Source organism: Ascidiella aspersa, chromosome 7 (genome assembly GCF_963924565.1).
Source record: "Ascidiella aspersa chromosome 7, kaAscAspe10.2, whole genome shotgun sequence".
NCBI classification, from domain to species: domain Eukaryota; kingdom Metazoa; phylum Chordata; class Ascidiacea; order Phlebobranchia; family Ascidiidae; genus Ascidiella; species Ascidiella aspersa.
Window position 1 is genome coordinate 9519782 of NC_139453.1, and position 128441 is coordinate 9648222.

Sequence of the window (128441 nt, forward strand, 5' to 3'; positions counted from 1 at the left end):
GATCAAATGGGACATGCGAATTAAAAGATTTATCCTATGTGTGCCATTGCAACCCTGGTTATTTTATAATCTGTTCCAAAATTAATTTTAAATTAGTGAAAATTGACAATATTTTTTATAGGTGTTCGGTCTTTATAGGATGCCTTTTGTTTAAACGTGATCAAAATTATTTTACATATTTGACCCAATTTTCAACAGCTTATTTATACACGTGGTCATTAAGTAAACTTGTGATTAGCTTGGCCATAACCGTAGTAGTAAATAGGCGATTGGATTCATTCTTATTCAACAGATCATTGCACTTCAAAGCCGTGCGGTTCTCATGGAAAATGCGGTCTTCTTCCAGACGGTTACCAATGCACTTGCGATGCGGGCTACAGTGGCGTTAACTGTACATTGGGTAAAAACGTTTAGTTTTCAACCAACTTACGTTATCTAACTCAATGGTTCTTAGCATATTCTGATCACTTTCCGACTAGTGGATTTTCGCAGTAGCTGCGTAGGCCTATACAAAAATAAACCAATTTGTTCGAATTTACATATGATTATATTAAAACTAAATTAAACAGAAGTCGCTACTAGCGTAGCCGCAAATTTTAGACAATGGGCGATTTAATATGTGCCAAATTGATGATATAACTTTGCGCAAGTTTTCTTAAACTCCATTCAAAGACTGCTAGGGCTAGCGTACCACCACAAGAGGGCTAGCGTACCACCATAAAAGCCTTTACAAACTACTGTGGTACGTGAACTACAGGAAGAACCACCTACATAACAAACAAAAGTAATACTGGTATTTTTTTTAGTTCGTTGCTTTATAGCAGGGGTTCTTAAACTTTTTTTACCGCGGACCCCTAATTTTTTTTTGCTTTTGCATGGACCGGTAGACAAGAAATGCTCCAAAATGACGTCATAAATTGACGTCACAATACAAATAGACTTCATGAATCTGTTATTTCGGTCCGAGAAATGTGAAAGTTAAATGGAGTCTTACTATACATTCAGTACAAAACCGTTTAATTTTTAATTAAAGTGTTTTCTTTTAAAAATTAATAAATTTAAGTATACACTAGTTCTTTAATTAAGCCTTCATGGACCCCTAAAACTAGTTCACAGACCTCCAAGGGGTCCATGGACCCCAGTTTAAGAACCCCTGCTGTATAGATTGTAATACAACCTGGAAGCAACCCATTGCAAATTTCTATTCTTCATGATGGTATGCGTTTTGATTACCAAACTTATTTGTTTTGAATAAAAAACAACCCAAGTGATGTAATAAGTTTTCCCTACTGCATAATCTTAAGTAAAAGTAAATCAGTTAATTTTTTTGTTAAAATATTTTACCTTTCGTTTTATAGATCCTTGCCACAACCTGCCATGTGGTAAAAATGGACGATGTACCGTGCACGAAAGTACCTACAAGTGTTCCTGCGACGCGGGCTATTTTGGGAGAAATTGCTCGAACAGTATGACCCCATAATTATTTAGACTTGCTTTATTTTAACAACGAGTTTAGGTATTTTAAGTAGAACGTGTTTAGTAGCAAGGGGGCACAGGGGCCATAAATTGGCAAAAGCTAAACAAAAAAGTTCAAACTTTTTGCCCCCTCCAAAATTTTCGGCTGGCTACGCACGCCACTATACACGGCTGAATTAAGATATTTTCTGAGGCATCAACAGACTACATAAATAGGCTACTAAGGTAAAAAGTTTTTAACCAGTGCATGAGTGCATGTATTTCTATATTTTTTTGTTAAACGTTCTTAGTTTTGTTTACTTTTCAACGTACTCTATAATAGAAAACAATTGGAATCGTGCCACATAGATAATTAAGTTAGAAAAATTTGGATGGCCCAGATCAATTCAATCAGAATAAGTAAAACCTTCCTACCTTGTTATTAAAATGAATAAAAGTCTGTGGCCGTGTCGAGAATTTATGTTGATATGTTTGCAGATCTGTGCGATTCCAACCCTTGCGCAAACGGTGGAATCTGTAAACTGGATGGTTCCGACTTCTTATGCATCTGCATTGACGGCTTCAGTGGCAAAACCTGCGCCAAAGGTATGAGGTTAATTTAACCTTAATAACCCAATAGTTTTGTCCTTCTCATTCATCACCTACTATAGCCTTTCAACCATAAAATTAGAATTCCAGTTTGGTTTGGCTTTTAACATAATAAACAAAAGCATTACTTCTTACAGTTTATACAATTTACAATTTATAAAATCATACTTAGTAACAGGTTTTTTTCTACTTTGACCTGATGAAACACAATTGTGCGAAAGCTTGTCGAGAATGCAATAAAATTCGTTATATAGTGCCACCTAATTACTCTTTTAGAATTAGACAAATACGCATTTACAAAGAAAGTTAGTAACAATTTTTGCAAGTTTTTGTAGATTAATTAAAATTGGAATACTTTAAGTGCACGCCGTAAAGTTAATGTTTTTTAGATGCCTGCCACAACCTTCCATGCAAAAACGACGGCAAATGCGAAACGACCGCTGTTTCGCCTTTTTACAAATGCCAGTGCACGGAATACAAGGTCGGCCTCAACTGTGAAACCGGTAAGTCAGTGTTCGTTTTTTTTATTGATTCAATAAAGCTCAGTATTTAACGTAACCAACAAGTATTCCTAAATGAGTGGCCCGAATAACCGATAAGCTTTATTCTTTGAAAGCAGGATCATAAATGCTGAAACTTTATTTTTTTATGCGAGCGACTACCTTTTTCATATATTCACCTTGACGTATGAAATCGTGCGGTATGGCGGTTTCAGTTACAAGCCCAAGTGCTCATTGTGATGACTAGGGATGGCATATAATACTGAACCGGAGCCAATATCCGATGTCAAGTAGACTAGTAGTTCGAGTTTTCTTCTTAAACTATAAGATAGTGTTGTTACCATTCAATACCACATTAGGCCTAGTAAACATTACACTTGCATGTTAAAATTTAAAAAAAAAAAATTGGCCATTTAAGCAACCTTACATAATATCGAATTTGGCTATCGTATTTTTCCCCGAAAATAACAGGCATCAGTATTAAATAAAATACGTATCGTACAGAACTACTCATGGCCGTATAACAAACTCTTCGTTCATCAGATGCCTGCGCCACGACATGTGATGGTTGCGTCGGCGCCTGTTTTCTGGATGAACGCAAAGAATGCGCTTGTAACTGCATCGAGGGATACAGGAACGTTTCGAACGGATGCGAGCCTGGTAAGCCTACGTGCTACAATGAAACATATCTTGCTGTTGTTCTCACGCTGGTGCTGTTATTCGACCAGTAAAGTCTTTATATCTTCAGTTGCTTTATAGTTATCGGTAAGCGACTGCGTAAAACGTCAACCAGGACACAAATGTTGAACAAAATCCAAAAGTCCCAAAACAGTAAAATTATACCATAACATGTCCTACGATGTAACATAACATAATCTAAAAAGAGAACTGATCTAATCAAATCGATCCAGGTTGGAGGATCAAATTGTTGTCTAATTTATTGATTCCTTACAGGCAACAGTCGAGGTAAAATAAATTTTAAGTATATATTTCGGGGAACACAGCGATATATTTCTCAGCTTTTTTACTTTTACTCATTATTACTCAGTGGTTTGCAGCGTTGAAAGTTTGTTATTCTCGGACAACGAGACAATGGTCACATTTCCACAGACACAAGCCGGTTACAAAAACACTTCGGTCGATCTTTGTGCTCCAGGGACTGTCAATGGTAAGTTCAACTTTACCCCCAGTAGCTTTCGCAAGACAACTTATGTTACGCTAATGTGAGATCCAACTAATGAGGGATGTCCAATACTTGCAAATTGTTATTGCTAAATTTAAAGCCGTTCTTTTGGGATAAAGCAGTGGTTCTCAACCGAGGTGCCGCGGCACTCTGGGGTCCAAATTTTAACGCCCAAGGGTGCAGAGATGGTATTCCATTTTTTACTCTATTGGTATGCTTCTTGATACAATTTTTTGTCTAGGATAAAACTGTACAAAAACAAAAAACATTGGGAACCACTGGGCTAAAGGTACTACCGTTCCATCCGATACCAATACCTACAACTGATTGTTTTATTTAATGCTGCGAATATTAAAATGTTAATGCGGTTGAAGTAAATTTCTTTATCATCGGGTAATAGTTAGTTATGGGTCTAAAAAATATTGAAACCCGTCCGGCCAAAATACTATTATATTTCAGCTGGGTTGCCTTACGGAACAAGATCTTGCAGCGTAAATGGGAAATGGCTTTACCCGAGTTGGATTGAAACCTGCGATCTTGGAATTGAGGTATTTAGAAACTATTGATGGAGCTGTGTCAGTCACTTGCATACTCAGCAAGAGGTGAAACTACTCAACAAAGTCCATTTTCGGGTTTGATCTTAAGGCCAGGTTTTTTTATTTTAAATTAAATAAGAGAACGCTTATCAACAGTACACCAAGAGCTTTCGAAGATGACTTATAAAACTTGACTCTTTCCTAAAAATTATGTTTAAATAAGGTTTTGCCAAGAAAAATACCAGCTCTTTCGGCAAACGATACTTACATAAGCTAGAATCAGACGAGTTACTACTATCTACACTGCGAATAATTAATTTAATCCAGTTTAATAGCCAACCGCCCAAGTTTTGTGGAATTCTTATCGTTTGTATACAACACGACTTTGCGCATCAGCAAAACAGAAAGGCCAGTATTGCCATAAATCAGTATTTCCAATCATTTTTAGAGTTACGCCGACGTCCCGATAGAGACGCCCGAAGAACGCGCTGCTGTGGCCGGAAGTCTTGAAGTTCTGACGTCACAAACGGAAACGCTGGTGGCGGAAAACGTCACCGACACCATGAACGTTTTGGAGGAGGTCGTCAAAAGCGAAACGCTTGACCAAGGAGTATGAACTGCTTTTCTCAATTTTCAATTTATTCGAATTTTCGAAATGCCTTGCTTATTGGAAAAATCCTTCAGCGCGTTACTATAGATGAACGTATTGGTAAATATAAACTCACAAACAAAACGCTTAGTTTTAAAAACACGAAAAGCCAGGGTTATAGTCATATTTTGGACAGGTGCATGCATTGATGAAATATGTCAATGTAAGATAACGCTTCTTATGCGATCTACGAACTAGGCTATAGTGCAATTTATGGGTTCAAAATTACTTAAAAATCATTGGAACGGAGGTGTGATAACAACCCACATAAGACAATCCGTTTTTTCTAACATAAACACATCTGCTTTTAGTTACACGTTATGTAGTTCATTATAGATTATATTGTTCTGTATTCTTCTCGTTCAAGTACAGTTAAATTTTCACTTTAGCGTCTATAGACGGCGGCGTGTAATTGCCTTAACTTACAGACGACCGATTCTGTCCTTTCGACTGTTGGAAACCTGATCGACGTTCCGGATGACGTTTTAGCGAACAGCGGCGAAACAGAAAGGTAAAACATCGAATGCTGAGCCACATCGGTGCTATTGAGTATTACTGATAAAGTGAAAACCCACCAAACGTCGTAAAAACTAAACCTTTACATTCTTAGTAACAAAGTCAGTGTTGTAATGACTTAAGTCAATGACATGCCTGAAGTGCACTTAAGTCACTGTTTTCAAATGACTTGACTTGACTCAAGTGTTTCGGATAAATGACTTGACTTGGACTTTAGTCATTGTGTCAAATAATTTGGGTTTAATCGAAGTGTTTTCATACAATAGTCCTCAATAAAATAAGTTTATTTATCTCTATTTTTATGCACGTAAAACAATTTGCTGGCAGTGTAGGCTATTGCGGTTGTGTTATATGTAGTTGAGTTATTGTTCATGATCGGACGAATTTATCAATTTTAATAGTTAAACGTTTTATTTTTTTATGTAAATGATATGACTTGAAGTTGAATGACTTGGCTGGGACTTGACTTGAGAACTGATTGGGATTTGACTTGTTATTTTTACTAAAGACTAGACCTGGACTTAGTTAAAAACAACAAAGTCATTTTAAAATGACTTGTTTACAAAAATGACAAATGCCTCTTATACATATTTCTAAAGAAACGAAGGTTTATCTGTTAATCTTTAACGTGTCTTGTCAGAATACTTGAAACAATCGGAACTCTGGCGGACATCGTTGACGTCACGAATATGACGTATGAGGGCGTCACCAAATCGGTGGCCATCGCCATAATGGGAGGTTCAGGTAAATGGCCACTAAGAATAATAAAATAAATGTCTTTCTTAAGTGGATAAGGCTATTTTAATGCTCAGTATACAAGTATTCCCGAATCCCCAACTGTATTTTTGTGCCTCCCTGCTAAATCGTCGCTTTCTCACATGTGTTTTATCTCGCCTCTTTTTTTCTTTCGCACACGTTTTGTTGTGTCCCTTAAAAAGCTGAGGTAAATGTATCACCATTGATTTAAGAAGTACTTTTTATGAACATTGATCTCAATACAATCCACGTTTTTTTTTAAAACGCTATTTATAGAGTAATTTCTACAGCGGTGATAAGCAATTATTTTTTGTAAAAGGGGCTTACATGACAAGCAGAAATTTTCTTGGTGGGCCTGGTTAAAAGGGTATCTGAAATAAACATGGTATATAATATGACCTTTTTCATACAAAGCTGTAAAAACCATGGTTTAAAAAAAGTATGGCAAGAGTATGGAAAAGCAGAATATATTCTAAAATCAATGTAAAAAATAATAGATCGTTTTTTTCGTCGAAAAATGTTTTGTGACAAACAATGCGCGGGATAGAGTAACATGGGTTGCCCCCGGTATATAGAGTTTGACCAGGTCTGGTCTACAGCTTGCCTATTTGATACGGCAGTTATTCAAGTATTTGATGTTTACTTAAAAGTGTTCTTAAGTTCTTAATCTGGGCCGACTGATGCAATCTTCAAAATTATTTCGCGTATTACAACCTAAAGCCTGAACATACCGACGCTGTTATTGTTTTGTGGCTTAAAAATTATCAGAAAATGAACAACTTTATTATCTAAACAACATTTAGAAAGGTAGAACTTTTAGTAGTTAATCATTTTAATTCAAATACCTTACAACACGATGCCTTAAATCACAAGTCAATTCGTTGTATCCGAAATACTTTAGACGTGACAATTCAAATCTTATACAGCCACATAATGATTACAAGTGCGTATGGTTTAAGCATTAATCCCACCACTGCTTTACAGTTAAGGCGAACAAAACGCTCTTACTTTTTCAACTCTGGTAAGCATAACAAGAAACATGATGGAAAAACGTGTGTTAACTTACCATTTAGGTACTAATGTTCAAATTCCTTGTTTTTAGATAACGAAAAATCTTACGGATACGGGATAAAGGACTTGACGTTGCCATATGAGCTCGGCTTTCGTTCGGATCAGTTGGTTTGGTACAAAGATCGTTCTAACCAGAGCATGAACTCGTACATTGAAGTTCCGGTACCCAAGGAAACAAAATCCACGAGATATAAGGGTAAGGATATTTAACATTGTCGATATAGAATGGTTTGTAATGGTCATGGGTAAACATTCATTAGGCTACAAATACATTGATTTATTCTGACAAATACAAAATGCTACAATAAATGAATTATGTACCATCAACGATCGGCTATTGGACCTAACCATACCGTTATTTAGCATTGAAATGACGATATTAGTTCAGAAACAAATATTTTTTATGTGGTAAAATGTGTACCGGTAAACAAATCTGATTTTGCTTCGTAAAGAAGCGTTTTCCTAGAACAGGAGTTCTTAAACTTGAGCTGGTGGCCCCCTTGGGGGCACGTGGCATATTTTATGGGGACCAATCAAGGCCTACTCATCATAGTTTACAATTTGGGAAAAAAAAACTTTTAAACTAAGAGTTGAAGACAAACTTTTGATTCCTTTTTCTCGATTGTAATTATACTTCTACATTTTTTGACTCGAAAATGCATATTGCCTAAATATTTTTGTTAGCTTTAAAAAATTAATGCCGACCCTGGTGCATGAGAACATAAAACATTGTTTTGGTTCCGCGTCAAAAAAGTTTAAGAGCCCCTAGCCCAGTGGTTTTCAAACTGGCCGCGAGACAATTTTCTGGGACCGCGAAGCACCTCGAAAAAAATCAACACGACGCTCCTGAAGAAGAAAAGATTTTGAGGAATAAAATTTTCAGGCAACTTACTTTTCGAAGCCAAGCTGATTAGTTGTGCATTCGCGTTATTGCAGGCTTCAAGTTGAAATGCCCATTGTGACGTCATAGTGTTGCGTTGTGTTAATGAGAATTTGGTTTTACAGCTTGCTGTGCTGCCACTTAAGGCTAGACGGTCACGGTTTTAAAACTGTTCGTGATTGCTTCACTTAAATAAAGTGATTCGTTAGAGGTTAACATAACCAAGCTGATAGCAAAGAAGAAGTGCACCCGTCCTACTAATACCATTAAAACCACATGTGTTATTTTGTGTTTATGGGTGTATATTTATAGGTTACTGTAAGCAATAAAAAATTTGATAGGGGACCGTTGCGTAATGTTTTAAAAAAGTTTGAGAACCACTGCCCTAGCCGTATAAATAATATATGAAAGTATAAACACAAACTTATATACGCTTACTAATTTTTTGTGTTGTTTTGTGTTTCGTTTTCCAAAGGGTTCAGAGTAAGCTTCAACGCCTTTTCCAGCTCGAAGTTATTTCAAGCGGCGGCCGGAAGTAATTTGAGCCAGTGCATAGGTTCCAAGTACGTGCTTTCCGCCACGGTCGTTGGTTCGAAGCCCACCTTTGACTTCGACCGTCCGGTTGTGATGCAGTTCGAAACGCACCAGGTAACTTTTTGAAGAGACGATTTATTCATTGTTTTTAACCATATTATCTGTTGACCTGACGCTTTAAAAAAACGATTTTTTTTTGTTATTTTCGCTTTTGTGGTAAAAGTTTCCTTGAAAATTCTCTATAATTTTTAGGAAATGTTTTGTTTTTTTTGTGTGTTAAAAACTTGATTCCTGTCACGGCGACCTCAGCAAAGTTTTAATGATCACTTTTCCCGGATGCTGACATTCACATATTTGGGTGATTAGCAAAAAGGTCGAAGAATTTTGTCATTTGAAGTACAGCAGTGATTGCCGTACAGAGGGCAGTAAATTAATCAACAAAATACTAACTGTATGCGTTGAGGCACAACCATGTTCGTTCTTCAAAATTCCGAACACATCTTCTAAAAGGCATGAATGCGGCCATTCAATCATATTTGTTTATCATGTTAAAGTCCGGGGTTCTTGAACGTTTTTGACCGCGAACCCCTAAAATGTTTTTTGCCTCGCGTTAACCACGGTAGGCAAAAAAATCAAAAATGACGTCATAAACTTACGTCACAATACAAATAGAATTCATAAATCTGCTGATTTTGGTTCAAAAATGTGAAATTGAAATGGAGTCCTAATGCATACAGTGCAAAACCGTTTTATTTTTAAATTAACTGTTTTCTTTGATAAATCGATAACTTCTTACATATATACTAATATTTCAATTGGCCTTTATTGACCCCCTAAAACTAGTTCTCGAACCCCCAAGGGTTCCATGGACCCCAGTTTAAGAACCCCTGCGTTAAACCAAGCAATACAAACGATATGTAGATGCTGGGTAGCAAAATTATCCGTTCAGGACCTAATGGGGTAATTTCAAACCAAGGTCATCTAGCGCTAACTTACTAAACCTCTGTTCAAAATGGAGATACCTCAGAAACGAACGGTAAGCGCGACGTGTATGTTTTTCAGAACATCTCAAACATTTCCGAGACGTGCCGCGACCCTCATGGTACCGGCGTGCACAGCTGCGCTTACTGGGATGAAGAGATGGCGATGTGGTCGACCAACGGATCCAGGATCACGCTGGAAGACCAGCACCTCTATCGCTGCGAATTCACGCACCTGACCAACTTCGCCACGCTCTTCGTAAGTGGAAACATTCGGATCGCTGATTTTCCTCGTTTATTTGGATAAATCTTGCATCGCAAATTTTGTGCAAGTTTGTTTTGAAAGGGTATTAAACACGCAAATACATATATATGCTCAATTATGGTTCTACTTTACTTGGATTTACACTCTAACTTTAAACTATGACATGTAGAGTTTTATCGCAATGTAATCCTTTTTTACCATTACAATGTTATAACATGCAACCCTCGATACCATAGCAGTTGGTAAAAGTATTTTGGCTAGTTTCAAGGAAGCTATGGCATATCGATTATTACAAGAATAAGCATTCCCTTGGTTACACTGTAGAAAATAAAGCTTATAATGCATACCTATAAAAAAACATAAAAGCAGTAAGCATATCCACTTCGTCGATATTCATTACGTCTTATATCACAAGACGACAGTTTTGCTTCCTGAACATTGTTATGATGTAGTTTTGAGGATATAACTATTACTCGTGGGGTCTGGAATTTAAGAATAATTATCAACAGACCAGTTAAAAAACGAGTTAAAGGAGCTCTAAGCCAGGGTTTCCCAAACTGTGGTCCGCAGACCATTGGTGGTCTGCGGCAATATGACAAGAATTAAAAAGTTACGTATATTCCGTGTACAGCAGGGGTCGACAACATACCTACCGCGAATGTAATTCATCCGACGCGCAGCCTCTTTCACAAACTAGACACGAGTCCATTTCTCATACTTATGGACTATTTTAACTATGTAGGTGCGAAAAAATTTTCGCGCTTTGCGTTAACGATCTTCATACATCAGGTTTGTTTACATCATGATGCTGTCATTTGAACTAGATTAGCGCTTCTTGCGCTGTGGAAGGCTGACTAACTGCCAAGTGCCAAAGTGCGTCGCATACAAACGAAAAACGTATTAAAACATAATGGACATACATTTTTAATTGTTATTTTTGAAATGTAATACAAACTTGCCAGAAATTTGAAAGAAATGACTATTTTGTAAATATATAAAATTTGGCTTTATTTATTTTTTGCTTTATACAGCAGTCCGCGAAAAAACAGATTTACAAATAGTGGTCCGTGGTCCAAAAAAGTTTGGGAAACCCTGCTCTAAGCCACAGCTAGTCCGGGCTACACAACTTTGTGGGACACAAATGCCGATAAATAACTCGCATTAAAACTTACATTTTTACAATTCTGTGTCAATCAGGCTCGAGGTAACGTCATCACGAACCACCAGTTGCTTGACGTCATCACCATGATCTGCTGTTCCCTCTCGATTGCCGGTCTTTCACTCACTATTCTGTCGTTTGTCTTCATACCGTGAGTGCTGTTGGTCCGTGATAGGCGACTGATTCCTGTGACCACATTAGAGGCATTTTTGGGACTGTTAGTTTTTATACAGCAATTAGGGATAGCCGACACATGTTAATTTATTGGGACATCAAATGCCCCATATTTGTTCATTTGTATTTAGACTGTGAGTGCTGCTGGTCCGTGATAGGCGGCTGATTTGTGTTATCGCGGACCACGTTATAATCATTTTTGTGACTGTAAGTTTGTATATAGCAATTAGGGATGTCCAAAACTTCGTATTTTATTAGGATTCACATACCCGATATTTTGAGTAAAAAACACCTTTTTGGCGCGTATGTAGGCGGAACAGAAGCGGCACCAAGCGGCGACCTGCCGTCCTTCTCATTAACTTTGCCTTGGCGCTTCTCCTCCTTAACGTCCTGATCGTCATCAGCGAGCAGAGCTACGTCACTTCCTCGGAAAATGTTTGCGCTTCGGTCGCCGGAGCCTTACACTTTGCGCTGCTTAGCGCCATCATGTGGATGCTGGTCGAAGGCCTGCAGTTGTTCGTCATTGTCGTGTTTGTGAGTATAAGTGTCGCAGTGTTGTAATGACTTGTCGCAGTGTTGTAATGAGTCAATGAATCGACATATGTGCACTTAAGTCACTGTTTTTTGTATTTTTTATTTATTTTTAGTTTTTTTTAAATTAAGTCACTGTTTTTAAATGACTTCCCAGTTGACTTGACTTAAATCTTTTGGACAAATGAGTTGAGTTGAAATGTGTTTTCAATAATCATTTTTTTATTATACAATTGGGTTATTTATTCTAAGGTTTGCACATAAAACAATTTACTTTTTAAACCATTTGAAATTTACACAGGATTCATTGATGTTGCTTTTTACGTGAGTTATAGCTCATAATCTGACGAGTTCACCAGTTTTAATAGTTTAACGTTTTGTTTTTATGACAAGGACTTGACTTGGGAAAACCGATGACTTGGACTGGGACTTGACTTGTTATTTATTCGAAAAGACTTGTCTTGGACTTAAGTTTCCAAATGACTTGTTCACAACACTGGAGTGTCTGTCAGATATTCCCGTCTTTTGTCTCACCCATTTTTTCTTTTTTTCGTTGGCGGCTGTATAGGCTAACTAAAATACTTTAACTACTTACTACTTACCCGTATACTTACCTACTACTACCACAAACAAACAGTATAACTGTTTACCCACTGTCATCCCGGGTCGGGTATCAAAATAGTCCAGTCGCTTGAAAAAAGGATTGGGCTCCGACAACTTCTGGTAAGTCAGGTATTCACCACCTTTTTGATTAATGGTAAGCATTTATCCACCATCTTTACCTACTTCCTCTGTTTTCTCTTAATTACTTTTAATTAAAAAAAACGTTTCAGCCATGATTTGCGACACAACGTTGCAATGCTTTAAGTAAAATCTATAAAAAAAATAATTTAACAACCAGGGGTAACTAAACATCTTAACGCTAAAACAAAATTTGTCATCACCTGGACATATTATTATTTTAACAGTTTCAATTTAATCCAATTCGAAGCTAAAATATGCGAGACGTACTTCCGCACGTTTTTTCAATTGCTCATCAAATTAAAAAAGACCCAAAATCCGAAAGTATACGTATATTATTGCCACAGGCTAACTAGAAAACAGCATATTAACCAGAAAACAGCATATTTTACAAGGCTAACCAGAAAACAGCATATTTTACGACCAACCAACAAAAAACAATTAAAAGGATATAGTTCTCGGATGGGCGGTTTTGCTTTTCAGCCAATGAGAGCTCGCACCTATCCACGTAACGGACGGATTTTCTTCTTCGCTACTCTGCTTGGATGGGTAGTGCCCGGCCTTACCGTGATCTGTACAGTCGGGTTCGATTATTCCTCGTACACGAACTTCAACGGAGCGTAAGTGATTGGATTTGTGCTTTATTTTGTTAAGGAAAACATTTAGGAATTTCTTTTTTTGCTTAACCTCTTCTAAATTTGATTACAGACGTTTGCGTCGAAAGGCAACAAACTTAGTTTCGAAACTATAGTCGGTAAATATTGATAAGGGGCAGGGCCGGATTAAGGTTTTCATAGACCTGGGGCTGTATAGCAGTCAGGGCCTATTAGTCATTTTCATTATGTTTATTGTTCAAACCATAATTTACATGAAATAGCATTGTTTAATGAAATAGCAAAAATTAAATTTGTGACAAATTTTGACCTAAAAAAGCTGACTATATTTTTTTTTTCATTTTGTTAACGATTTATATCCATTTTGTTCGAGTTTAAGTTAAAAATATTTTGATAAATTTTGAGCTAACGTGTAAATTTTGACAAAATTTTGACTTTTTTTGACAAGTCAAAAAAGAATCGCCCTACTTATAACAGATTCAATTAACGTGTTTTTTATCTTTAGACACAGTAAAGCTGTTGATCTGTCTATTTTTTTTTCTCGATTTTAATACAGTATAATAGAGCTAACGAATGCAACCTATTTTAGCCTATAGAACAGACGAACGCATTTGATTCTTTATTCTTTTAAGGAGTGAAAATGAACGTTCCCCTGAACAATTGCCATCATCCGAAGATACATTCTTAATACAAAAGATACGTTAGGCAACGCAAACATGAATTCATTTTTCCTAACGAATCTAAAGATTTGCGCTTCTTTGCTACTTTCGACGTTAAAATGGTATCCTTTAGCAGTGCAGAAAAAGTATTCCTCTTTTCAGGGAGTGGTTCTTCCAGATCATCTGGGTAATACTAAAGCAAGGATTTCAGCATTCCCTTTAATATTACAGTTACATGTGGTATATATCCATAGCTCCGCAAGAAACGAAAATCTTTGTTGAACACGACCGTAGGCTGTAATTCGGGATTTCATACATAAAGTAACTTGGTCAATAAAATCGGAAAATGCGAATCTTCTTTAAATCTGCTCGGTCAATCAAGCGATGCGTTTTTAGATTTCCCTTCGCTCACCAAAATATCTGATATGTGCTTTTGTCTTATATTTAAAAAAATCAGTTCGACTTTAATATTTACATCACCTTTTGACATGTGTTTGTAATACTCCTCTGCATAAATATTTTTTAAACGTAGCCTGCTAAGGCTATTGTTACATTTTTATGATACGCTGAATTATTTTTCAAAACATTTACGATTTTAAGGTATTGTCACAGTTTGACTGAGCTAATGTGCTGTCTGTAAACACAAGTTGAGGGAGCTCGTTGGGATTTGTTTTAGCATTTTCTGCGCATATAGCTTCATATTGTGAAGTACCAAATATGCACTGAAGCTTACGATGGTCTCAAAATAAACACAATGGATAATTTACTTTAAACAATAAAACGATCTGACACCAGCGGTGATATCTCTAGATAACTTTACGGTTGTTGCGATAGGCCTATTTTTTGGGTGGGCCGGGGGCTGCAGCCCCCGCCTTAATCCGTCCCTGATAAGGGGTAATAAAAATGGAAAAAGATGAAAATATATAAAAGGAATGTCGAAACCCTGTGCAGAAGAAGGATTACGTAACGTTTTGTGCCTTTTCAAATTAAGCTTCCATCGTTTTCCATGTTAAAACTAGGAACAAATAATTGTTCGTAACTTTTACACGTATAGTTACCAAATTTTTAATATGCTTTTAAGTTTCGTTTAGTCAATAACAAATGCTTATGTAAATATGTTGTAACTATGCTACCCAACGCTGGCGCCAGCTAACGTGATGACCATCATTTGATCCTAACCGAAAGCGTTTTTCATGTAGACTTATTTGTACACATAGGGTTAACAAACGAATCGGCCATGCAATGCAAAGACTCGTGCAATCTCACTCGAGTGTTGGCGCATAACAAATGCTTGTTTTCATCTGAACAAACCAACAAGATAAACTTAGGCAACAATCCTTTGTACAGGTGTTGGATTTCGCCCGAAAAGGTCCCCTACTACGTCCTGATGCCGGCATTTGTCGTGTTGACGGTCAATCTTCTCACATACATTGTTGTGCTCAGCAAGATTTGCTGCCTGAGATTTAGCGGAGAAAAGGTAGGCTATACTCGCATGTATTTTAACAGGAACAGGATAATGTTGAAAACATCTGCTGCATTTCCAACTGTCTGAAAAAAGAGCATCCGTATAGGCCTACTGCTGTTTCGTTTCATTTGAATTTTCGTACTTCACCAGTGATCAGCATTGTAGTCCGAACTGATCGGCAACAAAATTATGCTCTCAAGTTCTAAAACAGTAGCCCAAAAAAAACATAATCCCGAAAACAGAGTTAACATAAAAAATCACGTGCAACAAAAATGTAATACTTAAATCCGAAAACAGTAGCAACAAAAACTAAAGATGAAAGTACTAAAGCTGTGGTAAGAAAGTCTATAAATCCAAAATCAAGTTACCAAAGTCTGCACTTTAACCTAAAACCTCATTAAAAAAAAAGTCTATACTTAAGTCGGCAAACAGCGACGGCGAAACTTTTATATTTAAGCCCAAAAACAGTGGCCTTAAAAAATAGAATAAGCAATACTTGTTTCGTTGAACAGAGGTCGCCCGCTCACAAGAAGAAGGACGTCTTCATCTCTCTCTCGCTCTTTGTCACGCTCGGTTTGTCCTGGCTGCTCGGCTTTGGCGTCATCGACTCTGACGTCAATAGTGACGTCAGCTTCGTGTTCGGCTGCATCTTCGCCATTTGTAACTCGCTGCAAGGTAGGAAGTAACAATGCAGCTGAAAGCTTTCTATTGCGGTAGGGAGGGCTCCGGAGTTGGGAGTCCGACTCGGAACTCGGTTTGTTTTGCTGAAGTCAAACTCGGAACTCAAGTAAGACCGTGTAAAACTGCCCGAGTCCCAAATCCGAATGCGCAGTACCAAATTTTGAAACTGTTAACGCGGCAAAATGTAAGTTGTAAAGGCCGAACAACATATGGTGGAATATTTTTAAAGCGTGCATTACGGGTGAATCAAATATGACACCCGTATGAGTGGATTGCATAATATCCACCTTAAATTAGTTGCTTAAATGGGTAAAATACAAGCTGTAGAGTCGGAGCCGGGCTCGGGACCCGGGACACGGATTCGGGTCTATTTTTTGGCATGAGTAAGACTGAGGTTGTTTTTAACCAGCTCCGCAGCCCTGGTGATAGGACACAATATATTACTGGCGAACACGTTAGATCGATATAGTCCAAGGCCTCTAACAAGCCTTGGCGCTTAACTGCTGCTAAGTAAAACTAAAACATGATTGTACAATCCTTTGCACAAGAATTCAGTGACTGAAATAAACCGAATTGTATGGTGCGCCATTGGATTCCTTTGTTATTTCAAATCAGGAATCTTTAATTTCTTTAAGAAGACTTCCAAGTCAAACATATTCAAAGGCATTTTTGTAGTTTTAGGTCTGCTATAATCCTCTGGGCCTAGGGCAAAAGCACCCTGTGACCAACCGGTTTGCTTTCTGTTTCATTGCCATTTTAAACAAAATTACACTTGTACAGCTTTTTTTAACTAGCAATCGAACTTTTAGTTTTTTGTACGGTTGGCAACGGCTGTTAACCTAGGGGAATATTACAACCCCATTTGGGTAATCTCACAATTGCTGTCCGTATAGAATTTTTAGAAGTAGACAATTAAAACCATAAGTTTAAAGCCACTGGGTTAATCAAATACTCAAAAATTCAATTCAATTTTTGTCCTCATATCTGGAAAGTATTTGAGTTAAAATCCGACAAAACTGTGCAAAATGTATGCATGATTTATTTGTAGGCCTACTAGTTCTAACATCAGCAAATGGTACCGTTGTTTATTATAAAATAGCACGTTTTCTATGTCTTGCGGTAAAAATTGGATAAAATCGTAGACCATCGTATGAATATATTTTTCTTACAAAAAACGTTTCGCGATCCTGGAATATATGCAATTGCTAAAAATGTCAAAACGCTTGACTGAAGTAAACTCAGTGCTTTTTTCACAGGTTTCTTTCTCTTTTTGCTGTACGCGGTTCGCAACGATGGTACCAGGGCTTTTGTGACGGCCAAATTCATCAGGGCGCGGCACGCCGTTGCGTCGAAATTTAGAGACATCGGGTAAACTTAAGTTACATTTAATTGATTTGCTTTAGTTGAACCAGACGCAGTCAAGTTTTGGATTTTAATAATAGTTTCTAGTGTAAGTAAATACAGGCTATATATTAAGTCAAGAACTTGTCTGTTGGTAAATAGGAATTTTTAAAAATATGTATAATTATTGTTTTCGGATATATTTTTAATTGGGCACATCACCAATAGGACCAATGTTAGAAAAAAAGTGTTTTTCTATACAGGACTCATTCCAAGTAACTGTTGACCTAATATATTAAATCGTAGCTACATGCTGCTTTGTGTAAGGTGTTGCCAGAATCAAATGCTTTTACGAATGCCATCAATTTATTATTTAATAATTCAGGCCAACACCTTTAAATCGGCATTCCTACTAAAACTAACGTTGTCACGCATCGTTAGCGCTGGCTGGCGGTGGACGTATTTAAAAGCTTGATTGCTTCAGCGTGTTATAGTAGTTTATTCAATCCCTCTTCTAATCGTTTATCACCCCTCGTCTTGCGCAATCCCCGTTATTCTAGTCTCTTGAGTCTCTATTAAACGTGGACATTAGCGCTGTTAATCACTTGTAGCCAAAGGTTCCTCTGGGACTAACTTGCCGTCCGTAACTAAGTAAACCAACAAATTAGAAAATTACAGTGGGCACTATACTTATCGTCCCCGTGGACACTATAAAATTAGTTTGCTGTTAGTCACGCACAGACCGTAAGTCCAATAAAACTGGCTTCCTCTATTATGCCATAACATAAATAACGAACCACAGCATACAGTGTGGGCGCTTTACCTAATATAAGACTATACCTTTAAGGTTAGGAACGATGTATTTGTCTTTAATTTGCTATTGTCGCCAATTACTGTTTTCAGGTGGGTTAGCTTGTCTTGCGTAATAAAACAAAGTAGCGTATAACAATTATAAAGTGATATCCGATGTTTGAAATACCATTCCGATATCGATATTTTAAGCCTTAAGTACCGTCGTCCGATCCAATACCAAATGACGTCAAGCTCAAACAAGCAAAAAACATTAGTAAAACATTAATTAGAAACTTAAAAGTGTGTTTGGCGAGGTCTTGAGGCGAAAATAGTTTAGCGTCAAATGGTTTAGTTACCTCTAATTGTTCACCTTATATTTTGATGGATTTGCCTATTAAGGAATAAATCAGCGCATTTGATTGTCAATTTTGGCAAAAATTTTAAAATTAGCCTAAGGTGGCTTTTCGAATGGGCACTGATACCACCGTTGTCAGTTGGTAATTGAATTTCGGACCATATGCAATGTTATTGAACATTCCTTAATAACAACCATAACACAGATTGAGCACGGTCCGCGAACATCTGTCGTTGTTCAGCTGGTAATTTTAGCCAAACAAGCCACTATTCTGTATTACAATAAACTATAGCCCTTTTACTTGATAATAAAGAAAACTAATTACGTATTCTACAACTAATTACGTATTCTACATCAGTGTTTCTTAATCAGGTGAATGGTTCACCCCAGGGTGTATACATTTTTTCCAGGGGTGAAACAAGCTAAAGCGGTGAATACGGGTAAACCGTCAGAAATGGATGACATTTTGTGCTGTTATATATAAACGAGATATTTTTATCATATCATGAGACAAGGGTGAATGAAATCTGGAGATAGATGCCAGGGGTGAACAAAAAGCGGCAGAGTGGTTTCTGTATAACGCTTACTGATATGGTGGTTTGGCACGACCATCATTAAGTATTCCAGTGACTGTACGTAATACACAGTCCTCCAAGAATGCGTCGTTTTTGCAGCGATCACCTTTCGCAGCAGGCCGTTTCGCAAGCAGAGGTGCAGAGCATCAGGGAACAAGTCGAGGAGGTGACTTGCTACAAGTAACATCGACAGTCTTCGACTATTCAGTTGAACTGTCTCCGGTGTGTCTCTTGTATCTTGTCGTATGGCTGCGTATAAAGTTTTTTTCAAAGTATGTTTAATTTAGGCCTTTATTGGTTGCTATATTGGAATAGTTTTAAAGCTGTTAACAAAGTGGTACTATGTAGTCAAATATTGTGCGCCAGTTCTATGCTAAGACAAACGGGTTGAAAGTCTTTGCTTGCGTCATAAGTGTATTTTCCTTCCTCATTTATGCCATTAAAAGCGTTGACGGAATACACGTGTTGTGGTTTGATTTTAGCTTTTCTGGTGAGAGTTGAGGTTCATTATCCAATACTCGAGTTAACACCTACAATTATAACGTGGCATATTGACAAAATAGTATACTTTATATTTGACAAGTTGCGCACAACATTACCCTTCGAAGTCAAAGTAACAATTGAATTTTTTGAATGAAAAAAGGACATACACGCATTAAGACAACGTATGTTTGTCTTTCCTTAAATTTACAAGCAAAAATGCTCGCTCATAATTTTTGTTATAGCAAATGCTCGCTCATTGGTGAACCCATGCAAATAGAAATGTAAAACTACACCGGAGTCCCGAGTCCGACGTGCGTATGAGCTAGCCTACTGTAGCAACTTCGTAACCTGTTAGGCGACACATTGTAAGATGAAAAGGTAGAATAGCACAGCGGTACCACTTATAATATTTTCTGCGCACGTAGTGACGTATTGCAGGTGAGTGAGTGACATTCCTGTTACGCCTAACATCAGGTTAACTACAAATAAAGGCTGAGAACTGTTTTAACCAACCAAAAACGCCCGGGTGCCAAAGTAAAACTAGAAATGTGATTTTCCAATCGGTGAAGTTGCGAGAGGAGCCTATCCAGTGATTAAAAGAAGCCGAATCTTATCATGCGGTTTTGGATTATAATTCTATTTTAAACTCAGAAGTAGTGAAGAATTTTTTAACTTTATTAAAAAAAAATGCGTTTTCAGGCCTGTGTAATTATTATGGCCCGCGCGACTCATCTTGTATAAAACCTATTTTAGGCGTAAATAACCGTCTTTATCTTGGTTTAAGTATGTTTTATAAAACAAATTACAAAAGCTTACTTTTCCATAATCTTAGTTTACCAGTATTTCAAAATAATACTATTATACTTTATATATTATATATAATTATGTGTAGCACAGTGTAGGCCTGTGATCCCTTTTTGACCCGTCACTCCAAATAAATTTTGTTTTTTATTTGACACCTTGTCCAAAAATAATTGCTAACCTTGCTCTAGTTTCTTACAAAAAGGGTATTCAATAGTTTTTTCTCTATATTGTAGTGTAGATGTAGATCATCATGTTGTTGTTTTTTTTACTTGCCCGCTTCACGGGCACCAGCTAGTAGGCTATTACTGCACAGCTATTTCTATCATGAGGCAAATTTAAAATAGTTTAGGTCAGGTCGCTGCCAACAAGATGCAGAACAGGACAGGTTTCATTTGTAGGCAAGTGGTGGTGTTGTTGACAGTCGTTTAGCCTTAAGAACGCCTGGGGCGATATAGGCTGCACGACTTGGTATCATAACCTTGTATAGTTCATTTTTTCAATTACCGGGCTTCTTTAATGTAGTTTTTTCAGATGGCGTTTTTATTTTGTTTGTCAAAAGAATGATCTTCGTAAAAAACAGTTTATGCAGCACAGCTAAAGTAGACACAGTTAATAAAGGGAAGCATTCGGTTGTTTGGAAGGAAGAACTGGCGTTAAAACAAAAGCAAACGACGCGGTTAATTCGTTTGGGCGGGCCAAAGCGAATTTAGAATGGTTGGCTTACCGGATGAGACTTGTAACCAGGGCTGCAAAGTTCGAACTAATGTGTGATTACGTCACGAGTCCAGAGACGAATCAAGTCATGACCCCGCCAAACTCAATTTTTAGCTTGTTTGATAAACTAAAATGGAAATTGTTTTCGTACCAACTTAAGCTCTACGCGTTATTTTGTCATCTTTACAGAAAACAAGCATTTTCTGCACTGTGGCACTCATTCCAAAAAAAGTTGAACAAACTTAGCCTAATATTTATATATATTTTTTGCGCTTTGGTCGAATGTACTCCGTCTTTAAAATATGAAAATTATCAAACGTTTTCTAATTCCTAAAACATACTGATTTACATTTTTTGTCAACCTAATTTAGTTTACGCCTTGTTGTGTGTTTCTCCCGATTTAAACCGTCTTTGCAATATGGCCATTATACCGCAAGTAACACTTCGGTTAATTAAAGCCTCAAAAAAAAAAACATTGCAAGTTTTTATTTTGCAAATTTTTTACGTGTTTTTACCCTTAATTTTTAGGTCATCGCGCCACACAACGATAAACGCCAATATATAAAGCAATGTACTTTTCCGCATTTTCTAAATTCTTTAGCTAATCGAGGCGTTTTTATTACACTATGGTTCCTCGAGCCAGTGGAATTTTTCCATGGGGTTCCACTCCAGCAAAAAGGTTGAAGAAAAGCACTGCCCTAACGTAATAACAAGTCCGTTAGCTTACTTCTTTTATATCGTCGGGGTATGACGTCATATTACGCATTTCAGATCCTATTTTTGAAACGGCATGCGTCCAGCGGTTAATAATAATTGTCCACCCCTGATCTACAGCCGGTATTCTGCCAATCTATGCAACTTAATTGATAAATATTCAGAAATCAATTTCAGAGGGGTGTCATATAATTCATTCACTTACAATATATTGTTAGAAAACATTCACCAGATGCTATTGCGCCTTCACGATTAATTGGAGGGCATATCAGTTTCAAATTTGGAACTGCACATGGGCACATCGGACTAATACGTGGTCTAATTGGAGTAGAGTCCGAGAGACTTCCCCAGAGGTTCAAATACGGTTCCTATATTCTATCTTACCAAATGACGGAACCCAAGCCTAGATTGGCCAAAGCCAGTCCCACAGAGATACTAGCTATTTATAGAACATGTAGTTTTAGATCTGTGTGGGTGTAAAATAACGTGTATTAAAAGGGTTCAGTACACCGGTCGTATGTCGTGGTGGATTTTACACTTTTACTGTGGCTTGGTGAAAACCAAAAGTTAAACTGTTTGGCCCGTTTACCTAGCCATTAGCATTTTAAAACAGCATAAAATAACGTTTGTTCGAATACCAGATTATGATTTTATTACAAAGTTTAACGTTTGATTTTACAGCACAAGCGATGCTTCTGACAGGATTAATATAAGCCAAATACACAGATCGCACGTTTGGCAAACGTCAATCTTCGTACAAAAATGTGAACTTTGTAACATTTCAGAACCAGATTTCCACTCGTGCAAATTACAGTTGTCCGCAGTCGGCAATCTTTACTGGTTTGGAGGTTTTTCCACTTTGTGACCCAACAGCTTCTATCTTTTTCACAACATCCATACCTTCAACAACAGATCCAAACACCACATGTTTACCATCCAACCTGCAAAACATAAGTGTCAGAAACATTTTTCCAGCAGTTTTAAGTGGTTATTTACAATTACCTACCAAGCAGTTTTGGCAGTGCACAGAAAGAACTGGGAACCATTAGTGTTGGGTCCAGCGTTGGCCATTGATAGAACACCTGAAAAATATAACGTTCCATTTAACTTAGTAATAATAAACATAAAATGCCTACAAAAAATCTCAACATTGTCATGCATGATACCATAATCACACAAGATTCCCTATTTTGTAATGCTTAACCATAGGTTTACTAACTTGCATTTTCAAACCAGGCAAAAATAATAAATGCTAGCAGAATTGGTTTACCTGGTCCAGTGTGCTTTAACTTAAAGTTTTCATCTTCAAACTTGTTTCCATAAATGCTTTTACCACCAGTTCCATTGTGATTAGTAAAGTCTCCTCCCTACACACATAAAAAGTTAAATTTCCAGAGAAATTAAGGTTTCACATTAAAAAACAATGAATGTACAAAGATAGGAACGTATAAACTAGGAGACTAAATACCTAGGCTTTGAATCGAGGCCAATCTGTTTTTTATAGAACATCAAACCGGGATCTTCAGCATGCGGGGTGGAGGTGTGCAATAAAGGTTTTATGCATACAAAAGGTTTATAATTCCCTTAATTTATCAGAATAGCGAATCCTAGTATATTTTTATTAAATTATTTAACCTTGATTTCTTTGGGAAAGGGATTAATCTTGATATATCCTACTTGGAAGCAGTTGGGTAAACTGTAATACATGTTCTGCTAAGAACAAAGTTACAACCTCCCTGAATATTGGCCCAAAGTTTACCTTAAGTAAGTAATCCTATAGCGCATTTTGAGGACGGCCAGCATGTTTTACAATGTAATATTACTTTTGCAAGTTTAACGTATTACATGTTAAGCGCTCGCCTTGATTGACACTTAATTATTAGACAAGGTTAGATGCGTGATTGGTCGCCCGAAAGAACGCTGACACTACAAGGCTAAATTTAAAGCAAGCCCTATTAAATTTGTCGCCCCAGCGACAGGACTTGTCGAAATTTGTATCAGGGGCAAAACATTAAATTGTATCGGTTCCAATTACCCAAAATAAACGGCAGAATTGGATTCTAATCCCACCTGGATTCGAATGCCAAGGATTCAATATTTTACTTTCAACATCCCTAGCCAAAGATCTTTGATGTGATGGAAAGAAAGCAGCAAAAATGGTGATAAAACCATATAATGCGAAGTGTAAGCAGATACTAAATTGAGGCATTGTCTGGACTGTATGGCAGATTTTCAAGTGCATGGTCCGAAAACGGTGGGGGTGATCAGGTGCAGGGTTGGTTGTTCCTAAGTAAAAATCTACACTCGCCAGGCGGGCGAGCGGCAATCAATCAGCACTCGCCTGGACAAAATACCACTCGCCAAAATTGTTGGCACGCCGTCTGCAAATTTTCGTCCTAACGCGGTCACTTCTTGGTTATCTCTAACCTGTCTTTTTTTTTTTTTTTGGTTTCTATACGTAAACATTGGTTTTTATAAAAGTCTGGTCGTTTATTTGCATGCATGGATGAATGAACAATTTAATGACCCATATAGCAGTTTTTTTAGCAAGTATTTTTCACAGCCTTTAGTGAAAAAAATAACATTGACAAGTGGTAATTTAGTAGCCACGCCTGCTTGTTTTTGCGCTCTCTTTTTTACGTATTATGTTTTGTCTGTGCTTGATGGACGTTTCACCGCAGGTTGTTTCGCGCCAGAAACAAAACGCCAAAATTTCGCCCAAAATGATAAAGTAATTGTAAACTACAACTAAACCATTATTTCTCACAGTTAACAACCATATGTACCAGAGGTTCTGTGATGCGTGACGCCCTATAGTGGGTCGTTTCAATTTTCCAAGGGCGTCCGCAATTGTGCGATTAGCACCTTAACATAACTGCGATATAAAATATTCATAGACAGTTATTTTTTTAAGCTTTTGGCTTGGTTGACCGCTATGATCTTTAAGAGATCGCAACAACACACTTACGTACACCAATTTCTAATTCTCAGCTGTAGTTAAACAAGTAGGCGATATTTTTAAATATCGTAGTGTTCACTGGACCGTTTGTCTCTCAAAACATAAAAAACACTTCTTACAAATATTATTATAAGACATTTGCATTTGAACTTATTGTGACCAAAAACTGCGGCAATTGCTCTTAATTTCGTAATACAAACAATTAAATAAATAAAAAAAGTAGAATTCTTATCCTGGGTACATCGCAGGTCCAATAAACTTTTCCAAAGGCGTCAACGACTGGGTTCAAAATTAAAAAATTAACAATGTTGAAGTTAACCAATAAACCTTTTAACTATTTGCCACTGCAGCAAAGACGTCTTTGATTGTTTGCAGTTAAACGTTTTTTTTTTTAACGGGACGAAGAGTCTTTATTACGATCATACAACTGGACAAAGAGTCTCTCCAGTACGAGCTTCGAACAAGCTTCGAACGTGACTTTAATTAACCTTATTATTTGTGTAGTGTTAAATGCATTTGCGACTTAGCGTTCAGGGAAATAACTGGCGCTAATTTATATTTCTCTCAGTAGTGGTGCTTAACACAAGTTGTCCTACCAACTGAGTAAATTTCCTGCCGAAGCCACTCGCCAGTCGGGCGGGTGTCAATCAACACTCACCAGGAGCGATTTGTACTCGCATTTGGCGAGCGCTTAAGTCCAACCCTGAGGTGCATAAAGCATCAAATGTTAGTACACCTACACCCTACTGATTTAGGAGACATATCAGTGATGATATTACTAATGATAGTTAACCCACAGACTAAAGTCAAATAATGTTAGCAACGATATAAACCTTCAACAAAAAATGATTTTCTGCAACGCAGAGTTTGGCCTTCTTCCCCAATTCAGTGTACTTAGTTAACAATTTGCATTATTTGGGATACGGCCGGCCTTTGTAATAATACAACGCAAACCCGAACCCTACTAATGTGCATTTTGGTAGGATTTTAGACCAGCAGCATTTTAATCTTCTGGATACAAGTGGTGAATCCTATACAAGCCTTCAAAATGTTTCCATGAAGCAAAACAGGGCTGGTCTAGAATGAAACCACCCTATTATACAGTAATGGAAAAGGTTGTCAAAATATAAATTGCAAGGAAATAATGGGAGAAAAAATATAATAATAATAATGGACCCTACCAGACTCCAAACTTGCATATTAACACAATTTGCGTTTAACAAATAGTTGTGTGGTAGGACTCTAGGCCAGTGCCAATTAACAGGTACATTAGTTTCATTAAAGTTTACGGTTTAAATAGTAACATATGTCAGGGTTGGGCTTGAGCACTCGCCCGCTCAACAATGCAAGTGCAAATCGTTCAGGGCGAGTGCTAATTGACACCCACTCGCCTGACTGGCGAGTAGCTTCGGTGAGAAATTTAAAGTTGATGTAGGACAACTGGTATTAAGCACCACTACTAAGCGAAATATTACCTTTAGGCAGTTATTTTCTTAAACACTAAGACGCAAATGCAAATAATAAGGTTAATTAATCAAAGTCGAAGCTCGTAATAAAGACTCTTTGTCCCATTTTAAACAAAAATCCGTTTACCAGCAAACAATTAAAGAAGTCATTGCTGCAGTGGCAAATAGATATAAGGTTTATCGTTTCACTTAAAAATTGTTAATTTTTAGATGTTTAACCCATTTGCTGACGCCTTTGGAAAAGTTTATAAGACTTGCGATGTAACCAGGATATGAATTATACTTTTTTGGATTTATTTAATTGTTTGTATTAGGAAATTTAAGAGCGACTGCTGCAGTTTTTGGTAACAATAAGTTTGAATGCAAATGTCTTCTAATAATATTTGTAAACAGTGTTTTTTTTTATGTTTTGGGGGACTAAAACGTTCCACTGAACACTACGATATTTTGAAATATTGCCTGATTTTGTAACTACAGCTAAGAATTAGCAATTGGTCTAGGTTGTTTGCGTGGCGATCTTTCAAGTTCATAGCGGTCAACCAAGCCGAAGCTTAAAAAATAACTTTCTGTGAACATTCTTTATGGCAATTATGTTAAGAAACAAATAAAAACCACTGCGGAAACCCTTGGAAAATTCTAACGACCCAATATAGGGCGTCACGCAGAACAGAACTGTGGTGCATGTAGTTGTTAACTTTTCGAAAGAATGGCTTAGATGTAAATTTACTTTGTCATTGTTTGCTGTTCAACCAGCAACTAAAGTGTAAGGCGAAAAGTAGCGTTTTGTTTGTGGCGCGAATCAACCTGCGGTGAAACATCCTGGTCAGAATACGAAAAAACGAGAGCGCAAGAGGAAGCATTTTAAGAAAAATGTGAACTATTTTACAGATCAGGTTGACAAAAACCTAAGAAATGACTGCGCTAAGACGGAAATTTGCAAACGGCGTGCCAACAAATTTGGCGGGTGTTATTTGGTCCAGGCGAGTGCTGATTGACCAGTTGACCACTGTGAAAAGTATGGCAAGTGCGCTCTTCCACTTATGTACGTGAAAATTAAAAAAAAAAAAACTTCCTTCAAATGCCGCATACCACAACGAATATTGTTTGGGTTAGAGGGTGGGTCAAGTTATTATTAATAATAAGCATAATATTACTGGACTCACCCTCACCCAAACGCTAACCCGCACCCTAACCCAAACAATATGCGTTGTGGTATGCGGTATTATTTTGTTTTGTTTTTTGCATAACTTTTCACGGACATAAGTGAAAGAGCGCCCAAACCTGTATGTAAACTGACCTGGCACATAAAATCGGTAATGACACGATGAAAAGAGGAACCCTTGAAGCCAAAACCCTTTTCGTATGTGCACAAAGCACGGAAATTTTCCGCCGTTCTAGGCACAACATCGGCACGAAGCTGCAAAAAAGAAAATCATTTTTTACAGTCTTGGCTAACCAGATTTTTTTCGGGCAAATTGGAACTTAATCGAAGAACATTATTAACCATTAGCAGCCGTATCAAGACAAAAAATAGCGCTGGTCTAGAATCTTTCCACAACGCACAATATTTGGATTAGCGTTTGGGTTAGGGCGGGCCAAGTATTATTATGAAATATAATAATGCTTGACGCACCCACACCCAAACTCGCATACTAACACAAATACTGTGCGTGGATTTATTAATTGTGGTAGGATTCTAGACCAGCGCCAATAGTTTTAGTTCTAATTCTAATGGATTCACCAGTAACAAAGGCTGCATTGCTAAAAACAAATGGCGCTCTTTCACTTATGTACGTGAAAAGTTATGCAAAAAACAAAAAAAAATAATACCGCATACCACAACGCATATTGTTTGGGTTAGCGTTTGGGTGAGGGTGGGTCAAGTAATATTATGTTTATTATTATTAATAACTTGACCCACCCTCAACCAAACGCTAACCCGCACCCTAACCCAAACAATATGCGTTGTGGTATGCAGCATTTAAAGAAAGTTTTTTTTTTATTAATTTTTACGTACAATAGTGAAAGAGCGCCAAACAAATTTTAACAAATTCTAAAACTTCGAAGCTTTTCAATTATGAATTAGTTAACTTACTTCCATTGTAATATTAGGAATTAGTTAACTTACTTCCATTGTAATGCGTCCTGCCGATTGACCGCCGATTGTTACATCAAAGAACACCCTTGGATTTGCCATGTTTCTCGAAATAAATTGTCAAACAAAATTACTAAGCTTAAGGTTGATTGCAAAACTCGAATGAGAAGTTGCTTCGAATGCGAACCACTTGTGAGACTTGCCTTTTCCTTCTCGAAAACCACGTGCTTACTTTCGCGCCGTGAAACCAGATAAATTCATCCGCGCAATACAGCATGAGTAATTGTAACTGTTCATCCAATAAAGGCAAAATATACAGTTTTGTTTTGAAACAGTTTTCTATTTACTTTTAATTTAGTTCGTTAACTTAATTTAATCAGATTACCAGCCGAATATTTGTGAAATTTTTCGTGAAAAGGTTATTTAAGTTCACAAACCGTGAATGGAGACCGGCATGCGGATAACACGTGATTATTTTTATGAATCTAGCCTTGGCAAGAAGTGTGCTGCTTTTCTGGTTTCTGGAACCTTCTTTGCCGCCAAAAAAACGATCATAAAATCAAGTCAAATACAGTTTAACCTAATTTTATCAAGGTGATTCTAAGTCACTTTCAATTTTAACATTGAACGACAAATTACGCCATATTTACAAGTGCCTTTTTGTTTGTATAATTATATGCAAGCAGATAGCTAAAGGCAACTGCTTTACTGTTTTATCGACCGATTAGGCCGCCGCTGCAGGAAACAAATTTAGGCAATAAAAAGCCTAAACCTCAAACTAATTGTAGCAGAATATTTTTGGTTGATTTTTTGCGGTGAAGGTGACAAGAACCTTCAAAAAGTCCCTGTAAAAATATCGTGTTTAAATCGTCCTAATGACGTCATCCACAAACTTTATGCGCGGCCCAATGCAAAATGCTTTTAAACGACCGAGATTGCTCTCATATTAAAGAATCTACTAAACGACTCTCGGCGAATTTGACAAAAAACAGGGATTCGAGCCAAAACCAGACCGAAACATTATGAACGGTTTTGGGCCATTTTTTCGCGAACCGTTACCGAAACTCGACCGAATATTTTGAAAGATCCTGAAACTTAACATAACCAAAAAAAATCTATACCTTATTTCTTTACAGAGTCAAGTCACGCCATGTTCGAACTTTTATAAAATATGAATATTTATCGAATAAAACGTTGCATTTTAATTTTTAAGATATTTTAATGTTGAGTTGCTTGCTTTTTAGTATACCGGTACCACGAAACTTAGAATTTATACTAGTTACAATTTAATAATTATTATCAACATTTAAATTTTATAATGACCCAAATTTTTGGATTTAACGTAACTTAAGTTTTATTTGAACTAGAACTTTATAAACAGGTTTTGAAATAACAATCGTCGAACCGGAGCTAAACCGTATTTCGAAAAAACCTGGAACCCGAACCTGGACCTGAAAGTCAAACGGTTCGACTCGCTGCAAAAAATCTCTTAAACCAAAATGAATCAATGACGATTTGGCCTATGTGCAGTGGTGGGATTCAGCCGGTTCGCACCGGTTCTATAGAACCGTCTCGCGAAATTTTATGTGATCAGCGAACCGGTTAGCATTACTGGTTACTGATCTTTTCAGATTCAAGCAGCTCATGTGTTGTTTTTCAAAATGTGCAATGGCCAAGGTCGCACGTAACAGTTATACCATAGAATACTAATTACATAGAAGGCTCACTGCCTTATTTGCATACTGTTCCGCATGAATGATACTTACTTCGGTCGTGAATGTAAACAAAAGCTTTGGCATCAAAAATTGTTGTATTGTGTATTGGGTTTTCATCACGTTCAGAACTAATTTTATCTACTAATTAAGATCAAATTAGGCTTTTACCATCGTAAAGGCCTCTCCATACAACTACGATCGTATAAAATGTATACGTATAGTCGCGGTCACCTACACCTGTGCGGTAACGAATCTGGGAACACACAATAAGACCTAAAAAGCAACAATACCTAAAGCAGAAAAATCTATTAAACCATAGTATTAACACCAACGACATAATAAAGCCAAATACGCAGTAATATCCAGTACAGCATAATATCAAAATCGTCTGAATAAGACCTAAATCATTCGGAATAAGGCCTAAATTTATCAAAATTAGGCCCGAATTCATCGGAATAAGGCAAAAGTCATCGAAAGAAGGCCTAATAGCCAAAATAACGCCCGAACCTGTGGGAAGAGGGCGTTTTGGTGACTACGTTTGGACGACCTAGTCTGACCGGCTCAGTCAGGGGGCCGGTGTTCTTAATGGGTGGAGTTAGAAAATGGGTTAGTGTTGAAATTATTAGGGGAGTTAGTGATGTACTTAGGGGTGGGGTTTGGGGTTGGTTAAAGTGTTGTTTATGCCTGATTATGAACATTTAGGTCTTATTCCGACGGATGTCGGACTTTATTCTGATTTAGACGGTAGTAATACTATTAGGTATTAGTCCTATTTTGGCCTTATTCCGAATTGTGTTTTATTCTGACGTTGGTGTTGTTCTTATCTCGGTCTTATGGCTGAAGTCCAACGAATCTAATTTTGGTTTTGCGCAGTTATTTTGCTTCAAATTAAAAATAATTTAAATAATAATATATAACAATAATTTTTATACAAAATTTTAATATACCAACTTTTTATATGGAATAATATTTACACATGGTTTGATATTGTAAATTGCGGAGTAAAGTGTCCAATAAAAGATGGGGCAGATGAAAATTTGGAATGGCTAGAAACTGTTTTTATTCAAGAACTAGCTTCTTGGAAGGTTGTTTATATTAATTTGCTTAAATGTATAGCAGGCAATAACAGCTATTTTTAATTAAAGGAAAATATAGAAAAACACTACAAAGGTGAAAACAAAAGACTTATGGCAAAGCCCACATTGGAAGGATTAGTGTTCACCACTAATCAGAATAAAATAAATTTTACTCTGTGAAGATTCCTTCCCCCCCCCCCCAAAAAAATAGGCAAATTTGGTGTTCTGTTATTACTTGATGTAACAAATAAAAAATGAATTGCTGTTAATGGACTGAAATTAAATAATTTAACTTTTATAATTATCCCTAATGGCCAACTAACAAATGCTAATAATGCATCAACGATAAAACAACAATCAATACATATGTCATAAATAAATAAAATACAGGGGTTCAACTTCAAGTTGAGATAACATTTATGTGCAAATAAACTGTTATAATAAAGATTTAAATATATTTATATTATTTTACATGCCTCTTTCTTATTTTGTTGGCATATCTCTTGTAAACCTGTAGAATTCTTATTAACCTTTTTAAAAACATTTTTAAAAAGCATTTTACTAAAACTGTGTCCCAAAACCCTTGTAAACAGGATAACCATAACAAACAGTCACCGTTTCGCTCCAGATGTTCGTAATCACATTTAGCCATTTCACTCAGAGTTTCATTGAACTTGCTAAAACGACTGCTAGAAAGTATGTCAATTATTACTTCATTAAAATTAATTTTATCAGCTTTTTTGTTGCATTCTATGCTAAAAGTAAAATACATATAATCAAAAATATGAGCACCACTCAGCAGGCATCTTTAGATGGCAATTTTATTTTTCCAACCTGAAAAGAAAGGCAGAATTCGATGTTCTTTCATTTTCAGGTGCACATAAAACTTATAATGCAAGTCTTTGTACTTTTTGGAGACCTTGTGTATACAGTATCTAGCAACATATACTAACATTTCACTTTCAGCTTTATTTATAAAATAGGATTGTAAAGCTGTATCTTTTTCTTTGTTTTAGACAATTTCATTGAATAAATGTAAAAGTTGCTTTGCAGCTTCCAATTATGGTAAATTAAAAAATAACTTATCAGCATTACAGCAAAATTTAGGATATTGTGATATTATACAACCCGGTTGATATTTTCTTAAAAATAACTGCAACCAATCCGTAATTGCTTCATAGGCTAGAAGGGAAGCTGAATCTCTCCCAGCTGAGACACTAAACTGATGGGTGCTTCTGCTGTTGGCTTGATTAGTGGTTGTAATTTCACTTCTTGGGGAACGTTAAGCAGTTCGGCTATTACCTCACTTGTCAGTCCAATACTTGACATGTTAAATTATATTAAACTGAAAAAAATGGACAGGGATATAATTAGAAAAGTTCGTGCATCTGAAACGCTGAATAAAATACGCGACAACGCGAAAATAATACGCAGGTCAACAAACGACATGAATACTCTACCTACAATTGCCGCCGAAACCAGGGTTGCCAGATTGTAAAGGCAACAATATACCAAACTTTGAATTAAAATATACCAAATATATACCAAACCTATTTTTTTTTCATCAAGAACCTTGAAAAATAAATGTTCGAACCTTGAAAAATAAAACGATGCATTGATATGAATGGAAAACTTTAGTCAAGTAATTCATACTCATTTCCATCCTCATTTTCTAGATCAGGGGTCGGCAACCTACGGCCCGCGGGCCGGATCCGGCCCGCCGATGTAATTCATCCGGACCGCCACCTCTTTGACAAATTAGACACGAGTCGATTTCACATACTTTTTGACTATTTTAACTACTAAGTGCAAAAAATTTTCGCGCTTCGCGCGAACCATCTTTCTACGTGCGTCACGGAAAACTTATTCAAAATGTTGGAGATATATTTTTTAACATGTTTTTTATTTTCGGCAATGTAATAAAAACTTGCAAGGAATGCCAGAATACCCTAAAAAAAATCGCACTCGCTTCGCTTGCCAGGTGGGTCTTGACTTAAAAACTAACAAACACCGACCTAGATTAACTTTAAATGTTATCGCGTTTCCTAAAATTATTTTTATTACACTTTTATTAGTAGTACGGATGACGACGTGTGAACTCGAATTTTAAACCAAACCAACGCTTTTTTTCGCGCTTTGCGCCAACACTTTACTGCCCCCGTAAACGTAATTAAACACATTTTAAGGACAAAAACGATCCGCGCCCAGGCCCGGCTGATTCACAGTTGTTCTAACATGAAAATAACACAATTCTTAGTTATCATTTTGTGCGGCCCGCGGAGACCTTTCTGAGTTTGGTTTTGGCCCGCGACTAGAAAAAGGTTGCCGACCCCTGTTCTAGATCATACATATTATGTGAATTAGAGTTTTCGAACATTCGTTGGGTAACATCAAATTTCTTACAGTATTCTTCTTTCATAATTAAACAATGCCTTACTCTCAGAATTGCTTCTAGCATTGGAAGTTTAAGCCTATTTCGGAATTTAGTTTTTACACAAGTGACGTGGCTAAATACATTCTCTCAACAATGGCGTTACTGACTGGAGTAGCCAAACAAGCAAGAGCATAATGTGCTAACTCCTTGTAGGGTTTACAACTATCAACAGTTTCATAGTTTCGGATGCCAAGCCAAAATGGAACAGTTTCTTTTGGTAATCCGTCAGGAAAAGCAGACTTTTCTTCTTCCCATATGTGACAAATTAACTTTCTGTACTGGCTTTCAAGATCTGGGTTACGTGATAGAAGGTGCTGAAATGGAAGTTGCGAAAACGGTAAACGTGACATCTGTGAAAGAACCACATTTGGATGAAGGCCACTGAGACCTTGCTTTTCGTACAGCAAGCACTTTTCTGCAAAGTTTGCAATAAGGTGCATCTCCTCCATCACAAGATTTAGAGATCCAAGGAAATTCATGAGACCATTCTGAACGAAATTTTCGTTGACCATCATAACGTGGTTTCCATTTCCTTGATGCCATTATTATTCAGTAACTTCAGTCGGCGCTCTTTCACTATTGTACGTAAAAAATAATAAAAGAAAAACTTTCTTCAAATGCCGCATACCACAACACATATTGTTTGGGTTAGGGGGCGGGTTAGCGTTTGGTTGAGGGTGGGTCAAGTTATTATTAATAATGAACATAATATTACTTGAACTACCCTCACCCAAACGCTAACCCGGTATGCGGTATTATTTTGTTTTGTTTTTTGCATAACTTTTCACGTACGTAAGTGAAAGAGCGCTCTTCAGTCCTGCGCCCTACTGTTACTGTTACTGTTAGGGTTGCCAGATTGTAAAGTAAATCTGTGGTGAAAATTCAGAAACAGTTTTTTTAATTTCAAAAATATACCAAGAATATACCAGTTTTCCAAAATATACCAAACGAAAAATTCGCATATCAAACAGGTTTTAAATATACCAGATTTCTAGAATTTGGTATATAAATATACCAGTTGGCAAGCTTGGCCGAAACCCGTGTTTTCAACAAATCGTGTCAGTGTTACTCATGCGTGACGAGACCCAGTGAGCCTTCTATGTAATTAGTATTCTATGGTTGTACATTGTGTTAATTTTTGTCATTGTAGTAATTTTTCCTTTGTCATTGTTTATCTGAAAGTCTAATTGTTGCGTCATAAGTAGCCATGAGACGACTGCTGCTTTTTAGTGTGACTGTCAGTAGTGATGGGATTCAGCCTGTTCGTAGTTCGCAACATTCGCTGGAACCTGGTTGTCATCCTGTTCTTGCAACTACTTCAATTATTTCCCGGAAATATGACTTTTTGTAGCAGAACCGGCTGAAATGTATGACTTTTGTGATAGAACCGGCTGACAAAAATATTGAATCCCATCACTTCCTATATATGACGTCAATGTTGCTATTTTTTAGGCGCTTAGGCCTACTATTTATCATACAAAGGGGTGGGCAAATATTTTTTTACCGCTTGCCGCACGAGAAACATAAAATGATGTCGCAGGCCATCAAGAATACAGGATCTAAAAAATACGGAATTTTACGTCACACTTATGAGTAATAATCCTATAAAACAAGTACCGGTAAGTTAAAGGACATGTCATTACGTTGAGAGTTCAGGCCTACAACTGAAGTCGATTTGAAGAAAAGACAAATGATGGCTAATTGGTGTCAAATACAAACTTTAATTCAGATTTAAAGGTGAACCAGGCGCATTACACACAGATCAAGTATATGTCGTCTAAATTGCTTGATATATTAGCATTCATCAAGTTGTCGGTAACGTAAACCCACCAAATCAAGGTTAAAATACGTACAAGTTTTACACAAAAAACTTACAATGGCCTTTTTTGCTTTTTGAGACTTTAAGTTGACTGTTTGTATTTTAAGGAAAATGAGCCACATGTCGGATTAAATTGCTTGACGGCCCGCCGGCCATAGTTTACCCATGTCTGCACTTTTGGCCACTATAAAAGCTAAGCAGCCGCGGCGCCTTGGAGTGCCAATTCTAATGCTCAAGGTTGCCGAGATATTTGAGATTTTTAGGAATCTGATTTTTGTTCAATTGGTAAGCTTTTTAACAACTATTTGTGTACATTTAGAGACCATTACAACAAATGGCATTTTTCTTCATGTTTCGAATTACTATTTTTGAGGGGGGCCGTAAGCCATGAAAGGTTGAGAATCATTGGCTTAACCCCACACGCGTTAAACAATAATTTGGGCCGCTGCAGATACAACGCATGGCAGCCCTAAGGCGCGAAAGTCTGATTGAAATTAAGGTAATATAGGCCTAAGCACTTGTATTTGAGAATGAAGACCAATTTGACATATTATAAAACCTAATAATCCAGTTTGGGAGGATCGTGGCCATACCACAATGAAAAAAATAAGCTATTTTATATGGAAACTACGAAATAATTTTAACGTTTTATTTCAGTATTTCTTATAAGCTATTTTTGGTACAAATAATAGGAACACACATTATAAGACCTATTGTAAAGCAATAGTATCTATTGAAGCGTACAATTATCTAAAATGAAATATAATGAAAACCAGTATGGCATATAATAAAACCAAATACACACTTATATCTACGACGACGAAGTCGTAACCTTATCGGAATAAATTCGAAAAAGTTCGGTTTATGATTTAAATGACCTTAAAGTTGCAATAGCCTTTAGAAGAGGATAACAGATTTTCAGTTGTCATTGTGAAATCGACGTTTGGACGGCGTAGTTCTTTGGCCCTGGACTGTCTGCCCTTGGGATGGGCTTAGAACAGGGTCAACAACCAACGACCTGCTGGTCTTATCCGACCCGCCAATTTTTTAGAAATTGAGCACAGGGCTATTCCTCATAATAATTGATTTTCATTCTTCTAGTATGATTGCCTGTCGGGTGAATCTTTTCAAACTTAAAGCGCCTTCAAATCACTGCTCGACTATTCCATAATTTGTGGCCGCCAAAGATTTTCGCCAAAACATTTTTGCCGAAATTCTGCGATAAATATGCCCAAAAGAACAATTTTTGTTGTAAAACGGCGATTTTTTACATCAAACATGACGCTGTCAAGCTTTTGTGTAAGCATTTCACGTCAAAGATCTTTCGCGGGAAGGCAAATTGCACTCTGGACATACGAACGTCGTGAGTTACAAAACCCAATAAAAAAGAAGGACATACAACACTATGAAGCTTGTTGGATGGAGGTTTAAGCTATAGTTACAAATAGACGAAAGTTTGACATTGGAAGAATATATAAGCTCATACAGAACGCAATCTGGCATCCCAGGAACTATTAACAATAAATTTTAGTTTCAACAGTTGATACATCTGGATTATTTTACTGGTTTTCGCACGAAATCGTTTTATTATTTTAAATATGAACATAACATCAGTTAAAAGAGTTTAACGGTTTCCCTATTCAAATAGCATTCTAACATATCGCTCACCCTAAAAATATAAAGTCGTGTATTTAATTATGAACAGAACAAACGCATATTTTCCCCGACTTTTTGAATGTTATGAAAATCGTTTTCAATTACACAAAATTCTGATGGTGGCGTTCGACTATTGTTACTGATGTTATAGTAAAATATCCTACCTAAAACCTCGCGTTTTAGCAACATTATTGTCAGTAAAAACCTATTAAAGCTCGTCGAGATATTTCGGACTTAATGTTTTTCCGCTTCTATAGATAAGAGTTGCCGAAGTGTTATTTTAATTTCTTCCTGTGGCTAAGTACGAATTGATTACTGCAAACATATCCAATAAAGCAGTGTTGTGATGACGTATGCCACTTGACTTAAGTTACTGTTTTCACGTGACTTACCTTGATTTAAATCTTTCGCACAAAGGACTTGGGTTAAAATGAAACGTTTTCAATAAGTATTTTTTGATGAAATATAGCTATGTTTATCTTAATTTTTTCACATAAAACAATTTTTTATTACCATATGTTGCGTTTTTGTTATTTTTTAGTCCAGTTATTGCTCGTAATCGGCCGCGTTTAAAAAAAAAAGTATAACGTTTTCTTTTTATAACTTGAGCTGGGACTTGACTTGATATTTATTTAAAAATACTTTACTTGGACTTAAGTTATTTTACAAATGACTTGATTGGGACTTAAGTAATTCTGAAATGACTTAGGCCTACCTAATAAAGTCAGATTCACATTGGCCTAACTAATACGAACATTTTTCGCAACAAAGCGTTCGATAAACCCTTGACCTAAACACCGTAAATAATATTAATTTGCCACAAGACTTAATATTTTTGTTTTATCTTTTAACTAGCATTTGACGAATACTTACCAATGAGCATTTTAAAATAATGTTGCACGTTTTATGGCTGGATGAGGTCACATTTTCCCTTTAAATCAGTGCTTCTCAACCTATGGGTCGCGACCGAAAATTGGGTCGCTGTTTGATTTGGTTGGGTCGCTGACTGCAGTAATTCACATGTTCATCCTAATTGAGATTGTTTCTGAGCAAAATTTCTCAATTAAGAAAATTAAGGAGGCAATACAAATAATGTATAGTCATTTAAATTTGAAATTCTTTATGCTAATGCCTAGTTTTTGTTCGCTTACAAGAAGCGATTCTTTATAGTTCGCTTACAAGAAAATACAATTGGGTGGCCAAACCTTAGTCGTCATACTTACAGTTAATACCGGTACTTTGGGTCGCCGCGAAAAAAGGTTGAGAAACACTGCTTTGAGTGGTGTAGATCAGTGGTTCTCAACCTTTTTTATCGTACGGACCGGTAAAATTTTAAAACAAATTTTGCGGAACGGTGGACTTCAAAAATCAAAATCAACCCAAAATACAAAAATAACACAAGAGTAGGCAACTTAAAAGCAAAGAATGGAACTTTCATTCAATGAGCAATTTGCTGCTGTCTCTTTGATATCATACGTGTTATACGTGGTTATATTAAAGTTGTCCTAAAATTTAAGACTTAAACGAGCTTTAGCCTACTTTTAAACAGTTGGGCACTTGCAGTGTTGTGACGTACGATAAAGTCAAAAGTAAACCATTAGCTCTATGTTATGTCACTATGTTGCAAATTACGAAGCTGGCGAAGTTCTAAATTTGATGGACAAGCCTTTAACATCTTGCATTTTGTAGTTGAGATTTAAGATTGTAATACATTTGGCGGACCGGCAGGAAAGTTGACGCGGACCGGCATCGGTCCGCGGACCGGCGGTTGAGAACCACTGGTTTAGATATATATCCCACAATTAGCTTCTTGGTATACCGGCAGTGATGAGATATAAGCTATCAAATAGGGATTGGTTAAAGCAGAGTTAGAAGGGTACGAGGTCATGCACCAAACCTGTAGTTTAGCATATTTCAACCATAGGTAAATGCAAAGATTTTTCGCGATGAGAAATTAGGCTAGAAATATAAGTTTTGAGGTAGCATATATAATTTTTAAAACTGCACTTGTACCACGTTTTAGCTTGAATGAACACAATTTCTAAATAGTTAATATAATGGTATATTCCTATTGCCGTTTCGTCTATCAGGCTTTTGTTAACTTTTGTTATTATTGCCTTCAAGAAAGTATAGGACTACCGCTTTTTTGATATTTTTAAGTGGTTGAGATACAAAGTTCAACAAACACTGCTATGTTTTATAAACTAAGTAAAAGCAAATGTCTTCGTGATGCCTCACACATAATTGCTTCACAAAGACAAGTAATAAACATAATGTGTGAGGTTTGTGTGCGTTTTTGCTTTTTGTATTGCTTTATGCAGGCCGAGCTCTCCAGAAAGCTGTATTTTTAGCTCTTTTCAGTGGTGGGATTCAGCCGGTTCGCACCGGTTCTATAGAACCGTTTCTCAAAATTTTTTGAGATCAGCGAACCGGTTTAGCCTGGCTGGTTAGCCTACTGTCAATACATTTTTTTATCTGATACACCGAATTTTTAAATCCAAGTAGCTCACGTGTTTTTTGCAATGGTGAAGTTCGCACGTAACAGTTCTATAGAGCAGGGTTTCCCAAACTTTTTTGGACCACGGACCACTATTTGTAAATCTGTTTTGACCGCTATACAAAGCAAAAACTATATAAAACCAAATTTGATATATTTCCAAAACTGACAACATCAATGGGACGGATGGGTTGCTTCCCTCTGCTTAAATCGTCAATTCATCATAAATTCAAAGCGCAACAAGTAAGATTTACGATACTGGATAGCAAAGTTTACAAAATTAATAAGTTTTGAATCACTGCGGCAATTTAGTTATATTCGAAAGAATACACATACTGTACAACAGGGGTCGGCAACCTTTTTCTAGTCGCGGGCTAAAATGGGCTGCACAAAAACGTCGTTATTCATTTTGAAAAGTGTGATAAAACTACTTTGAGAAAACGCGATAACCCTAATAGTTAATGCAGTTCAGTGTTTGTTAACCTATTTAAGTCCCTGGCGAGCGAAGCGAGCGCGATTTTTTTTTTGCGGGGGGGGGGGGGGTCTACCGGCATTTTCATTCAAATTTTTTCCAAGTTTTTATTACATTTTAAAATTAAAAATTGAAAATGTATGTCCAATATTTTTGACGTTTTCCGTTTGTACGCGACGTACTTGGCACTTTGGCAGTCAGTCTTCCACGGCGCAATAAGCGCTAATCTAGTTCAAATGACAGCATCATAACGTAAACAAACCTGATGTATAAAGATCGTTAACGCAAAGCGCGAAAATTTTTCGCACTTACATAGGTAAAATAGTCGAAAAGTATGAGAAATGGACTCGTCTCAAGTTTGTCAAAGAGGCTGCTGGTCGGATAAATTACATTCGCAGGCCGGATCCGCCCCGAGGGCCGTAGGTTGTCGTCACTTGCTGTAGCCTATAACGTTATGCGTAACTTTTTAATTCTTGTGATATCGCCACGGACCACCTGTGCAGTCGTCGCTGACCACCAATGGTGCGCAGACCACAGTTTGAGAAACCCTGATGTAGAGTATATTGTGTTAATTTTTATAACTGTAGTAGTTTTCCTTTTGTGTTTGTCGGTCTAATAATAAAATTGTTGCGTCATAAGTACAAATCAATGAGACGACTGTTGCTTTTTAGTGATGCGGTTAGCAGCAATTGGATTCAGCCAGTTTGCACCAATCAATCGCTGGAATCTGGGGTTGCATCCTGTTCTTGCAACTACTTTGGTTATTTGCTGAAAAAATATGACTTGTGATAGAACCGGATGACAAAAAAAGTAATCCAACCACTGGTTGTTTCGCTTGAAAGTGCTAAGTTGTAACTCGTTTTGGGAGGAACGTCATAGCCTACCCGAAAAAACATCAGTGTGCGGTCGATGAAATTAAGTCTTTTTTTTTCTTGTCGCGACCCTTTGTAGGCCTACCGTTTTGGTTTATGCACGACTGGTATAAACACTCTCAGTACCGGTACTACTTGATGTTTTAGAATTATTTTTTTAGTTATTCCGCAATTTTAATGGCGTAGTTACATACACCTATTCGGCTTAAAGCACTGCACTATTGTTAAAGACGAAATCGTTTTATAATATCTATGAAGAATCCGAGTGGAGCGTGCAGTTGCTTGGCCAACAGGTCACGCTTGTTGCAACGCGCGACACTCAAGTCTCTCAAGAGCTGCAGTTGTTGTCACTTTAAAGTACGTCTGCTATTTGCATTGGCCATTAGTGCTTTTCGGCATCTTTCGAGTGGTGCTCTTTTTTCGTTTTGCACTCTACGATTCCAGTTTAAAAAGTAAACGCATTTTCGTATCACCATACACATGATTGGCTTTTAGCTTGACCTAACGTACCAACTAGCTTTTTAATTGGTTATAATAAAGCAGGCAGTTAGTTCAAGGCATGGCTTCTATCGACTTTTCGCTCTTCCTTACACTTCGGGCGTAGATCTATAGTTTTGATAAAAGCTCATACTCTTTTTGATTAGGAAAAGGTTGTTTAATTTATAAACAGTAGTGGAAAGAACTTTAAATTGTATCTGTATTTTTTTTCAATTACAATTTTAAGAAAATATAGCTTCCAACTAACATGGCATGCACAGTGCACACAATTTTTAAAACCATTAATTTTGTATAAATTTGGGTGTTTTTGGTGATTTATTTTTTCAATTGCTTGAACTTAGTTAACTTGCCTTTTGAGATATTTTTTAAATTGCAACCTTTTTTAAAGGTTTATTTGTATACAAGAAAATTCTCCACAGCATTTACCATGCTATTTTCAAAGAAATTGATTACAGAAACTTGTTCACAAGATTCATAGAAAATCATTTTTTAAGGCCTAAATCAAAAATTTTTGAAATATTGTTGTGGTAGTCACACTTATCACCAGTTATCAAAAGCCGGTTTGATAATTTTACAACATTTAACTTGAAATATAAAAAGTGGGTAATTGTCATACTGAGCAATGCTTTAATTTACTTGTATGGGTTTTCCTGTTGTTAAGGGTAACTTCAAAAATTGTAAAACTGGTTAAATATTTATGTTTTGCATGAGATACTTATGATTGCATGGAAAATAAGTTAATTATATTCTAGCTAACAATTTAGTTTCTTTTATTTGTTTAATGATTTTTGCATGATTACTTTTACCCTAATCAAATCTCAATGCCTGATTAACTTACACTGCATTTATAGTTGCCTACTTGGCTGCAAAGTAGCCATTTTATAATGTTTTTGGGTGTTTTGTGTCATAGAGTTGTGCCGAAAGCTAGTCGTGTAGCACTAGGTGGCAGCATTCCAAGCAAGTTTCACAAGTCAGCAGCAATGGACGATTCCAAAAAGCCATGGAAAAGTGCAAAGTCAATCTATGACTTTACGGTGATGGACATTCACGAGCAGGAAGTGTCCCTGCAAAAATACAATGGCCTGGTTGGCTTGGTCGTCAATGTGGCGTCCGAATGAGGCCTGACCAAGGTCAACTACACTCAGCTGCAGGAACTGCACGAAAAATACTCACCCCAAGGTCTTCGCATCCTCGCCTTTCCCTGCAACCAGTTCAACAGCCAGGAGCCAGGCTCTAACGAGGAAATTGACAAGTTCGCTAAAGAAAAATATGGTGTACAGTTTGACATGTTCGCCAAGGTTAAGGTGAATGGCGACAACGCCGCTCCCCTCTTCAAGTACCTAAAGTCGCACAAGAATTGCCCGGGCACCCTGACAAACGCCATCAAGTGGAACTTTTCCAAGTTTTTGATTGATCGCCAAGGTATCCCACAAAAGCGCTATGGACCGAAAACCACTCCATTTGAATTTGAAGAGGACATTAAAAATCTCCTCTAGTATTTCAAAGTGTTGTGTCCTGTCTTTCTTTTTTTCATATATAAATATGTATACTTAATTTTTCCTTTGATCCGAATTCAGTGACAAGGTACTCGTGATTTGTTTTGTGAATTATACAAGCAGTTCAATTTTTTGATTTGCTTCCGAACCTCTTCATTATTGTGGTATTGCAGCCTTTGTATGATGACTGATTTACAAACCATTTAAATGGTGAAATTAGTCTGATGTGAGGATTGCGTGTAATGGTGGTTCATCTGGTTAGTGAGTATACCAGGTGTTCCAGCTTTCATTGCGTTCTCAAGGTTGTTTTATCAAAGTTTAATGTTGATGTTTTTTCGTTTTATGTTAGGAATTTCGTTTTAGACATTATAACAAACTTTAAGGTCAAAAACCTGTGCATATAGTATGATCTTCAAATTAATCTTCAACAACCAGGTGTGTACCATTATTAAAATATACTAGAATAACTTAGTTTCCTTGTATGTAATTTAGCTTTAAAAATTTAAAATAAGGATAACTACCCAGTGACCATAAAGGGGAATTTTGACAACAATTTGATATTTTAAGCTTTAAAAACACATTTTAATGCTAATTGTTAGGTTATTATTTTTTTTCATAAACTGTTATTCTCTAAAGGTAAAAAAGTTTAACATGTAAATTACGTAAAGTTTGTTAGTCTGTAATAATACCAAAATGTTTTAAAAATACCACTATAAAGAGTTATTGATTTTTTGACAGGTATTAAGAAATGCTTCCTGTTTTACGCGAAACATTACGGTGAGTGCACCGTGTGCAGCGAGCAGTAAGGTTTACGAACTAAGGAAGTATCTCATACGACCAAGTGAGGTTGGCAAGTTTACCAAGCTGTCTACAGAACACTTTTACTTGAGAACAAAGGTGTCAAAGTTAAGCGGTTACTGGACAAGTGAAATTGGTTCCAATCTCAACCAAGCGATTCATATATGGGAATATGGTATGCTTAAAAATAGCTTAGGATAAACCTATCTAAACATATTGCTAAACGTTTTTATGGCACCCAAAAACATATATAGGCCTATTTTATTCCTTTTGAAGTGGGCTTAACATCAATTTTATTAGTTCAAAATATACCTGTATGTGTGTATTCCAACCAGTGAATATTGGATTCCTAGCTTTATCTAAATGAGACAATCCAATTCTTTATGTGTTGTTACTTGAGAAAACTACATCTTTAAAACTAGATTTTGCCATGTGTTTTTTTAAATTTTGCCCACAAAGCTAAATTTCCACAAACCCTTATAAACATGACAAATACCAAAACATTTTAAAAATATGACAACTACTATTTGTCCATTTTTTCTCTAATCAGCTGCTTTACCTGTGCATGTCAGTGTTCTAATATTTACCATGCTCTGGCATCATACCATGTAAATTTAAACCACACATAGCACAAGGTTTTATTAATATCATATACTTAACAATAACCAACTTCTCCATTAAAAAGCATTTCTTTTTAAATAAAACTGTAATAATTTCTAATAATTTGGTAAAAGTATTAAAAATCTGAAAAAGTATTGACAAAAAAATATACTTAGCTTTCTTTTCTGGATTGGTTGTGTTAAAATTCATCAATTTGCCCAACAGTGATTGCTTAACACATGTGTAATCTAATTAAATACAAAACGGCAGTGTGTGTAATGTACAGGGTAAATGCAGTCAGCCTTTGAAAAGTAAATGCCCATTTTAGACAATTTGCAGCATCGCGCAACAGCCCGTGCAACCTTGGCAAAGGATCAGGCATGGCTTAGTGATTATGTTGCACCTATTTTTCCGCTATTTGTTCAACAAGAGAACTGTCTTATGTACATGCCACAATGGTGCAACGAAATGACAGATCACAACAAGAAAAATGGTAAGTTTTTTTTTTAGTTTTTTTTAGTTAGATCTTAAATTGGCGCTGGTCTTGAATCCTACCACAATTATTAAATCAACGTACAATATTTGGGTTAGGGTGCGAGTTTGGGTGTGGGTGGAGTCAAGTGTTATTATATTCATTATTTAATAATAATACTTGACCCACCCTACCCCAAACGCTAACTCGCACCCTAACCTAAATAATGTGCATTGTGGTAGGATTCTAGACCAGCGCCCTTAAATTTAAAGAATATAGTCAAACAAAATGTTAAGCTTTTAATAATAGTAGAAACAAGTTTGAACGAAACACCAGAATTTGATTCGACAACTTTTTATATTGAAGAATGTACACAAATGTCTTATAGGTTGATTGTTTGATCAACTTGTTTACTTCAATTGCTTAGGTGTTTATGAGCTGGATAAATTTGAGATGAAAGCTGGTGGCCCATCCGTGTGGGAAACGTCGCTGCAGTCATTGTTCGACGCAAAAGTCAATCTTGGTGGCTCGGATCTGATTGGTGTTTGGTTCACCGAAATCGGAGATCTCAATACGGGTAAAACAAATCCTTAGAGCCGCTGACAATGCAATTACTGTGGAATTTAAGTTCACTTTTCAACTTGGTGTATTCCGTTTATCAGAATACTTGAGCACTGCCTAAAGGCGTCGGTTTTCAACCCGCTTTGTTTTTGATTGTTACTTTGATCTACCCTATATCGCCCTTGCAATTAGATATGAGCAGTTTAGTCAAGTGTTTATTCCAGGTATAGAACACTTTTAACAAATAGCACACATCGTATTCTAAACGCATCTATTAAAATGCCACCATTGGATCGAAATTGGACTTTACTTTACTTAAAATATGCAACAAGCTCGTATAAAGCGCAATAAAACGCTTTCAGCTATAGGAAGTTTGCGTAACTTTCGTTGTAGATGATTCTTTAAAGTTATGCACATCGTAACCTTAATTCTTTTAAGTCTTGAGACTAAAAAGGTTTTCTCAAAACGCAACCATATGGGTCAAGCGCATTTTTTGGTATTTACGTGGTTAAAATAGGCAAAAAATGGAGGAAATTACCTGTGCCCAGTTTGTAAAAAAGTTGGCGGGTCGTACGTTGCCGAACCCTACTTTAACGCATCCAAACTAAAACTCGCAGTTTAACTGAAATGCGCTAAGCCGAGGGCATTTTGAAAACCACTGGATTGACAAAGGTGTTTTTAATTTAGCTTTTACCATTGAATTCTGCCGGATATTGACTGAAAGTGTTGTTGTTCTTCGCAGTTTGAAAACCTCTGGTTTAGCAAAGGTGTTTTCTACTTAGCTTTTACCATTGAATCGAATTCTGCCGGATATTGACTGAAAAGTGCTGTTGTTTTGTGCAGTTCACGCGGTATGGCGCTTTGACGACTATGCAGCTCGCAGTATGAACAAGGCAAAAGCAAGATCGTCCGCGGTCGTCGCTCAAAAAGGTTTGTGAAGTTGTAGTATGATGTGAGACCTCGCTTTAACTTCATAGCAACTGCGAGAGTCTGTATTGCAGTTGTGCCGATTCAAAGACTTCACACACAACGAAAAACGTTTGTTTTCCGATTGGCAGGTAAATTTAGTTTTATGGGCTTAATCAATGGAAAAAATTCGCAACACGCAAGGGTTTTTAAGGCGACATTTTATATCGACGCCTTAGTCGATTCAAACTTTTGGCGCTTTAAAATTCGCTCGGCAAGCAGCGTTGTAACAGTTTTTTATGATTTATTTCTACTTAGCCTAAAACCATTGAGTTTAATATGGACTTTGGTGCTCTTTCTACGTCGAACTACAACCTCCGGGCGTTGTGCTCATAAAGTTTGGGTTTCATTTCAAAAGCACTGCGTATGATTATATATATTCAAAGTTTTTTCAAAGCTTTGTCGTGAAAGTAAAAATGTCGTTTTATGATATGCCATTAAGCAATGTAGCTATAGTTAGATAACAATATTCTCCAGCGGCACACTTATATGTGTCACGTTTTACATGGCCACGACCACCGCCCGGTTTAAGACGGATTAAATAAAAAGGGTTTGGAATCAGTTCTTCAAATCCGATCTATCCAAGAACGCACTTCAAAATGGTTTTAAAATTGTAAACCGCATCTCTCTGTTAAATCGTGCCCAGAACGTTTTTTAACCGCCAGTGTCAAAAAAATGTTCCAATTACTTTCCTTTGCGAATCCGTCTTAAGCAAATAGACCAATTTTGGCTTGTATGTCGTTATTAGTCTTTGTTACCGTGTATTTTTGCCACCCTACAAATCACAGTGACTTCGCTAGTTCGCGCCGTGGCCTTTTGCTATTTGCTTTTCAGGGCGCGACCCTAAGTTACCGACAGGTTGGCAAAAATAGGTTTCGTCTCGTATTTGGGTCGAAAGTCCGTTTGTGGTCGCCGTTTTAAGGGACAGATAGGATAATTTACTTTTTTCGCAACAAGGCCAATGTAGCCTGTTTTGCGTGTCTTGCAAATCCTCGTATCAGGACTTATTAGATTACCATCTCATATATTTTCCCGAGAGCCAAATGAAACCATCAGGAATACCCCGAGGTCTGATGTATAAGTTGCATAAAAAGTGAAACGAAGACCTCTAAAGATTTGGCATTGGAAATAGATAATTCATTGTTATTTTATACTCAAAAGTGCGTCGCGGGCCACACAAAATGTGCTCATGGACCGCGTGTTTGCGACCTTTGGTCTATAAAGTAGCCTCGCCGGTTAACAACGTCGACGGTTAAAAATGGGCTTATCATCCATGTTTGCGCAGAAGGCGACGTGGTACAGCACTTGATCAAGCAGAGCACTGTTCTGATGCTGCCCACGGCCTGGTCCACACTTCAGTGAATTACTTCCGACATTGCCCACATCGGTGCGAGTTCGTTTCACGAAGGTGGGCCGCTCACATCGCTTTCCCTTGTTGTGCAAAGCCCTATGTTATTTAGAGATTGTTTTCTGGTGTTTTGTATTATGTAAAACGCGTGCATCACAACTCAAATAAGTCGCTCCACCCACATTTATGTGCTGCGGGCTTTCGTTCACTATAGCGCTGCATATAGACTCTGCGATAATTTTCTGGTTTCCTGTATCATATAGAATTGCCAATTCGCCTGCTCTATAAAATACCGTTCTTTTTACATGCATGCTCATTTTTTGCCAAATAATTCGTTATGCAGAGGGTTGTAGCTAATGAGATTTTTTGTGGTGTCCTGTGGTGTTTATTTGCCCCCAAACACTTCCCATCGTTATGCAGCGGCCTTTTTACTTTAGGTTATGTAAAAGTATAATTCCACCCATATGCATTAGTTCCTATTTTGAAAACCAGCTGAACTGAATGTGGAAATGTTTTCTGACAACCATTCTGTAAAAGTATAATTTCTTGCCACCCACATACATTACCAGTTTCTAAAGAATATAGGAAGTTAATGCGTAGGCGTATTACCGTTTTCCGCTAATTCTGCGATATGTGTACTGTTTGGTCCACACACAAATTTTATATATGCTAAATTTTATTGAAAAGTCAGTAACCATCTTGCAATATTTCCTTGCCAAGTAAAAAAATGAATTTAGGATTAGTGTTTGCTTTAATAGAAAGCGTTTTGCTTAAAAAACAAAAATCAAGTACCGTAACAATCATAGTGATTTTTATTAAGGTTTGTTCATTTTAAATTGCAAAGGTGTCGCTTATTTTGTATTTTAATGCAATTCTAGCAATCCAATTAGACCACGTGGTGTACTTTAAGCAAGTGCGTTGCTTAATGGCATCTCGCAAAGAAGTTTTAAGCCCTTCAAATAATCATGTAGTATGTACCCCTTATTCCTAAAATTGCAACGGTAAAACATACACTTTGTTTAGTAAACTGTGAAATTACCAGCCTCAAAATTATATTTTTTATCATTTTAATAAGAATGTCAAATTACAAGCACCCTTTTAAAGTTGTTGCTATTTCCCATGTCAGTCACTTAGCCTTGCCTCCATTGTATTGTGTGATATTACCAACTCCTGCCAATTTCCGGCAGTGTTATCTTCATTCTTTTAAATTCTGTGTTTTTCCCAATCATTTAATGTTTGTTCAATCAAATCGTTAGTGTGCAATTCAGTAATTTCGTGTTTTCATTATGTGCCATTTTGCGTAAAGTGTCTTAACTCTTAACAGTCGTACTATTTTTTACCAAATGCAATATCACGTGTCTTATCGCACATTAAACAATCAGTCATCCCGCCAAAGCTCCATGTGCTTGTTTAACATTCGAGTTCCTATCGCATATGAAACAAAGGCAACCGCACACATGCCTGTCTGTTTGGCGTGCGCAAACGCCTGTTGTTTGCTTACTGGTTTGAAAACCGGCACGCCAATGTTGGATACTGTCTGCTTTGCTCTACTAAATCTCCTAATTCAGATAATGGCGCGGCAAATAGAAACCACGTTCATGATTTAAACAAAACATTAGCTTTATTCTATGTTTTGCACTGTTTTTTCTGCTGTATCATGATTTATAGTAAATCTGATTTTTAATAACATCATCCAACTATATAGTTTAAGCACGACTCTTGAAAATACAGCTATCGTGGACATGGTTTCTCACAATAGTGTAATGAAATTATTAATGACAAATAATAATTTAAAAAACCTGAGCCCAAAACGATGGTTAACAACTACCATGGGAGCTGGTTTGGATTAATTTTATGCCTGGTAGCATCAGTTTGTATAATGATAAAATAAGTGTAGTGTTTGCATATGTTGAGATATCAATAAAATTTAGTGTAACCCAACCCTAATACAGATAAATAACCGATGCTTCAAATTGTAAGTAGGCAAATTGACGAGGCAAGGATGACTTGACAATATTACTTCCTTAACTGGATAGTCGTTTCAAATTTGACAAGGTGCTCTAAAGTAGTCGCACTTTGGACCCTGGTAGTGTGCTGTGTGTTGAATGACGTGCTGACGGTTGCATTCAGAGTGCTTTCCTATCTGTTAAAACACTCTTCACTGAATAATTGAGTGGCGACGGGCGTCCCTTTGCACGCTCGATTGACCTTGAAAATCCTATCGGCTATTAATGTGCAGAGTGGGGTCTAAATTTAAGCGGAGGTGACATTTACGTAATAGACACACGGGTTGCGCAAAACTGTTTACCTAAATTATTCGTTCTAAGGTCTTATAAAGTGGCTTTAACGTTTGAAGAAGGCCTTTGGCATCCATTAACGAAATAAACTGGTTTACAGACAGGCAGAGCACTAAAAAGAAATGTATTGATATGTTTTACAATATATTTCAATCCATGATTGCATGTACTACATTGCATGTACTACAAGCTATAAGTTATAAAGAGCAATGACGAAAAGTCAAAGCGTCAGATAGTAATACAGATATCGATTTTGGGAAAAATTCACAATTGAATGCTCTTGACATGCATTATCTAGTAACAGATGTTGTTACAGGGTCGACTTACGGATTTTCAAAAGGTCCTATATTTTACTATTCGAAAAGCTTCAGAAGGAGTTGATTTGTTTTACTTTGTATAGTACCGCCATATAAAATCAATGACTTGTTTCAAAGCCATTGTGGGTTTAAGCACATAACACGCACAGGCAGGCGGTGACGTCACATCGGCCAGCCTGCTTCATCTGAATAGCCGGGTTTCGACTCGGTAACAATATGGAGCAAGATGCTACACCATCAAAATACACAATTAAAACAGCAATCAATACTTCGGGTCGTTAGGATTCACAAACCACTAACAAAAGAAGCTTTGTCCGCTGTAATAAACAGACAGCAAGGCAGAAGCTGCTGTTATATAACGAAACGTTATGTAACAGAATCGTGATTGAAATTTGGAACTTCTTGGGATAAAACTATCGCAGATGACGGGAGGCTTTTTAACCCTTAAAATCGCCCCTTTGACAATCAAGATCAAGTAAATATAAAAAAAACGTTTTCAATATTAGTGACGCCCCATTTTGTTTTGGCATATTTTTTCAACCACAATTAAGGGCCGCAAATAGCGATAAAACGCAATAATTTGAAATTTGAGATAACAAATTTAATAACTTCCGTAATTTTATTGGGCATACAGCCGTACATACACAACAGTGGCCTTTTCTGCACGCTACACCAATCTAAAAGTATACCCTGACAATCACAGTATGACACGGCTAGAGAATATGTAGAAATTCAATTAGTTAATTATGGTTAGTCAGCCTCCCTGCATGCCCACAGTTATGAGGCACACAGTTTGAGAACCACTGGTGTACAGAGACAAGCTAGGGCTAAGAAACAGCAAAAAATCGTTTTACAACCTTAGCCTATTATGTATGGGAATTTGGCACCAACCAACACTGTAATTAGAAAAACGTGTTTCATTTTTGCTTTAAGATACCGGCTTATCGGACTGCAAGGCCCATTAATTTAACATCTATGTGTTCCAAAACTTTGTATGACTATGACTTTTTCTTAAAAGCAGTGTTTTCCAGCCTTTTTGGGCTTACGAAACCTTTATAAAATATAAATAGTTTGCGGTACCCTTAGTACCATTACCGCTAAACAGCTAACTGTGGTGTCACGATAAACTAACTGAAGCAGTATACAAAAACTGCATTCAAAGTAGAAAAAATGTTTATTATTTGTTACACTTCAATCGTCACAAAAATTGCAGCAATTGAAGCTCACCAATAGAGCAAAAAAAAAAAAATTAAGTACATCTCGATACCCTTAAGTTAACCGTTAGAAACAGCACTCCACGGTTACACGACACCCCGGTTGAAAACCACCTAATTAAAGTATTGGGTAGATAGCAATAAAAAAACGGTTCTTTAAGTTTCAGATCATTGCAGTCCCACTGTATTTGACGAAAGATACAAGATTATGCTTATTTTTTTTTATTCATTTTTAAAATAGTCACACAAGCGCGTACAACGAAAAAGGGAAAGGCCGACGAGCCAACTAACTCTCCCTCCAAGCTGAAAATGAGTTTTATTCGCAATGACTCGATAAGGGCGGGTTAATGCCACATTTTGGTGCCGAACTCGAGCCGGATTAGAAGGGCGAGTTCTTGTCCAATTTAATTTCGTACTAGGTGGTTAGAAGAGCGATTTCTTGCCTTTTTTGATTTCGTACTCGGCCAGCTAGAAGGGTGAGTTCATGCCTAGTTTGGTGCCAAACTCGAGTCGGGCACGTTTTTGACCGCGGCTCCACATCCTGATTTCGCGCCACTTGAAAAGCTCGTTGCAACCGAAGCAGGGAATGCACCAGGCCACCATCAGCACCCAAACCGCCACCTTTGCAAAGAAAAAAACATTAATATTCAGATTTTGTTAGAATAAGCATCTGTGTTAAAGAGAAACGTTTAAAAATTTTTTTTTTAATTGTTAGGAACATATTTTTTTGTTTTTAAAACATGCGCGGGTCATATGAATTTTTAATATTATTAATATATACATATAGTTTGGAGGGAGCATACAATCTTTATAATGGAAAAGAAAACATTTACACATTTTAAACCACAATTATAGTGCGCCGTAAAGGCAATGCTAGACTTGGGAAGCTATCAAATTTATGACTTCCCCAAAACCGTAAGCAATTAGGGCTTATTTTAATAACGATTTAGGCCACTCTTGTAATTGTGCCAGCAGCATTTAAGGATTATAGCTGTAAAGGTATAAAGGAAACAGTATATATAGGTTCGAGCCACGTGTTGTGTTTTTTTCTGGTTTTAAGCCCATTTAGGGCCATTTAGATCTTACTCCGACAGGTTAAGTTCTTATTACGACCAGTTTGTCTATCACTTCGTTGGTTTATTACTATGGTATAGACTAGAGAATTTCGATTTCGATATAGTTTTTTATTGGTCTTTTTGCGTTTGCACTGCAAGTCGAAAAAGCGTCATTGTGGTAAGGCAATCGGTTTTCCGGCAAATTAGGGCGGGCGCATCGAAAAACGGCAAATTCGTACCTTGGAGAGAACTCTATGGATTATTTGCCGTTTTTAAAATAGGATCGGCACCGATACCACCCTAGTATCGGACGAGTAGCGATACTAGCACTTGGCATCGGGTATCGACTCTGATCTCGGGTATCGACTCTGATCTAATTAAAACATAAAAAATGGAATATTAAACCTATATTCAGTTTGCAAACCACTAAAGGATAACAGTTAAAATGTAAAAATGAGAAATAATTTGCTTTACAATTTTTTCGCTTGAAAGACTTAACCGGATTCTGCATAAATAAATGCCCTTGCGAGCTATGCGAATTTTATACACGTAACTTTTGTCCGATAATATCGGATCGGGGACAATACCCGATGCCAAGTGGTAGTATCGACACTCTTCGGATAGTAAGGTGGTATCGGTGCCGATCCGATACTAAATTAATATGGGTATTTTCGCCATGATTTGTCACCCAATGCAACAATTTCAACCCCAAAGGGTATATTCTTTAAAAAAGTGGGTAAAAAATTGATGGTAATTAAACTTCTTGAAACTACAGCTAATTTAGTGCTAATAACATGAGAGAAAAAATCTTTAAACGTGATAATTTAAACTATTGTGTTTGTTTGAGTATAGTTATGATGTCACTGTTTTCGAGGCGCGGTACTAATGTCTAAAATATCGGGTATCGGTGCCGAATTGAAATGTCAAGTATCGGGAATCCCTACACGCAACACTCTTAAAAGTCTATTTATGAAGAGTAGTCAATGGCACTGGCGTCTTGTTAATGGCACTGGCGTCTTGAGACTATCGTGTGGCAATTGCCATTTGTGTTGCACGGAGCGTATAGGCCTAAGATAGCACGCAAAGGCACTTGGCTTGATTTTAAAGGCCAGAACTCAATACGTTGTTTATCGCAATGAGAGGCGGCCACTTTGAGCCAAAGTAAAAGAAAACAGGCGGCAGCTGAAAAGGCATTTCACGGTCGAATTGTCGAGGGATTTTAGATTAGGCACGAGCGTACTCAGTGACATCGACACTTAGTCCGAAAAGTAAGACCAAAGCCGTGGATCATTCACAATATCACGCCTCAACGCACTTATGCGCAAATCGCCTACTTTAGACGGTTGCAAATTTTACAGGACGTTGATTTTTAGCATTTTGAGGCGAGGGCTTTTCGCACTTAAAACACAGTTCAACACAAACTGTTAACGGCGTTGTGTTAAGGTAAACTTGATTTTCAATTGAAATACTATTATACGTAAGTGTACTTTACTTATTAGTTTTTACTTTTTCGAGAGAATATAAACCCAAAATATACAGAACATTGCATCACAAAATATGTTATGTATGGATATTGTGAGCAATCCACCCGCTACGCCAAAAATGTGATTTTTTTCGTGGCTTGTAGTAATATAGCTACCTGTTTTAATGCTTTAACCCCATGTAAGAGACGAGGTGTTGACTTGTGAACAAACAGACTCTAAAAACATTTCTAAGGAATGCTTTATAACAAAACTATCACTTTCGCAAAAGTTTTCTAATTTCGAGGTTTTTAAACCCGTTGAGCACCCAGCCATCCTTTGAGCGCCAAGTACCGCAGAAACAACTACAGGCTACTTTCGAATTGTGTGTTGACTCCTTTGCCTCCAACGGTCGACCGTGCATTACGACTTGTTGAAAAGACAGCAATAGAGTGATACAAACACTCAAGGCTTGCTTCTAATGCGTTTCCGAGTCAATGCGGCTACTATAGGGCCGCTCCATACGAACGTCATTGCCATCCGCTACGGTAGAGCAAGGGCACAAGTGCTGGCTAAAATCATGTCTCTGCTGCAAACAAACTAACTTGGGTTAGAGACACCTTTCGGTCCCTGGAGTAGTTTAAAGGGCGCACTTGAACGGTGAGTTTTTTTTCGCTGAGATAAATTAATCGTAGCAAAACACCCGACTGAGTGCATCAATAGTACAAAACATCTCTGTTTGATAGATTTTATTACAAGTATTGTTTTTATAGTTATCTTTAAACTTTTATAGTGTTTCCATAAAAAACCAAATATATGGGGTTCGTCATATAAACTACCAAATGTCTACGTTACTGCTTTTGAACCCTTTTTCCCGCTGTAAGTTAATTTATTAAAAGCTTTTTATTAAAAAAAATAGTAATGCACAAGAAGAAAAAAACTAATAATTATGTAGGATTTATGCATCAAGACAAGTAGTTGAAAAATACTCATAAAAGTAAAAGTAAGACAAGTTAGCACACAACTAAAAAATAAGCACTTTTCCTAAAGTTCTTTTCTTTGAGTTTACCTGATAAGGCCCCGATGAAAGATCGGAATTGACGCGCCCGAAGTTTTGTGCTGTTGTACCTTGACCGAACACAACAGCAGTTGAGTACAAGCCCTGGGTTGCGATCCTGTTGTGTGAAAAGTAAACGGATGAAGAGAAATGAATACATATAGGTCGGGGAAGGCGAATACGGTGGATGTTCAGTTCATGGAATCAAATTCTTTACACTGGGGAAAACGGTTTCCATAAAGTTATGTGAAACAACACAGTTGGTTGGGAATAACTTTACAAGAGGGTATACGGTTTCCAAATAGCTTTAACTTACTCATGTTATATCACTTTGGGCTAGAGAAGATTTTTACTGTATTATGGAATAAAAAAGGCGTCGCTACTATTTTAACTGCTATTTGATGTTTATAATTGATTGTTTTTATCGTTTGCTAGAAATAATAGTCGTTCCGCAAAGGAAAGTTTTAAAAAAATAAAAGGATTGGAAAATATTGCAATTTGTTTTGCGTTTAATGCACTTTAACAACCGACGTATATCTGATTAGTATACAAATCATAAGAACGTCTATTTTTAGTTTTAGTTTAGGTTTAAAATCGCTTAAGAATTGCAACGACGTCGCGACGTGTGAATAAAAGGCGTTAGTCTTGTTCCAGTAACACCGTTAGTGTTTTTCAAACTTTTATTTCTTTCTTTTTTATAAAAAAAAATATGTATTAGATTTCCGACGCACGCACCCAGCGATTGGAATGTTACTCATTTCTATTAATTGGTTTGTTTCTACCAGAATAACAAAATCAATCGCTTTATTTTCTTGCAACATTGATTTCGTATATCATGTCACGGGATAACAATAATATATTTGTAAGCATTCCATTACTGCAGTTGAGTTAGATACAAAACCGTGGTGCGACGCGCCGGTCAAACGGCGTGCCAGGGCGTCGCGACGCACAGCATGAAAACCTCTGGCTTACAGTAAAAAACGAAAACTCACAAATAATATTAATCTCACGTGAAAATAACGGCGAAAATCCAGGCTCTATTAACGAGGGGCGATCGCTGCGATAACAATCTCCAACGGTGAACGTATCCAATGGATATTATACCTGTTACATCAGTAAAGTATTACATTAATCAGAAAAGCTGGGTGGATTAAAATGCACGGTTGGTCGCAGTTAGTTTTGTTTAGGAAGCACATTTGTTTGCCATGGGAATCGCATGCATTAGAAAGAACAGCATGCACTCACTTATTCGGTCGACATACAAGTTAAAGTATTTTTTTTTATTATTAACCGTCACTCCGCCAGTTTACACGGCTGAATGTCCGTAACTGTAAAACAGAGGTCACCAACCTTTTCATAAGATAAGAGGCAAATTTTTAAGGAGTAGCGATGGCAAGCCGGATAACTGTAGACATCGCGGGCCGAATATAATATTCCGCATTGACCTTATTTGATTTAAGTGTTACCAAAAAGGAAGATAAAAACATAATTATTAAAATTTATAGCAAGCTTTATGGAGTTGTCGTTCAGTTTAATAAACCAAAGCATAGATGGGAAACAGGGGTATAACTCGATTTTAAAGGCAGGGAGTTAACATCGCTAGCGGCTTCGTGTACAATTCTTAACATGAGAAAGTGTCAGTAAAACATATTCGGTGCAAGTCATCAGTCAAATTTTTGTCTTGAGTCAACATGTACTTACATGCCAGATCTTATAATATCCTGCAGCCTAGTTCTTGGATTGCAACAAACTCGGCGCCTTTTGCAAACCGAGACAGCACGCATGTGGGTAATTTACCTTTTTTAATTTACACGGATCTTGCTCAAGCTCATGGACACCTGAAAGAAACTCCATGGACCCCAGATTGGAAACCACTGGCCTAAATCATCAGATATTGGTGCTAGAAAAGCTAACAGACGCCCTTAAGCTTAATAACATCCCAAGACGATACTAACGAGTTTGGTAGAAAATCACAGGCGTACGAATTAAAATGACGTCATCACTGGATCAAACAAGTAAACTGATCAAAACGTGCAAGCAGAAATTTTCTCTAAACGTTTAACGCTACAGATAAGTTATGTTTGACGTATCGAAAACCAGTGATGAAATGAAGAAATAAACGTGGTATCGGGTCTGCACCGATATCATGCGAGTATCGATAACACCACTGGGTATCGGGTATCGGCCCCGATTGCCTATTATCGGACATCCCTAGAAAGACTCACACGTGTAAAGGACAAACGCGCTCAAGGCGATCTGCTGGGATTCGCGTCTATTGGCACTCATCCAACGCTGCAGGTCGACGGCGCTCGATCCGCTTTGTTGCGTCAGAGTGAAGTAGGGGTAACACTCGATGGCGCCCAAGTCGCCCCATGTCGACGATATACTGGAAAAAAGATTGTTAAATAAAATACCCGAGGTAAAAAATAAAGATTGGTCGTGTAGAGTGCAGGAATTATTACCGAATAAGAGCTTTTGTGTTTACAATAAGTTTGATGACGTTTCTGCTTATGTGAAGAATTATTGTTTATGCGAAGCAACGCTACTCGCACCAAAGTGTTAAATGCTAAATGGCCTGTTCCGCGATTATATCGGCGGTCAGCAGTTGGATTGTCTGTAGCTATTTAAGACCGCTTTCCGCTTGTAAAAACTGACTTCTTCTTCGTTAATATCTTGTGCTGTTCGCAACTTTGACATTTGCCACAAGCATCTCCTATATGCTAACTTGTCCGCCTACTATAGTTGGAAACTGGTGTTCGTTCAACAATTACAATTCTAATAACCTGTACGTCTTGTGGCGGCTTTAGATTAGCATCTTAAAAAAAAAGTCAGGAGTTCAACAAACTAAACTCGTGCCCCACAGTCGTCTTTAATGCATGTGATTAAGAATAAAGGTACACCTATTTCTAAATAAATACTTGTAATTTATTTATGCTAGGGCAGTTTGTTGTTAATGTATAAAAACTTATAAGTCAGTGTTACTTTTGGTCAGAATTTGTTAGAATTTTTTTAAGGACGTTTTTAAGGTAGCACTGTCTTAACAGGGAAAAAGAGAATAGATACAGCAAAATTCCGGCAGAAAATTGTAATACAACTTACAAACCTATAGATCCTATAAAGTCGTGATTTTGTCTTTTTTTCCAAAAAAAAAATCGATGCAATTACAGCTCTCGCCAATATACAAATAAAAAAAGTCACATCAATAAAAACGTTTAATAATTTAACAAAAAATCTTACTTTGCGCTTGGCGAAGACAGAGTGACATTTTGTGCAGCGAGTTTCTAAAAAATAGTAAAATACAATAATGGGTGCAGCAAAGAACATCACGAGTAAAATACTATCACACAAATAAATCGCTAGCCTTAAATTTCTATATATTGACAGCCTAAGTATAAGAAACAAAGTTTCTATACAAGTGCAAGAATGCATTGGCTAGTGGCTATACAATAAATCTACCGTTTTGGCGCAATGGCACCCCATCTATATTTGCTTGGCGGGGTTGGCACGCGGGCCATAGATTGCCAAGGTCTGGTCTAAGGTCTGGTCAAACGGGTAAATAAGTTTTAAAATCACAGAAACACAATCCACCCCAACCTTTCGCAACTACATTCAAAAACTGCCTTTATACCTCGTTCTGAAGCTGGGCGCAAGCCGACGAGAGGCCGACGGCGTAGAGAAGCAGCACGAGCAGACAGCTGGGCAGGAACTTGAGGCAGAAGTGGGCCACGTTCTGACGCACCAGGTGCCGACGCATCGCCTGGCGCCGCGTGTTCTTCAGCGAGGCCCACGACATCAGGTCGACGTCGCTGGGTGACGCTAGCAGCGAGAAACTAGAATCGAAACAGGGAAGTGTTTTTTTTTTTTTCAAAAAAATAATAATAATATAAAAAAATTTTTTTTTTTTCTTTTTAAGTCCAGTACAAGTAAGCCCAAATCCCCCGCTGTATTTTAATGCCTCCCAGTTGAATTATCGCTTTGAAACATGTGTTTTATCTCGCCTCTTTTTCACATTCGTTTTCTTGTGTCCCTATGTGAATAATAAAAATAATCCGAAACCCTGTTGAACTGTTTGTTTTTGGGGGGATTGCATTATACTTTTTTTGAAAAAACAAACTGACTCCGAGCTGTGTTTTTTGTCGAAATGCCCCTGAAACTATATCGCATAATCGTAAAAACCCTGTAACTCTCCTGTTTGGAACTGGTGTTGGCTATGATTTGTTAAATTGCTTACTGTTAGAAAACAGGACTCCTTATTGTCACAAGAATAATAAAATTTGACTTTCTGCGCAAGTGGACAGCGCTCTGTTGAAACCAAGTCCTAAGGCAGATTTTCGTAGGGATTTTAAAGCTTAATGTTAGTCATTTACTCGGCCGGAATTCGCTCTACTTTTAAGAAGTTAAATTCCATCAGTTGTTAACCTACGATTTTTTGATGAAGATACCTTTAAAAGTAGAAATTGCTGCATTGTGTGAAAAATAACGGCGAAAAATACCTGCATTAACTTGGTATCGGATCGGCACCGATAACACCCTATTATCGGACAAATACCAATCCCACCACTTGACATCGGGGCTCCGATCCGATATTATCGGACATCCATAATTTTCACCTAACTGATAAAATACCAAAAAATCGAAGTTCCTGTTCGCACGCTTCCCATTTATTTCAAACCCAGCCAAGGCACCTTTAAGCCAGTGGTTCTTAACCTTTGGTAACCTGTCGAAACCCTATGTTATTCTGCAAGCGTTCATTGAAACCCAAAAATTTCGCTCAGCATTCGTTTCTTCCTACTAGCAGCTGAAACTGGGCAAATTCAAATTATAAACTTGCATTTATATAGGATAAATTGGCCAACAACCTTCAATTTATAACGTTACGGATAAATTGGCCAAAAACCTTCAAGTTATAACGTTACGTGACACCTTGGCACATTAAAAGATTCGAATTTGTAGCTTGAAATAACAGTATTTATGTTTCAGAGGACGTTCTCGAACCCTCCGAGCCCTGATTAAGAACCACTGTTTCAAGCGATTGGATTTCAGTAGAATACCTCAGCGTCGGGAGAATGACGTAACACAGCCACAAGGTGTCGCCAGCGGCGAAGACGGGCGGGAGGTGGGTCACGTGACAAAGGAGCAGGGCAAGAGAAACGCAGCAGAGCGACTTGATGAAGAAAATAAGGGCGACCTGGACCAGGAACAGGAAGTGACGCGCCTGTTGGACGGAAGCCAAGTAAGTTTGAAAGATGCGAAAGGAAAACAAGTCGTACCGGATTCACAGTTTGATTTTAAAACCACACTCTTACATGTGAAATTAAGTGGGTATGTGCCCCAAAAAAAGCCGTTTTGCGGGAACACTGGCAGGTAAATCAAGCTACGACATGTTAAAAAAAACAGTGGCGTTATGCGATAGAAGTGTTAATATTTTAGGGAAATACTGTAAAGAAATAATTTTTGGTGTGATTAACATTAAGGTTTCTGCTTCTTAGCCAATCGCGATGTTGTTCAATATGACTTGCTCCCGTTTGCAAAAAATACATGCAAGCGAGTGGAATTACTTTAGAAATTTTAAATTCGCATTTACAATCCACGACTGCATCAGCCTACGCCCCACATTTATGTTAGCCCCGATTAAAGCTCGCCTGGATTTATTTCTTTGTTCGGAAAACCAAGAGTTACATGTCTTCAGGAAAGGACTGCAATGATAGTGGAAAATTACTTTCGGGTATTATAGATACCAACTTGTACAAAATGCCAAATTGAAGTTGCAGACGGCACGGGAACCTGGACTAACACGGGCCTTCCGTAAATCTTTGCCCTAGTCTTGTAAGTTGTATGCTCGCCAATAATTGGGGTTTATTATCGGACAAAAAAAAAATATCATGTCACTTATAATTTGTCTACAATTTCGCGTCACGTTTTACCCCAGGAGTGACTACCGAGCCAAACCTAGATAAGAGGTGGACAATCTTTTGCTAGTCGCGGCCAAAATTAAACTCGGATAGGTCTCTGCCGTCCGGATAAATTTTATCTGGCAATTGTGAATTAAAGTACAATAAATTGACGAAACTGCCATTGCTAATAATTGCATTCCAGAGTAGGCATTGCGCCTTTAAGCTAAACAATTTTCACATTTACTTAGAAATAGCCAAACAATATGAAAAATGGCCTATTACCCATAGTAAAGAAGGGATAATATTAATTGGCGAAACTGCCATTGCTACTAATTGCATTCCAGAGTAGGCATTGCGCCTTTAAGCTAAACAATTTTCACATTTACTTAGAAATAGCCAAACAATATGAAAAATGGCCTATTACCCATAGTAAAGAAGGGATAATATTAATTGGCGAAACTGCCATTGCTACTAATTGCATTCCAGAGTAGGCATTGCGCCTTTAAGCTAAACAATCTTCACATTTACTTAGAAATAGCCAAACAATATGAAAAATGGCCTATTACCCATAGTAAAGAAGGGATAATATTAATTGGCGAGCCGGATTTGGCCCGCGGCTGTAGGTTGCCCACTCCTGACCTTCATAATACAGTTGTAACGGATTCAAGTCCCACCTGTTTGATCATGTCGAACACGACGGAAAGGCTTCCGTCGCCAGAGAGCGCCACAGAGCAGGGCAGGGTGTTGAGAATTCGCGAGCAGCTTACTGCGTCACTGTTGCTCTCGTTCGCACCAAAACCCTACATAAATAAGGTGGTATGTAGAAAAAAAATATATAAAAAAGGCATATCTATATGGAATCCAAAACCATTGGCAGCAGTGCTTGTCGATCACTGTTCCGCTGACGCGCATATAAACAATAAAACCAAATTAAAAAAAAACGAGTAAAACCAGGATCAGACGTTTTTTTAAAGAAATATATATTTCGCCTATGCTGGCCTTAGTTCCTATATGTAAAGTAAAACTGACATTTTATTAATTTTATTAACACTTTTACTTATAAGAACTGAGGCCAGTATCTGATTCTGGCTTCACTCGGGTTGTTAAACTTTGAGTTTTATTGTTTGGATAAAAACGTCTGGTTTCAACGTTTGTTTGTTTGTTTGTTTAGACAAAAACGTGAACTTGAGAGTGTAGGCTGCCTACCTTGTCCTGCATGGTTGGAAAAACAAGAAATTCGGGGGGCATCTCAGGTTTGCCTTCTCAACTTGAACTTACCTTCGTTCATGATTTTTTTTCCACAGAAATCAAAGGCCAGAAGTTTAAAAATATTACAACGTTATTGCTTTGTAAAGGAAATTACATTATACCAATGCATGTTAAGGTAAGTGTACAGGGAACACACAATAATACATACGAAGCAACAATAGCTAAAGCAGAATTGGGCTGTTTTGGCGCCAGAATAGTTTTTCCTGTTTGTGGCTAGGGGTTGACAATGGGTGGGGTTCCAGTTTGGAGAACAGTTGAAATTTTTAGGAAATTTAGTGATAAAGTCGGAGGTAGGTATATCTAAAAGGTTCTTTCTTTAGGCGGAATTCTTGTCATTTAGGTTGTATGCCGACTGATTTGGGTCTTATTACGATTTAGATGTTATTCCGAACAGTATTTTATCCCGACCTTTATGTTATTCTAATTGCGGGCTTACTGCTAGAGTCCGGTGTCTACTCACCATCAGCAAACGTGAGCCGCGCGTATCGGCGTTTGGTCGCGTGTAGAAGGAAGTGTTTCGCTCAATTGGCTTTCCCCTGGTGTTTTCAGGAACCGTAATGGCAGCCGGCCTCACCACAGGTTGGATGGCAACGCTGTAAAGGGAACACACAATAAAACATACGAAGCAACAATATATAAAGCAGAACAAACTGTAATACCATAGTATTGCGACAACATAAAAAGCCAAATACACAGTAATATCCACGACAGAATAAGATCTATTCTAAATCGTCTAAACAAGATCTAGACCTGCCGGAATAAGCCTTAATTCAACTAAAAAACACCTAAAGCGAAAATAACGCCTGAAACTGTGGGTAGAGGGTATAGGAAAATCAGGGGGCATCGGTACGGCATCGGCCGCTTTGGTGTCGGCGTTTGGGTGCCCTAGATTGGGCTGTTTTGGCACCGGATTGCCCCAGTTTGAGGATAGTTATTGATACCTAGCGGGGTTTAGGCTTAAGTAAAATGTTGTATATAGGCCTGATTCTGGCCATTTATGTCTTATTCCGAAGGGTTTAGGACTTATTCCGATGTATGCGTCATTACAACTACTAGGTATTAGGCCTATTTTGGTCTTATTCCGAACTGTGTTTATTTTCCGACGTTGATGTTGTTTTTATTTCGGTCAAAGGATGGAATCCGTGGTAAAATTGCCAATAAGCGATTCAGTTAGGACACTAGACTAGTGGTTTCCAACAGTGTTGCTGGCACCCTAGTCCACACTTTTATAACTCGCATGAGTCAGACCACTAGGTGAAAAGGCATGTCCTTCTTACCTTGCATTTGACTGCGCAAATACCGGGAAATTGTCGATGGAGTCTGCGCTTCCAATACACCCGACCACCTCGCCGTACTTCTGCATGATTCCAATCATCTCGCACACCGCTGCAAACGGCAGTAAGAACATAACACGATTACAAACATACAAATTCGGCAAAATGTTCACATTTCTAAGCAGATTGTTTCAAATTTGACATGAATGTCCAAGTTTACATCATAAACACGCAGAAGTAAATAAAGTCAAATGGCCACGCTACCTATTTCACGCTACAAAGTCATTACACTTGAGCTTCGGCCAATCACTAAAACCTAATTGTTACGTCATAAACGCGATTGGATCAATAAGGCTTTGTCAGGTTTACCAGAAGCGCGTTTGATGCTGCGAGCAGCTAATATACCCAGTTTTAGTGGGATTTTAAAGTTATGTATTTTTACTTTGTTTAACTACACTCCCCATTCAACATACACAGGCATTTAAGAGGTTACTGTATTGAGTAACGCAACCCTTTGATAAACATAAGGGCGAATAAAATAAAATAATTGAGAAAATCAGAAGAAACTCTACAAGGATTGCATGACAAGCATCTCAGTAGGGACTAGGGATGTGCGATACTAGACATTTTAATCCGATACGGAACTCGATATTTTGAACAAAATGTATTGCAATAAGATCCGATGCCAAATTACGTCACCCCTTATGCGGAAACAAGTAAAAAAATGAAATTAAAACGTTTAAAGGTATTTTTTTCGGTTGTTAGTCCAAATTTGCTTTGGCGTAAAGAAGTAGGTTAGCTGCAGTTTTAAAAATTACTTATAAATGAAACGCTACTTTGGTATCGTTTTGCATTCCTCAATTAATTTGGTATCGGATCGTCACCGATGACTCGACCGATACGATCACTTGGCATCGGGTATCGACTCCGATACGATATTATCGGCCATCCCTACATTTTAGTCAATTTACATTGCTTCTTGCAGTCGGTGAACAGTGGGACTAGCAACGGCACGTTGTCCACGTTTTCAATGTGGGGCGCGATGTTCTCGATTCCGCGGGGAAGTTTGGCCTGAAATCGAACGATAAAATATCTTGGATGCCGATACAAGAAATTGCTCGCACAAATCATCATAAGAGCATGGTTGGAGGTCACAGTAAGTGTAAACAGAAGTATAGGTAGCATTTTGAACGAATATTTCAACATTTAAAAAATAAATAAAGAGATATTCCAAACGATTAAAATGCTACCTATCTCTGTATGGCAGAATACTCCAGCAAAGCTAGCAAATCAGGTCAGACACTATAAAAAGATCTTATTTCCAATATCACTTATTTAGTTCAACAACTTTTTGTGTGGCCTTAGATATTCTTACTACGTCCAACTAACAATAGGTTCTGACAAAATGATAAAAAAACGCATTAAATTCAACAGAAAATGGAAACAACAATAAACACTTTAAGGAAATCTCACTCACCCTGTTAAGAACGTGGAAGGCTGACTCCGATATTGACGACTCGCTTCTTGGCGAGGGGGTGAACTGGTGACGTAATAGTTCCATTTCTTGCTCGGCGTCTGCACAACAAAAAACGAAAATATTGTAAAATGGCAAAGAAGTGCCCAGTACACTGTTTCGCCACCAAATTTACTCGAATCTATTGAAAAAAATATTAGGACTAAAAAGTTTGTTTTAAAACTGAAAAAAAAAAAAAAATCTGACCTTAATAATATTCTGATTTGGTCGGTTGCGATGGCAGAATCAGCCCGTTGTTAGCATCATTGAAACAGTTCAAATTGGCTTCAATTTAAAAAATCGGAAATGTTTGAAAAAAAGTACACTCGGAAGATGGAAATTCTTCGTCATGTGATAAAAAATACATTAAAAGGTCGCCTAAATCGTAATTGCTTCCAATGCACACGCCATACACCAAATGCACACGCCGCCATGTACCATTTTACACACAATTTTTTGCCAACAACCTCAACTATTAACACTGACGTAAAGTACCAGCGACGGGCTCGCGAAATATTGCGTACCTGGGTCGTCGCTGTTTTCTGTAAATGTCCGCTCGTGGCTTGTGCTCGCGTGGGACGGGTGCGCGTTGCAAGACGACAGCGATATGTGGCAGTTCCAACCCACCTCTATGCCCATCTTCTCGGCGAAGACCTTGAAGTACAAGTAGGTAAGTCGCGAGCGTCGCCTTTGGTATTTATATGGTGCTGGTCGGCCGAAATTTACTTAAGTTTTCACCACTACAACTTGATCCTTTCGAATAACAGAAAACCGCCGCACTCTAAATCCGAGTACTCAGTTTGAAACACCGATATTCCCTTCAGATGATCATAGGAAGTAATCCTTTAACTTAGATAGGACGTAGGTTCGGCAAAGCAGTTATTGCCGGAAACATCGTGATTGTGTGTCCAATAACATCAGATCGGAGTCGATATCCAATAGCAAGTGTTATAGTATTAGTACTCGTCCGATACTAAGATGAGAAAATTCAGACATGGTTTGCGGCCCAATGCAGCGATTATAATGTAAACGGTGAATTTATCAAAACATATAGTATAGGTTAACAACTGGAGGTAACTTTTTAGCGCTAAAGCAAATTTTGGCCTGATGAAACAAATTGTCCTTAAATGTGTTAATTTTAAATATTTCGCTTGTTTGAGCATAGTAATGACGTCATTTAGTATAGAATCGCCTCGCAATATAGTCCAAAGTATGGCTATCGGCATCGAAATAAAATGTCAAGTATCGGAAATCCCTTATTGTAATACAACTCAATCAAAGGCGAGCATTTTCAAGACGAAGCCAATCGCGCATCAAATATTTAAAACTCAATATTCAAACATCAAATATTCAAACATCATATATTCAAGCATAAAGCATCAAACATTCAAACATCAAACATCTAAACGCCATATTTATAAACATCATATCTTCACGCGACTAATAACTTGCTTCTCACCCTGGCTCTAATCTCGTCCTCAGCTGTAAAGTGGACGAATCGGATGCAAGCCTTCTCCAGCGCCTCCACGAGGTGGAAGACGGGGAGGCGGCTCTGGTACTGCAGGGAAACCATCCCGAGGAAGATCTGACCCGAAGGTAGTTCTCCTCCGCTGGAAGAGCAAGCAAAACAAGAGATATTACGAATGGACAACTTTAAGGTTAAGTATGTTATTACAGGGTTGACACAAGGTCTTTGAAACTTTGGAATTGTCGAATGTTCTTAAATTGTTATTGCCTTGGTCAAAAAAGTCTGTCATTAATAAGTTCTAGTCATTTAAAAAAGGAACATATTTCGCCACAAAATAAGGCATCATCAATGAATCTTATTAATTCGATTCAAGAGACTGATGATGCCTTATCTGGAGGCAAAATATATTTCACATCAAATGGTAACTCATTAATGAACGACTTGAACTATGACTGATTAGAACTTATAATGAAAGAAAGTCTAAAGAATTCCTGCCTATTAATAGCGACGTTAAATCACACTCACATATTGTTTGCATCGACTTCGGCGATAAAACTCTCCTTCTGCGCGAATTCGCTTGACACCGGGGCGCATGAAAAGGCCACGCAATGGCCAACGGCCGCGGCCCGGTTGTAAAAGTCGGACGCCTTGGCCCTCTGGGCGCCGTCCATAGGCCTGATGGCCGTTCCGTTCCAGTAGTGGGCGCACAGGTCGGTCACCAAATCGCCAGAACCGGCTACCAGCAGGTGGTCTTGCGCGTCTGCGATTCGGTGAATTTGGTTAGAAAACCATAAATCAGATGGCATTTTTTTGACAGCAGATTTAATAAAATACTAGAAAAGAAAGTGCTGGTAAATCACAAATCTGGTTAAATCCAGTCTATAGGTAACTTATTTTGCAAATGACAGCTTCACAAACTTATAAACGGGTAAGTTTTAAAACTTTTGTATTTTTGAAAAAACTGCGGTATACGGTTGTTTGTGACATGTTTGTTTGCTTTTTTAAATATAACTCTATTCTTGGTGTGTCGCTAAAAAGAGGAATTTCCAACCAAATGCGAAAGTTAGTAATAAAGCCCAAGATCCGAATGTTTTATTTCATGACGTCCTAACAACCAAGCTACAAATCAGCAACAAAGCAAAACTCACGGTTAACCTTCAGCATTTCAGTGTTTTATAGCTAACCTAATTGTCTTAGCATTCTATTACTTGCGGTCATAGGTCACTAAGCACATGGGGCCTTGATATTGTACTTTCCCTTACTTCAGTTGTGCACTTCATGTTCATTAAGGAAATATGCTGCAGACCCAAGTAATTGACCCGGCGGGCGGTAGTTTAGTGGCTCTTGCTCTTAACTGATAAAGAATTCAGTATTGGATCGGGCCCACCAATTTTACCTCACCTTGCATTTTTGCGACAACTACGCCGTGCATGTAAGACAGGAATGACTCTTGACTTGAGGTGTTGTGATGCGAGTGAGCTGGACTGGTGGATGGCTTGCTGGACGGCTTAGCATACAGAGTCACAGTTCTCTGGAAAAAAAGGACAACGCGAAAACGTTAACCATTCCGTTACAATAAAACATGCGCTATTGCAGATTACAAAAAAAACACCGGTGTTAGTTAGGAATTCCGTCGGTTTAAACGGCGTATCTAGTCTTTCATGCGAGGTTTTCTTCGGCTATACCACACCGTTCTATATAGCGATTCAGATTAAAAAACAACCACTTAACAACGACCTATAAAGATCAGCATATTTTATTCAATGCCTTTTGTAAGTCCAACAACTCCCTTTTTCAATATCATTTATTTAGTATTGATATATCAGGCGACAAAGGAATAGGTAAAATTGTGCGAACGTTTGGAAGGCATCGTTAGAAAGCGGCGCTGGTATATTTTTTTTACATGTAATGGCTAACTCATAATTTTGGACACCAAAATTGTCACTTAAAATAAAATACGCGTTAAGCATCGTAATATGCTTCACATCTAGCTACTAAACTTCAACAATTTTGTAAATAAACTGTATACGCAGTATTGGGCAACTAGATTTATTTTTGCTATTAAAGTTAGATTAAAATTTAAGGACATTTTTTAGTTTTTCAATAATAACTTGAAATTAGAAATAGAATTAGAGTATATCAGTTTTCTCAAACTAGTTTGGAATACGAATTACTGAACGCTTGAAAATTAGAATATAAACTAAAGTTTGAACTAGAATAACATTAAATTATTCACAATCAAGTTTAAATAGCAATTTATTTTCAGAAAAATGTAAATAGTGAATATTCCTGTGCCAGAAATCGCCTATGCTTTTTCGGCTGTCGTTCCGCCCGAAGAGCATTAATTAAAATTCTTTATTTCGACTTTTTTCGACTACTTTTGAAAAAGTAGCGTTTTTGGTAAAACCGACTAAAATTGGAACTAGAATTAGAGCCCACACGCATTTCGTGAATTAGCTCTAAATCATTGAATTAAAAAACTAAATAATATATAGTTGTCCAAGTCTGCGAATATTTAACGAAACAAACCATAAGGCACCTTAGGAACATAAAGGAACGTGACTTCGTCGTCAAAACCGGTAAGTTGGGTTAAAGCACGAAGACCGCTCTTGATCGTTGAGGCTCCTTTATAGAAAAAACAGACATACCTTGTACAAAACAAAAACCTGAAGAATTAAAACATGAAAAGTAAAGGTTCAAAGTTCAAAAGATAACGGATTTCAGCCGTGTGGTTGCTATAGTTGATGTTGTGTTATAACCTCAATCATTGTTAGTTAAATTGTAACGAATGTTATGGGGCCAACATTTCGCTGAAAATATGTTAGGAACAATTTAATATTGTTGAAAATTTAAAAAAGGTAAAGTTTTATGTGATATTATAACAGGTTTAGTTCACCTGGTCCCGAGAGACCCTTGCTTTGCGCAATACTCCCGATGTCCTTTTGGTGCTGCCTTAAGATAGATTGTGGCTCACACTGATCAGTCGGTTTTGCATCACCTCCTTTGAGCTTTAAACAAAGTGTCGAAAGACGTAAAAATACGACAAATATTATATTTTCCACCATATCAGCACAATGCAATAAAGGGTTACGCGGACCTTGTATTGTTCTGTTAAATCAGTGGCCCAACTATTTGTTCTCTCGACCCCTTTTAAGTTCTCGATAACTTGCGCGACACGCCAATGATAGTGTATGATACATAAACTAGAGTCAATAGAAATCACATTTCAAACTTACCAGACGGATTGTATCAAAATTTGGCTAAAATGTCCCGATTTAAGTATGCACAACAAGTTAAAGTTTCGGCTTGAGCGTCCGTTTATTCTTATTAGACATTGTTTGATTGAAGCTCACTTGATTCACAGCAAAAGCCACATAGACACAAATGTAAGACTGGCGGTTGCTTTTGCTCCTTCTATACTGCTGAACGTTTAGTTTACATTGCTTAGTACTTTCTAGAATTTGAACTAGAATCACATTTAATTCTTTAGAACCAAATTAATTTAATCGCAATTTATTCTTATAAGAACGTGAATGGATAATTCGCTGTATGCGTGTGCTAATTTTTATGCCTTTTTATGCTTTTTGGACTGTAAAAATACGTCTTTCCAACTAAAAAATTATAATCAAAATTCTGTTTTTAAACTGAGAGACTAAAAATGCCGTTGGACAAAGTAGTATTTTTGGTAATATCCGAATTAGATTATAATTAGAATTAGAGCACTCAAGCAATTCACAAATTAGATTAGAATTAGAATTTGCCGCATTTTGCTCTAATTCAATAAATTAGAAAACTAGATTTTATCTAGTTGTCCAAGTCTGATCCAAACGCATTCATTTCCACCAACCTGCTGCAAAATACTGGCGACGTCGGCCAGAAGAGCTTGTTCTACGGCGTCCTTAGCGTTGGGAAAGTTGGCCTGGCTGATCTGCAGACTCGGGTGGGTGACCAGGATGTCAAGGCAGATCGCCTTCAAGGACGAGGTCTGATCGCGCCAGTTTGGTTCGTCGAAGTAGATCTATGCAGTGTTTTTTTTTTCGTTAAAAACAGGTGGCATTGTGCAACTTTTCTCTTATAAAGAAATTGTGGAGGTCGTTTAATATGCAGTAGACTCGAAGCCTTTAAAATAACTTTTAGGAATTAGAGTCGTGAAAAGTACCCAAGAGTGTATAGCAGTGATTCCCAAACTGTGTGCAGCGGCGCAATACTGTGCTTTAAGTGTGCCGCTAAACTTTTTGTAATTTCGGAAAATAGAGTATTTGAATTACCAATAGGCATACACGCAAACATTATAAACTTAAATACGCACTATCCATTACAAATTATTCACATTGAGACATTTACATTCGGTTTGTCGTGTGTTAAGGGCGTTGTAAAATAAATCTATTCTTGTTCTGTTAAAAGTGTGCCGCGAACAAAAAAGTTTGGGAACTACTGGTGTATAGTGTATACTTTACGATTATATAGTGTATACACTATACAACTAGAAATGTATGGATGAAAACTTTTAGTTTGTCTAAAAAAGTAAGTTTAGTAAAATATGTGTATTAAAATAAAGTTTAAGCACTATAAGCAGCTTTGGACAAAATAATCAAGTGGCCTTCAGGAAAAATATCCAAGCCTTTTATCAAGTTGATTTTAAATTAAGAAAATATATATTGAATTTCACGCGATTTTCGTGTTAAAATTGTTTGAACTTATAAAGGATGTTTTTGAAACTAAGAAGCCGGAAGCGTTACCTTGTTGGGATCCTGGGTATCTTGCGACAAACTTAAAACTTCGATTTGAGCGTCCATGGAAGAGTTCGGTGGAATGGTTGCCTCCTAAACAATCGAGAATTTACAGGTTTATGAAAAAATTAAAAAAAAATTTTTACCGCACAGTTTTACGAAAAAAATTTAAAGATATTCAATATATTTTATGAAAAAATTCCATTCAAAGACTTTTTAAATAAATTTATTGCTTTTTAAAGACCTAAAATTCGATCGCTCGACGTTATTTTAATATAATTCGAAAACAGAACAAAACAAATTTAATAATCGGCAGAATAAAAAATGTTTTTTTAACCGGGCTTACTTAGCAACACAAAATAAATGTAAAGACTATTGAAAGGCTTTTGAAAAAACGTAGGGTTTTTCAAAACACAAATCCATTCCAAAAACATTCAGAGAGATTTAAAAATGTGTGACAACCCTAAATTTAACATATTTTATTGCTAGATAGCAAACAATAGTCATGTAATGTTCGGCCTATGCTTTGTATTGTCTGAACTGGCATTCATAGAAACAACTAAATGATTTGATATGGGTATTGTACAATATTATAGTAAAGCACTCACAGTATCCAATGTTGTGTTGACTGGTGTTTCGTTGCTGCACTCTTCTTCTTTTTCTGCCAAATTGTAAAGTTAATTAGAAGTTTTACTATTTTATTAATATAGAATGTCATGTAGAAAAATGTTGGTAGTTGATTCGAACAATTTTTGCACACTTTTTTATGAAAACAGGTTAATTCAGAAAAACGTCCCAGCATTAAAAAAATAAAATACGTGTTTTTGACGTGTTAAAAAGTCTTTCTGGTTTGTATATTAAAATTTGTTTTTAAAGTTTAACAATTATGAATTTTAATACGCGCTTTGCTTAGATTCAGCAGCAAACGTAGCACCCTTTTCTAAAAAGGCAAAATTACAATTATTTTGATAATGAAAATAATACCGCTTTTGCCTTATTTATGAAACAATTTAGATACCATAAGAACCTAAACATACATTTTAAACTAAATTTCACGATTGTTTCGTTACGCGTTGTGAACATCGCAAACGACGTGTGTCAAAAAACAACTATTAACCTGCAAAATCATTTTTTAGGCTTTGGAAAGGTTTCGAAATCGAGGCTGTCGGGGCCGATCCGAAAAAGAAAACTTTCTCCGGGTAAGGATTAATCCAAGACAAGATGCCTTCCTTGTTGATGCAACAGAGAACCTGTGGAGAAAAACAACGACTGCTTAAAATTCAAACGAAGCCATTTAACTATACAGGACTGAATGTAACACAATTTATACGGAATACTTAAACATGCTGCCAGTGTTGTAAACCAGTCAGTTTGAAATGAGTAAGGTCCCAGTCAAGTCATTTTAAATAAATAACAAGTTAAGTGCGTCCAAAAAAAAATTTGTCCAAAAGATTCAAGTCAAGTAACTGAAAACAGTAACATAAGTGCACATTTGACTTAATCATTACAACACTGCATGTTACTCTAATTTGTATACATTGAGAAGTTAGGTGTATACCCCCTTAAAAATAAGAAAATCGTGTACATTATTTTGAGTACGATTGTATTCCTTTCTGTGTGTCGCCGCACTGTTATTATTTTATACACTGACAAACCACAGCAAAGCAAAGACAAATATGTAGAAGTGTTGCGCCAAATATACTGGATCCTCTACTTCACGGCCTGACCGGTACACAAGGCAAAAATCGTATTAAATGCAGCAGTTACAGAACACTTATAATAAAGGCGAAAACGGTATGCGGCCAGCGACACAAAGAGGGCTCGAACGTTTAGTCGCAATTTCCAATGGTCCCAGGCTCCCCAAACCGGACTGTTTTTAACCACACAATCTTCAACAAAAGTATAAGCTACGAGAAAAAGGTGTCAATGAGAAACGTGAAAAGATGAGAAATACCAGGTGAAATGTAATGTGCCGCAAGTGTGAAGATAGGTGAGAAAGAAAGTGATAACGCAATGGTGAAAAAACGCATACAAAACGAAGAATTTATTTTTGCGCACAACGCATTGAGTGCAAAAATTTATGAATTTTACCAACCGTTAGTGAACCGAGGCTGTCGAATGACCCGGCAATCCTGGTCGACACTTTTTTGCTTCCAAACAAAATCTCCGGGATAAGATTGACCCACGACGAATTAGCGACCGAAGACTGCGCAAAATGAGAAAAAATGTAAAATTTTAAAATTATGTTTCAAGGCGCAACGAACAGACAAAGGAATTGCAGACTTGAATTCAATCTATGTTAAAAAAATACTTTGGCGCATTTGGGGATGCTGGGAACCACTTCATAAAATAAACAGCATGCTATACAATCAAAGTCTCCCCCTTTTTACTTCTTGTACATTTCAAAATAAACAAAAAAGAAAAGTTTGCAAAGTCAAATAGATATATATATATATTTCGACTGAAATGGCATTTTTAGCTTTGAATTAGCACGAATCGATATTTTATTCACACAATTTAGCCCAGCGAAGTGGACACAGAAAGACTGGTTACCTCCATGTAAATGGTTTGCGACTGCGCTCCGCTGATGCTTTGAACAGTCGCCGAACTGGGAAGCACTTCCTGAAAAAAAGAAGAAATTCAGAAATAAAGAAAGTCAATTGCGTAAAAAGAAGGCACGACATAATTTTTATTTTTTTAAAATGGAACAAAACAGAAAAATTATAGTTATGCCTTACATGGAAAAAATGCACTGTTTGTCGTAAATTTTACAAAAAAATATCAGTTTCGATTTTTATTAGTGGTAAGGCCACTGGAATATTTATTTCAAATTAACTTTGACAACTACGCCAGTTTTGCTTGTAAATATATTCATCTAAATAGAGAAAGGTTCTGTATTTTTTTCGATTTCCTAAATGTAAAAGAATCCAGGTTATGCCACTAAGGCCATTATAGTCAATACAAAGATTTAATAATATAGCTAATGTTTTTCTCTAAATAGCGACTAGGGATGTCCGATGTTATTGGTTAGTACTCGTTATTAAGTGATAGCATTTGTAGCCGTTCCGATACTCAATGATATCGGGACCAATCCGATACGAAAATGACACATAAAATCGAAGGTAAAATACAAATTTTGGTTTAATACCCAATTTTGCTTGTTTGACCATAATAATGACGTCATTTGATAACAGAGGATCGCGCTACGTTATACCCATAATATCATAAAATCAGTATCGGAATAAAATGCCAAGAGCCGGGCACCCCTATAATAGCAACCGTACATTAGTTGATTCATTACAAACTCAACTCCAACCATATAACAGGAAATCAGCAAAACCACATAACACCAAATCAGAGAAAAATGTCGCCCCATACCCTTTTCCCTTTGGCCGTTCGCTTTCCTCCGAGACACGGCGAAAGGGTTTTGGCTTCTCCAATCGCGAACAACGTGACCCAAATGACAGGGCAGGCGACGGGCAGAACGGGTACCAGGAACAGGGCAGGAGTAGACAGAAAGACCTCAAACCAGAAGGTTTCGATTCCCCATTCGGCGAACAGAGAGACTGGAACGTGGGTTCGGTTCAGCTCGCTCAGAAAGATGGTGTGGTGCGAGCGGAAAATGTACCAACCTATGCCGATCACGCCCGAGCATATCTGTAGAAAAAAACGCCAAACAATTCCTGAAATTTTTATGCGTTTTGAAGTTACAGCCGATGAACAACGGCGAATGTTTCGTTCATAAAGTAATTTTGAAATAACTCATTTCCAAAATAATGTAATTCAAAGTCAAGTCACGGGGAAAAAATTGTTGAACTATTTAAACTTATAAAGCCACCCAATTTAGAGCAAACTTTTTTACAAGCAGCAATTAGGATAAAAATCAACCAAATTTGACATAACTTTTAACGATTTACGGTGAAATCAAGTTTTTTCAAAGAAAAAATGTTATCTTTATTTTTTTGCTACTTTGACCTGATGGAAGCACGGTTGTGCGAAGGCTTGTCAATATTTCAATGCAATGTGTCTTTAAATAGTGCCACCTGATTACCCTATTTAGAATAGACAAATCCGTTCAAAGGTTAATTAGTTACAGTGATTACAAAGAAAAGTCAAGCTATTAAAACAGATGCGACAGTGCAGCATGTTAACATTAATCTGTGTTTAAAACAAGGCATTAGATCAAAAAGTGATGTACAACTGACGAGGTAAGGTGCACTTGAAAGCAATTTCGTGATAAATCTTTTAAACGTTATCTGCACACTTTTCATTTGCAATTAGTGTTACTTTCAACATTACCACTAAATTCATTTATTTTTGATAGGCAACTCGACTCGATGACCGTAAAGTTTTTTCGCTGTCCTTGTGTTATTCTGTATAATCTTTTTCAACATTTGCAAAGACGCACAAAAAGTAAATTAAACCTTGAAACCAGCTTAAGAAATGCGACACCGTCCATTTATAGTAAGTTTAAATCACCCAGGAACCAAAAAAAATTTCTTCTTACCAGCATGATAGGAAATGCAATAAAGATGAACATGTACATCAGGATCTCTCTTCTCTTTCTTAACATGCTTTTGTTGTCGTCTGTTTTTGAACTCGCGGGCGGTGGTTGGTTTTCAATATTAAGGTAAGCCTCTAGGTTTTCAATAATGGGACTTTTTACGACCTTAAACCTGTTAAACAAACTTGATATACAAATCAAATAAATAAACAGCAACTTTCTAATGAAAAATTCTTTTTATCGTTCATTTGTAAGAAATTAGACACAAAGAAGGAGCAAAAAAAGTTTAAAGATTTAAACTGTAATATACTTACCTGTGATCACATTGGTCTGGATGATTTGACATAATTTCACTCGTTAAAGTTTCATCCTTGGCCAAAGTTACGCACAAATCCTTTAAATTCAACATAAAAGAAGCTTGAAAAAAATATGCGACCCACCAACGTAAAACTTAGTTAATTATTAAATATAACCTGGGTACAAATCATCCAATAATGAACAAAATTACACAGGACTACAAAGGTAGTCTCCAATAAAAGCTATTGTAATATTATTATAAACTAACTAGAAATAAAAAAAAATAATAATTAAGCAAATTATTTTTAGCAATTACCACAGCACATGTGACGTTGCATGGCGAACTTTGCCCAATGCACAAGTTAATTACATCACCGGTTGATATCAACGAAGTGGGAATAGATACTGGTTTTGACAAAGACCTACCTTAAAAACAGTAGAAAACATAATAACGGACGGTAAATAGCTGCATTGACTCAATACAATTTAATCACCGCATAAATTATAGTTTCAAGTCATCTACTTTATTTTTCTAAGTTACCCTTTGTTGTAACTGTGGTAAAGCTGTATGATGGACTAGAAGCATTTGACAAGGATTCTGCCAGATTAAGGAATTCACGCAATCCTGACGAATCAATTGTACAATCTAAACATAATGTAATTTTCAATCGAAATATGACGAAGGAAAATACTAACAAATCAAAATTAAAACAAATAATACAATAGAATCCTATCGTATTTAAGAAATTGAATTTATCACTTGAACTATACATTTCAATCAAAATATCACAACGGAAAGTACTAACGACCGAGTCAAAACAAATAATACAATAGATTCCTATCATATTTAATAAATTGAATTTATTGCTCGAACTGACCTGCAATGCTTTCACTTAACCATTTAAGCTTTTTGCAAACTTCGTTTTTTGCAAGTACTGCTTCATGGCAGGATACAGCAAAGTTTAGAGCCAGCAGAATCAGGTAAATGGATCCCACCCAGTAATCACTCCTAAATTAGGAAACGCATCAAAAAGCAACAAAAATAGTAATGAAAAAATATGGAATATTTTGTTACTAAGGATTGCAAATTATAAGAATATGTGTTTAATTTTGAATATACAAAAAACATATTGTTTATACAACAACATGCTGGTTTAACGTTAGTTTTGCTTACCCACTGTCCAGTAAAATACCTCTTGCATAAAAGCAAAAGACACAGATTAGAGAGAGAAGTACAACGGGCCATGGAAGAAGGGAACCAATCCCCAAGGCTGTCTTTCCAACCTGGATAATAAAATTTAAAAAAGTTTTTGGAAATCATAAATGGCAAAACAGTGTTCTTTTACTAGCAATATGTACATAACAATGCTAAAATTAAAATTAGAAGGAAAAGTTATACTATGTAACAAAATTTGGATTTAAATTGTATTTGTAAACTGCAATGGTTCAAACAGAGCTTTATTTATAAGCAAATAATATAACAATGTTTAAGTTTTTGGGAAAAAAATTACACTTTGATTACACAAAATTTGATGAAAAAAAGGAATAAAATTACACTTTGTAACAAAATTTGATAAAAATATTTTATTCATTTGAAAGCGCTATGATCCAAACAAGTGTTTTTATTTATGAGCAATTGAACAAAATAATTTACCAAGGTTTCAGTTAATAGTAGGGGTAAAGATTAAGGGTATATGTTTTCAACAATCACTGATATTATTCTTTGATGTAGCATATTTATACCTATTAGACTTAGGACAAGCAGTTTTCTATACATTACCTTGGTAACACTTGGTCTTTCCAACTGGGCTCTTAGTTGGTCAAGTTCCTTCGCCAAAGTGGAAAAATCCAAACAGGAAATGTCTTGCATCTCCATTTCAGAGATGTCGTAAGCAGCCCAAACATACCAGTTATACTTTATTGCCTAAGATCAAATTTCTAAGGAACTTGAACTAGGATAACATCAATGTACGTAACTTAAAATGTAGAACAGGTCGAGAACACCAGCAATGAGGAAGAAACACAATCAGAAGGTTGATCCAACAATATCATAATTGTCAAGTTGAAATAGAGGTTTTTCGCAAATGCACAATATTGTTATTTTGCCTACTCCAATATAGGTTTTTCAAGTTCAATGTAAATTTCACAATAGTAAAAACATTTTTTTCACATTTGAAAAAAGACAAACAGCAACACAATATATCAATGAGTTGTAATATAAACTGAATACATATATGTTGTGATTCCAATGTTCATAATCTTTTTATTTATCAAATATGGCAGGTTAATTTATTTCCTAGTCCAAAGTCACACCTGTGTGTTTGTGTCTATATCTTCTTCAGAACCAGCAGCATTTAAATCCTGGCCAGATGCAGTGGTTGGATCACTTTTTACAGCGTGGACAATATAGTTGAGCTCTGTGTTACTTGTCCAAGACCACTTGTTGCGAAAAGGGTCATAGCACATCCCATGTAACTTGCGCAGTGGGCAGTTTTCTGTAACAATCAACAAAAAAGCTAAATTAAAAACTAGTATACTCTTGCTCTTATTTTAATAATATAAAAATTTCAAACATGAACTCCACCATTTAAAATTCATTTTAAAGCAATATTATAACAGAAAGAATACCTTCTAGTAAAGCGGATTCAATTTCATCTGGTGACAAAAATTTGTCCCAGTTATGAGTTCCTGGAGCAACAACGTTAAGAACATATTCTGCAGCAACAATTCCCAGAGCATATGAAAGATAGGTCCGATTCATTGTACTGATAAAGAGAGAACCTCCAGGCTGTATGAGAAGGAAAAGTCAAAGCGTTAGTTATGTTTCACAATCCTGGCTAATATTTTACTGAACTGCTGTGAATACTACATTAAAAAGACAGTGTTCTCTAGGTTTTTCCAAAGATAAAAAGTATTAATAGCGAGTGAGCAGTGGAGTTAATTGCATATTAAAATACAATAGTGTGTCAATTTTTTACACTTACATAATTAACCAATATTTGTTTCAAGATATAAATCTGAAAATCACAAACTTGCTTGCATAACTGCAACAATTATCACGTAAAGAAGTAAACAGATGATATGTCAAATTTTGCAACAGTGGAAAAATGGGTGCTGGTCTAGAATCCTAGAGCAAGAAACATTTTTTTGGTTAGGGTGTGGGTAGGTTAAGCAATATTTAAAAATAATAAATTTGATAATACTTTACCCACCCAAACACAAACACTAACCAACACTGTAACCCAAATATTGTGCGTTGCTTTAATAATTGTTTGAACGCTATGGTAGGATTCTAGACCAGTGCCAAATAATCAAAAAGTAGTTTACTGCAATGCTGATACTTACCTTTAACACTTTACTGCACAAGCCAATGAAGTTGCGGTAATCGTTGACATGTTCAATAACCTCAGAAGCCACGACTGCATCAAACTTAATTGACCCAACAGCAACAAGGTCCTCAAGCCATGAATCAAGGTACTGAAGATTTTCTAGGTCTTTGTCATCTCCTCTGTTGAATTTGCGAAACCCAAGTTGGGCATAAAAATGTCATATAATGCAATGCTTCTCAACCGGTGGGTTGCGAAGCATTTCAAAATGTTACAGTTTTCTATTAGATCGGGAAATTATTGCATTATCATTACTTAACATTTCTGAAACAATGTAACTTATATGCACCAATCCAATATGCAAGATCAAGTTTCGCAATAAGAGAAAATTGCATGCATGTGTATACATTGTTTCTTTTCTCATTCATTTGTTTTTTATTGGGCATATCTTATTGTGGATTGCACAATAAAACTCGCACTAAAAGTGGGTCGCAAACTGAAAAAGGTTAAGAAGCACTGATATAATTGATTATACAAAAACTAAATATATATGTAAAGTTTTTTTTTTATATCACAATATTACATGTTATTCCCACATTTTTTCTTCATTTAAAATGTTTTATTTTCATAAAAGCGAAACCTGTCAAACAGTTTGTAAGCACCTATGTGTACGCGCAACTTCCAAAGCATCTGTGGATGAATCGATGCCAACCACAGTGGCTCCAAGTCTTGCAAGTGGTTCCGACAAAATTCCGGCGCCACAACCAACATCCAAAAGCTTAAAACAAAGAACTACACTTAATATAAATATCACTTACTATAATAGAAGATCGCCCATGGACAACAGGTCAGTTGACATATCGATTTGCTACATAAAAACTAAATGTTTATTACATAGAAACTAACTGTTAATGGCTGTTTATAGTTTCTTTTTACACTAACTTGCCTCTACTCCTTCCAATGGTTTAGGGCAATTTGGCTTTCCATGGCCTTCATAAAGCAAGCAATCCCTTATAAACGGAACACGCAGATTGTTCATGGTGTGAAGTGCCATCATTTCACCTCTTGTATCCCACCAACTGATAATAAACATTCAAATTGTTAAATGACATTTTAATTACTTTTTTATGGTTCAGTTTCTATTACATTTATGTTTGCACCACATTTACATATAAATTTAGAAGCGTTTTATTCTTGCACAACATAACCATGAAGGCCTAAAATTCCTAAACAACATTAGATCTAGCTCATAATACAAAATATCGCTCATAATACAAAATCTTTTTATTGCCACAGTATTAAAAAATCAGTCACTTTCTAACCTTGGGGCTAACTTGGAAAACTTTTCAGTTTCCTCTTCAGAAACTGAGCTTGAAAATGGCATTATTTGTTGGACTCCACCACCCAGAGTAGGCTTTTGCTTTACAGCAAGAATCTTCAATTTTGGATGAATCAAGAAATATGAAAGATCTCGTTTTGGGGGGTGCAAAGTTAGCTTTTCAGATATGCTTGACATCCTGAAGCCACGAAACAAGTGCCGCCCACACATATTACACACATTTGCCATTACTATTAAGTAACAAAAAACTACTAATGTTTAACCTTTCAATGATGTGGCCTAAAAGAAGTAGTCCTGTTTAGTACTGGCAATAAATATCAAAACCACAAAAAAATGCATAAAAGAAAGCCAAAATAATGTCAGGTATTACTTGAAGCTAAATAATTACCAAAGAAAAGCATTTAACAAAGGAAAATAAACAAATAAATCTATAACCGAAAAAAATGTTAGGTGTTGACTGAAAAAATGTTAAGAGATAGTTTTAGAGTCATTCAAAATGTTAGGCTTGTAAATCTCAAAACCATCTGCTTAAACAGGATATATATTGCAAGAAAACATAATAATTGCAAAATATAAGTCATGGGCCTGCAAATGCATTGGTTAAAAGTTCTAGCGAAGTTCTTTCAGCACATGAAGGTAATTTGGTCAGTGTTTGTAATGCAATGTCTTTGTGAAGTTTTCTTGTTTCGTCAGCTTGCGAAAGAATTACCTTGTTTTGTCGGAGATTTTCCAGCAGCTGAAATGGAAGCATAAACATAGTCACAAACTGGGCTATGGAGTTAGATCATAAAGGACTGACTACCCAGAAAGTACTGAGTCCAACAAGTGCATTACCAAATTTTGAAACGGCCGCCAACTGTAAATTGTAAAAAGGTAATAGCAAGTGATGGAATATTTTCCAACCATGTAATGTTTGTGAATGAATTATGGGACACCACTATAAGTGAATTGCTCACCATTCACCTTATTTTAATAACGCGAATGGGTGAAATACAGGCAGTAGAGTCAAATCTGGACTCAATATTTTTGGCAAAATTTCAAATTTGGCGGAGTTTGACTCAGGTTATTTTTAACCGACTTGAACTTGAGTTATATTTATCCGACTCTGCATGATTGGTCACATTTACAATCGTTAAATCTGTTAAATTTGTCTTTAATAAGTTTTACCGTTTAAATCAAGCATAGTAGAAAAATAAACCTAATATATTCACTTGATACATAAACTTTTGGCATGTTAAAAATTAATGAATAATCAATTTCTCAAACACTAAAAATTTATGGTTAATAGACCATTTTATATATAAAGTATAAATCAAAATGTTTTTGTCGGCTTTGTTCATTGGTAGAAAATAACTAATAAAATATATATATGAAAAAAGTATGAAGTTTAATGGTTTTTAACCTCTTCCTTCAAAACACAAAAATTTCCATCCTTTTCAGTTACAAATTGCTTTATCCAATTAAGTCCACCATTGGCCTCTGCAGCAAGCACTGCAGGCAAAGTACAAATTTCTGACAAAAAACTTTGATTAGGCCCATTGTGCTTATCACCGTTGCCATTTTTGACTCTTTGAATATCAAAGTTGGCCTGAATAGTCAAAAAAAATTATAAGTATTTCTCCTTAACTACCAGTAAATGATTTAAAGATGACTAATTAATTTAAAGTCATTTAACAAACTCAACATAAACTGAGAAGATTGTGTTTAGTTTTCATAACAGAAAATCTAGCAAATAAAATAAAGGTTGGGTTAATTATACAAACGTTTACAGAAATATCATAAAACTGGTATTCATTAGACAAAACCATTTGAACAATTAAGAAGAGCATTTCTTTAAATAAAAGACAAAATCTTTTTTCGCACTTATCAACCATTAGACTATTAAATCGAAAAGTATATCTTAGTACATACATAAATTTAAATTTTAGAAGGGCAATTAGTATTGTCATATTTAGCAAACAACTTCGAGCATCGCTGTGAAAAACAAAAGTCGGTTTATGGCTGTGATAAACAAGAAAGTCTTGCATTGATAAAAATATTATCTCAATACAAACCTGCTTGGCCAACATCATGTGTTTTCCAAACAGGAAAGAAATTTCTCCATAATTTTCTGATCTTTCTGCAAGTTCAACAGTTGCCCGACAGGCCTGTACACAATTAAATATATAAATACAAGTTAAAAAAAATAAATTTATTCCAGTTATTTTTTTAAGTAAGATAAAACAATAATTATTAAGCAATAAAATAATAAGAAAAGCTTTGTTTAGGGGAAAAACAACTTACATTTGATAAAAGACTGCCTTGGACAAGGTGAGTAAAGTGCTTCCAAGATTCCAAGTTTGCCGGAAGGTCTTCAATCGAGGAGATGCGAGAAAATTCCCCGTTCTCCGGCAGGACAAACAAGCCGTGCGACATGTCACGTATGGAGGAGGACATCAACTCAACAACCTGAACAAAATGCCAAACTTGGTATCAGAAATTTAATTATTGTAGCACTTTTGTGTTGACTAATGCGTTGAAGAACGGGTGGCACCGTTTAAAGCGGCTACATCCTTTTCTGGGGAGGATAGCACTTGGTGTGAATTTTGCAGTCTCTGTTTTCTCAGCGCTGCATGATTTTGGTGTACGATTTTGTTTTGTATTGCATAATTATTGCATTGTGAATCGTTGGGTGGATACCACAAGAAGTGAACGCATTTTAAGGACTGCTTGCAGTCTCTGAGAGAGACCAGTTGTAGCCTAATGCAAGCACTTGGTGTGCAACTGTGCATGTGTGTTTGCCTTATACTGATTGTCATACTGTAAGAATAAATGTCTTGCTCAAAAATGTAAAGTCAATCCTTATTCTTAGGTGCTACTTAGGGGATCGTGTCTGGAACTAGTCTGCAACAGTGGTTAACTTCAAGAGGTGTGTAAACAGCAATTCGGCATTAGGTTTTGTACTTGAATACGAAGTGCAGGACTTTCTTGCGCTTTAGCAAGCTGATAGTTTGGGGCTTTGGGCAATACGTAAATGTCACCAATCGCTCAAAATGAAATTGCAGTTGATAACAAAACAAACCTTAGAGTTGCCAAGTTCAGACAAAGCGACGCATGCGTTAGCCAACAAGTAATCGCCACTGAGCACGGCCATTTTGTTGCCAAGCTCCATTTCCGATCTGGAGTTTTTGTTTTCCACTTTTAGGAGGGTTTCAATGTCGACAAGACCACGATGAATCAGAAACGCAGTGTGAATCAGCTCAGTCAGTTCGGCCAATGATCTCTGCCTATAACAAAAATTAGAAATATTGCTGATTAAATAGCTGCATACTTGTGTTTCCATATAAAAAACTTGAAGATGAGTAATACAATTTGGTATGTGCGATACTTGACATTTTAATCTGATACCAATGATGTCATTTCTATGCTTCAACAAACAAAATAGATTAAATTTAAAAAAAATTAAAACAAAATTTTCCAGTATATTAGGCCAAAATTTTCCTTACTGTTAAATGTTTAATTGTTAACCTGTATTTTTTGATGTGTTTACCTTTGAAGAGAGAAATTGCCACAATTCTATATTACTGGAAATCCCTAAATCGAACCATAAAAAAAAAAACATGAAAACAAAGTCACCAGCAGAGATGGATCAAGGGGGTATTCAGGCTGATGTCTCCCCCAAACTATATTTTGTCAATTTTTTTTGGTAAATAAAAAAAATTGCACCCACAATATGTTTTAAGGAAATCTGTTCAGTCCAAAGATGCAATGGATTCTACAGCATCTTATGTTGTGTAAACTTCACAAAGTGCAATTTTTGTTAATTTATACGAACGCTATCATTTAAGAAAACATGTTTATCTCTTTTATGTGCCTAATTGCGTTTACCTATTTAAATTGAAAAGTTCTGCCAATTTAAACCAACTAAATACATTTTTCGTGATTCGCAAGATAAGACTGATTTAGGCTGCAATTTGCGCACAACTTTAATGAGAAAATTTGTTTTTAAGATTTATTGTTTTATGATGCATCCGTAAAAAATTCCTAAGAAAAATCGTGGATCTGTTCCCGGTCACAAGATTACCTGCTGTAAGTTTCACTTGCTTCTAAGCCTCCATCTTTTGCAGAAATTACTTTAGACAGAAGCAGGACAACCAAGCCACGCACTTGTACATTATGCTTTGCATCGAACAGCATGCCCCTACAAATGCAACACAAACCAAAATTAAAGCAGATTTTTGTAAAGCAATTAAAACTGAAATCTGTTGGTTTATAGTAAACTAAATATAAATAGTGCAATTAAGAAAATTTAGAAAAATGCTACTAAAAATAAGTTAGAAAGACTTTTCAAGAAACACATTACAGATATACCAAAAGTGTTTAAATCATTTTAAATCTTAATATTTAAACAATCCACCTTTAAGCATAAAAAATAGAGGTCTTTGCAATTAAGACTCACTTTAAAATATATATATATATATATATATATATACAGTATAACAGTATGCATATACCTTGCAGTTTTAATGAGTGGATGGTTAGTACGCACAAGCTTTCTTAAGTGCAGGGCAACTGCACTCAGTTCATTGCTCAACAGTGCACGAAGACTAAGAAACGAGGTTGGGAAGCCTACTATCTTCTCGGCATCATAAACAGCTTTATTAATGGCCTGGTTTGAATCCTTGCTCAGACCATTTACTGTTGCTTGTAAAGAGGTGGACTGGTGCAGACAACGAGTTCCCAGCAAGCCTGTAAATAAAAACAAATTGTCTATAAAAGCAAAAATAATTAACTGAAATTGAAGATCATAAAAACATAATTTAGCTGCTATTAAATGAATAACTATCATTGTTACTTTAAATGTTAAGTGAGCTTAATATACATGCTAATTTACTTTTAATAAATTTTATACTTCGTTACGTTACAGATTTATTACTAGTGATTAGCAAACAATTATTTCGGCAACAAACCTTTAAAAATGTCAACAATGCAACTTACGTAAACACTTCTTTGCAGGTTGGATAAAAACACTCATGCTGTTGTACGTTTCTTTGTGTTGTATATTTAAATTAAAACATGTTTTCCGCCTAAGTAAGCAAAAGCAAGGAACATAAAAACCATGATATCAAAAAGGCGTCAGAGCAACACTGAAGTACAAGATAAGCAAGCCCTATATAAAAGAACGCTATATGCAAGGCAGTATTTTTTTGCGTCTGTCTTCAATGGAAAACGTTTCTACTTCGGGAAATTCCCTGCTTAAATGTACAGTTCTAGCGGTGGCAAAAACTAAATTTGCAAAACATGTACGTCCAATTCCAATATGTCGTTAGTCCAATAAAACTAGTGTTAAAACGTATAAACACTTAATAATTTACCTATGAGCAACGAATCTATTTTTCTTTTAACAATAGAAATTGGAATGTAGTAAATGTTTTTGAAGGGAAAGCTAGGGATGCTCGTCTTATCTTCTTGAGTCTTCTGGCGAAATTGCCTCACCATATTTTAACAAGTTTCCGTCCAACTTTTGAGTTTTTGCCACTTTTTTCAAAAATTGTTTCAAGTCACACCTGCAGCATTGTATCGCACAACTTGACTGACAAATGTATTTTATAACCCATATTATTTATCTGGTCTGAAGGTTATGGGTTTGTCATCATTAACCCTTTGAAAACTTCCATACTGTTAACTTATTTGTTGCTCAACATTTTATCATAGTATCGATCGTTTTCACCTTATAATCCCATACTTAACTTTAACTCAAACCCATTAACACTAGTTACACATAACCTCATGCCTAGCAATGGAAGTGATCATACTTCTTTTATTATATAGATAAAGAGGATCATTTGATTCATAGCTTTGACCCTTACACAGATTCCATCCTTGCAATCCTGTACATTTTATAGGCAACCCTCAAACCCCAAGTATGTAAGTGATCTATTGCACAGAACTGAAAAAAATCAAATTGTGGTACGAATACTATATAAAGGTTTTCTTAAATATAATAGAGTAGAACAATTAACTTTAAACTTTTTTAACCAGAGTTAATTATTTACACTAGATTATAAAATTATAGCGTATTTTTTTAAGGTTTCATTAAATGCATGCAACTCGGGCCAATAGTATTGTATTGTAGTTGATATTTGATTCCAAATGGTTTTGTCAATACTTGTCCAATACTATGTTAAATATTGGTGCCAATCTGATACAAAACAAATATAGAAATTCAAGATATTTTGCACTTCAATGCAAAGTTTCTTTGTTAAAAGGTAAATTTATCATAAAATAGCAGGTTAATAACTTTGAATTTTGTCTATTTTGCTTCCTTGAGCATACTATTGACAGTATTGACACACATCAGGCATCCCTACATGCAACTGGGTATTACAAGCAAATCCTGGCCCCAGTGTTATAATACATGGAACATTTTTCATCACATATTGACAGATATTTATTGCCGTATCAATGAAGCCTTACAAGGGAATTTGTAATATAATATTTTAAAAAGAAAGTTTCTTTTTATAATACAAGAGTTAGATCAAACTAATAATTTAATTTTTCGCTTTCAATGATTAAAAAAAATGATCTGGCAATATTTAAATCGATTAAGAAATTATCATCAGACCTACAATTTATTATAGCAAGGACCTGTGTTTGGACAGCCTTGTATAACACATGAAATAGACTTTCTATGAAAAATAGTTTTTACATTAAACAGGAATTCAGTTTCTTGCGACAAGTTAAGTCAGGTGTGCACACAATATGCAGTAAAAAAACTTGAATGTGCATCAGCCATTTAATATTTATTCTGCATTCTGTGGTAGGTGCACATCAGAGATTTTTTTCAGAACAAACATTTTTGCATAGCAAAATTAGTTAAACACATAATTCAATAGTTTAAAAATAAGGTTGGTTAGGATAAGACCTTCATCCTCCAAACAGGTGAAGAAAATTGCCGTGCATATAAGTCTGTTTGGTCTGTTAAAAAAACTCAATGGTGCATTTGCCATTCTTTCTACAGTGGTAAATAATCACTTAACGTTTAGATAGTATTTATGCCTACAAACACTGGTCTGCATTCTGGACACCAATCAGCAGCATTTCCTGGCACTTGCAGAACCAAATGTTGAGTTGTGCATGTGTGCAATTAAGGTTTTTTTCACACCTTAGGTTTGAAATCCTGCCATAAATTAGCTTGTTTTTAAATTTAAGCGCACTATAAACCAATTCAGGTGTGCACATAACATTCTTTAAAAAAATATCGTGTGTGCACCTGCCAAGGAATGCTTACTGGAGGGACAGGTGCTCACTAGAGGGACAGGTGATTTCTTTGAAAGCAGTTTGTGTGCACAATTGAAAGTGACACATAAATTCTACAAAAAGTTTGCTAGATTCTCAAACTTTATGTGTACAAAACCTTGATTGCACACCCGAGATCTCAGCATGAAATACAAACTGGCCACAACACAAAAAATATCGGAATTGGTCTTGAATCCTACCACAGCATTTAAACAATAATTAAATCAACGCACAATATTTTGTTTAGGGTTTCTGTTAGTGTTTTGCTTAAGCTACCCAAACGCTAGCCCAAATAGTGTTTGTTGTGGTGTGATTCTAGACCAGCTTCAAAACATCTTATTGCCAAAAACAAATTAATGTACCAAAACTATGCATAAAACAATAAAAATTAGGTTCGAGAATTCATTCATATCTAAGAATTTTACAATGACCTATCCTTGGATCTACCAAACTCTGTTGCTAAAATTATATAACAAATTTTGAATGTAAAAACTGGGTTTTATTAACTCCTAAATATTTCCACAGGTACAGAAGCACAATTATGAATTACGCTACCCACAAACAAAAGTTTATCCAACAGTTAGTGGAAATGTTTATCCAACAGTTAGTGGAAAATGCGTGAAAAAAAACGACAAATAACAATTGGATTAAATGCCCTTTAGCGAAAGACACGATATGCGCAATCTGTAAACTGCACGGAAACGTTAGGGAGCACTAAGCTTAAAACCTCAGCTTTTGGAAGAACCACTTGTTCTTTCCGGTCTTGTATCGCTCCTCCAGCTTGGCTTTAACTTCTCGCCTGGCCTTTCGTCGGCCGCTGGTATCACGGATTGCCTCCTTATTAACCACGGCCTTGTCGATTGGAACGTCGACGGAGTAGCGGGTGGGCATCAAGTGGTTGTAGTTGACCACCTTGACAAAGGTCTTAACCTTGCTGCGCTTTTTCAGCTTCTTCTTTGACATGCGCTTGGTGACTTTTCGGGGGTACCGGTCGATTCCGGCCACCAGGGCGTGCCCGTAGGGTCGGTCGTGGGTCCCCTCGTCTTGGTTTTTGACGATGACGGCTTTGCGACCGGCGTAACGGCCCGCCAGGACCAGAACGACCTTGTTTGGCTTCATAAACTTGCCCATTTTTTATAAAGTTCTGTGGCTCGACCGCTCAGCATGCCACACTCTCAGAAAAAAGAGCGACTCCTTGCGTTTCGCTCAGCCATCTTGTTTGCCAATTTATTTTTTTATTTGGGGAGTGATTATTATTATAAAAATACTTTATACTAGTTTTATAGGTTAATAAGCAGTGAACTATAACAATGTAGTTTACAGCTATTTTAATAAGTAATTTTTATATAAAAAGGTTGCAAGACAAGGCCAATAAGTTCGGTAAACGAAATTTGTTTGTTCAGTGCAAACTTTTATCACCACAGGTATTATGTAAAGAGCTGGACCTTTAATCACCAATATTTCCTCGATAATTTAATATATTAACTTTATATTAATTTTTGTTGAAAGAATCTTACTGGTTTGCTGAATCATACAATATTGTCTAAAATTTGTCGTGATTTGTAAAAATTTTTTTTAACCAGCAGCATGCTTGACCAGTGGCGCATAACGGAATGCAATTAGATTGTTGTCCAAGTAACAAAAATAAATACTGAAGCCAACTTTTAAGTTGATTCGCAAAGTTTTTGAAAACACTGCATTCGAAAATAAAATATGGGCTTCATGAATCGACTATTCGGGTGGCTTCGTACCAAAAAGAAGGAGGCAAATGTTCTGTGCGTAGGTCTGGATAACAGTGGCAAGACAACAATTATCAACAAACTAAAACCTGCCGAAGCCAGGAAACAAGACATTGTTCCAACCGTTGGTTTTAACGTTGAAAAGTTTGTGACAACAAGGTATGGTGTTTTATTATGCATTTTTTATTTTGTAAAATATGTAAATTTAGATTGTAATAAGTAGACAAAAACACTTATAAGAACTATTTTCATGCTAGACTAAAATACAGTATTTCTCAACCTTTTTCGTGGTTACCTAAATTCAAAGCTTAAGTATAACATAATAGTTTGACTGCCCCATTCTATTCACTGAACTCTTTGTAAGTAAAACAAAACATTTTTTTTGTTTATTTGTAAACAGAACTTAAGACATAATTCTTGTAAGTAAAAATTTAATTAATTTGAGCACTTCAGTCTTTCACCGACAGTATTCTCAAATTTTGGAGCATCTTACTCAGAATCAGTCTCAACAAATTTAACCATGCGAACTACTACTGTAGGCCACCCAATATCAGGTCGCGCCCATAGGTTAAGAAACACTACACTAACACAACTTAAAATACACTATGAAATAAGTAAAACAAAAAAATAAAAAAATTGGGAAAACCCACATACCACCTTATACTACCCCCCATCTTGGAAATTTTGGATAATATGGGATTAAAGCAGTGTAAAACTGAACAGCTTTAAAGGTAACTTTCATAATTTTCTTGTTTATGAGAAGGGTTCTGTGTAGCACTGCATGCTTCACTTGAGTTTGTGCTGCTGAACTGATTTCATAACGGTTTATAAAATGAATGGTGGTGGCTTTGGAAAAAATTCCAACTGTGATCCTAAACTTTTCAACTTCAGCCTACCCTCCCATACTGTTTCGTTTTTTAATATGTAATGCATGGTCAAAAAAAATGTTTTTAACGTTTCTGTTCATTTAGGAAAACATCAGAAGTTATACACCCTCCATAGTGCAAGATATAGTAATAATTTACTTTAAGAAATTTGCATTCAAACTTAAAAGTTGGTTCGCAAATTATTTAACTGAACTTGATGTGTTCAATATTGTATTGTGCTGTCTTTGTTGTGTTCACCTGATAACCGATTTGTTTATATAAATACCTGAGTTACAGTGCTAACTTTAATTAATTAAACATCTAATTATATTTGCATTCAGTTTTATACTCTTGTTTTGCACATAAACTTTAATAAATGATAAACATACTCACAGTAAACAACTGCACTATGTTAAATCAGTCAGCCATGTAAATAAAGTGTATAACAATTTTAAATTAAAAAAATGCTATATATTGTTTTTGTGCTATCATATTGATAAAATTAACCTATACCAATAACCAGGACTGGAATATCAGACTAAATTATCGGTATGCGACATATCTCCAAATTAACATATGCTTATTTGCACAAGGGTTGTCAGCTAAATTGATTTTTTTGACATTTCACTATTTTGTACTGTTTATTTTATGTTGGGATAGTATTTATGAAACAACTTCTGGTTACTTTAATATTGTTAATTAGAGATGAAAAATCCAGCATCGGTTTGTATGTGATAACAGTCGATCTCTGTTGTTAATCTTCAATGTCCACTACTTAAAACTTGTATTTCATTTATTCTTAATTTTACTATTACATTTCAGTTTTCTTTTTCCATTTCAGTTTATCTTTTACTGTGTTCGACATGTCGGGTCAGGGACGGTACCGAAACCTGTGGGAGCATTATTACAAGGAGACCCATGCTATAATTTTTGTGCTGGACAGCTCAGATGAACTTAGAATGGCTGTTGCAAAATCCGAACTAGACCAGCTGCTTCAAAATACTAGTAAGAAGATGATGGTTTTGTAAAAATCTTAATCACATGTCCAGTACTAAACAAAATATTTGGTTTAGACTGTGATATGGTGGATTGATTGTAACTTTTGGAAAATACCTAAACATTAGTATACTATTAGTTCTTTTAAATTATTTGATTTAATTTTTCTCCTGGGTTTCCTATTATTTTCCTGCCAATATATCAATTTTTAGGGCAAAATTTTCTATGGCAGGTAATTATCTTAGGTATAGTTTATGATTAATACTGTTTTATGTAGCATTTCAACAGACCCAGCTCATCACACAGATGACTAACAAACCAGATTTTTATGTGAAAGCAATTTTTATGAGATTTTTATGTGTTTTTATGTGGTTTCACTTTATGAATAATTAATTTATATTATTGTTTTAGATATTGCTGCAAAACGAATCCCAATACTGCTATTTGCAAACAAGATGGATATGACTGGATCAATATCGTCTGTCAAATGCACACAGATGTTGGGCCTTGACAGCTTAAGAGAAAAGCCCTGGTTTATTTGGTATGTGGTTAATTAGAAAATTGCCTGTTTTGTATATTGTAAACAATTAAGAAATGCCAAGTTCTAGTAATTTAAATTACAAAGTACCTAAATGTATTGTAGAAATGTGAGTAAAATTGTGCACTACGGCAAAAGTAATAAATCTGTTTTTACAATAAATTGTATTTTTTTAGTATCAAATTGCCCAACAATAAGCATGTGTTATAAGTAGCATCAGGTTAAATGTATAACATTTTTGAAGTCGAACAAGAGGGAATATAGTACAAAACTTAATAAGTAATGTCTAACTTCATTATATTTGTGTTTTTTATAGTTAATATTTCAGTCCTTTTCCACAAGTAGTTATTTACTGTAATTAGGTTCTTAAAATGGGTAAACCAACAATGATGGCAAAACTTTTTTTTACAAAAAAAAATTTTGAACCTTGCCTAGTTTCTTCCTGAACATATTAGGGCGTTTGGTTATCTCTAAAACAAACATTTAAATTTTTATTTGGTTCACGACTACAACAGAAATTAATATACCGTTAACCAACCAGAGACAATATTAGTTTATTTTGCCTCTGTAATAACTTTCGGTGTGCTTTATTTTACCTGATTAGTAATTTGCTAAATGTGTGGAATAAAATGTCCTCAAAATTTACAAATTTTGTTATGTGTTTTAATTCCGAAAGATTTACATTTGCAATTTTGCAGTGTTGTAATGACATAAAACTCCGTGTACTATTGCAATGCTCTCATTCTCATAATGACTTGACTGAGACTTGTTATTTATTCAAACAGACTTGACTAGGACTTGCGTCATCATTTCAAAATGACAAACATTTGAAATGTATGTATGTTTAATATGCATTCAACTTAAGTTCAGTGTTGCATTGAAAACAACTTCTTTCTATTTCATTTCCAAAAACAATAAGACGGACAATTTTTTCTTTACGCAGCTCTAGCAATGCTATGACAGGCGAAGGATTGGAAGAAGGAATTAAATGGCTTTCTGAACAGCTTGAGACCGTTAGATAGAGTCTCATCTCAAGAGTCTACGAATGTTGAACGTTTGTTTACCACCGCAGCGCCGCATATGCACGGCGATCGTTTTTCAATTATTTATGTGCACGGCAATTTTTATGTTCGGCACTTCTTCCCGTCGGGACGCCTGTTAGGCCAGTTTACGTTGCCACAAGCTTACCAGTATCTGTCAGACTTTTATGCTTTTTTTAAACCCTTTTACGTTGCATTTGGCCGCTTAGAATTTGGATGGGTCACTTTTTAATCCGTGGGAACACTTTGGCTGGTTTTAATTTTTTTATTTGACCGGCCGAAATCACATTTTTTGAAAAGGGTATTAAGGGTATAGGGATATTATTATAATAAATTTAGAGCAAGCACTCCAAAACGTAACTATCCCATAAACTGTTAAGTTACCAACTTTTCAGATTTTGCTATTTTGCTTCAGAAAAGTGATTTTCAGTTAAAGTTGTCTGCTTCTTTAAATAAAAACCCAAAGTAAGGTGGTGCGCCTTTCAATTTGATCCAAGTATTGTTTTGCCAAAGACAAAGCTGGACGCAGAGATAACGAACGGTTTAAACGTAAAAAAATCCCATTGATAAACCACTTACTTGAGTCAAATTGCTGTTTCTACTACTTTTGTTTCTTATGTCAGTTTAATGCTGGTTGAGACATTTTTAGAAGGGCGCACTTTTTTATCTTCAGTCTAAAACGCCCTGGTTGTCATAAGCGACGGCTGGTATACTGCGGTTAATGTTGTTTTAAATTTCAATTTCAAGGACCGCTTAAGCACGCGTGGCCAAACACGCCCAGTCACGCCTTTAAGTCCTTACCCTTGAAACGGAAAGTAAGCTGGTAACGAGAGGTCATGCTGCGCCTACCAATACTTTCTCCGGTGTATAGGAAACACGTCAATCTACTCTAGTTCGAATTTTTGTGTTGTGTGCACTATTACAGTTTCACTTTAAAATCTGTTATATCAAATGTTTTGCATTAACGACAACGTATTATCTTGTCCACGTCGAAAAGCGTTTGTTCGTTTTATATACGTTGAAATATCCAGTATTTAAATATTTCCGACGAAGTAAGCTTCTTGGTTTATTTTAGCAAGTATTTACCTTTGCCTGGTTTTGGGGAACACGCTATACAGCTGTTGTCTAAAGTTTTTTCGTTGTGTTGCTTTTACGCGTTTGCAATTGGATTCTTACTGTTTTATTGTGCGTCTGATGTATTTTTGGGAAAGCAAATGAAGATATACAATTATACACATTACACGTTCAGTATGTTTATTACAGCGTTGGGTTCTAACTTGGCTGTATAACCTTATGTCAAGTGTTGTAGTTTTTATGTCTATCTATGCGTAATGTAATCGTTTTGACGCTCGCCGCTTAAAATAGGCTTAAACAGCTACGGTTTCCCAAATACTTTTGATTCCAAGACCCTTCCGTTTCTATAAACTATTTTAGATCACAACCAATTCGCCATTCTCTTCTTGGTTTTCAGTAAACATGATTTGCCGTTGGATGGCGTCGTTGTGGCCAACCTTCTTTTTTCTTTCCAAACTTATAAATAAGTTTTATCGTTGGGTGGCGCTATTGCGTCGTGTTTTTACCACAATCGTAGTAAGACATTACCGAAATTGTTACGATCTTTAACTAGCCGTTTAATGGGCCGTTCGGCGTTTTTACGGTTCTCTCAAATAGGAAACACTAATCCCTCGGTTTTTCTGTTTTACTAGTGCAATTAAAGCGTGTGAATATTTCGAACGGGTTTAAATTAGTCGGTGGAAAGTTTTTTTTTCAATTAAAACAAAACTATATAAAAAAACAGCGATTGTTGCCAGTTTTATTGCTTTTTATTACCACGGTATTTTTTGTTGCTTTCAAATGTATATTTTTATATTAAAGTGTTGTCATATAACAGTATCTTATATTTCGAAATCGCAACTTTTCGACGCGGTGCTAAGTATTGCTTTTAGGTAGTTAAAAAAAGTCATATTAGCGCAAAAAAACGATTTGCCAAATGCTCCATATCCCTTGCATGACTGATCGTTATACAGGCGGTGTATGTGTGTGCAATAACACTGTGACCTCGACAAATAAACGGAAATAACCAGTTGTTTTACATTTTGTGTTGTTTTTTGTTGCAAGAGTTACGACATCAAGTATATGAAGAAACTTAGTTACGTTATACAGTGAGAAAATTTTAGTAGTAGTTACTTCAGACTTTAAAAAAAACCTTGGTGAAGTTGGATTTAAAACGATAGGTCCCTGTAGGCAAATTGCACAACGACAACAAAAATAAATACTACGTACATAAATTAGTAAACCGAAACCAATTTTGTTTGGATGGCATATGATAAATATATTTCGCTACCATTATAAGAAACAACAGTCAGTATCTTATTGAATTAGAATGATTCTAATTTAATCTTTATCATTGACGTGCAACCAGAATCGTTTGTTTTTCACCATTCAGATTCAGGCAGATTCTGTTATTCGAAAGAAAATTCCGACAACAAAAATAGAACAAAGTACATCTAGTTTTGAACTAACAGTGAATGCTTACACACCTAGTTTTGGGTTGACAACAGTGATTCCATAACGTAGCATACTGCTAAAAAGCCTGGAAAAGCTTACAACTATACGCTTAACAACGTGTAACACTTGAAGAAAGTGATAAAAAACGTTAAAAACACCCGTGCAAATTACGAACGCAAAAACACTTAAATTATAGGTAGTTGTTAATACAACGTGAGGCGTTGGAAAAAAACACACTGGAAAATTTCATCGATACTTAAAAATCACACAGCTGGGCAGAAATCTGGTGGCAGTGAAAAATAGAGACATAAAAGAGGAATTTGCACTCTGGACAACATTGGCAATAAAAATAGAGGTAAAATATTCAGAATAAAACAAATACGTGAGCAGGCAAGACTTTCAATTTTTTTTTTGTAAACCACGTGAATATAAGAAAATAGCACGATTAGGAATGCAAAGTAAAAAGGTAATTTCTGGTAATAAACAAAGATGTTAACTTGATAATTCACCATGCATTCAACGAAGTAAATCGACGAGCTAAAAGAGCAACAGCAAACGCAAAAACAGCATAGGCTGGCAAAGACAATCTGTTGTTTTTCGTGGTTAATGCAGTTTTGAAGGTATTAAAATAAAAAAGTTCAGTACGTATACGACTTACAAAGATGCATACAACATAAAGAGTACGTTTGTCGGGCTTTAAGGGTGTAATTTAAAAGTAAACAAACCGGCCTATGACCGAAGTTCCATTGTTCGATTTCAACTACGCACTTCCGGTGACATAATCATGGTGAAATATAGTTTAAATTCGGCCTCATTGTCATCTCACGAGTTCAAAATACAGGCTTTTGTTTATCTCGCTCGGCTGTTGTTATACAATTTAGTAGTTGTTGAAATAAAAACTGAAATGTGATAGAAACACGTGGCCACAATATGCCGTAATTTCTTTAAAAACACTGCAATGGCTTACACAACACTTTACGACACAAGCGTTTATCGACTTTAACACACCAGTGGCACAGTCTATTTTAGTGATTCTCACCCAGTGGGTTATTATTCCCCCAAAAGGTAATTTGGCAGTTTTAAAGGGGTTATTTCGACATTAACTTTCGATGGTATATTAGACCTCTGAAAAGCAAAAAAGTGTAATCCAATTGTTGTGTTTGAATTGTAATATTGTTCGAATGGAAATTGCACGGCCAGTGTGGTCGCGTGAATTAAAACATAGTTGGTTAGTATTTCGATAAAGTTTGATAGCGATTGTACTAGTTCAAAGTCCGTAACTCATACGGGGCTCTGCTAACGTATTTTCTTTAAAACAGTCACGCTCACCAAAACAAACATTTGATTAGCAAGAATTGGTGGCGGGGTCACTGGTAAGTACTTCACTTCACAAAATCTAGCTATACCAACGTGGTGACGCCTGCAACTTTTAATTTAAACCAGTGACTTAGTTTGGCGGATGTATCAGGTCTGTGATGTTACAGTGATACCCTTTTTAAGATGATTTTAGTGGTTACGTTTTTTTTTAAGTATTAGAGCCAATTGTGGAATCATTGATTCGACAGTTTGCAAGACTTAAAATATATTTTAAGGACGTAAAACGCTGTTCGATTTACTGTAAACGTATTCCGCAAGTCCCAACGTTTTGGTAATTACTGCATATGGACGTTTAGCAACTCCGTATTCAACTATATGTACTATATATAAAATATCCACAAAAAAGGGAGCATTGTAGTTGCTAAAATAGCCAACGTGACGAACTGATGTTATTACGCGCGTTTAGCTCGAAATGCAGCGTTGGCAAAATACGCCGAATGACGCGCATTGGCAATCGTTTGCAGGGCAGCAAACCAAATGTGCTATAGTTCAGAGAAATTTAAACGTTTTTCACAAGACGTCAATGCAGGCCATGTCATCACGTGGAACTAACATGCGCGTGCATGTAATTGAAAACGACACGCGAAAACGATTACGTTGCGATAAGGTTCGATTTCACAAGTTTGTGTGACGTTTAACTCCAAGAAAACGCTGTTAAACGCAAAAAAACTGTACCTAAAGCGTTAACTAACCCTGCTAAAATATGGGAAATCCATCCGTACTTGAGCTTTAGTAAAGAAATGATCTAAATGGCCACGGAAATATTGAACGTAAACGCTCCACAGAAGCGGCAGAAAAAATAAACCAAAGTACGAAAAAAAAAAACAATTTCCACTTTGATGTCACTTTTCAAAAAAGAAATAAATCAAGAAATAAATAACCTCTCGGGAAAAAATGGTCACAATCCGAAAAAAGGTTACCATTAATTACCACAGCTTCCGACATCGCCAGGTTACAAAGGTTAGTAGCAGCACCCCTTCTTTCTCGAAAAATCGTCTTCGTCGCACTCCAGTGGCGGCGCCTGTGGCACCAGGCCGCACTTGATCCCCTCCCACCCGTCGTCGGGCCGCAGCTCGCCCGATTTCACCAACCTGTGGTGAAGAGAATTCGGTAAAATGAGGGAGGCTGTGGCTATACGTAGTAGTGGTGTTACACAGAATGTTTTATTCGTTTTTGTATTTAGTTATTTCCACCATTGAGTTTTCACTTGCTTCCTAACCTATCTTAACTCTGGCGCCGCATTACATTTCATCTTTTCACGTTTTACACTGACACCTTTTTATCATTGGTTAGACCAGTGGTTCTCAATCGGGGTGCAGTAGCACCGATGGATATTTCAGATTTTTTAAGAATCTAATTTTTGCCCAACTTTTTGTGTAAGATTAGAGCGAAATAAATCCAAATACAACTTCCTACACTATGTAGAGTTGATGTGGGGTGTTCCTTCCGTTCATTGTGACATTATAGTGCAGGGATGGCGAACCACCGACTGTTTAAATCAGGGCTGCCTAATCTGTGGGTCGTGCAAAGTGTTTTAAGGGTGATGAGTAGGCCTACATTAACTGCACGTCAACAAATGCGTGCAGAAACGCAAACAACTAAAGCATTTTCACTGTAAAACGTAAAGGGTGGCGATCCTTTAAAAAAATTAAGAGCTCGCAGACTAAAAATTCTGAAAAACTTGGATAAACCATGCTGAAAAGCTTTCTGCTGAACTCCTGCAATCCCATAAAAATACTGAAGCATTTTGTTAATTTTTTTTTGTTAAGTTAGGTTCTTATTATTATTATTCGTAGGAATCCGAATTCGGAAATCGTCCAAAAACCTTAAATTACTCTAGCCCAGGCAATAATAACACTTAAAACGACGCATCAGCAAAGTTTCGCGTAAAATTAGCATATAGTTAAACATATGGCGCACTTGTTCATTTTGTAAGAATTAAAGTCGTGCTTGGGACCCGCGCGATAAAAAGGTTCGCCAACCCTGTTATAGTGAATAACCTACGGAAAATTGTAGTAGGGGTGCCGCAATCTATTAATTATTTCTGAGGGGTGCCGCTAGCCACAAAAGGTTGAGAACCACTGGGTTAGTCTGTTGGTGAAAACTGTGAGGATGAAGCAGTCTGGTTGGCCAAGGCTGGGATTACCACCTGTTAAAGATCGTCTTAGTTTACGCCCGATTTTAGTCGCTGGACGATTTATATCACGCCCTTTTATTGTTTTGTTTTATATGTAAGTTCGCCAGTATCGTCCTATACTAAAACACCGATACACGTCTCGTTTAGTGCTCAGGCATCCGACAGGCGCAACAGTGGTGCTGCTCAGCCTTTCGGCCGATTTATTTTTTGAGTTTTTGAAAGACCGAAACGGCCTTTGTTTCTGCAAATGTTATTTTTTTTATTTTCTTTGGGTTGTTATTGTCAATTTGTCATCGACAGAAAATTACAAGGTTGTAACACAAGTTCATGAACAAACAATTGAAAGACATTCAAAAACTTGAATTTATAGCATTTCAAAGACCTAAAACTTGATGTAATTTTTTTTTAATAATTTGAATACAAAACAGTATAAATGCCACAGCCATCAAAATTAATAAATATTTTAAGGACACTTTACATCAAAAAAATTCGAAGACTTATTAACGACTTTTTGGCAACCATAAACTGACAGTTGATCATGACTGTAGAAACTATTAAATATTTCATATATATATTTGGCTTTGGGCGAATCAAACTGCCTTTTAATATTTATTACCAGTATTTTTTTATATTTTAAAATAAAATAATGTATTCCGTCAAGCCAAGAGGCAACTACGGTTATTTTCTTATGTTTTTTTTACGATTGGTGTGTGTTTGTCCATTTATATTTAAAGGTGTTTAATTTTAAAATGTGTTAGAAATTAGGAAACAAATAAATCTCGTAGTTCGCAAGAGTTTACGAGAATAACTTTTTCCGATTTTCCATAGAGGATAACTTTTAATTATAGTTAACTCCAGATCCGTTTTGCAAGTACTCCACTGTATTTTTTTCAAATATAGTCCATACACCGTCACAGTATAGCAGGAACTGGACTTTTGGTGATCATGCTATATTTATACAAATAAATACGCTGTGATTGACTATAGCCTGACAATGGTCAGTTCGATGACAAAACAGCTCTACATAAAGCGTCACAATGGAGATCCGGTGTGTGATGTCACAATGGACACCAGACATTAACGAGAATTTGACATTATAATCCAGTATACAAAAGTTCCATGACGTCTCTGCTGGTTAAGGGTTCTTCAATGTGATGGAACGTTTGCTTATAGCCTTGCAACACTAATTCGCCATGATATATGTATTCTTAAAAAGTATTTATCTTTATCGATTCTGTGATCTGTTTTGTAAATTAAACCCTTAATTGCTTGTCATAGTAATTTTAGGTCAAGCGCAATTGGAACAATTGCAAATTATTGAATCAAATAGTTTATTGGGTATTAATTTTAGGTAATTTTTGTATTGTGTTTTCAAAAATTCTCCAGTTGGTTTTAACAACGCTTAAAAACTATTATTTTATTTTTAACTTTTTTTTGCTTTCTTGAGAGTTTACACTTAGTATTAGTTTCGTTTGCTGAGCTGAGACAATTTTCGCAGGGCGTATGCGTATGCTGACTTGATGACTAAACAAAGTCTTTCGCAGACTCAGACCATACAAAGCTAATTACGCAAAGGATTACGTCACATCTGCAAGACAGGCAATTCAGATTCCAATAAGTTGAATGGTCCAACTGCGGGATAATCACATGCCAGACTATGCATCAGTGTTGTAAACAAGTCATTTTGAAATGACTTAAGTCCCAGTCAAGTCATTCGTAAAATGACTTGAGTCCAAGTCATGTCTTTTTGAATAAATATTAAGTCAAGTCCCAGTCAAGTCATAGTTAGAGCAAGTCAACTTCAAGTCAAGACCTTGTCACAAAAATAAAACTTTAAATTATGAAAACTGGCAAATTCCTCTGATTATGAGAACTAACTAAAGTACAAAAATAACATAAGCATATAGAAAGCAAATTGTGTTATGTGCAAAGATTAGAGTAAATAACGCAATATGATTAGCAATTGCTTAATGAAAATAATTTATTTTAACCAAAGTCATTTTTCCAAATGACTTAAGTAAAATCATTTGTCCAAATGACTTAAGTCAAGTCAAGTGATTTTGCCCAAAACACTTAAGTCAATTCAAGTCATTTGAAGACAGTGACTTATGTCAAGTCCTTGACTTAAGTCAATACAACACTGCTATTTCGCAATCCGAACCGAACTTCAAGCAACGCTTTGATCGCTTGGAGTGATACTATATAGTTCAGGTTGTCCCAGGGCTGTTATCTTTGCGGACACAAAAATATTTGCGTATTATTCTCCGGCCACATACAGTATAGGCTACACTAAAACGTTGGTTTGATTGATTTGTTGAACCTGAAAGTTTTTAAACCATAACAAAACAATTTAAATACGTTTACCATTTTCGAATCATTTATGTTTTGAATAACCATCAGTTTAATTGGACGCAAAAAGAACTAACTTTAGAAATCTTGGAATTAAATCAGTGCCCGCAACCTTTTTCACTTGTGTGCTAACAGAATTAAAAAACTAACAGACTCCAAAATATGTATGTCGATCAACCATAGGCACGAGCAACTATCCAAGGTAGCGGAGAGAAAAAGAGCGTTTTATGGTTAAATAAGACGAAGGTGCGAAATTCGTGAGGTAATAGGGGGCCCTTTAAATAGCACTTTTAATTAAATAGCGCGAAACCTGACAATTGTTTTCATAGCGGGGAATGCAGGCAAGATTACGTTGTTTAGAGTAGACAATGCATACTGAGGCGACAATAATATAGACATACTGACAACAAATTAGCAATGGTATTTAACAAGTTTGGAGTGTATTGGTAATAATTTCCCTTTGCGCTCTGGTGTAAAGTTTGAAGATCGTGGTGGATATTTTTATGACGCTAATCGAGAAAATTGATATATTACTATCGGGGATGGGCTTGGTCTCCTGGTTTGCTGGTATAGTTTATGGCTTGATCACTCTGGAAGCGGCATCAGCGTTTCCTTTCATTCGTTATTTTCACTAAATGGGTTTATCGGTCACGTTTGTCGCCACAGTAGGGCAAAGAAATCTGACTTTAAAGTGACATTATGTTGGCCAGCAGCTGTCCTGTACAGCCATATGTGCGACACAGTCTGTTTCCCTGTCCGCCTGACCTGTCATTTAATCTTCGTGTTTGTCTGTAATTTTTGCGTATTTCCTGCTGTCATAATAATAATACAGCCTAGATTTGACCAGCTACGTCATTATATGTTTCTCGCTGGACGTTGTATAATTCTATGGTTTTTCTGAACAGTGTACAGACAATATATCGAACAACTTCGCAAAAGAATAAAATAGGAGTTATTTACAAAACAAAAATTAGATCTTGCTATAGTCATGCGTGGATAAAAGACACCCCCGTGGCCTATTATACGCTTCCGCCAACAAACCTAAAAAATATAGTCACCGTAGGAGTTGGATCTTTTTTTTTGCAGACTCCGCTTAGCCTATCGAGACAAACATGTCCCAATAGCGAACAGACTGGAAATCAAAACATGACGAATAAAACATAAAAGCTAAAAAAGGAAGTATTATGTTTTGACCAATTGAGCTTGTGCTAGATATGGAAGAAAATGGAAGGTCGTTCGTGGATTTTCGTTTTCCTATGCGTCTGTTGTTGGTCACTTTTGTCGCCTTTGCCTAACTGTTCAATCCAGCCATATGTACAACGCAGCCCCGTATCCTTGTCCGCCCTTTTCGACTTTGTTTTTCCGCTAACTTAATTTTTTTCTTGTTAAGTTTGAGAGTCCAGCCGAAAACGTAAGAAAATAGATTTGGCCAAAAAAACAAAACATTTACCATGATGCAATAACAAACTAAGCTGATTTTTGCAAAACTGCGTGGGTTCAACCTGAAATAGAATCGAGTACTTTGAGAGTCAACTTTTAACTTAATTTAAATCGTTTCACTGCGGCTAGGCACATCAACCTATGCCTTGAAAAGTGAACTTATACCGATGATCATAAACAGGCGGCTTAAAATTATTGAACTCTGTGGTAGGTTTAATGAAAGATACACTTCAAAAACTGTGATCTAACCCTTCCTAACTGCTTTTTGACGAACGATTACGGCTTACGTATCAATCGAGAGCCATCGCAGAATCACCGAATCTGTCGATGAACGTTGCAAGCATGGAAAGTTTCAATGGAAAGTTCTGAAAATTTGGCCAACACAACACAGAGTCTTGGTAAAGTCGAAACAGGAGGATATTTGGAAGCCTAAAGGGCGTGGCAAGGGTGTGGCATAACCTGGAAACGACGTCACGGCGTCCTATAGCTACATTTCGTTCCCTATTTTAGGTCACGTTTGTCGGCTTCCAACCGCCAGTCATTGTGTCCAGTTTTTACGTTGCGCGCCTCCGAGACAAGCCGTTTCCCTTAAACCTCTCGTTAAATGTTGTGACGCGCTCTCAAGGCTTCCTTCCCGGTAAATGTTTACGCGATTGTCCCCAATGCTTGTTTTTGTTTTACGTTTAGCTTTGATTTCACCTCGATATTCGCGGAATGGGATTAACGCGGAAGGCAGAAACTATAATTATACGCGCGGTTTTTTAGACGTTAAAGAAAACCGAGCCCAGATGGCACAACGTTGAAAATCGTCGGAGCAGTGGAGCACTGATGAACGTTTCGCCAAATCGTTAAACCGTTTATCCCTTAAACCAGTGTTTCGTTGCGGCAAATCGAAATGCTTAGCGTAAGAAATTTGTTACTAACTGAAAATAAGAGAACGTGAAGACAAATAGCATAAATAAAAAGAATTTAATTAATATAACTGAAGACGTAAATTTTGATTATTTTTTGAGCATATTTGCTCAGAACAAATTAAAAAAATTAATTTCTGCAGTCGGTGACCTAAACTAAACTAAACAACGACCAAATTAGGGTCGCGACCCATTGGTTGAAAACACTAATAAATTATCTTCAAATTAGTCTTTAGCCTTCTTTTAGTCAATAAAACATCTTCATTTTTTTTTTTTTTTTTAAATAAAATATCTTCATATTAGTCTAATTATGCAAACATTTAGTTATCATTTTTTATGTAAAAAATGTGAGCTCGTTACACAGCGGTTTTTATTTTTAAACGTAAAGTGTAGGAGATTCAAACAACACCAATAAGGATTGCTCTACTTTATATAATTGCCTTTTAAAAGTGGTTGAAAAAAAGTAATGATTGTCGTAGGAATGTAATGTTTTTACTTAAAAATAGCCGTTAGTCGCTAAGTCAGGGTGTTTAAGCTATAGGATATATTTGTCTAACCTACTTCAGGGGGTATCAAATATCACGGTATACGACATACGATAACATGGTAATAGTAAAAACAACGAGCCGTTAGCTTGTTAGTGTGCACCAAAAACTGATGTTTAAGAACCTGGTTTAAATCACTAAACAAGTGAACTATCTGAAAAACGATTAAACAACGTTACGCTTTGATTGTCTCATGTCATTACGGTATAGGCCCTATCATATAGGGTACGAGTATTTTTTTTAAGTTCAGAGGGCAAGGACATAAATATTTAGAAACAACTGCTATACGCCATTTTAGATTCTAGCGGAACTTTGTAAGATGAGTTAGGCCGCTCTCTAAATGTTAGCAGTAATGGGTCTGTTTGAAAACAACAAGAAATCGTGTCTAGGGTTTTTTTCCATCGTACAGTCGTCAACCATGAAAACCGAAAAATATTTGGGTTCTAGCCCATCTGAAGCTGCTTTTGATCAAGGTTTACGTTTGAACCTCACTGCAGGCTAGGTTATATTTCTAGCCTGCCTTGCTTGTATCATTGATCGACCGACTCGGTGAGTCTGCGACGGCTTTCGTTGTACGTATGGCTAACGTAATAAGATTTGGAACACCAGCGCAAAAAAATCGCCCAACTGGCAGTTTATATTTATTTCCCTTGTTTTCTACACCAAAGGCCTAGTTGTACACCGAGTAGGCGCATACTGTGTTGGACAGACGGGCTCTATTCACTAAGCAGCGTGAGTAGCCCCTTAGGAATTTGAGCAATAAATTTTGGGGTATTATAAACTAACAGAGCATCCGATTGAGAAAAGCATTCCTTTCTCGGTTGTCATTCGGCACACTGGAATCCAATTGAGACAAAACAACTGGCCTGTTGTTAATAGAGGAGATACTGCATCAATGTACTGCAAATTCGGTGAAATAGACATTTCTTTCCACAAACGTTTGATCTTGTATATTACTCAGGTTAGGTACCTTTGAGTTTAACTGTTCTATATACGGGTCAATGTAGTATTAAAACTGGCTGAGAGAGGTTGTCAGTCGTCACGGAAGCATTAAATATCAACGTAAATTTAAGAGCTACTGCGTACAAGTTTTGTCAAAGTCAAGGAACTCCGAATATACGGTTTCTTCAATTTTTTTCTTCAAACAAGAGAAGGAAAACCAATCATTTAGCCAAAATTTAACATCACAAGACAAGTCTAATTTTATAGTAAGCTTTCAAATCCGCACGAAGTGCGTTTCAAATCCGCACGAACACTTTTTTATCGTTTTGTCACTAGAAAACAAAAAATATCTGGCTTCCTCTGTTGGAGTTTCAAAATCATGCTTTTAGAAAATTTACGATTTGTTGCTCGTTTATAAATAAGCGCTTAACAGGACACAGCAGTCTATAAAAAAATACAGAAACAAAATGCGTTTGACAGCCTAGCGGGTAATCAAGTATTTTTTATCGTAAAGCCACACGGAACTGTAAAAGGAACGCCATCATAAAAGCGTGATTGAACCACAGAATTCGAAAGCAACGAAGCGTGAGTTTAGGAAAAGTCCCACTCTCTGTCTTTGCCGGCAATGTCCGTAACTTTTACGTATAGAGCCCTGTCCTTGGTATGTTTACACAACCGAAGAAAATGGAATTTCGTCGCCCTTGGCACACTGATAAATGTAAAGGCGTCAACCGAAACGTTTCTACCTAATGTTTCATCTTTACAATGACGTCATTACGATACTCAAACAAGCAAAATAGTTAAGATTGAAACGATCAAAGGCATTTTTTCCAGGTTATTAGGTTAAAACTTGCATTCGCGTGAATGAATTTGGTTGGCTCCAGTTTTTAACCTATATACTATTTTTTGACGAATTCAACTTCCAAGTAAAAATCGCCGCTTTGGGTCGCAAATCATAGCTGGAATCCCTATCTTAATTCGGCATCGGATCGGCACCGATACCGCCCTAGTATCGGACGATAGCGATACTGCCAAATGGAATCGGGTATCGGCTTTGATCCGATATTATCGGACATCCCTATATACAAGCCTACAGCAAATTCACCTGTATGTGAACAACAAAACTTAAAGTTTAAAAAAACGAGTGAAACCAGGATCAGACATTTTTTAAAGGAATATATTTCGCCAATGCTAGCATAATCAGTTTCTTATTCAAATAGAATCTAGATCCTGGTTTTACTCGGGTTTTTAAACTTTGGGTTTTATCGTTAAATGCGCGTCAACCTAACAGTGATCGGCAAGCAGAAACCTGCTGCCAATGCTTTTGGATTCCATAAAGATACGCCCTTTTATACCTGTATATGAGTTCGGTGAGCATTAGAAAGCACTTGTCTACGTTGATGCTCTGTTTGGCCGAGACCTCGACGAAAAGCATCTTGTGAAGGCGGGCAAACGCACTCGCTTCTTCGGCTGAAACCTGGAAATCGACGAGTGGTTAGCTTTAAACAACCTCGTTGTGTTGCGCTAAGGCCGAGCTGTTAACGCAGTGCAAAATTATGTATCTTACTTTGGATCATTTCATTTTGTCTTGTTCGTTTAATTCACTTAACGTCAATTAATCTGTTATGTTCCTTTCTAAATTTGCGCTTCCCCCCTATGACAACTTGTTGTCAGTGTGCGCGCTAGCCGCTGTGCTACAAATTGAGCCTTGTGTTGGTGTTCGCGTCACACGGCCACTCTGATATCATAAACACTAATATTTAAGTTTTAGAGCGACATCCGGTCAGTGACAGGCCGCCAAGCAGAGAATAAATGTGGCGACAACTTTAATACCCGGGATCGTTGCATGTAAGTTAACTCCAATCTTTGGGTATGTGGCAATCCGAAAATTAAAAGACAAATAAATTTATAAATTTGTCACATGAAGACAATTTTGCTTTTTAATTTGGCAAAAATTATAGTATTAGTAACTGGATTTTATTGGCTGCCTGTTTGGCAATGTTAAACAACCCCGCAGCGAATTAATTTTTCCTTATAAACCGAGAAAAAACAATTTAAAACAAATAACTCATCACAAATACTACCAATTCTAAAAAAATGCAAGTACTTCAAAATGCCTCACAAATCAGAGATTTCGACGACTGCTCGAGACGAGCAATACCAAAAAAAGATAGGTAAACAGTTAAGCACAAAGCTCACCTTGCGCTCGCTTTCAAGGTCACACTTCTGTCCGACAAGGACAAAACTGAGGACGCGAGGGGCCACGTGGAACCGGGCCTCGTCGGCCCACGACTGTAAGTGCTCGAAGCTGTCGCGGTTTGCAACATCGTAGACCAGGACCGCGCCGGCAGAGTTGCGATAGTACGACTGGGTTATCGACCTGCAACAATCGGGACACGGTTATTTGTTGAATTGTTTACTGTTATGTGCGCGGTTTGTTATATGTACCGTTGTAAGTATATGCAAAAAAATTGCCAACGCTTTCAGGGTTAGTTTTTATGTTCAAGTCGATAAAACACTCTTGGAGTATATCTGTGCTTTAAATTCTGAAAATAACTCGTAGAAGTTAAGTGGGCTGACCTCGCTTTTTGATAGGTGCTGTTGTTTTATTGTCGCCCGTCTTTCGATTTGATGTTTAAGCGTAATAAAAATAATGGGACATGGTTAAATTAGAGGGCCAAATTAGCTGCTCTGATTTGAGGCCCCAGTTTTAGAAGTTATAATATTGAAAGGTATAATGAAGGTCGAGTCATACGACCGGTGGTATTTAAATGGGTGACTGAAATGCACTAAGTCGGTGTTTTCAACTGACTTGAGTGCGCATTTAAGTAGCTTTACATGTTACTTAACTTGACCAGCCACTTTATTTGAATAACTTTACTTAGGTTTTAGTCATTTAGGCAAACGCTTTGACTCGGATTTTAAGTTATTAAAGCAAATAATTTGACTTGGTATTCAGTAATTTAGGCTAACAATTTGACTATGTCTTAAGTAATTCGATGCAAATTGACTCAAAGTCTTTTAATTAAAGGAGTGTTTAATTTTTGATTAGTTGGTCGTTTAATTGCATTTTTGCACATAAAACATTGCATGCTGCGTTTTATAGTTTAGACCAGCGGTTCCCAAACTAGGGTCCGCGGACCAAATGGGGTCCGTACAGCAGTTTCAGAGGGTCCGCAAGGAGAATTAGTCTTTTAAGTATTTTAACATTAGGCTTCAACGAATCTTTTTAAACATTATCTGTCATCATTATTGTCTTTAGTTATGCTTTATTATTCGATCATATGCCGTGTTTTATGATGTCTATTGTGACATCATAAAGCATCTATTATACTGTACTACCTGCTATCAGCAAATCGTTCGTATTAGTCAGAAAGTTGTTACATTAGAAAGAATCGTGACTGCACTAGTGTACTACAAGAAACATGGGTCAACTGACCCTTGAAATTTTATAGGGCCGCGAAATATCAAAATAATTGCAACGGGTCATCCAGGGAATTTTTTTAGAAAAGTTTGGGAACCGCTGGTTTAGACTATTACGTCGTTTCAAAATAAAAGGAGTCAATGTTAGGGATTTCGTCAATTTAGGGTTTTTATTTTCGACTTGAAGTTTGGCTTCCTATTTCGGTTTGTTTTCTTTCGGCAACCCGCTGTAATAAAGTCAACATACAAATTGATTAATTTATTGAAAATATTAATTAATTTTTGTTGTGTGAAACATCGCGCTAAAAGCAAGTTTAAAATGTTAAGAACGGGGCCCATAATAACAATACCACAATTCCCAAAATCGGCTTGCCCGGAGATAAACCCTTTTATTGCGTCCATAGCCTGCTCTTATGCTCTCATAAACTGAAGATTTTATATTTAAATCGAACAAAATTGTGCCGTCTACGTCTATACATTTCCTGAGACGCCAAGACACGTTTTAAATAGACATACTTTTTAAGAGAAAGACCAAGAAAACAAAACGAACTCCGGTGACACGAGTTTATTCGAGATTTAATTCGTCTTGACTAACAACGCAATTTACTTGGAATTAAGAATAAATCATCGAAAAAATGCAAAACTGTGAAAATTAAATAGATTAATAAGAACTCTGACACCAGCCTAACCTAAACGACAACTCTTTAAAAAAATTAAAAAAATAGCTTGACCTGAATCGTTCTTGACCTGCAGTGTCCCAAACTTGCAATTTGACACGAGTGGATGGTGCGATTTCGACCAGCCTTGAGTAAAAGTCAACTCCCACTGTTGGGTCAGAAACCTGCGTTACACATTAAAACTTGGTTAGAAGAACTATTTACGGCACAGGTGGCGGCGGTTATGGACAGATTGACTTTACAACAAATCACAGCAGGATTTTGAGGGTACTTGTGCTTTGAAATTTTATTCAAATTGCCCTAAAATTGGTTCCAGTCCGTGTTTAAGGGAATCTCCAGGCAGATACAATTTTCAATTTAAAATGTAACGTATATTATACAAAGTGAGCAGTTAGAAAAATTTTAATGACATAGATTTGAACTTAGGCTACAAGATAGTAATTTATTATACAGCAAGGTGGCTATGTTGCTTAATTTTATAGGTAAGTCATACACGTAAAAGTGACAATGTTTGATAAAAATGTGCAGCTTAATGTAAATATTTGAAGGACAATGTTTCCTATAGTTCTGTGGCCTATTTAACTTGTAAACTACTGTAGGGCAATGGCCCATGGAACCACTGGTTCTGTATAAATATATTGGAACGGGTTGGAATCCAAGCCCACATGAGAAAACACAATGATTTAACCACGGTTTGTGTTTGCTTGTATGGTTATTACAAATGGATGCTTCAATCCAACAGTGTTTTGGTTTTTACAATTGAGTTTTGCTGTAAATTGCCTTTTAACTGTAAAAGTATTTTTTTTTTGTCTTAGACATTTCCAAATTGCAATATTCCTAATAAGCGCTGGTTGGAATAATGGTATGTTGTGCAACTTATGCTTGTGATGAAGACAGTAAACTGTCATGTTTGAGGTTAGGTTGTGTACCAGGTTATGACCAATACAAATACAGTGGTTAATTTTTAACCATGACAGCAGAAATATTGTCACTTGCACGTCTTATCATTCCCAAAGGCATTACAATCGTTGGCTTCACTCAACAATGCATATTGATTGAGATCATTGTGCCAGTAATTATTGAGAAAAAATGTGACACACCATATGGCTGGCGAGAAAATACAATTAGCACTGATTAATAACTAGGTAAAAACCAGTGCTTCCCAACCGTTTTCAGTTTGTGACCCACTTTTAATGCAAGTTTAATTGTGCGACCCACAATAAGATAGGACCAAACAAATAAAGTTCCTTAAAACCTGCATTTTTACTCCTGGCATACATACTGAAAATAGTTAATGCTACACAACACATCTAATTATTACTTATTTGTGATTGTTGCATATATATATATATGTTATGTATTGTTAATGCAATAATTTTCTGATCTAATAGAAATCTAGAACATTCCACTGGTTGGGAAGCACTGGTATAAACAATACATTACAACAGCAACATGGGTACATGGAAGGTACTGCAAAATTGATTATCAAATCAATCAAAATTATCTAGGCTGCATATTATTTCTATATATACAGGTTGTATACTTGGGAGTGTTAAGTGCAGAATAATCTTTTTTTAAACCAATAATTCTTTGGAATTGCAATTTATCTATATTTATACATAAAAATCAAACCTCTAGAAAGCATCCATCTGTAAATCTTCGTATAAGTGCCGATTTGCCAACGGTAGAATCACCAAGCAAAACTATTCGAAACTGATAGACCCAGATGGCATCTGAGCTAGCAACTAAGTCACCCATGCTGAAAAAAACACCAAACGAGTTAAAGCAACAGAAATTTGTCAACAAAGCAACCCTGAATTGCTTATAAATTAAAATATAGAGTATGCACAGTAGAAAACATTGGATAGCATGAAAACGAATTGTTTTACAATCAAAACATTTGGTTTGTTGGGTATTTTGAAGAAATTAAGAGAGATTATTAAAAAACGTATCTTTTAAATTTGGTATAAAAATGAGAAATTAGTTATGAACATAGACAATTTACAACCGGTAAACTGATTTGCACAAAATAAAAAACAATTTTTAAAAAATAACAGGAAAACAAGCACAGCAGACTTTTTACACTTTGTACAAGTTAAGAAGAGGGGTGATTTTATTGTGTTGGATTTGAAAGTACACAGAAATATTTATAGGAGGGATATAGTGAGTTATGATATAGAAATATTTATAGGAGGGATGTAGCGAATTATGATATAGAAATATTTACATTAGTAAATAGTATTGGGTTATTAATTAATTACCAAGTTTTAAGCAATGGATATTTACTTAGCTGCCAATAAAACAGCAAAGCATCTTTTTTGGTAGCTATACAATATGGCGCATACAACACAAGTTGAAAGACATCCTGCTGTCCCACAAGGTAAAAGACAATAAATGCTGACATCCGCAATGAGAAGAAACCCTTAAAATCACTTCACACTTCATTTAAACAATAAAAGTCTCATACAAGCAGACTTCCAATTTAAAATGTTGAAATACATCAGACTGATGCACAAAACAGTTAAAAAAATGTTTGAAGTAAATAAAAATGCGTTGGTTGACTGGGCTGGCTTTAAAGAATACAATGCATAACTGTCAGCAACTCGCATAAAAAATTAAATGCAGATTGCCGTAATTATTAAAGCACAATAAGATAAAACCATTGTTTTACTGTAAGAGTCTGCAGACCATACAAGAGTCCGTACAAACACATGACCAATGAGTGTGTTTTAGTACAGATATAACAGTACACAAAACCTATTGCAACTTTTATTAACACAATACAAAATTAAACCAATATTTTCTAAACGTTAAACCGTTAATAAAGATTGTGTATGACAAATAAGTAAAGAGTTTTAAAATGAACTACTTTTAACTACATTCAGACACCAATAAATACAATTGGAACTTGGTATGGTAAATTAGGTAAAATTAATTATCATTAGTTTTTTTCAATTGAGATTTTTTATAACAATTCTAAGCTGGCAGGAAAACAGAAAAATAAATCAGTACAAATATAATGTTTTTTACCAAGTGTTTTAAAGAGATTTTATAATGTGCTGTTAATATATTGAAATTTTTTAAAGCAATGAAAAACGGCATTTTGTTAAACGAGAAAAGTCTTTGAATGAAATTTATAGGCTGAAGGCATTTAAATTATTGTTGGTCAACCTAAATGGCTCTTGTAAGTTTATCGAAGTCCTGAGTTTTTAAAGACTATTAATTTATTAAGCTTATTTCTAATATTACAAGAAATTTAAGGCACATACACATAAAGTGAAACATGTATTAACATTTTACATGGGCTCTGCTGTTGTTAGATTTTGCATTTCAACTTTTTTGACAATGCCATTTTGCTGTTTCTTTTTGTTTTTCGTGCTCAAAAGCATCAATACAGGGTGGATGTAGGTCAGGGCACATACAACAACAAAGGCAATGTTGACAGCTAAAAAGTCCTCTTCCAAATGACGAAGAACCAAGCTGAATAAGGGAAACTGCAACAAGGTAACAACACCGGCCAATGTCATGGTAGCGCCGTACAGCTTGCCAAAGTGTTGCACTGGGAAGGTAAAAGCTATAAAGCTGGCATTTCCGCCGTACAAAAAGGAACGGAAGACCACCTGCAACACAAAGGAAATGTACTGGAGTTGGGCAATTGGAATTGAGATGACTATTGAGAACAAAACGCCGAGAGTTGTGGTTGTAAAGGCAGAAACAGCTATTGCCTTTGGAGAGCTAGTTGCTGCCCCTTCAGGTGTCTTACTGAAAAATTTCTTCGATCCATCAATAAGAAGTCCGTTTAGAGGTGCAGTGAGTACACCGAAGAATTGGCAAACACCAAAAATATTTATGTAGCTGTCGATTTCGGACGGAGGGATTTGGTTGGACGCAATAATGCCGGTCATCCATTTGAAAAAGGTACCGAGGAAAAAGTAATTTCTCAGTTGTAAAACACTCATGTGAAAAAGATTGGTCCAAAACGGCCTTGTCTTCATGCAGTCAATAAAAGACAACTCATCCGATGAAGATTTAACAACTACTGATGAGTTAGTATCATTGGGTGCAGTTGCATCTTCAGCAGATATACTGTCTTGCAATTGCACCTTACTTTGGTCCAAAGTATTTTCCTGCTTCTGGCAGCATTCTTGCATGCCATATTTATATTTACCTTTGGGAAGCGGAAACGGAATGTGCATGCGAGGCATGAGAAGAATGGTACGGGCCCATTGAAACACAGTGCAAATGGCAATGAATTGAAATATGGCACTGAAACTAATTCCCTGGTCGTACACAAGTTTAACAATCAAAAAAACGAATGAGGAAGAATCTAAAGCCCCGTTGAGAATGGTTATCACCGAAGACCGGGCTGAACCAAACAAATTACCCAGCTGCATGTTAGTAACCAAAAGCAGAATACCGCCGATCGATATACAGCATGTGGCAGGATATAAAATCCATGATGTTGCAATGGTCGAAATTGAAACCAAAGCACAGCCGCAAGTAAACAGAAGGATGGCTATTACCCTGGAAACCCAAGTGCCAAATCGATCAAACAAGAAACCGTTTGGCAGAGTGGAAAACGAAAGTGCCCCACTAGCAATCGTAAATACCAGGTTGATGTTTTCCTCTTGTGCCTTGCATTTTTGCGGAGGGCTCTCAGTAGCAGCAGTGGTTGAAATGTTAGGATCTAAAGTCGTGAAAGAAACAGATGGGACAGCAGTCGTCACTGAGGAGTTAAGACTGGCCGGTACCTGGTCCTGCTGGCAGTAGTTGCTGAAGTAACCTTCTTTTTCCAATACATAATTTATTGATGACCACCCGAATATTAGGCCACTGAACAGAAGGCCCTCAATAATTGCTGTGATCAAGCTTAAAAGGTACAAAGCATTGAACTTCATCTTCAGTTGACACGCGCAAAAATTAGCTAGAACAACTAAGAAGCAAAGCAATTAATCATTAAAATTGTATAACTAAATAGTGCTTGGCTTACTCCTGATTATATGAGAAAAGTCTATTCACTAACATATTGTTGTTTAAATTTAAACAGTTCATTGATACACTAATTGGTTTGATATATTCACATAATGTGCTACATTTGTCAAATTTTAAAAGAAATATTCATAAAACTATAAAAAACTTTACACAAATTATTCTAATGTTCAATAAATATCAAGCTTTTCATACCCTTAAAACATCGAAAAAGTTTTTCTGCATGTACAAACAAAGCTATAACCAACTGTGCATATTTCACTGAACAGTCTTTCTAAGTTGCCCCTTACAATCTCGTTTCTCCTAAATAAACCAACCATTATTAATGAGGGGAGGGTAGCTGGAAAACGCCACAGGAACTGCCCTAGGCGTATAAGCGCACAAAAACTAGGTTAGTGACTCGCAAAATGATTGGACATTTCTGATGCACGCAAGCTCTAACGTTTCGGAACACACCGTTGCATAAAATAATCAATAACATGGCACACGGAAATGCTGAGTTGTGGCCGTCGGGCATATGGTTCAATTAAAAAAGAAAAAAAATCATAACACTCATTTACAGCGTTAAGACGTCGGACCATTTCCATTTTTCCAGAGTAAAAACATAGACAGAATGCAATCTTAAGAGGAACTGACTGAGAAACTATTTTTTTTCTTCTTTTAAACGATTAATATATACATAACACAACTAATTAAATCATTTAACTGGTCCAAAAAATCCTAAAATTGTCTAAGATCTCTTCTAAATTGATTTACACCGCAATAACCTTAATAACTTCCGCATATTTTACCAATTATATTCGATTATGATAAACGTCACACGTCATACTAGTTTATCGATAACACAAAATTTGAAATTTAAAGGTTTATGATAGAGGTCAAACAAATTACGCAATACGCATACCGGTGCTACCCTAACAAGCACGTGGTTATTTGTTACAAGGCAGAACCACACCCCTAATTGCTAAAGCCGCGCCCACAAAAAAAACAAAATTAAACAAACAGAATGTATCAAACGTTAAAATATCACAATCTGTAATGCTAAACAAACGTCATTAAGGGAATAACGATAGCGCTAACGCTTTATTTAAACAGCTGTAAAACTTACAACTGTTGATCATTCAACAAAGACACGCGCCAAGTAGTCCAACCACATGATTTTGTTTGTGATGGCCGCGAAACGAGCTTCCCGCTTTTGTACACAAAGTTTTATTTGGGCCTGCTCTTGCAGCTCTTGCCTGCTACCGTGCGGAAATACTAAGGACTTGAAAACTTGGACAAGTCGGTATCGAATTGTTTATTTTTAAACTTTAATGTAGTTATTATATAAATTTGAAAATGTACAACTTTTCTGGAATAATAGCTGAAGAATTAAATATAAAAGGGTGATTATTTTCTAAAATCCCATTTCGTCTGCGTTACTTTTAAAGGTTTGGTTTTATTTTGTTGGTTCAGGTTCAGAATAAAACTTTTCAAAAAAGACATTACAAAAAATAGGTACCGGTAGGCCTAGACTTCAATATCGTGCGGCTTTCGGTCAAACTGGACATATATGAAACTAAATTAGAGTCTAAATACGTTCCAAGAGTTAAAGAGAAAGCGTCAAAGTGTAGTTTTTTTTATCTCGTTACTTTAACAATAACTAAGATTGTATTTGGACCTGCATGGAAGCTAGAACTAATACATATAGCCTACTGTACCGTACGTCCAGTAAAATAAACCGTGCCTTAAAGTTTCTTTTTCTTCAATCTTCGGGCCGTAGGTATTTTAAAATAGGTTTTTCAGCGCAAAGAAATTTGATTTAAAAATAATTTAGCCGTCAACCGTCACCTGAAACACGCAAGTTAGTGCTGCGTTATACATCACACTCAATTGCACTTAAGTTAGTAGTAATACATTTAATACCGTTGATGGATTTACGTTTTTCGAGGAAATTGACTTCGACTAAATTTGTGACTTTTGATTTTTTCAATAAATATCCATTAGGCTACATAGGGTTTTTAACATTTTAAAACTACTGTTTAAATAAATCAATGAAGGTGCAATGGAAATGTGTCGTTCGGGGGACATTAATTTGGAGCATTTGTGCATTAGGTGGACGCAATTATTGAAAAGCCAAGCCAATTACAACATACCGCTACATAAATTAACTATTAACGCTTTCTAAAAATATGCGGTCCCATATAAACTACAATTCAACAAAAAAATTAGTGTACGGTAACTTAAACTTAAATAGGGAGATTTAAAAAGTAACCTTCTGTTTTCTGTCAAACTATGACGCGCAAAAGAGTTAAAATCGAAATTTACATCGGAAGTGTGACGAAATTTACATCGGGGAGACGGGTAGAAGTTTAAATACTCGCCGGAAGGAGAACGAAAGGGATATGGGCAAAAAGGATGCCAACAAATCAGCGTTGGCAAGCCATGCATTTACCCGCAAGCACAGCATTAACTTTTCTGCTGCTTAGGTGTTGACGAAGGAAACTGATTATCACAAGCGAGGTTTTCTTGAGTCGTGGAACATCCATTCACGCGCCAGCACCATGAACGTAAAAACTGACGTTCTAATGCCGAGAAGCTGTTGCACGCTCTTGCACCAATGAGCGGTGGTGCGAGTTTGTAATCGCACGAATTGTTACTTGTCGATTTATAAGGAATCTTGTTTTACATGATACGTCAGTTTCCTGATGAAAACGTTCTGTATAGCACGTCGAAACGTCGATCTATTATACAATACTGCTGGAAGAGCAGCACTCCATTATATATTATGCCTGGCAGCAATAGCTTATTTGTTGCATAGTTTATTAGGTAAAGTTCTGATATTTTAGGACCAACTACACCGCCTCCAAATCAAAATCATAGGTTGCCACAAATGGTGGTTTAGTTACAATTGTACAAAAAGTCGCCGATTCTTAATTTTATTAAAAAATCAGCATCATTAAACGCCAGTGTTATCAAAAAAATTGAACCCGTTCTGCTTCCATCTCGTCTTAAAAATTAAACCAGTCTCTTGGTAGACTTTGATTTTTTTTTAATAGGGAAGTCTGATAATATTGGATCGCACATCGGGGCGATAGGCGATGCCAAAGGGTAGTATCCGTAGCGGTCAAATTAATGCAAAAATTTCATTCATGATTGACGATGCAACGCAATGATATCGAACTTGATTAACAATGGCGGTCACTTATTATTAAACTTCCTTTAAGCTAAAGTGCTAAGTTTGGCCTAATAACTAAAATAAAAATACTCTCAAACATTTCAATTCCATCTATTTAACTTCATTTACCGTACTTATAATTGCATGTATTTCTAATACATAGGACAACAGGAATAATATTTGTGGGTAAACAGGTGATTTTCCGGCACCAATTTAGCAAAGATTAAGTTTAATTACACTCAATGAAAAACTAAAACATCGTTCACACTCATTAATCCAGATAAATGCATCAGTGTGCCTTTATTTGTTGTGGGGTCATTAAGTGAACAAATATTTTCAAGCTCTGATAATTAAATTGCAATTTTATAGTTTTTCTCCCATGGCGTTGGTATATAATGTGGATCGCATTCAATGTTCCTACATCCCTAGTGCTAACGATGCAAGAACCAGTTTTAAAGTTGATGTATTTACTTCAAGATGTATACTGGGAATTGCATTTTTTCACTACGTACCATGGTGGTTTATTCGACACAGCCGCCACTGCGGACAAAAAAAAACACGCTTGTGCATTGTTTTCAGCAGCGCTTCTCAACCGGTGCGCCGCGAGCAAAAGAAAAAAATTAATTTAACGAAAAACAAGTATTTCTACTTTCCTATTAAGCTTATCTCATTGATTCCACACAGTACTTTCAAGTAGACAACACAATAAGACCTACCAAGCAACAATATATAAATAAGATAATAAGCTATATTCTATAATACCAGAGAGTACTAAGACCACCGATATAATAATGCCGAATTCGCAGTAATGACCACGACAGAATAAGATCTAAAATAGTCTATATAAGACCTAAATATGTCCAAAATTATACGGAATAAGAAAATAATCGGAATGGACAAAATTACGCCCAAGATTGTAGAGAAAGGGTATGGGATGATTAGGGGACACCTGTTTGGCATTGGCGCCGGATTTTTTGCCACTGTTTGCGCTTATGGGCGGGTAGTTTTGGTGGTGTTAGAAAGTGGGTTAGGGTTCAAAATATTCGGGGAGTTAGTGATAGTTATGGATGGCTAAGGTTGTATCTGGCCTTATTTTGTCCATTTAGGTCTGATTCCGATTTCGTCATTATTACAACTATTATGTATTAGTCCTCATTTACGCCTTATTCCTAACTGTCTTTTATTCCGAAGTTAATGTTGTTCTTATTTTGGTGTCAAGGCTGGAGTCTCTTTAAAGATATGCAACTATAAATCCTATATAATAAAAAAATACGCGCTCGCTTCGCTCGTAAAGTGCGCCGCCACGTTTTCAAATGCCTCTAGGTGCGACCCCAAGTAAAAAAGGTTAGGAAACACTGGTTTACAGGGTATAGCTTTTCTAGTTTGTTGGACTGGCGCTTGCCTGAAAATCCTTAATTGATAGACAGATCGGGTTGGTCTATTAAAGGCTCCCGGTGTATTATTTGGTAAAAGGGTTATCCTGGGTACTATAGGCTACACTGCATAAGGCCATAAAGACAGAGCGATTTCACATGAATCAGCGACGGCTTAAACGTATATATGGCGTCCACAAATATGACATGCACTAATCTGGCCAATATTGTATACCTTTGGTCAGTTGTGTACCTCAGATTTGAATCTGGTATAGCGTATAGGCCTACAGTTGGGTATACGGTGTACTACGTTTTAAAGGTTTAGTTTATTACGTCAGGTAACGACATAGCTTTGGGATATAATTTCTAGGCCCCTGTGTACGAACCTCGAAAATCACCTCGAAATCAAAATCCCAGGTTGACACGAATGGTGGTTTACTTACTCGAAACAAAGTCGCCGATTATTATTAATTTTACTAAAAAAGCAGCATTATAAAACGTTATCGTGATCACAAATTGCAACAGTTGTGCAGTCATATTTTTTTAGTTTAGTTTTTCTGCTTCCAACCGTCTCGTCTTAAAAATGAAATCAGTCTCGTGGTAGACTTCATTTACCTTGAATAGGGATGATGTCCGATAATAATATTGGATCATCGGGGCTGATGCGCGATACCCACAGGTAGTATCGGTACCGATCCGATACCAAACTGAAACAGGTATTTTATTCATGATTGGCGACCCAACGCAATGATATCCAACTTGATTAACAATGGCTGTTTGTTATTAAACCTCCTTGAAGCTAAAGCGAATTTTAGCCCAATAACCGAAAAAAATACTGTTAAACATTTCCATTCCCTTTATTTTACTTCATTTACCAAACTTATGACGTCCTGTATTGCATGTATCCATACGACAACAAGAATGATATTTGTCGGTAAACCGAACATTTTTCGGCTGCACTTTAGCAAACATTAAAACAAAAAGTTTAATTACACTCAATAAAAATCTGAAACGTCGTTCACACTCCTCAATCGAGATAAATGCAGTGCATTATTTTTTGCGGTAAAATTGTGTGAACCAATATTTTCAAGCTCTGATAAAATTAAATTGTAATTTCACAGATTTTCCCATGTCGTGTGTATAGCCTGCAATGTGAATCGCATTCAATGTTTGTATTAAAGTTACAAAAGATATACAAAAAAGTCTAGGTGACTTAATAATATATAAATATGGTACATCTTTTTAAAACACCCCTAGAATCGGGTGGTGTACCCATTTCACCCACTGGCGTCCGTTATCGGCTCCGATCCGATATTACTATCGGACATCAATCCCTAGTGCTAACGATGCAAGAACCAGTTTGTGCCCAGTTTTAAAGTCGATGTATTTATTTCAAGACGCATACTGGGCACTAGTCCTTTTCACTATACCATGGTATCGAACACAGCCGCCACAGCGGACAAATCTCAGAAAACACACGCTCGAGCATTGTTTATTTTATTTTTATTTTTGTCATTCAGATTGGTATCGTTAAGCGTTCGTTAAGCGTTCTTGATGAGATGCAGCAAAACTTCGTCGTTCTAAACATCGTCGTTTCTAAATGCAAAGTATTTGTTAAACTTGTATAAACTGTAATACCCGAAAGCCACTTACTTTTTTCGCTGAAATACATACCGTTCCATCTTAATTCGGGAATCACCAATAACAATTACCAGCCTTTACAAAAATAAAGCCAATCTTAAAAATGAACTACTTTTCCTACACTCTGTAAAAACAATATTAACCTGCATGGAAAACATTTGTTAAGTACCTGTAACGAAAAGTAAAGTTTGTAATGCTGGTACCAGAACCTTATGTCATCGGCTTTCTGGAAACCTGACTTACAATAAACAACTGGCACCTTTCCTCGTTTTGCGACTGACAAACAATAAAAGACAGGCCAGGAAAAACTTACCCTCTGTCAAGCCAAACATCAAAACTGTGCATAGCACAATTGAAAGCTAAAAAAATGTAAATCGCATAATCACCTTGAGTAGGATCCATGAACACACGAGTTGTCCTTTCCGCTTGGAAGATGCTTTAATCCTTCCTGGCGCCTACATCTGCATTTAAAATCGTTTATTGTAAAGCACGGTGCAGTTATCAAAGTTTGGCATACGGTATTACCGTTTTAACAATAAATTTAATGAGAGTTTATTGATAAATTTACTGCTCTTTGTAGACTCAATCCTCTCAATTTTACACAATTACGCAAAACAAGTATAACTCTGTCAGCAAATCGTATACCAGCTGTTTCCACGCCGAGGATTTCAGAAGCAGCAGCAGAAGGTGGAGATCCATTTGGTGGCGGTAAAGAACCGGGCCGTCTTTCTGCAAAACATCGTAGTTTGACATATGTGTGCTTTTGGTTTAATACAGCATAACTTACTCACTTAATATCAAGGTTTTCTTTTCTTCTTTCTTGCGTCTTTTATCTCTTTGCTTCGGTTGTTGAGTGGCGTCTTGGCTTGGCTTCTTCCCTAATTGTTTACTTTAGGCGCAAATTTATCTTTTATGTACGCTCAGGCGTATACAGGCGAACGCACGACGAAAGGAAGACACAAAATGAACCCACCTTTTTTCCGGAATTGGACGTCATCGTCTCATCAGGACAAACACACATACATGTTTTACTTTTGGTTCAGGCTAAAATCGGTCTATTAAATCAATATTTTAACTTAAACAAATTATCTAATACACTAGTTATGGTTAGTTTGAGGTTAAATTATTAAACCTCTAAAAAGTAAAAGTTACAAAAACTTCGCATATTTCTAATTGGGTGATTTGTGAAACCTGAACCGAAAATAAAAGCAAACTTATAAATAGTTAAACAATAAATGGCTGTAGCGCAGTGGCGACTTTCTACTAAAATAGGCCTATTAAAATTAAGCAATTTTATAAAAAAATGCCATTTTGAAGAAATAGCATTATCCCCAAATCAAGACTTAAGAAAAAAAATTGACGATACTATGCGGTTGTCAACTTCGATTGAGTGGTTAATACAATAAAAACACACACACAAACTCAAACACAATAAAGGGTCGCTTACGCTTATGAACGTTCGATTTGCGCGAGTTATGAAACGCACAACGGCCGTTACATTACCACCACGAAAGCCTATCCTACAATTACAAACAAAACCGTTACAAAATCCGTCGACTTTGACGTGCCGAATACGTCATGCGAGCGAAAGCGGGGGTCAAGCGGTGACGTAACGAATAACGTCATATTACACAAAACCCGAAAAAGCGCGAAAAAGACCACCAAAAGTTTTGGCAGCAAAGAAGCAAGCGAATTGCTTGCGAAAAAATGTTGCACCGTGTTTTTTAAGACTACGGGCTTAAAAAAAAACAAAAACCACACAATCGAAGTTGACCATGAAACGCGCTACAGCCACTAGCGTTATTTTACGTCACTTGGTATTATATGCAGATTGTAGGCGAGAAGTCAATCGTGATGCGGTAGAGGACGAAGAAGGAACGGTGCGATGGAGTTGATGAGGTTTCTGAAGGAAAGTGCGGCTTTCAATGTTTATCAGCGCAAAAATTTCAAACAAACTTATCTGGAAAGTTGTTTGCTTTAAAATGGCAAACAATTATAACGGCCCAATATTTAATAAAAAATTGCAAATATATCGAGCATATGTATTTATTTAGAATAACACTTTCTAGAAATAAAATACCTTCTTCAATGTTGGGCCGCCGTAAATTGGAGGGTCCGGATTGCTGCGATTGAGTTTCTTCCGATCCTCGTTGTTGACAAATTCCACGCCTAAAAAGGCAGGAAAAAAATTAAAAAAGTGGACAAAAATCAACAAGGCCATTTTCATCAAAATTGGCTGAATATGTAAAATTGATTCCAATATTTGTCACTTGTTACTTGGGAATTAAAAGTAAGTAAAAAAAACGTATAGTTTATTTGCCATATTTTGTTTAGCATAGGGTTAATAAAAAAATCTAATAACTACTAAATAAATGAAAAGTAGCTTAAACTTTTGCTCATAAGCATACCGAATGGTTGAAATCCACTTTGAGTTGTTCATTCACTTTGATTCGTCTTCCACGGTCTTCTCCGGATTCCTGCTTCGTTTTCTTCTGATTCCTTCTTCCTATAATAGAAATTATAAATTTTTGAAGCGCCAAGATTTTCGTAGCTGTTTTTAAAGTTAAATTGCTGTACAAGCGTACAAGTCACTTTACAGAATTTATTGCAAATAAAAAGACGGTTTGGAAAGATGTTAATGTTAACAGGCGCGATTAACTTTCGTTGTCCCGTTTAGAAATTCATTAAATATTTGCAAAACAGGGCAAAATATTTTAACAGCAAGATATTTGTAATTTACAGGATTATTAAAAAAGATTCATTTAGTAAGCGAAATGAGATGCTACGAAATTAAACCGATTACAGATTTTGTCTATCTTTAGCTGGTTGTATTTTTAACACGTATAAAAATTGTCAATTTTGACTGATTTTAATATTTCTTACCCCATCGTAAACCGGATCTTGTTAGACTTCAATCTTCAACCTGGAGGCCTTCCTTACTCCCTCGACGAATCTTCTATAAAATAAAATACGTTCAGATGTGCTGTCGAAATATTCCACCGAGAGTAGCAGAGGTGATATTACACGCAAATAATAAATTGTAAATTTGCGCACAAATGTTAGGAGGGCCTCGCAGCCCACCAAAAGAAGTAAACTAAAACTGTATCTTTGTAAATGAGAAAACCTGTGTTTTCGCTGGTCTAAGCAATAAATAACAATTTAGTTGTTTCGTAAATAAACTCAACTAAATATGAAATACTAAAAGGCCTAAATGACAGTACAGTTATAGTTCTACTATAACAATTTTCTAATTGTGCAACATCGTGATATTTTAAACTATAAGGCATTTATCTAAACGCAACTAGTCGTTTTCTCTCTAAATCAAAAGTTTTGAATTCACGCTTTCCTTAGAGCTGAATGATTTCACATTTTACCTCAGAAAGCGTTTGTGGCCAATCAAGGTACATTCCAAGGCGCTTCACAGGTAACCGGCCTAAAGTGAAGTTCGATAATAGTTGCTCTATTTTTTATTATTTAGATTTTTTATATTTAATGTTTTTATTTAAAACGCCGCTAAATTCCTAGAGTTTTATTGGCATATTGTTTGGAAAATAGGTTTTTGGAAAATACATATTGTTTTGGAAAACGCTTAAAATATATTTTTCTTTATAGCCTTTCAATTTACCGCATTTGTTCCATATTTAATTACTGTTTTCGTTCAAGAACTATGTGAACACGTTTTTAATATCAGAACGAAGTCATTTTCAAAGCCACCGCTAGATGACATAAACAGCTGTGAAACGCGCAAAGTAACAAAATTCAATTAAATAAACATACCAAAAAAAACTGCTTTTTTAACAGTTGAAGATGGTATAGACCAGTAAAAGAGGACAACGGTCTATCCAGGATTTTGATTTGGGGTGTTAAATGTTTAAATTTGATGCCACATGTTAAGTCATTTAACGTAAATCCATAATTCTAGTAATATTAGAAAATGTGATGTTCTCAACAAACTGACATGTAGCCAAGGTGAAATTAAACGCGGCACGAAGGTATGTTGGTTGAATTTGCAAAACTTGACAAGGGTTTAGTGTTCGACACTCGAAGTGGACAAAAATATACCATTTTCTCGATAAATGGGAGTTCCGTTAACTCCACAGGTGCACGAAAACCACGTACAGATCAAACGACGGGCAAAGAAGCAAACGTTCCGTTGATCTTGTTTAGAAGATTGAATATAGGTTCTACTCACGCAATCGCCATATTACATACACGTTATAGATTTAACGGCAAATGTACCAACAACTAGATAAATTTTGCAGAAATTGTAGTGGTAGCGAGTATGAGCTCATACTGTGCTACGCCATGGAAACGTATAGTATATATGAAAACAGACTATGATCCATACCAGTGCTCCGACCGGTGTGCCGTAAAAATTTCGAAGCTTTCGTCGCATAAAGTCATAAATCGCTCCTATTTTTCTTTGCTGCCTAGGATATTTGCTGCTGTTAGATCTGTTGGTGTGACGCAAGTGGAAAAAAGATTGCGGAGCACTGGTCTATATATACAGCACCTTTAGGCTGAAAATATTTCATTGAATGTGCAGTACATACTAGAAAGTTATAAATTGGGACTACAATACACACCCAACCTACCTTGTGAAGACCTCTACCGCGGTACCCCAGAATAACGCCCGGGCCCCAAGAGAGTGGGGGGACGGGGCCGCTGGCCTTGTTTGATTTATACTAGGTAATTTGCTGTAGGCCTACATCGTAATGTATAGTCTTGTTTAATTTGTGTTTAAACTTAACAAATTTGACATTTAAAGTTGATAATGCGTTAAAAAAACAAAAGTTGAGTTACGACAATATTTCAATCACAAGATGGCACAAAGTTGGCTACAGAAGTTGTACAAACATTACTGCTAAGTGTAGATTTACAAAAGCAAACAAGCTGTTCGTTACATTTTCCCTTGAATTTAAAAAAGGTGTCGGATGTAAGTTGTCAAATTTTTGACTATATTTCCCCCAAAGCATCGAAGGGTATTCATGCAATTTCATTTTCATCTTTTAGGCGGCTCTTTGCTACAAATTTACTTGTTTGATCTTGCACCTAATTTAATTAGCAATTAGGACTGCGTTTCTCAGATTCGAGACCCTATAAGGTTTTGGTCGTTAGCTGTGCATCAGTCCAATCAATCACGACTGGTTCTTTGAAGTTTAAACCAAGCACCGTCTTCAGCGGCCATCAACGCAACAAATCAATTACGGTCTGGCTCTCCCAACAACACAATGTTTACGATTCGACCTATTTGATCCGACATTATTACTGACAAGGGGTTATCAGGGTTTCGTCAGGTCAGGATTGTGCATTATTTTGGAAAGTTGATTGAGACAGCCTAAGTGACTTTTCACCGCGCCAAAAGAGCATTTGTTTGGCATATAGTGCAGGGGTGTAATAGTTTAGTAAGACAATAAGCTGTACCATCAAATTAGATATAGAAAAACCTAACATATCAACGTAAACAGAAAATATTTAGCCGGCAAATAATTCCAGTAATTTAGAACTATATGTTCCACAATATGGATCAATGTTATAATAGAAGAGCGTTGCGCAATGCTTTTGTTTCAACAACTGGACTAAAATCTAGTCGCATTTACCTTTCTTAGCAAAAGGAAAGGACTAAGTGAGCAAAAATAAAGCAGTGTAGTGTAGCGCGACAATGTAGAAAGGCATTTCAACTACACTCCTCTTAAGCAATTTACACGAGCATTTTGTTTCAGGCTTCTTTAAGGCTGTGAAATAGCGCTGTTATTCATCAATTTTCAGTTCAACCAGGGATGTCTTTAAACCAGCTTTATTTCCACCCCAGGCTGTACGTACAGTCGTACACACACCTTTAGCGTTCCAGACTTTTTAGCCTGTCGCCCCATTGAATTTATTAAACTTTTCTCGATCAGTTGTAAATGGACCATATTACGCAAACGTATTGCGCTGCCGGGTTCCATTTATTTGCTAAAACCCGGGGATTTTAGCGTTTAGCAAGAATTTTTTTGTTTTGCACAACGAGCAATTTTAATTTCTATATGTGGCTTTTTGTTATTTTTTTAATTGAATGATTGCTCATAATCGGTAGATTTACTAATTTTGCACTTGGCTTAAAATCTTAAATGAACTTGCACTATAAAGACTTGACTGGGACTTGACTTGTTATTTAATTAAAAAGACAGGTATTTTACAAATTACTTACTTGAACTTTTATTTTTCATAAGACTTTGACTTAATTCATTTTCAGATCCAATAGTTCGATTCTATTTGAGCGAAGATAAACTGGACAATACAAAAGCTGAATAACTTAAAGCCGGGCCTGTTTCGGAAATGGCCACAAAAGCAGGCCTGAGCGCATTCCGACCCGTGCAGATTTTGCGGGTGTCAAAGTAAATATTGTTGAGCGACCGAACAAAGATAGAGAGGCGTTAAAAAGCCGCCACGGCGCCTTGCGGTTTAGCCGACGAGCCATTGAAACTGCTCCCAAGTGCTTACTGCTGATGTAGGATTTTGGAAAATCCCGCTCTGAGGTCTAGCAGTGACGGCTCTTGGCGCCTCTAACGAAACTAGGATGGGGTGTTTGGACTTGGTTGATGGTTGAGGTAGTGGGTGGGAAATGCACCGTACAAATAACAAGGTCACTTTGTAACTTGATCCGGTCGCTGTGGAAAATAGGAGCTTTTTGCGACATGCAGGTCGAAGTAACTAATTTTCTCTCGGGTAAATTGTAACAAAAATTCATTCGGGTCGTTAAGTTTAGCCTACCACCAGCAATGCAAAGTTTGCAGGTGTAATAGCGCGGTTTAGTGTTACTCGTGTTGGCAGTACCTTGACTGAAATAACAAAGATTTTTTGTACAACTACTCCACTATAAAGCTGGAAATGTGTCTTTATCAGAAATGCTGTAGGGAAATAAAAGCTTTCGTGTTGTACAGCACTGGTTTAGACAAGATCTGACAAACTGGCAATGTCAGGCAAAAGCAGCCTAATAATTTCCAGTTAAAAAGCATTAACGATCGCATCATAAAACTTTGCAAAACTGTTTTCTATGGGAGGGTTATTATTTAATAGACTAAACTCAGCAATCATCATATGAGTGACGCTTTTCAAGTCAAGTCATTCAGTTAAATGTCGTGAGCGAACTCTTTTTATTCCGTTATTATCAGTCAAGTCAAGCCATTCAGCGGAGATGCACCGAAAAGTCATTGGCTTCAGTCAGTCTGATACAAATCATCGCTCGATTGTTTCCTTTCTGTCATCTGCAAAAGGAGTGGTTCTGGTATACCAGAAAACCAGCCAAAAAAAAGAAAAGTCGTACCGCAAGTTGGGCCATTACTAAGGCAAATCAAGCCAACAAAACTTGTTTTGGTAGAGCAGCGTGGTTCCATTGGGCCATTTGCCTCTGCTCCTGGCATGGGCGGTCATGCACGAATCTTCCATCTGTGTGCTTCCGTTCGTTATCTCCCCGGGCCCGGGGATCGCGGGCGGAATGCGTGACGTCATAATAGACGCGGTGGGCCCCCTGTTTACTTTTCTGGCCCAACTCCGTAGTGAGCGGCGCCGTCAGAAAACCGAAGCGAGATGCGTAATTTTCTTTCTTTTGTGCCGTTCTTCGACGGCGGAGACACAGAGAGAAAGACAGAGAGAGTGGAAAGGAAAAAAGGGGCGGAAGGCGAACGAGAAAAAATGCGAAAACAGCGTGTGGTGAGCGCCGTTCGCAGCTCGTCCGGAGGGTGAACTGCGGGCAAAGCGCCGTCAGAATGACCGTAGTAGGCTGCGCCGCCTCAAACCTACATAGCCATAATGGAAGAAGCATCAGTCACTAGGCATGTGCCGCAGCGACAATTTTCTTAGAGATGCTAGTGTCTTTAGAAGCTGGATATTGTTGTTTACCTCATACCTGTTCGACAGGACTGTTTTATGTTTTGTACAGCAGGTGTTAAAGGCTGAAGGCATGCAACGACAGACAGTTTTAGA

The 128441-nt window shown here is 36.6% G+C and overlaps 10 protein-coding genes across 10 annotated transcripts; 3 read left to right on the forward strand and 7 right to left on the reverse strand.

Annotated features, from left to right (window-relative positions):
* Window positions 1-22369: 22369 nt before the first annotated feature.
* On the reverse strand, window positions 22370-28451 carry LOC146137616 (peptidyl-prolyl cis-trans isomerase-like). The gene is made up of 5 exons (XM_083394160.1): window positions 28290-28451; window positions 27459-27578; window positions 23007-23103; window positions 22743-22818; window positions 22370-22677 (listed from the first exon to the last, which is right to left on the reverse strand). Exons 1-5 carry the CDS (start codon window positions 28356-28358, stop codon window positions 22545-22547), a joined length of 495 nt encoding a protein of 164 aa, XP_083250286.1. The 5' UTR covers window positions 28359-28451; the 3' UTR covers window positions 22370-22544.
* A 12767-nt stretch (window positions 28452-41218) lies between these two features.
* Window positions 41219-43000, forward strand: LOC146137617 (glutathione peroxidase-like). The gene has a single exon (XM_083393214.1). It carries the CDS (start codon window positions 42180-42182, stop codon window positions 42789-42791), a length of 612 nt encoding a protein of 203 aa, XP_083249340.1. The 5' UTR covers window positions 41219-42179; the 3' UTR covers window positions 42792-43000.
* A 138-nt stretch (window positions 43001-43138) lies between these two features.
* LOC146137618 (protein NipSnap homolog 3A-like) lies at window positions 43139-47969 on the forward strand. Its single transcript, XM_083393213.1, has 6 exons — window positions 43139-43226; window positions 43530-43764; window positions 44518-44682; window positions 45089-45238; window positions 46066-46152; window positions 47474-47969. The coding sequence occupies exons 1-6, from the start codon at window positions 43197-43199 to the stop codon at window positions 47548-47550; spliced, it is 744 nt and encodes a 247-aa protein (XP_083249339.1). The 5' UTR covers window positions 43139-43196; the 3' UTR covers window positions 47551-47969.
* A 3652-nt stretch (window positions 47970-51621) lies between these two features.
* Window positions 51622-77794, reverse strand: LOC146137619 (transmembrane protein 94-like). Its single transcript, XM_083394400.1, has 32 exons — window positions 77666-77794; window positions 77060-77169; window positions 76764-76894; window positions 76427-76531; window positions 76202-76311; window positions 75903-75982; window positions 75592-75760; window positions 74463-74741; window positions 73638-73706; window positions 73180-73290; window positions 72202-72334; window positions 71693-71745; window positions 71094-71177; window positions 70202-70372; window positions 69251-69362; window positions 68894-68979; window positions 67756-67885; window positions 66880-67114; window positions 66346-66496; window positions 65411-65540; window positions 64851-64948; window positions 64345-64444; window positions 63377-63485; window positions 62560-62692; window positions 61505-61630; window positions 59988-60151; window positions 58565-58766; window positions 58174-58217; window positions 57162-57322; window positions 55947-56040; window positions 54949-55054; window positions 51622-51985 (listed from the first exon to the last, which is right to left on the reverse strand). Exons 1-32 carry the CDS (start codon window positions 77759-77761, stop codon window positions 51833-51835), a joined length of 4035 nt encoding a protein of 1344 aa, XP_083250526.1. The 5' UTR covers window positions 77762-77794; the 3' UTR covers window positions 51622-51832.
* Window positions 77795-77844: 50 nt separating this feature from the next.
* Window positions 77845-80778, reverse strand: LOC146137620 (uncharacterized). Its single transcript, XM_083394912.1, has 6 exons — window positions 80534-80778; window positions 80158-80290; window positions 79874-79989; window positions 79231-79393; window positions 78514-78673; window positions 77845-78380 (listed from the first exon to the last, which is right to left on the reverse strand). Exons 1-6 carry the CDS (start codon window positions 80776-80778, stop codon window positions 78193-78195), a joined length of 1005 nt encoding a protein of 334 aa, XP_083251038.1. The 3' UTR covers window positions 77845-78192.
* A 347-nt stretch (window positions 80779-81125) lies between these two features.
* LOC146137621 (all trans-polyprenyl-diphosphate synthase PDSS2-like) lies at window positions 81126-85681 on the reverse strand. Its single transcript, XM_083394911.1, has 8 exons — window positions 85528-85681; window positions 85044-85278; window positions 84614-84730; window positions 83612-83816; window positions 82834-82998; window positions 82605-82697; window positions 81953-82138; window positions 81126-81286 (listed from the first exon to the last, which is right to left on the reverse strand). The coding sequence occupies exons 1-8, from the start codon at window positions 85562-85564 to the stop codon at window positions 81128-81130; spliced, it is 1197 nt and encodes a 398-aa protein (XP_083251037.1). The 5' UTR covers window positions 85565-85681; the 3' UTR covers window positions 81126-81127.
* A 2805-nt stretch (window positions 85682-88486) lies between these two features.
* Window positions 88487-89007, reverse strand: LOC146137622 (large ribosomal subunit protein eL27-like). The gene has a single exon (XM_083393460.1). It carries the CDS (start codon window positions 88957-88959, stop codon window positions 88549-88551), a length of 411 nt encoding a protein of 136 aa, XP_083249586.1. The 5' UTR covers window positions 88960-89007; the 3' UTR covers window positions 88487-88548.
* Window positions 89008-89517: 510 nt separating this feature from the next.
* On the forward strand, window positions 89518-93241 carry LOC146137623 (ADP-ribosylation factor-like protein 6). Its single transcript, XM_083393584.1, has 4 exons — window positions 89518-89726; window positions 91275-91438; window positions 91841-91970; window positions 92911-93241. The coding sequence occupies exons 1-4, from the start codon at window positions 89542-89544 to the stop codon at window positions 92987-92989; spliced, it is 558 nt and encodes a 185-aa protein (XP_083249710.1). The 5' UTR covers window positions 89518-89541; the 3' UTR covers window positions 92990-93241.
* A 3729-nt stretch (window positions 93242-96970) lies between these two features.
* Window positions 96971-111498, reverse strand: LOC146137624 (ras-related protein Rab-39B-like). The gene is made up of 5 exons (XM_083393394.1): window positions 110949-111498; window positions 109371-109480; window positions 107416-107596; window positions 106572-106693; window positions 96971-97983 (listed from the first exon to the last, which is right to left on the reverse strand). Exons 1-5 carry the CDS (start codon window positions 111072-111074, stop codon window positions 97854-97856), a joined length of 669 nt encoding a protein of 222 aa, XP_083249520.1. The 5' UTR covers window positions 111075-111498; the 3' UTR covers window positions 96971-97853.
* Window positions 111499-111910: 412 nt separating this feature from the next.
* Window positions 111911-115057, reverse strand: LOC146137625 (equilibrative nucleobase transporter 1-like). Its single transcript, XM_083393393.1, has one exon. The coding sequence runs from the start codon at window positions 114212-114214 to the stop codon at window positions 112613-112615; it is 1602 nt and encodes a 533-aa protein (XP_083249519.1). The 5' UTR covers window positions 114215-115057; the 3' UTR covers window positions 111911-112612.
* Between the last annotated feature and the right edge of the window lie 13384 nt (window positions 115058-128441).

Bases quoted from the DNA above. Each gene is read 5' to 3' on its own strand.
- LOC146137625 (XM_083393393.1), bottom strand. From the start codon at position 114,214: ATGAAGTTCAATGCTTTGTACCTTTTAAGCTTGATCACAGCAATTATT.
- LOC146137622 (XM_083393460.1), bottom strand. From the start codon at position 88,959: ATGGGCAAGTTTATGAAGCCAAACAAGGTCGTTCTGGTCCTGGCGGGC.
- LOC146137616 (XM_083394160.1), bottom strand. From the start codon at position 28,358: ATGGCAAATCCAAGGGTGTTCTTTGATGTAACAATCGGCGGTCAATCG. The intron at 23,104-27,458 runs GTCAGTTTACAT...TTATGTGTGTAG, and splicing joins TTACCGATTTTATGTGCCAG to GGAGGAGACTTTACTAATCA. The intron at 22,678-22,742 runs GTAGGTAATTGT...TATGTTTTGCAG, and splicing joins TGCACTGCCAAAACTGCTTG to GTTGGATGGTAAACATGTGG.
- LOC146137621 (XM_083394911.1), bottom strand. From the start codon at position 85,564: ATGAGTGTTTTTATCCAACCTGCAAAGAAGTGTTTAC. The intron at 83,817-84,613 runs GTAATCTTGTGA...TTTTTGTTATAG, and splicing joins GCAAGTGAAACTTACAGCAG to GCAGAGATCATTGGCCGAAC. The intron at 82,999-83,611 runs GTTTGTTTTGTT...CATTTTGTTCAG, and splicing joins CTGAACTTGGCAACTCTAAG to GTTGTTGAGTTGATGTCCTC.
- LOC146137620 (XM_083394912.1), bottom strand. From the start codon at position 80,778: ATGGCAAATGTGTGTAATATGTGTGGGCGGCACTTGTTTCGTGGCTTC. The intron at 79,990-80,157 runs GCAAGTTAGTGT...CTTTGTTTTAAG, and splicing joins AACCATTGGAAGGAGTAGAG to CTTTTGGATGTTGGTTGTGG. The intron at 78,674-79,230 runs GTAAGTATCAGC...CTTCTCATACAG, and splicing joins TGTGCAGTAAAGTGTTAAAG to CCTGGAGGTTCTCTCTTTAT.
- LOC146137619 (XM_083394400.1), bottom strand. From the start codon at position 77,761: ATGGAGATGCAAGACATTTCCTGTTTGGATTTTTCCACTTTGGCGAAG. The intron at 71,746-72,201 runs GTTAATAGTTGT...ACAATTTGGCAG, and splicing joins CCTAAAAAATGATTTTGCAG to AAAAAGAAGAAGAGTGCAGC. The intron at 62,693-63,376 runs GTAAGAAGGACA...TTCCCTTTACAG, and splicing joins TTTGCGCAGTCAAATGCAAG to CGTTGCCATCCAACCTGTGG.
- LOC146137624 (XM_083393394.1), bottom strand. From the start codon at position 111,074: ATGGGTGACTTAGTTGCTAGCTCAGATGCCATCTGGGTCTATCAGTTT. The intron at 107,597-109,370 runs GTCAAGCTATTT...CGATTGTTGCAG, and splicing joins GCAGGTCAAGAACGATTCAG to GTCGATAACCCAGTCGTACT. The intron at 97,984-106,571 runs GTATAAAAGGGC...TCTTCACCACAG, and splicing joins CTCACCGAACTCATATACAG to GTTGGTGAAATCGGGCGAGC.
- LOC146137618 (XM_083393213.1), top strand. From the start codon at position 43,197: ATGATCTTCAAATTAATCTTCAACAACCAG. The intron at 44,683-45,088 runs GTAAGTTTTTTT...TCAATTGCTTAG, and splicing joins AGATCACAACAAGAAAAATG to GTGTTTATGAGCTGGATAAA. The intron at 46,153-47,473 runs GTTTGTGAAGTT...ATGTTTGCGCAG, and splicing joins CGCGGTCGTCGCTCAAAAAG to AAGGCGACGTGGTACAGCAC.
- LOC146137623 (XM_083393584.1), top strand. From the start codon at position 89,542: ATGGGCTTCATGAATCGACTATTCGGGTGGCTTCGTACCAAAAAGAAG. The intron at 89,727-91,274 runs GTATGGTGTTTT...TTTCCATTTCAG, and splicing joins GAAAAGTTTGTGACAACAAG to TTTATCTTTTACTGTGTTCG. The intron at 91,971-92,910 runs GTATGTGGTTAA...TTCTTTACGCAG, and splicing joins GAAAAGCCCTGGTTTATTTG to CTCTAGCAATGCTATGACAG.